Source organism: Sylvia atricapilla, chromosome 2 (genome assembly GCF_009819655.1).
Source record: "Sylvia atricapilla isolate bSylAtr1 chromosome 2, bSylAtr1.pri, whole genome shotgun sequence".
NCBI lineage: Eukaryota > Metazoa > Chordata > Aves > Passeriformes > Sylviidae > Sylvia > Sylvia atricapilla.
In genome coordinates this window covers 83,814,550-83,932,578 of record NC_089141.1, presented here as the reverse complement: position 1 = coordinate 83,932,578, position 118,029 = coordinate 83,814,550, and the positions used below count along the sequence as shown (strand labels likewise).

At 40.3% G+C, this 118,029-nt stretch overlaps 2 protein-coding genes across 7 annotated transcripts; one reads left to right on the top strand and one right to left on the bottom strand.

The window, feature by feature from the left end:
• Positions 1-9,339: 9,339 nt before the first annotated feature.
• CNGA3 (cyclic nucleotide gated channel subunit alpha 3) lies at positions 9,340-31,215 on the top strand. The gene is made up of 8 exons (XM_066313591.1): positions 9,340-9,872; positions 13,554-13,670; positions 15,387-15,566; positions 17,163-17,216; positions 20,896-21,015; positions 22,965-23,072; positions 23,970-24,076; positions 27,325-31,215. The coding sequence occupies exons 1-8, from the start codon at positions 9,772-9,774 to the stop codon at positions 28,728-28,730; spliced, it is 2,193 nt and encodes a 730-aa protein (XP_066169688.1). The 5' UTR covers positions 9,340-9,771; the 3' UTR covers positions 28,731-31,215.
• An 8,964-nt stretch (positions 31,216-40,179) lies between these two features.
• UBE3A (ubiquitin protein ligase E3A) lies at positions 40,180-93,049 on the bottom strand. Of its 6 annotated transcripts, none has more exons than XM_066313585.1 (15): positions 92,619-93,049; positions 88,768-88,857; positions 83,026-83,093; positions 75,317-75,463; positions 74,615-74,733; positions 71,209-71,253; positions 61,100-61,410; positions 56,740-57,995; positions 48,416-48,560; positions 44,698-44,903; positions 42,379-42,543; positions 41,839-41,994; positions 41,669-41,742; positions 41,065-41,208; positions 40,180-40,858 (listed from the first exon to the last, which is right to left on the bottom strand). In XM_066313585.1, exons 5-15 carry the CDS (start codon positions 74,632-74,634, stop codon positions 40,738-40,740), a joined length of 2,643 nt encoding a protein of 880 aa, XP_066169682.1. In that variant the 5' UTR covers positions 74,635-74,733; positions 75,317-75,463; positions 83,026-83,093; positions 88,768-88,857; positions 92,619-93,049; the 3' UTR covers positions 40,180-40,737. The 6 variants fall into 6 exon arrangements, with proteins under 6 accessions (XP_066169682.1, XP_066169686.1, XP_066169684.1 ...); XM_066313589.1 differs by lacking the exon at positions 75,317-75,463 and adding an exon at positions 73,894-73,975; XM_066313587.1 differs by lacking the exon at positions 75,317-75,463.
• Positions 93,050-118,029: the final 24,980 nt, after the last annotated feature.

Genomic DNA, 118,029 nt, shown 5'->3' with positions numbered 1-118,029 from the left:
GATGCGCGGCAGGAGGCGGAGGGCGGCCGGACCTGCCCGGCCCAGGGCTCTGGAGCTCCGGCCCCGGCCCGGGCACGGCTCCGCCCCGCCCGGGGACAGCGGCTGCCGCGGGCTCCGGGGCGTGTGGCCGCCCCACGGCCCCGCCGCTTCTCGCCTCGCCGCCCGGGGCTGCGGATCCCGGCTGCGCCGGCGGCCCCGGGCCGGCCCTGCCCTGCCCGCGCCGGGTTCCCAACTTTCCTCGGCGTGGCACGAAATGTGCCGCGGCGCCGCCGAGCCCCTTTGACGTCTTGATCCTCTCCGAGAACTTAACAGGATCGCAAAGCCCTTCGAGCGGCTTTTCCCGGTGAGCCGGGCTTAGGCGCTCGGGCTGCGGCCGTAATCCGCCCACGCAGCGCGGAGGGGCGGCTGGGCTGGGCTGGGCTCGGCGGGCCCTGCCCTGCCCCGGGCCCTGCCCTGCCCTGCCCTGCCCCGGGCCCTGCCCTGCCCCGCCGCCCCCGCCGGGCCCGGCCGGCTGCGCTGCCGCGGCTCCCGGCGCCGCCGGAGCGCCTCCGCGCCGGCCGAGGGCAGCGCCGCCCGCAGCCCCGGGGCCCGCGTCCAGGCAGGCGGACGGAGCGGCGGACGGAGCGCCAGAGTTCGGATGCTGCGGAGGAGAGCGTGGGCAGGTGAGTCTGAAGCGGGAGGCAGTAAAGCCTCCCTTTCTGCCATACCCGTGAGAGTGGCGTCATCTCCTGCATCAGACTTCAGTTCCGAGCCTTAGCTCAGAAGCTTGAAATGGAAACTTTGTTTATTTATTCAATTTAAAAGAAAAGTGTTAATTTGATGAATTAATGCAGTGATCAGGGCACAAATCTGAACAGTAGTGGGGCTGAGGGAACTTACTCCGCTCCTGTCGATTGATGCTTAATTTTACTAACTTGATCCATGTGCCTCTTAACTTCTCCACTGTCTGGTGCCCGTGGTGTAAGCATGAGGCTGTCAAACCTCATATTAAAAAAATGAAAGCAAATACTACAGGAAGTGTAAGGGAATAATTTTCCAGGAGTTCCTGGTGCTTCAAATAAATTGACCTTGGTTCTAGAAATATGACATCTTTTGCAAAAGTCCTGTAGGGTAATCCAGGCCATAGTCTGCCTAAGAATGTACAAAATAGAGTAATAACTATAATCAGTGTCCTTCTCTAATGCAAGGTTCTCTCATTTGCCAAGAGGAAAAGTCTGAAGAAGATAAGGAAAAATGACATGAACACTGCTTTAGATCTCTGAAGAAATGATGTTAAATGTAAATGTTGGTACCTGTTGATCTACCTGTTTAAATATATTTTGTTTTCTAGATTTGTAGTTCCTGCATTCAGAGGAAATAGTTAAGGGATTGTTGTATTTAAGATCTGTAATTTTCATTTTTACAACTGAGTAAAACTACATCAGTAGCTTTAGATGTTGCAGATTTTGAAATAGCATAACTGTGTGTCTACGGTCAGCATAGTCTTTGGGTTTTTTTCCTCTGATATTTTTTATGTTGTTATCTTTGAGTATTCATGTTAAAACCATCTGATTAGAAAAATATATGTTGCAAATGAAAATGCAGGGGATGAATCAGCAAGGGAAATCATGGTAAACAAGTAGTGAATGACTTGAGAGAGGACCTCAACAGCTTTAAAAAATTATAAATCATCCTTCCATATTAGGATGTCTCAGCTTTGCCTCCTCTGCATCCCAGCCTTTGCCATCCAATTTGCACCCAAGCTCAGTCATTTCGGTTCAGCACGTTGTCCTGAAGCCTTCTCCAATGTTGCCATCTCTTTTCATTAGCATCTCTTAAATCCTCTCCGGTAGGATGCCTCGTTGGGGCTTGTGAAACGTGACACGATTTAGCTCTCGTGTTTCCCTTCCCCAGCCAAATGGGATGGCTCCAGTAGTTTACCTAAAGTGGGCAGGGAGTGAATTTAAATGGGTAACTTTCACATGGATGCACGTGCACACATGCAAACATATATGTTTGTTTTATAGGCACACATTCAGAGTGTAAACCTGCTGTGTTTGTGCTGTATTCATGCCCCTGCCGTGTTCTCTTTTAAGAGTTACCTGGATACTTGAATGCACTGACAGCAAACATTGGCAGATCCGGTGAATTTTAGACAGTGGCTACAGAAGCCTTGCACAGAGCTTATTTTTTATATGGGATCATGGATACCTGCCCCATGTTAACCCATACTGTCAACAGAAACAACATGATGTGACTTGCTTGTCCAGTCAGCTGTAATTTATAATTTACTGTGTTTTAATTTACAGTGTTAAATTCAATATCCACAGCTAGTTTCCCCTGAAAAGTTTCCAATTAAAAAAAAGAATTAATTTACAGAAAATGGTCTGCAGAGAACTTCAGTAAATCTTAGAAAATTTAACTATGTTGCTAGAAGTTCATAGTTACAGAAGGGAAACTCCATCCAAATAATTCAATTTATTTAAATTATTATTTTGGTACTACAAGGTGCCAGAGATTCAGCCATCAAATAGATCAAAGGTAATCATGTGCATTTCATTCTAAAACTATAAATTATACATACATGAATCATGCAGTGCTTTGTGAAGTGCATGCACATCTAAAGTACCTGTGAAAGGCAGAGTATTTGACATCCTTGGCTGATACTGAGGCTACCAGGCTATGCATATAAATTATTTGCATTCTCAGGACATGTCAGTGCTCATAGACTGTGGAAAATGCAATAGGATGTAGCAGAGTAATAAATTTTGAAAAGTTGCTTTTAAAAGAGGTCCTAGAATTTAAGAATTGTTCATTCAAACTGTAATGAATTCATGAGGGTAAATTGGCACTGCTGATGGTTCCTTTAACTCCCTGAGCTTGATCTAATAGCCTTCATACAAAGCTGATTTCCATAAGAGTGTGCCAGAGTCCAGTCTGCAGATGAATTTACAGACCTCCAAATAATTGAAGAAAAGGTTGTGCCTTGTCTTAAAATCACGTTGTTATTTCAAAGTTGCAATGTCCAGTCTTTGATGTCCATTTGTTGCTGTTACTGGTTGCATCATTGGAGCTGCAGCCTGTCACACGGAACACACACAAGATACATAATGCACAGCTGAGCTACAACTATTAGCAAGTGATATAACAAGGATCATGTAGGTGGAGGTCAAATCCCAGAATAAATCCCAAAGACTTATCAGGGTTGAACCTGAGAGGTTGTGTGAGGATTTGGAACATGTCTTAACTAAAATGATGTAAGTGATCCTATGCAGCTTATCACTGCTTCCATAGTAATAAATAAAATGCTGAAAACTTCAAGAACAACAGCATTTTACCGACTACACAAACACATAGGATGCATTATAAAATCATATGTAAAGTCATCTTTTACTTTGTGCTGGTGATACATATTTCACCTTGAAAAGCTCTTTTTTGAATTCTGTCATATTTTCTTTCTGTAGTCCTTTTACTCTAAACAAATAAGTTTTAACAATACTAAGTGATGGTATAAATAACTTGATCTGTCAATATTACTTGATAAAAAACTACATTTACTTTGTATCAGGTGTATAAATTCTTTGTTGGTAAACAATATTGAATTGAGTTGGTTTGGGTTACATATTCTGCCCCAGAAGAGAACTGGAGTAACTGGGGTAACCCAAATATGAACTTCCAGTGCTCTTGAGAGGGAGACTACAGTAATTCAAAGATCCTTCACAGATATTTGATAGGCTTTAGAGCTCATTTTGATGGCTTAGTAGATAGATATCAAATTCCTAAATTTGTTATAATTTGTAACAATAAAGTGCATGCCTGTTTGTTGGTTTTTTGTTGGTTTTTTTTCCTGCAGAGAAGGTGCAAAATTTTCTGAAACCCAGACCACAAAGCTGCTCAGAGGTGTTGACTGTGTCCAGATTGCAGTGGGTGCTGAAAACAGAAACTCCTTCTGCCACAGGTTTTCTCAGAGCACTGAAAACTCATGAGAAACTTATTTGTGTCCCATAAGCTACCACTAGCGGGCTCTGGAAAAAGGAGGAAAACGGCTCTTGTCTTGCTTAATTTGAAGCAGATTGGAAAGGTTTCTCATTTTTGAGGTGCAGCTCCTCAGCACAATGCAGTTTGCTCAAACAGGTGAATGGACTTGAGAAAGTGGGAGGAGTTATGGCTGTGAACTGGGTGCCACTCCTTTTGGCCTGGAGTTAGAAGCCCAGTTATTCTCAGTATCCCAGTTTATTTTCAGTCATTTCACATATGTACCTTCCTTCTAAGGGCCTTATTCATGTTCACGTGTATTTCTGCATTCCTACTTCAGGAAATCCACTGGATGGCAGAGCTCCTAAAATTTAGATACTGCAGCCTTCGTAGCTCTAGTTCTAGGTCTTCAATGATCTAGTTCTGAAGAGATAGGTGGAACCTGATTTTCAAAATTAAGAAATACTTACATGAATCCAAAACTTCCATATGTTAATTGCACTTATATTTGTTGTCAAACAACTAGCTGTCTTGTTGGAAGTAGTTCTTTTATACCAGACGGTGCCTTTAAAATAGTTTGACCCAAAACCTTTGTTGCTATTGAATCCAAAAGGAAGAGGATGAAAGAGCTTGACCATTTGCCTATCAAGTAGGGAGTGTTATCATTAATGTATGTAATTTGTTACATTTTTATTTGGATAATACATCTGTCTCATTTAGCTGTAGTTTCAGTCTCAGTGATTCGGCACTGAAAAGCAATACTCTTGAGTGTGGAATTATCAATCTCATTTAGGTAAGTACATTTGGTAGAAAGGCAGAAAGGACTAGGTGAGAGAGCATTTTAAAATTCTGCCTAAGGCATTGGTAAAGATGCCAATCTTTCAAGAGCTAGGAGGAATTCAAGTTTTATTTTTCTGGGTGACTCGATTGAGGCTCAGAGGACTATGTGTCTGTCTCTCTTGTTAAATCACTTGTGAGCTAAATACCTGTTCTAAGTGCCTAATGTGGATTTACCAGACTTGTCAGCCTTTAGGTGATCAAGTTTTACCCTCAGTATAATTATTAGCTTTAAATATTGAGAGCAGAGATGAAGATACTATTTATAAAAGGCAGGTACCAGTGTGGGGTGGGTGCAGCCCCCAGGGGCTGGCAGGGGCTGTGGGGCCCGATGTGAGCAGCAGCCAGCTCCAGCCAGCTCCAACTCATCCCCTGTGGCCAAGGTGGTGGCACTTCAGGGAGAAAACACTTCAGAAAACGTAGGATGCCACAAAGGCAGTGTGTGGGGACTGAGGGGGGAAAAAAAAGGGGTGAAAACCATCTCTGCAGAAAGCAAGGTCAGAGAAGAAGGAGCAGAGGTGGTGGTGTGGGCACTGGAGCAGGATTCCCCTGCAGCTCTTGGAGGGGACCATGATGGAGCAGACATGTGCTGTGGAGGACCCTTTGGTGGAGCCAGGCATTCCCTGAAGCAGCCTGCAGCCTGTGAAGAGGGGCCTGTGCAGGAACAGGTTCTCTTACAAGAACTGTGGTCCATGGAGGACCCACACCAGAGCAGGCTTATCCTGCAGGACTGCAGCCTGTGGAGTGGACCCACACTGGAGCAGTTTGTGAAGGACTGCAGCCTGCAGTAAGGACCCACATTGGATCAGGGGCACAATGTGAGGAGGAAGGAGTGGCAAGGAGGAAACATGGACTGGCTGCAGCCTCTCATTTCACAGCTCCTGTGCTGCTGGGTAGGATGAGAGGAGGTGAAGGAGCTGGGAATGTGGGGGTAAAGTTGAATCTGGGGAAAAATGAGTGGTAAAGGGTTTTGTCTTTGTTTCTCACCCTCCAACTCTATTTTGATTTGCACTAAATTGAATTTTCCCCAATTTGAGCCCATTTTGCCTGTGATGACAATTGGTCTCCCGGTGTCCTTTTTCTTCCTGTTTTTTCTCTTGACCCATGATGAGCTTTCTCATCTTTCTTTCTCCCACTGGGCTGCTGAGGAGGGGAAGGGCAATAGCAGCTGGGTGGGCATCTGGCAGCCAGCCAAGACCAGCCCACCACTCTACCATAATGATTGTGATTTTAAATGTGAAACTGAGCCCTACTCGCTTCTTAAAAGTGCCTTGTGAGAACCAGTGTTTAGTGGCAGTTTTGGATTGCAGGTCCCAGGTGATTGGTGCTGTCTCTGAGTGGCAGAAGGTGTTTGTGGAGCCTCATGACTATTCAGGACCTTTCTGCTGGCTGACTCTTCTTAAGCTGCTCCTCAGTTGTTTATTTGCCATATTGTGGATCCTGTGTTGAAATGCCTATCTCCTCCTTAGACTATTAAAAACGTTTATCATTAGAGTTCCTAGAGGCCTGGAAGGAACAAATATTTCTTCTTCATTAAATAAATAGCTAGTAGTTTGGCAGCATTTTATGGGCTTTATGCAGTGCCAAACCACGTTGCTTCAGGGGATCTCAGCACCTGCACTGTACCCAAATGACCTCACTGCTTATTTCTATCAGTCCTGTGTTCAGTCTCTCTACCACAGCTGGGCACATGTGACATGCTTTCATCCACTTTTCCTACCTCTTTCCAAAAATACATTAATGTATTTTATTGCTTAATAGTAGAGTTGAATAGAATAGTAGAGTTCTGTGAAAATTTCCCCCGTCTTTCCTCCAGTACAGTGCAGAATAAGAGTTCAGACCACACTGTATATTGAACATGAATTTTAGAGCTGAAATGATTGTAAGGGATCTGAAATGACCTAAAATTTTACCTACATATTTTTATTTTATAACTTTTTAGTCTTCACCTTTCTAGGGCGAGCAGGCTTCATTTCCTTTCTCTTCCTTTTCCATGCCTTTAATCATTCTTGCCATGCTGTTATTCTGCTTTATCTTTCTGTTTAAGAGAAGGTCTTAGAGTGTTCCAGATAAGTCTGCACCGTTGTTCCATGGAGCAGGTTAAGTGGTTTTTGTGTCATTAACACGTTCCATGTGTACATTGTCAGTTGTTGTGTCAGCAAGCTTGCCCTGCAGTGAGGATGCTGTTTCACTGAGCTGTACATATGTCATAAGTTTATGAGTAGGTTTGGGTTGGAAGGGACCATAAGGACCACGTAGTTCTAGTTCCAGCTCCTCTTCCACTAGAGCTCAAAGCCTCATCCAACCTTGAACACTTGCAGGGATGTGGCATCCACAGCTTCTCTGGGCAACCTGCTCCACTGTTTCAACACCATCACAGTGAGGAATTTCTTCCTAATATTTAATCCAAAACTATCCTTTCAGGCTCCTCTTCCGAGAGCATATGGTTCATTTGGAAGCATGTAGGGTAGTAGTTTGAATGCTTTCCCCCTGTATTCCTGTAATGGGTTTCCATTTGGCTGTGCTGCACATCACTTATCATCAGATTGAGAAGTTGCTGAAATTGATGTTGGCCACCCTGAGGTTCCTGCACTCCGTTTGTTTATATTGGCTATACAGTTTTTTGCCATCCTGAAAAAATATTGTATCACCACTCCTTCCTTCCATCAGCATCATGAACAGGTTTTACTACAGAGCCCTGAGGAATGCTGTTATTAAACTTCTGCAGTGGTGAAGGTGGCTATTTAGTCCTGTTCTTGCTTTCTGTTTTTTTTCAATACAAAGTAGTGTTTGGTTTCATATGCTATTACTTGTTTTTTCTTATTTAGTGACATAGCTTTTGAAAGTCTAAATAAGGTTTTCTGTCTACTGACACACTCAAACCTCAAGGTTTGGAATATCTAATTCTAGTATCTATTAAAAGTGTGTAATTCCAGATTAGTAATATCCAATTTCAGCCATTTCCATTTTAAGTTTACAGAAATACTGTACTTAATGTTTTTTAACCAAGCTTTTGGGAAATGTTGCGCAAATGTGTCTGGAAATCTATGTGTCACACCTCCAGCATTTGAAACATGGAGAGACATTGTTCACGAATCTCCAGTTTCAGAAGCAATATGTCTTCTCAGTGAGGGAATCCATAGTGTTGGTAGCAAATTATTTACATCATCCCAAAACTTCAGAAAAGTTTTATTTTCTCATGCTTTTGTTGTTGTAACAGTTTTATTTCTTTAACAGAGTTGCTTACTTTGTTGGATATTATAAACCAGGTGACCCTTGTTTTTAAGAACTACTGTAGGTAGACATCAAACCGATTGTGAATCACCAGGACTGATGAGTGTAACTGTTAAGTGTCAGAACTAGTCAAGAACTTAACTCAGTACTAAATTTGCTCTGAAATTACATATTTAGAAAAAAGGTTAATGCTTTGTTACTTATCTTATGAATAATTCTTCCCACCCTCAAGCTTTTAAAACTCTGAGTTGTTTTTAACATAAATTATCTGCACTTTAGAAGGTAATTCCACTGAGTTAACATTCCAATCTGAGAGTGGGTTGAAATAATCAAATTTTTTTGTATCAATGTGTAATAAAAATGCCAATTTTTCTCCCAGTAAAACTTCAGTTAATCAGCATGAAGAAGGCTCAGTTTAAGGTGAGACACAGACATTCACTGATTTACATTGAGGCATAATTAATAATGGGGAATACTAATAAAAATTATGATTATTAAGTGATACCTAAGGCTGTTTCTAGAGTAATTTCATTGTTTCTGGACAAAAAAAACCAACAACACTTTAAAGTATATGAAATAATTTTAAAAGTTGTATATTATTTTCTTTAATTGTCAGGGCATTGAGTGGAGGGTAAGTCAGGTATGTAATTTTTAAGAAAGTGGATGCATTCTGTTCTAATCATGGATAGGGAGCTTTGTTTCAGGAGTAATTCAGGTCACAGAGTTAGTTTCTGAACGGTTTGTGTTTCATTTGGTGTTGAAAGTGGATCTTGTGTGGTCAGTGAGACAGAGGATTACAGGAGAAAAGTGGACACTACGTAGTGTGAGGGAGTTGACTGATCCTGAGAGAATTTCATTCTAGTCATATTTAAAACAAAACAGGTTCCTGAATGGAGTTTAAAATTCTTTTTTCCTTTTTTGAAAAATTCAAGGTTTTCACTGAAAGTATTTTAGTCCTTCATTTGTAAGACACTTAGTCTTGAGTCTTAAAACTCATTTTGTATGTGGTAGATCTGATATGAATTTGGAAAGGCATTGGAAGCTCAAATCTGGAAAGGAATTCAGATAATTTTTTAAAACTTGTAGGAGATGAGCTGCTAAATATCTTAATAGGGACTGTTTTGAAGCATTATACTAAAATCTGCTAGTGTATGTTTAGTGCAGAGTTTTAATCATACAGAATTATAGCATGGCCTACATTAAACTAAGAGGTAAATGTCATTAATTATCTGCTTGGCTTATATGGATTTTTGGAATAAAAAGCTTAATCATAAAATAGATAAAATTAGCACAGGGGAGTCAATGTAAAGAGGAATGGGTTGTCCTAGCACATGTATTACCTGGCTTTTTTTTTTTCTTGTTGTTGTTGTTGACTTTCTCACTAACCTTCTTTTAATGGGATTTTAAATGCAATTTCACTATGGATAATAGGTATGACAGTGTAGGTAGTCCATAAAGCCCAGAGACTGAAAGAATATGGTGTCATGTAACCCTTTTTCTTTGATCACAATGAATCTTTACTAACACTTTGGGTTTTTTTCCCTGTCTACTGCAAATAAATCAAGAAACACATATCATGTGTCTGTGTAAATATCACTGACTGTTCTTCAAATGGTTGAAATTGTTTTTCGCTTTTCCCACTGTTTTAATAAGGAACTCTTTTTAAGTATTGAGCACATCCCTTTTGCAGACTTCATAATTTTTTCCCATTTCAGCTGTCATTTAGATGTTGATATGTAAAGCAAAATGGCAAAGATCAACACCCAGCACTCCTACCCTGGTATGCACAGTCTGTCTGTCAGAACTGCTGATGAAGATATCGAAAGGATTGAAAATGGCTATATCAGGTAATACTTTCCTTTCACCACAGTCAAGAGGACAGTAAAGAGGACAATTATGATTGCTTCATAATTTGTGGATCTCCTGTAGCTCTGGGAATGGCAGCTAGGGGATGGGAATATTGTGTTGTGATTTTGTTGGCCCAGTGCATTTAAGAGACTTGACAACATCCATCCAAAGTACAGAAGAGACAGATGCAAGGAGGTTGTCATGGCTTGCAGTGTTGGAAGCAGGAGCTGCATTACTTCAGGAAAAAAGCCCATTTTCACATCAGTAGGAATTACAGTAACTCATTAAAGAGAAACCTCTTTTTCAAGTCACCACACGGATAGCAGGGTCTGTGCTTCCAACAGAGTATGTAAGATTTAGTGAAAAAAAGGATCCTTCCAGCACCATGTAGTGAAAAGCCTTGGGAAGGTTTTGTTTTGTTTTGTTTTTTTAAACCAGCCTCTGCAAATTGCCTAGTTCCTGTCATAGGGCAAATTTGTAGTGTATAAAAAAATCAACATTTTTGTACTCGATTTTCAGAGTGTCTCACTGTACAGAGGAAATGTAATAGGTTTTTACATTCAGCTTTCTCTATTTTTGATAGTTTTAAAGTGGCTGTTTGAAATGTGCTGGTGAGGTTGCACTTACCTATTGCACAGTATCAGTCATTCATCCAGACTGGGCAAAGCCTGCTTGGCTTGTGGAAAGATGCCTGATGATCTATAGCATCTGTAAAGGTTGGAAAAAGTTTTCTGCTTTTGGCTTGTTTTGGCCAACCACCTCCCCTCTGTGGACCTTGTCAGGCTGTCTCTTGCTGTTCAAACGCACACCCAGACTGGAGCACCCAGGGTCCTGATGGGCTGATGGGACTCCCAGCATTGTGCTGATTTTTGGATTGCATGTCCCCAGCAGCTGCTATGGAGCCTCTGTTTGAATTGGTCCTTTATTTTTTTTGTTTGTTTGTTGGTTTGGTTTTTTGCTTTGCTTACATAATTCCTTCTGTCACACAGATGTACCTACAGTAGTGAAAATGGATCTGATTTGTTCTGCACAGTAAGGCTTGCTCGTTGTAGTTACACCACCCCATGGTCTCCTTAGGGAGATTTAGAAGAGCCCTGTCCCTTTCTGTCCATTAACAGTGATGTGTTAGAAAAAGTGAAAACACAGATCGAAATGAGCCTATTCCTTTCCTTTTTTGTAGCATCCTATTTGTAGCAGATGTCAGTGATTGGCAGCTCACAGGATGGAATTACTAGCAGGGATGTGAGAGTGGGCTTATAAAGGTTTAAATGTAGAATTAAATCACTGTGGTCATCTGCAATTTCAGCACCAATGACTTTGACAGATAGAGGGACTGAAATATGAATTGCACTTGAGCATCATGGTGATGGTTCTGAAGAGGCATTTTTTAAAGGAAAGTTTGATATTACCAGCATTAATTGCAGGACTTCATGGGGGGGTAAGAAACTACAGTCTTGCTCTGTAAAAGAGATCTCATATTTAAGATTTTGGAGTGTTGAAATGATTGCTGGTAAGTATATACAATATCTTTATAATGCCATTCAAAAATTTCTTTTCTTAAATTAAAATTTGCTTTAGAAAATGTCTGTGCCAAAAGATAGAAACCATCCAGGATTTTAGCTCTTCTCTATCTTGTATCAAAATATGCAACTGTAGATATTGGGGGAAAAAAGCACATTTGCTAGAGTAGCAGCATTTTTTCTTTGCCTTTACCTTCCTCCAGCTCTTGTTGGCTATAGTTCAACAAAGAAGCAATTAAACACATTACTTAGTTCTTATTAAAGTCAGTGGGTGTTAAATTTATGCTTAATGCTAAGGATGTGCTTAAGCACTCTTCTGCTGTGAAATGAAGTGTTAGCAAGAAAAAGCATTCACTGCAACAATTAACAGAAAGCTGCTACTGATCTTTAAAATTCTGTGCTCCTTTATGCTGCATGATTCATGTTCCCATATTCTTACTCTGTAGTGTGTTATAAAGTTGGCTCATTTTGTTAAAACAAAAATAAAAAAACCCCAGAAAATATCAAATGAATCTCCATTTTTAAACCCCAGCCTCTTTACAGAAACAGCTCAAATAGGAGAGGCAGCACATTAGCTTATAGACACAGGCTGGCTGTCTAAAGTTGGAAGTAGGATTCACCTGTGCCCTTTAGACATCTGGATTTCAGTCTTTATGTGAGCAGGTGCCTGTGTTCCTGCTGTTCTGAGTGGAGATATAGTCAGTACTGATGGTCACAGCACCCAGGGAACTGCTCAGCTTTCCCTCAAACTTGGTAACTCTTGAGGCTCCTTTGGTTCTCTTGACTATGGGAAGTATTTAGTTGCCTAAAATAGGCATCTAGTGCTATTTGAGATACCATAGAGTATTTGAAGCATTTTACTGGTGCTTGTGGATGTGAGGAGAGACCTGTGTGCTCTGGAGAGGTCCAGTAAAGTATTTTGAGGTGTTCCAAATTGTACCAGACTCCTATTCTGAAGCAGCTGAATCAAGCCCTGAGATGGCCATTGGATATATGGGAACTTAGATATTTACTAGGCAGTGCCATTAACAATATTAGACTTAATTGCTAAGATCACACAAAATGTACATTTCTTGGTAAACGGGAATAAAAGTACTTAAAACCAGCCATGGTAGTGCAGTCTCAAACGTTAACTAGTCCATATCCTTTCTCCAGCAGGTCGGTAGGGAATTTCTTCAGGAAATACTAAAAAAGTTGAACAAGCTCTACTTTTCTCACAGCACTCAGCTCAAGAGAGCTCTTGGGATGAATGTGGGCTCTGTGTATCTGGTAATCTGTGATGAATGTTGGTTCCATAAGTTCGTTCATTGTCCCTTAGAAGAATGTTAACTTTGGCAACCACAATATTCTCAGCACTGGCAACATAAGCTAGGTTATTCGATACGAAATGGTATTTTGTTATTGCAAAAGAAGTAGAAAACAGTTAACAAGTTGAGAATCCTGGACCATCAGGATCTATTTTACCATTGTTCTTTGTATAGAAATAATAAAGTTTTAATTCTTTGTTTGTTAGTTTCTCAGTTGTGAGTGCACATAAAATCGAGCTGCTAATTATCCTCTTGTGGGCATTCAGAATGCTGCTGCCAGCTCTTGTGAAGATACTGCAAGTATCATTTTAGTCAGTGTTTTCCTGGCAATACAGATTAACAGACCCATGTGAGAGTTCTTGTTTGCATTGCAAAGGGGGGAAAAAGTGATCCTTAATGGACGTAACAAAGTCTTGTAAAAGTGAATACTGAAGACTGAAAAACACAGAGAAAAATAAGGAGTACTATTAAAACATTCTGGAGGGAACCGTCACAGAGTCCAGGTTCCAGTGAAGTCAGTTTCAAAACACCATTACTGGAAGACAAGGCTGAAATTTAATCTATTTTTCACAAATGCTAAGTTTTTAAGTGCTAATAAGTAGTCTTTAGCTTCTGAGCTTGCTGGAATGTATGGCAGAGCCTCCATTGACTTCAGTTCATATTGGATGGCTCCAAAAGAATAGAAGCACAGGATTAGCAATATGATTTTCAAATATATGCTCTGTTACTAGGGAGAGGACAATTTGCTGGACTGTTTACTGATGCAGTGGTGGAGAGACTAGATGAAAGAAAGTCTGGTGAAGGCTGCATGGAATTCCTTAAAAAAAAAAAAAAGAAAAAATTGTTTTTGCAGAACCCATTCGTTGCGTGAGGATGGATCTTCAGAACTGCAGGGAGTCATTTCTGTGGAGGGAGGACATGTACCTGAATCCCAGGCGAGCTCCTTCACAGGCAGGGGAGCAATGGCAAGGTAACATACTAACTAATATAATTTCCAGTATTAAGTTCAATTTGCTGAAAGAGACTGGTCACAATTTGGAGACAAACAAAGAAGACTCATTGCTTTCCAAAGAAAATGGATGGAATCCTATTCCAGCTGGTAGAGGGGTCCGCCGCTTGGGACCCAGAGAGCCACAACCACCCCAAAAGATGTTTTGCTAGAAACAGCTTCTTGGGGGGTCAGGGTGCTCCTCAGCTGGCAGAGGGGCTTCTCAGCAGGAGGGCAGAGCAGTGATTTCAGCTCAGTGATTTCAGCTCCTGCCCTTGTGAGTTTGCCCCTCTTTTAGCCGGCCGTGATGAGAGAGAGAGAGGTCTCGTGTGGAATTTCCGCAGAATCCAGCTGAAGAATGTCTGTAAGAAGTAACAGAAGTTGTATTTGACTTGCATTTGACCTTGATTCATCACTATTTATTGCTAATAAAAGTCTTAAAATCGTTTTTAAGGGAGAGGCTGAATGAGCCCAAACAAATTTGTCAAATATAAAAAAATAAAGTATTTTTACGTAGCTGTGTCTGAAAATACATTGAATGCTGGGGAAATGGATGAAGTGAGGGCAGACTGTAAAATAAATGGGTAAGTGGTTCTGGCTTATAGCTGATGCAGTGTTTGTTTCCTATCAAATAAAACATAAGATTGTTTTCTTTTGGTAGATGGCTCTGGAAAGGGAGGAGACAGGTGATCTTTGTGTTTTGAGTGCAAGAATTCCTCTCAGTTTTTAAAGTCCAGTAGTTTATAATGGATTTGGAGCCCTAGTCAGCAAAGTTGAAGCCAAACATTGTTTTAAGTTGTTTATATTTCTGAGACTTTAAATTGAAACCTGAAGTGGGGCTTTAAAACCTTATTGTGTCTGCTTTGTATCTGAGACTGCAGGGCTCTGCCTTCAAATACCATTGTTACAGACAACACAGACCACAGTCACTTTAAGCACAGTGTATTTCAGAGAGTGAAGAAAAAAATTGTTGTAAAACTAGAGTAAGTTAAAAAATATTGTTCAAACTTCAGCATTTTGGATAGTGGAGAATAAACTTGTATTTTCCTGCTTGGTTTTCAGATAATGACACCACCAGATTTAGGTGACAAAATCTGCAAGAAGTTGAGCTTAGATGTAAAAAGATTATAAATGTGTGTATTGTGTAAACATTACACACATAAATATATAAATTCATACTGAGAACTTCCTTTTTAATATTTTTTTATAGTTTCCTTTATCCTTTTCCAGGATAGTTTGAATTACGTGTGTGTAGCTACAGTTACGTGTTCTCTGAATATACAAGGAAGTTTGTGATGTAAACATGAATGCCTAGCAATTTAAGTATTGCAGTAACATGACCTGACTCTTGAAGGGAATTTCTCAAGCATCTAAGACAACTGCATCTGATGGACTTCATTGGGTATCTCACTTCGAGCTGTAAAGGCCCCCACTCAGCAAGAATATTCTGTTGCTGCTGCAGTGGTGATACATTAGAATAGGAACTGATGTGTGAGGTATTTTCCTGATCCACTGCAGAAGGTGATCTATGAAATTGTGGCAAGTGATTGGGTTCACACAGTTACTCCATCAAGTTTAATTTCATGGCAGGTGGAGATGTGGAGAAAAATCCTCCTGGGCTGGTGTCTGTGGGGATGTTTTTAAGCCACCTCATGTTTCTGTCTGCTTCAATGGATTTTGTATGTGTGTTCCATGCAGGCTGTCACGATTTGTCTTATCCATGAGGTCATGGGCCACCAGACACTCACACCATGAGGACCAAAGGCCTGATTCCTTCTTGGAACGTATCAGAGGGCCGGAGCTTGTAGAGGTGTCCACCAGGCAAAGCAACATCCGCTCCTTCCTGGGCGCCCGTGAGCGGCCCGGGGCAGCAAACAGGTAAGGAGACATGTGTGTGCTTCAAGTGAAGATGACTGAGGTTATCATGGTTTCTTGGTAAGGGGGATGTAAGTTTTATTTTAAGAAGAGGGTAAGGAGCTTAGTGTGGGAGATGAACAGAGTATTTAATGCTGCCCAGGAATCTTCACATAACTAAAGTGTTGCACTTTCAACAGACTTTCTCTTTCCTCCTCAAACACACTGTGACCAAGATCTTGAAGTAAAGGATTTTGATCATGCTGCTTCAGGCAGAATGATCTCTCAGAACTGGATTTTTTTCATACGCAACTTGATGTTGCTAAACTGCTCTCTACTGAGGAGAGTGAATTTCTATTTCAAGAATCTAGGATGTTTCTACTTCTGGCTTTGCAGGATCTTAATGTGCATTATCTGCAAGTGTTAGGAAACTCTAAAGAAGCAGTTGTGCAAAACTTTTCATTGCTTTGTTATTTCTACTCAGAAGTCCATCTGGTAACATTACAAAAAGTTTCTGATGCAGAAATTATAAAATCATTTGGATGCTGACTTCACTTACTAGCACATATGCAGTATTTGGTATGGAAGGCAGGTTCGGTCTTAATTTTTTTCCAATGAAATGAAAGAGAAATTTTTATGTGTTTACAGTTCCTTGACTGATGAATTATTATTACTTTATAAATGCATGATATGGTGTTTTAAATTTAACTCCATCTAAAATGGGAAAATGAAGTCTCAAGACAAAAGCTGACTTTCTGTTTGGCATTAGGCTTTGAAGCAGAGACTCCTTTTTTTTTTTTTTTTTTTTTTTTTTTTTTTTTGCATAATTAAAGATTAGTAGGCAAGTGAGTAATTAGTTTTAAAAACCTCAGCAAGCAATTCGGATTAAAGCAAAAACCTTTGAAGGTCTGTGCATTATGCAGGTTACTTTGATTTGTTGTAGTCCAGCACAGCCTTATTATCTTCACTTGATCTGCTTCTTAGAAATTCATCTCAAGAGCACATTTTATTGAATTAGCCAGACTGTTGCCTGATTTCTCAGGTGTCTGGATCAGTAGCAACTGCAGATGGGAAGTAATTAGGGAGAACAACATTGATCACGGGCCAGCAAACCTCTGTACGAGTTGGAGTGAGTTTGAGAGCACCCATCCTTGCCTGCTCAGTTTTATGCTGTTGCTGGTTGATGATATCTCTCAGTTGTTGTATCATGAAGGCTTAATTCTGCAGCAGTGGTAGGTATGCTCATTACTTATCCACAAGCTTTGACACTGCATCTGTGAAGAGGACTTGAAAGGATTGAAGAAAGCTTAAAATAGTAGCCCAATGAGTACAGGGCTAAAAATAGTGAGGTGCATCTTGCCATGCACTAATACGCCTAAGAACAGGCTTCAGACATCAGATGTGGTCACAAATGTGTATGCCAGGCACATGACAGAAAGGAGCTGGTGCCTTGAAGCAGTTATGCAAAGGGGCTTATCACAACAGTCAAAATTGACCTTGCTAATCTTATCAGTGCATATGTGAGAAGCTCGTGAGTCAGTCTGTCGTGTCTGTAAACACGTGCATGAAATACCAGCAGCCTTTACACTCTTTAATGTGTTTTATTTAACTTGCTTGCAGTCACTGGCCCTTGGCCAGGTTCAATGTCAACTTTAGCAACAACACCAATGAAGAGTAAGTACTGTTAACTTCCAAAGACCTTTCTACTACCAGCACCTTCTCTTTTTCTCTATCCAGCCCAGTAACATTTGTAGTATAACCTCCTTAGTTCTTCCTAAGCCTTTCCTAAGAGTATAGTTTTATTATAGAGAAAGGTCTAGTTTTCTTAGTATGAAAAGCATCCTTTGTGCTCCCTGTGAACTTCTTTTTGTCTAAAGTCACCCCTTCCTCTCAAAGAGAATTGAATTTGACTGAGCATTGAGTCCCTACCTTCTGTAGTTCAGCTGGCTGATTTTACTGCATTACCAATTGATGCATTCATTTTTCAGTTTTTAAATGAGATTCATGTATTAATTTTCTAATAGTGGTTTTCCTCTTTTCACACACTGTTCTCTTTTTGCAAATCAAGTGCCCCAAAAATCCCAGGTTGTCAAATGAGAAGTGGATACTGATGAGGGCACCAAACCCCATTTATATGTCCATCGTTTAAAAGTATGTGTTTCATTTCAGCAGGTACTGTTGTTTGAGAGAGTGACAGGCACCATAAATAGGCTGGTATTGCCACAGAATGTCTGACAAAGGCTGTCTTTTTGAGTCTATTTTATATAATTGACAAGCTCTTTCACAGTGTTGCACCAAAGAGAAATTTATTAAACAATGTGAGGGGCTCCTGTAATTTAACAACATAGTGTTTGTTGCTTGTCTTAAACCACAGCAATCCAAAGACACACCTGCTCTTTAGTATCCAGCAGCAGATCTGTTCCATGCATAATAATAGTAGGTTTTTTTTCATTGCTTTTCAGATGGAAACAAAACAAAACAAAACAAAAAGTAATCAATACATCTTCTGATTGTGTCAGAAATTTATACTTCTAGAAAACTCTTGTTTTTCTTTTTTTTTCTCCAAATAATTCTATCATAGGCAAGTTTAAACTGTACATTTTAAATGATGCTGCAAAACCTTTGAGCACATAGCTGAACAAGAGATCTTCCTGCTCCTAAAGCAACATTTTGGTTTGGCTTGCATGACTTTTATTCAAAAGGAAAATCTGTGTACGGTGACAGAAATATGCAGACTTTTATTTAGATTGATATAAAGAGGTGCTATAAGCTTGGAGCTGAGCCTGCTAGACAGAGCCCAAAGGACTGGGTAGGACTAAAATAATTCTGCCTCACTCTGTTTCTGACAGTGACTCATGTACCTTGGGCAAAACTTTCATCCTTTCAATGTTTCATTGTTTTTAAATGAAGACAAGAACTGTCTGTCTACCAGCCCAACACTCTGAACCCTACTTGATTTGCAAAGTACTTGACAGATGAGAAATGCAAATATTGGAGTAATTCAAAGACTATGAAGTGTTTTTATAAGGTCTGATGAAATAGATTTCTAAGTCTAAAGCCTGCACACAGCTTAGAAACAGCAGGGATGCTGCTGTGTTGGGGTCAAGGAGGACAGATACAAACTGTTTTATTAGTTACTGGATTCTAGTTTACTCAGTGTTACTGATAAAGAAAAAGAAATGTGGACTTCTCATTATGTTAAAGTCCTGAGTGTGCCATCTCTTGGCACATGATGCTTTCAAGTCTTTGATTATGGCCAACCTTTTCCTCTGAGCAACTTTCATTGCCAGACTGCAAGTAGATGGGAGTATGGTAAGTTGGGAGTTACTACAATAGAAAGACGAACAGAGGCAACATAAATGGAAGAAACTCACTTACAAAAGGTACCTGTAGTTGATAGATGAGATTGTAGGAGATCTCAGGCCAGAGAAAAATAAGTATTGGCATTAGATGCTGTGTGAAATGGATTTTTTTCACTTTAAAAAAAATAAAACACAAACATAGGAGGAAGTTGGAATTGTCAAATTATTCCCTCCAAAGTTTACCACCACTGAGACTTTCTGGCTGATTCTCCATCTCAACACTTTTCCCTGCATAACAAGATCCACACATGTACAGTGGCCCTACCCTTTGAAAATTCTGCTTACTCGTAACTCTTCCTTTCTGGTAAGAATGCCAGGCATTTGAAGTATTGAAGAGCTACATTAATGCCAACAACAGCAACTGTGCATTTGCCTTTAGATCAGACACCATGCATGGTAATCTGCAGTGAAAACCTGACATGTTTTTTAAACAGGAAGGAGTTTTGGAGGCAGATTGGAAAATGAAGCAGTGACGTTCTGGACAATCAGTCCAGAGAAATAAGTTCCTGAGAAGCAGTTCCCACTGCTGTGTAGGAATCTGCCTTGGTAAATGAAAACTCATTCTTGGATATGAGATGCAAGTAGAAACAGAAGATCAGTCAAGCCAAAGATTCTTCTCTCCTCCAGTTCTGCTCCCTTGTACTGTGTAATTTTGAAAGTTTCAGTGGAGTTGGTCAACTTGGTAGGTATTTCCCTGGATGTGGCAGAATGTGGGATCTCAGCATTTTTTAGCAAATGAGTCTTGGCTTTTCCAAAGTACATTGTGGTGGTGCATCACAGTGGAAATGTCTAAGTGTAAGAACTAGAACAGGTGCTCGTTGCTGATTGGTGAAAGCTGTTACTGTCTTAAAATGGATGGCTTTCATCTCCTTTATCCCTGTAATAAGCACTTTCCTAAATGGGACTGCCATTCACAGCACAGCCCTTTCTGGCCTGAGCAATATGAGCAAGTGTGCATGGAAAGCACAAGTCCAGTAAGCAGCATTATTACATATTCTGTCCTTGCTGTGGGATGTTGCTGTCATTAAACTCATTTGCCCTTTCTTGACACCAGTGCAAAGGGAGACTCAGACCCAGTCTTGGCAGTTCAGAGGAGAAGACAAAACTCCCGCGGGAGCAGGAATCCATGGCTTTCATTCAAACCAGACATCATGTGTGGGGAGTTTTGTTACCCACGTATGCTGTGTGTGTGGAACACACAGAGTGTGAGGAACACTCTTTGGCTTTTCTGTCTTAGAGGGACACTTTCCGCTTCAAGGACTAGACAAATCTCAAATAAAAAAGGAGATCTCAGATGATGGATTTTCTGCTTGTGTGAATGACCACCGTTCTTTACATCACATTACATGATTCTTGACCAAGGCATGTAGCAAATCTAGCTTAAAGATTAAGTATTGTCAGAATCTCAAGAAAGATGTTAGCTTCCTGTAGGTTTGACAAGTATTTGTGAGCCTGCCTGCATAAGTTAACATATTTCAAGACTCTTCTGTTCAGACAAACCTAAGAATGGGGCAATTCAGATCCAGAGGCAATTAATTAATTAAAATTTTGCTGGTTTTAAAGAACCGTGAGAGGAGATTCATCCTCATTTTTATTACTATGAATGCTTCAGACAGTCACACTGAGGTTTTGGCTGTGCAAAGAATGTTGACAGTTTGTTAAGCTATTTCACATTCTGTCATCATTTAAAAGGTTTCTTTTTAAATGCCTGGGTTCTTAAGAGTCAATCAAACTGAAAGCATTTACTTAAAATTGTCCTGGTACACTGGTGTCTGAAAAGGTCAAGAAGATGTGGGCAACTAAGGCAGAGAATCAGCCAGCTGATGTGATAGTGTGGTGGTGTTGGTGAGAGGTCTCAGCCTGTAAACTCTTATCCAGGTAGATCCCTGTCCTGCTCTGTCCGGAGTCCAGTCTTGTTCCCCAAACCTTCACCCTCTCCCTGAACTGCTCTGTATTGGTAATATTGCTAAGCCTTACGTTATGTTATACAGCAAAAAGGAAGAAAAGAAAGAGGTTAAAGAGGAAAAGAAAGAGGAAAAGAAAGAGGAAAAGAAAGATGACAAAAAAGATGACAAAAAAGATGACAAAAAAGATGATAAAAAAAAGGAAGAGTAAGTATAAAGAATGAATGTGTGATGTAACGTCTCCTACACTACAAAACATGGTACAGCCTTTAATTGTAACACTTACAATTGTTCCTTAGATTGCAGATTCTTAGCCTGTCAAATCTTTAATACATATTCCCCTTTGGGATGGTTTGAATTGCTCAGCAAAACTGTTGTATCTTGAATTTAGATCTTTCAGAACAGCTTCCTATGTCAGTAAAAGAGATTTGAGCTACCTCTGGTCACTTTGAGTTGAACATCACTTTTTAATTATGACAATACATTAGGACAGCAGCCTGCTTTGCAGAGCTGCTCAGACTTTTCATTGTTCCATAATTTCCATAATGATTCAGAGCAGATGAACCAAAAATCTGGTTTATCTTACCATGTAGAAATATCTTACATGTAGAAAATTAAAAGTTTGCTAGTAAGCTTAGTTATTTTACTGACTAGTATATTTAATCATTTGATATGGTGCAGTTCATTGCTAATGACCACTAAAATTTGCTTCAGTTGGTTAGGGGATGGTTTATTTCTGCAACAAAATGAGGTAATTTGAATGCTTTTGGCAGAAATGGATCCTGTTCTTGCTTTGTTCCCATAAAGCTGACCCAAATATAGCACAATTTATTATTATCAGAGATTAAAAGTAATGATGATGGCAGATAAAAAGAGAATGTATTTGGGTGGCCTTCGCAGTTAAGGTGTATGTTAGAGTAATATATTGTAGGTTTATATGTAGGTGTATGGTGGCACCTTCATATAGACATGAAGGCATTCCAAATGGAATCTGATTGATCTCAGGATTGTTATTAATGTTTTAATGTCTATGAGGTAGTATACTCTGACATATAATGACCATATTTCATGGTCACCAATTCTGAGGTGGTGACCAGTTTTCTAGAAGAAATGGTTTAAAACCCATAGTGAAGATGAGTAAGTAAATATTTCCCAGATTAAAGCTGCTTCCTTTATTCACATTGCATGGACATTCAGCTGACAGCGATGGTAATGCCAGAAATACACACAGATTTTAAATAAATTATCTTTACATTTTAATATGTTTGCATTCTTGGAGATTAGGAAACACCCCACATATTCAATACATATTCAAGCATTGCCTGGTTACATATTCTGCACACTATTATACAGTCCACAGATCACACATCTGCTGTTGAATTTTTCAGCTGTGGACCTTAAATCCACTAATATATATTTCCTCTGATTACATGTCTAATTGCTTTCTATTCCATATCAACCTTTCTCATGCTGGAGGTGAGCATTTCTGAACATACCCTGTACCATTAGCCATGCTGTTCTTTAAATCTTTACATTCCAGGCCTTTATGCTCCCTTTGGCATCACTTGTTGTGAAGCCTAAGGAGCCAGGACTGTGAATGTGTGAAATTTGCCGTAACATACTAAGACATGTTTCAGCTCTTATTACACACTGTATGTGCACATGCACACAGAGATTCTTACTTGTACAGACATGTATTTGAATACATACGTGTTTTACTTGTTCAAATGCATGCTTATACAGTCATTTCCATCACAGAATTTGCTAAAGATCAAAAAATTAGCCTGCAAAGGAAGGCTCATTCTCTGGCAATGAAATGTAACTTTCTGATCGGAGTGATAACAAGTAACATTTAATAATTAACTTTTTTTTCCGTGTGGGGCTTAATGCAGAAAGTGTGAAAAGTTTCAGCCTGGGAGACAAGAATGTCTGTGTTTTTCTTTATGTTTTATTTACTTTTCCCAAAGTTGGGTCAAACAAACAAATTGAGCTTGACAGATGGGATACCTGGTATCTCATCTTCACTGCCTGCAATGGATACTTTCTCTTCTCAGGCAGTTGTGCGTTCATGGTGAAAGAGCAGCCTCAAGAAGAGGGAAGTCCAGCAGGTTGCTTGCTTCCATTTCCGGTGTAAATCTGCATGTTTTATTTTCCAGGCAGAAAAAGGAGGTCTTTGTGATAGATCCTTCAAGCAATCTGTACTACAACTGGCTGACCGTCATTGCAGCACCCGTGTTCTATAACTGGTGTATGCTAGTGTGCAGGTATGGATTTGAGCTCATAACAATTTTACATTTCAATCGTTATGCTTCCTATGTAAATCACCCTCTTACCTCCTTGCAGTATCTTTTGGGTGACTGACTTAGAAGGTTTGCACTTCATATGCCCTTAGGGGATGTGTGGTGTGTGTACCACTGGGAATAGATTCCCAGTGTTTCCTTTTTTCCCCCCCGCCTTTTTGTCTAAAAGCAGGTGGATGTAACTTGCAGTGGGTGTCCTCATGAGCGCTGGTGTGGCCTTCGTGTGCCACCTGCCGGCTGGCGGCTGAGCTGTGTCCTGGCCACTGCAGCCCTAAGCACTGCCAGAGATGAGGGCTTCCCACCACCCAGGAGAGAACAGAAAGAAGGGATGTGGGCAGTGGTGGGGCCTCTTAAATCCATATAATGCATCTTTCGGATGCTCGGAGTGCAGGGAGGTTTAACTCAAGTATTCTTTTCCATGGTAGAATGTAGAAATCGGTTTCAGTCTAAGTAAGGGAGGGGTGTGGAAATGGTTTCCTTACACTGTTTAAGAATGGTAGGGAGAAATGAGGATGGCTTGCCACTGAGAAACAAATCTTTTATTTGGGAATTATCTTCTTGGAGGTGTGAAATTTCTGTGAAATCTGATGCACTTTTAATTTTAGGGATATGTGTAATCCTCCTTAAGTGTACTTGGGCGCCATTTATGTGTTCGAGTTTTATTCCTGTCCAGAACACCTTTAATTCTGAAAGATCCTGGTGTCTGTTTGGTCATAGCTCTAGTGTGTATCTCATGTCTGGACATGGAGATATGCTGCCTGTAATATTTTGGTTCCAGAAATGTGCACTAGGGCATGTAATGCAAGTACGCTGCTTATGCATTTGGCCTAATTTATTTTTTTTAAATCCTTGTTTCTTTAGAGCCTGCTTTGATGAGCTACAAATGGACCATATTAAAATGTGGCTGTTCTTGGATTATCTCTCTGATATTATCTATGTTATTGATATGTATGTCAGGTTCAGGACAGGTGAGTCTTTCTGGGATTTTATCGTGTTTTCAAATGCTGCATGTATATAAAGGATGGAAACAAAAATTCTCCTGTGGGGTCCGGCCACTGTGATATCCTGTCAGAATGCAACAGTGGAGGCTTTCAGAAGATGAAGTGTCTGATCACTGTCTGAAGAGTTTGGATTTTTTAAGGCCATACATTCCAACGTTTACACTTCACTTGTCTCTAAATTCAGTTCTGCCAATAATAGGCGTGCCAGGTGCTGAGTGCCTAGCCACTGTAACAGGCTGTGTGGGGAAGGGACAGTAGTGCACTTGGGGCAGGAAACCAACTGCACCCCACAAATGCTATTTTCTTAACCAAGCTGTGCAGCATCCTGGTTGTTGAGTCGGTCAAGTGCAAGACCTGGCACCTGTCTCAGCATTCAGTTTGTGGTCCTAGGCCTGGGACAGAGGCAGTGCAGCCCCTCTGCCACCATCTGTGCCTCCTGCAGCCTCTACGAAACCAGTCCTGGCTGGTTTCCCACTGCCTGGTAATGGGATAGGGTTAACCCAGGAACCTCTGCTCAGGTCCTGCCTTCCTGGAGGAAGTGTGAACCCAGAGGATCTTTGAGGGCTGTGCCATGGTATGCATGAAGTGGTTCTCTTCAGCTTCTTGTCCCTGTTTCTGTAATCCAGGCAGGCCGAGGTTCCAACCTCAAAGTGGTATCTGTTTTAAATTGAACAAACTCATAATATAGGCCTAAGCAGTGATGTACAACGATCCATGTCACCAAGTTACTGAATAGTCCTTGATGAACTTTGGTCCATGCCAGAGAGCACCCAGTGTCTGGGGACAGCTAGGAGGACAGCAGAGGCTGGGTGTTGTTCATGGTGGTGTTTCTGTAGGGGCCTAGAAGAACTTATATGTGAGTAGAATCTGTCATAGTTGCTGGTCTTGGGCCAGAAAACATCCGTCTCATTCTCGTCACTGGTATAGACACAGCTTCAAAATGTCCCTTGAAAGGGTCCAGAACAACACTGATCATTTAAAAAAATGCAAGTAATTTTAAATCTTTCATTTTAACATCTTATCCATTTTTATCTCTTTATTTATTTAAAGTTGTGCTGACAGCTTGATGTTAATTATGGCCTGTGACAAGTTGTAAACATAATTACAAGATGGGCTAAAAATGCTGTCATGTGGGAAGCACACAACCCAGGGCAAGCCAAATTCTTAAACTTAGCAAGTACCTTGTTCAACAGGAAAGTCAGTTTCAGGTACCAGCCTAAATCACAGGAGTGCTGTATTTGGGGCAGGATAGGAGGAGGGGGGTGTTCATCTCCTTTGTGTAGTTAAAATGTCAACTGTGCCAACAAAATTTACCTTCTGCAGTTACATCTGTTAATGAAATGGGAAAGAACAGAGCAGAAATTAGGCATATCCAGGCAAAGCAAGTTATAAATTTCCATGGGCTGCCCTGATAATGATTATATGGCTGTTAGAGCCTGACTGGAATTTGAATTTTCAGGCCTGGCTTGCAACTGCAGAATTGCTGGAGCTGTCTCCCAGATTCTTCAGTGGAGGTGTCTGCTGTAGTTCCAGGCACTCCAAGCAAGACGTCGCTTATTTTAGGTGGCAAAATCTTTGTCAACTCTTTTAACAGTCCCTCCTGGCTCTGCCTTTGCCTGCAGCCTTTTCCTGTGAGTCCACAAGGTCTATCTGTCCTGGGGATAGAGGTCCTGGAAACTTTTGGGGAACAGTGAGACTTTCTGCTGTCTGAGGGCACTGTCTGCCTTTGAACTGAGATCTAGGTAGCCACACAACTTCTCCTGATCATGAGCTTCTCCATGGTGCATTTCTGTGCAGCTGCAGGGCCGGTTGGACTGCATTTCACCTACTGGGTGACTGTGCACTGTGAAACACAGAAGATTCATGTCTCAGCAGCTGGTCGTGTTTAGCATATCCTGTGTTCTAATGCTTTCGAAAGATTTTACTAAGACTTTAGTTCCATAACAGAATAAAAACCTGAGAGATTTTATCTCTTTTCAGGAGGAAGGTGTTTTCAAAGTTATTTTTCATAAGTGTGTATCAGAAATTCTCTGGCTGCTTTTCTGTTCAGTGATATAACTAAAGGGCATATTTGACCAGCTTTTTCAGCAGTTTTCTAGGAGGCAACACGTGCATGGCACAGGAACTACTTCCATTTGTAATCGCTGTCAGTTTGCAGATCCAAAAGCAGGTACACAAATAGATGAGGCATTTACAGATGCACCACACATTCCAGAAATACAGCCATGCTGTGTAGGGCACAAAGAAATGCAGCTTGCTGTTCCTCAGCAGATGCTTCCCTGAGAAAGCTATATATGGCTTGTACATTGCTAAAGGGTTAGTAAAATGTGATCATCCTGAATACACTGGGTATGTTTTGGTTTTTTCTCAGTGGACTTTTTCTCCTGAGTGGCTCAATGGGCTGACAGTTGGCTATCTCCGTTGCAATTGCAGCAAGTATTTTGCAGTGCATAGGCTGTTCCCTGTGGAACAGTTCTAATGCCCTCAAAGGCATAAGTGACCACTGTGGCTGTACTGTCTGCAGTAAAGGTCTCTCACAGCAGTTTATATCTACTTGTAAATTTTTAAAATCTAATACTTTTCAAAGTCTTTGGAATGAAGAAATATTGATGTGGAAAAGTCTGCTTAGTAGCTCTCTCTCTAGAAACACAGAGTGCAGAGTGCAAACCAAGGAAAATCATGTCAGTTTTAACACAGGACACAAGAGGAAAAACATGACTTAGGGAGGGGCGTAACTGCATTTCTTTATCTCAAGGATATCTATATTGTTTGGGAAAAGTTTCCATTATACCTACTTAATCCATTATACCTACTTATTCCTGGTATTTATTTTAAAATATTCCACTCTTATTTTATACACAATTGCTTAACACTTGCTTAACTTTAGTTATGACTCATGCCCATGATTCATGAAAAATTAGACACTTGAATCTCCCTATTTTTTTTCAAAGATACTTAAAAGAAAAAGATACAGCTGTTGCAGAATAGAGTGGAAAACCTCAGGGAGCACTGTGGTGATAATAGAGTCATTGTTCTTAGTCATTATATGTCAGCTTTGAAACTTGATTGAAATATTTAAATATGCAATTAAATGACCTCAGTGTCTGTAGGCATAACAGTACAAATTTTAACATTCTTAGGCCTGAAATGTAAGTCACTCACTACTGTTGATGGTATTTTTATTCTGACAAGTAAAATCTTTTTATTCTCTGAAGGCTTCCTTGAACAAGGATTGCTAGTTAAGGATGAGAAGAAATTACGAGAACATTACACCAAAACTGTGCAGTTCAAACTGGACGTGCTGTCTCTTGTGCCAACGGATCTGGCATATTTTAAGCTTGGTTTGAACTACCCCGAGCTCCGATTTAACCGCTTGCTGAGGATCGCTCGGCTCTTTGAGTTTTTTGACCGTACCGAGACCAGGACAAATTATCCAAACATGTTCCGTATTGGCAATCTTGTGTTGTACATCCTTATCATCATCCACTGGAACGCGTGCATATACTTTGCGATATCAAAGGTGATCGGGTTCGGAACCGACTCCTGGGTGTATCCCAACGTGTCCGTTCCGGAGTACGCGCGCCTGTCCAGGAAGTACATTTACAGTCTGTACTGGTCGACGCTCACGCTGACAACCATCGGAGAAACACCGCCCCCGGTGAAGGACGAGGAGTATCTCTTTGTGGTCATCGACTTCCTGGTGGGCGTGCTCATCTTTGCTACCATTGTCGGTAATGTCGGCTCCATGATTTCCAACATGAATGCTTCCAGGGCAGAGTTCCAGGCCAAAGTGGATTCCATTAAACAGTACATGCAATTCCGAAAAGTGACTAAGGATTTGGAAGCCAGGGTTATTAAGTGGTTTGATTACCTCTGGACCAACAAGAAAACAGTGGATGAGAAGGAAGTTCTCAAAAATCTGCCTGACAAGTTGAAGGCTGAAATCGCCATCAATGTCCATTTGGACACACTGAGGAAAGTGCGTATATTCCAGGATTGTGAAGCTGGACTTCTCATTGAGCTGGTGCTGAAACTGAAACCTACGGTCTTCAGTCCTGGTGACTACATTTGCAAAAAAGGAGATATTGGAAGAGAAATGTACATTATTAAAGAGGGAAAATTGGCTGTGGTGGCGGACGATGGCATAACCCAATTTGTAGTCCTGAGCGATGGCAGCTACTTTGGTGAAATCAGCATCCTAAACATCAAAGGTAGCAAATCTGGCAACAGGAGGACAGCCAACATTAGGAGTATTGGTTATTCTGATTTGTTCTGCTTGTCTAAGGATGATTTAATGGAAGCCCTCACAGAATATCCAGAAGCCAAAAAGGCTCTGGAAGAGAAAGGACGTCAAATTCTGATGAAAGACAATTTAATAGATGAGGAGGCAGCAAAAGCAGGAGCTGACCCAAAAGACTTGGAAGAAAAAATAGGGCGACTTGAAGTAGCTCTGGATACACTGCAGACTAGGTTTGCGAGGCTCTTGGCGGAATATAGCTCATCTCAACAAAAGGTGAAACAGAGACTTGCCAGAGTAGAAACCCGAGTGAAAAAATATGGTAGTGGCAGCTTATCAGTTGCAGAAGCAGAGGCTGAAAAACCTGAGGAGAAAAAGCAGTAATGGAGTACTTGCATTTCCTCATTTGTTGGAGAAAGTTGAAGCACTGAAAGCCATAAATGTATGTAAATATGTGTGTGCATACATAGACATAATTATTTTTATATGAACTCAAGAGAATGGTTTTAAGCATTTTTAACTGAAGCAGTATTTTCTTGTAAATAGAACACTGCCACCTTCTTCTTGGGGGGAGATTTGGTCCAGCACTTGGTACTTTTTTGTACTGAGAGTGGATTTCTTACAAGTCATGCTCAGAATGTCTCTTGTGTTTGGTACCTGTAGGTCTTGTTGAATTGTCTCTTCCTGTGCATTGTGCATTAAGAAGGCATTGAAGGTACCTGAAGTAGAGGGAATTAAGTTTTTTCCTTCTTAAGAGCTTAAAAATATTTATAGGGTACCCTGCTTTAACTTGCTACTTTAGTAGCTGATTAAATGCATGGATGGATGTTTGGGTTTCTCAAAATCTTTGTTCTTTCACATCTGTGCAAACAGTTGGATGACAGCTAAGCAGTGTCAGGTCATTGCAGTGCACCCTGCACATGTCTGAAATAGCCGTGCATTCAGATGCTTTAGTCTGGTTCTCTCTAATGAGCTGGGCTCTGCACAAAGGACCATGCTGACAGAGTAGCAGTGCTCATTCATGTCCCTTCTGGCAGGGTCTGTGACAGCCTTTGCTGCTTTGCAACTGCTTCACCAGGGGAGAGAGCAGGGGATCCTCCCTTTTATTTTTTTAGCCCAGTTCCATCCTCACTGGTAAAACCCTCACTTGGAAAGGAGTCCCCTAAAGCTCCCTGGTGGAAGGGTAATACAGCTTCACCAAACCTGGGAAGAAAAAAGAGGGCCCTGGTATGTGCAGCTCCCATATGCAGGACGCTGAGTGAACTCCCTGGCAAGTGGGCAGTCCCAAGGGAGGTTACTGAGAAATCTCATGGGCTGGCAGGGCAGGTTGTCCCTGCCTGGCAGGCAGCTTGCACCCTCAACAGGGTTTCTGCAAGGCAGGGAAAACAAGCCCCGTGTTGCAAAGTCATTCCAGTCACTTAGGCCTACATTTTCTTCCTTTTTATTTCTTCAAAGGATGTCTACTCCAGCTCCCTTTGCTGTTTACTGCCATCTTTTCTCCAAAGTAGTTGTCATATTACATTGTTTTAATTAGTTAGAGAGAATGCAGAAGATACTAGCATTCAATTTTTGTTGTGTAGTATTTTGCTGTCCTGTAACTTTCTCTATGTTACTTTATCCTCCCGTATCTCACTGGCTTTTGAAAAGTATGGGGTAGCAGAGGCTGTTCAGCATGGGATCCTCCAGTGGCATTAGGTATTACTATTGGCAGTGCTCTGACTTTAGGTGTCCTCAGCCCTGACTTATGACAGCATCTGGGACTGATGGCCTGTTGGAAAATTGGTGAGAAGAGGGTGTTTGAACTGGATGGTAGTGGAATGAAAAGGCAGTTTTGTTAAACTGAGTACAGCTGCTCAGAGTAAGCCCTCAGCTCCAGGCAAGCAGCTGTTCTCTTCTACTGACACTTCTGAGCCTGGTAAGGGAGACAGATCTGTCAGTGATTAAGGAATGGCACTTTGCCAGCAACAATGGCAAAGGGACAGCTGGGTAGTAATGTCCACACATGGTCCTCATCTAAACTCCTGTTCTTGTTAGCATAGAAGCCAACTCACTTATTGATCTTCCCTAGATTTGGCTTAACCTCTTTTATCACTGATTGTAACAAGTGGTTTGGAAAGTAGCCAAGAGCTGGTCATGGCCAGTGGCACTCAGAAGTATTGGTCAATCAGCTGAATTTTGTCCTTATTTCCTTGAAGGGCTTGAGAGAAATGAGGGAGCTCCGAGAAGCTGCTTTTGGCAGGGGTGTAGTGCCCTTGGTACCACTCAGGCAGGGAGGGCTGAGGTGGAGCTGGGCTCACTGCAGGGTACCCCTGTGAGCATAGAAGGTGCCCTCACAGGCTGCTCAACTTGAAACTTTCACCTCCTGACAGAGGTGGGTACCACACCCACCGTGGCTGACATTCACTGCTGTGTGACTCAAACCCATGGTATCTGGTAGGGGTTTTGTGGATATTTGACATGTTCTCCATCAGTCATCATTTTCTGTAAATACCTATCTACCCAACATAGCACAGCTGTTCCAGCCCACTAGGTACCTATGAGTAAAACTGTTTAAAGTACTCTTTATACAAAATTTATACCTGTTTAAAAAAACCTAAAAAACACAGGACTGCTTCTTCATCTGATGTGTCAGAACAGCCTAATCTATCAGTTAAATACGTTTGCTCTTCTCTTCCCGTGCCTCTTGATCTGGTTTTCATATGCCAGAAAAAGAGCATTTTGATGCTATTGGCTTCAGTCACTTTGAAACATATACAGCTCCTGGCATGATGAAATCACATCCTTTAAAGTCTTTCATCTCTGTAAGATGTTTTTTCCTCTTCTTTAATGTGGCTGCAGCATGTACATTAAAATGTTTTGAGTAATGTTCTAGCAACTCTGTGTTTTCTCTTATCCATATCCCTCTAGATTTTAGTGTTTCATGACAGACTTTGATCATGTCAACATTATGTAGTTCAGAAAATGGTTAGCTGGAACAGAGATCTGAAGTGACAGAAAAGCAAGTGGGAATGGTGGTCTTCCCTCACTACATGGCGCTGGAACACAGATTTGGTCCTGGGCCCAGTTTTGACACCATCCCTGCGTTTGCAGATATCACAGAGGCACAAGAGCCTGACCATTATCTTATTGCCCAAGGGGTGCCAGGTCCCATGGGCACAGAGCCTGCCAGGCTCTTCATGCTGCTGCCACCTGTCCTCCCTTCCCAGCTCCAGGCAGGGTGGCAACGCAGGGACAGTGGCTTGTCTAGCAGAAATAAGTGTGTGCAGCTTTCTGCTACTCACAGACAGGTCACCTATAAAAAATTGCCTGGCACAGACTGGGCTGGGCTGGTCCTTCAACCCTGCCACAAGAGAAAGCAAGGCACAGGGCAGTTCTTACAGAGCACTTGAACATAGGCCCTGAATCTAGAAATAGGTTTAATGGCCACAGCACTCACTTCACATGGTCCTAAGCAGGTAGCCATGGGCTGGCTCTGCTACTCAAAACTGCCTGTGCTGAGTGAGGTTGGAGAGGTTTGAACATCTGCTCCACATGCAAAAGGAGAGGAGATGTGGTGGAGTGGCACACTATGCTCCAGCTGCTGCTCGGAGTCAGCTTGTCCAGGGAAAGGGCCCCAAGCTGTGAACCCTGTACCTTGACAGCAAATGATTTCAGCCTTCCTCCTCTCTGAAGTGCTCTCAGTGCTCTCCCCATCCTTTTACCCTCATCCCCTACTATTATTTTACTTTATAGTTTTTACAGCAGAAAACTGCCCTGGCAAATTCAATGAATTGGACTTCAGAAGCAGCAGTGACAGCAAAACAGCTCATGTATTTGCACAGCCAAGTGTGGGGTTTTCTTGACAGTTCATCTCTTTCTTCAGAAACAGCCCAGGGAAGGTACATGCTTTTAAAGCTCTTTTCTCCAAGGCGTCAGCTTTAGAGTTTCATTCCTGCTAAATGTTTATTAATGTACAATATGAGGGCTCCACATTAAAACCCGAAGTGTTCATTGTCCTTTCCCCCACAAAAGCATTAGTGCTTTCTCTGAGGTGGTCCACGTGTTGATGGCTTCGGAAAACACACTTGTGTCTGTATTACTGCTGACACTAGGGATGAGGCATTCACAGGCCAAACCTAGGCCAGGTTGTCCAGTGAGGTGACACAGGCAGACTAAAGGAGAGCTGTACTTCACCCTCAAGATTTGCAAGATGACAGCATTTGCACTTGGCTTCAAGGTCCCCCAGGCTCTTCTGTCAGTGTTTCCAACCTGGAACAAACAGAAAGAATCAAAATCTTGTCTATATAATTCAGCATTTGCAAAAACCCCTCATGTATCCCTGAGAGCAAAGAGAATTATGCACTAAATGGATCTGGCAACTGTACAGGCAGTTAAAGTGCAAGATTACAGTTGTGGCTTCCCTCCTTTCCTGAAGGAAGCCATCAATCTGGGACACCCTTCTCCTCCCCAGCCTCATTCATAGCCCAGAGCATGAGAAGGGTGCCTGAGGGGGGAAAACCACACAAGCTCTGAAGAACAAGCTTTAGGGCTGAAGATGGTGAGGCCTTTTGTTTCTGAAATTAATATTTTGCAATAATTTTCAGCTTACAAGGGCTGAGGCTTACTGCTGCCAACTGCTCTTGCAGCCCCACTGTGGCAAATACAGTTCTGCTGTTTTGTATTTGCAATCCTCCCCCTTCCACGCCCTAGGAGCAAAGAGAGGAGGAAAGGCTTGCACTCTTTTAAGCAGTTATTTAAGGATGATCACAAACATCAGTTTTACTCCAGAAGCAGCAGCAGTTCTCACAGATTTCCTTCATCAGAAGCTGGGAGATCACCTGGGCTCCTGCAAGGAGAGTGCAGGTTTTAGTGCCAATGGCTCAACTTCCATGGGTTCTTCCTAAGAGGCTGAGGACACTATCCGGCTCTAAGAGAGACCTGTCTTATTTGTACAGGTAAATCAGGGGTAGAGTACTAAAACCAGAAGTGCAGAAAGATGGAAGGAATTTACTAATGGATGCTATTCCATTTTTCTTTCCTTAGCATTTGTGATGCCTGGTAACAACCTTTCTGTAAGACTGCAACTGAAGAACATTAACATGGATAACATCACAAAAGTGATGGGCAGCTTGATAAATAGCTATAAATTTCTTAGCTTTTTGTGTAGTTTAATGTCATTTCTTTACCTTTCTGACAAGGAAAAACCCCACACCATCTCTGTTCTTATCAGCAAGTTACATCCCCTCATTGCCCGGGAAGGGGAACTACCCCAAAGCAGTCACACCCAAGCCCCTTCAGCTGAGTAGCATGGCAAGAACCCATGGGCACTTACCTGCCTTTCCAGACGAGACAGAGAAGCACAAAAGCTTTTTTTCTTTTGTGTAGCCTTCCTCCAGGGCTGGTGAATCAAACCAATCGTGCTGTAAAGATCTACTCTTTTTTAGAACCAATTGCCAGTTCCTCCTCAAAGTACAAATATTTTACTTGCAGAACAGTGCAGATAATTAATCCAGCTTCCTGCAGTGGGATTCCCACTGTTTTCAGATTACTTGTTGATTTAGGCTGTTAAAGCAAGTTCTCAGGCTGCTTGTTCATAGGCCCAAAGCTTGGCACAGGAAAGCCTCTCTTACAGCAGCAGCTTTGGGGATTATCCCTGAAAGAAATGATCCAGAGACGGGAATTTTAAATTCTGACTATTGAAAACCCAATGCCTCATCTTGCAGTTAACAGCTGCCTCTGACCACACTTGAATCAAGGTTAGGAAAAAAGCTTATGCCTAGTAGCACAAAGCTGCAGAGCTTTTCTAGCAAAGCACCTCATGTCTTTCCACACACGTGTTTCCTCCACAGCTCATTTATCCTGTCAGCCATAGCCAGGCTTCTCCGAGCATGGTTCAGCCTGAGCACTGACAGCACAGGGAAGGCTCACGGCTCAAGACAGAGGAGCTGCCCCAAGCAGAAGCAGTTTCAATTCAGGCCTTCAAGGCTGACAGTTTCATTGCTATAACCTGACTATACCAGCTGTGAGCAATGGCAGCCCATGAAGGATGAGGTGGTGAGCAAGAAGAGGACCAAGAGCCATGCAGCACCTCCGGGAAGCTGGTGGCAGTTCAAAACCACAGCCAAGAGCAGAGGTGACAGATGTGCTGGGTAAGGGAGACACCCCAAGCTGCTCAGCTTCCTGTCACTGAGGAAGGCAGGCTGGGAGAGATGCTGCAATCTGGAGCCAGAGGGAGAAAGCACACAGGGGAGCCCCTGTAGTTTTCTAAACTGATTTACACTTTGGTGGCCAGAAGGGGCTCAAGGCAGACCAATGGGTGACAGAATGACTCCAGAAGGGCCCGTTCCCCTTCCTCGGCCACTGCCAGTGCTGAGGGCAAACCTGTTGTGCAGCACAGCAGAGCTGCCTACTCCCTATGGGGTTTAATCCTACAGATTCACTCTCACTTGGGCAGGGCAAAGGGAAAATTCCAGAGCAAACTCGGGAGGTACTGAGACCAACTGATGCTGCTATCTAGGAGACCCAGAGGCTGCAATCATCCTCAGGATCCAAGATTCCAAGAGGAAAGGTAAAAAAACAACAGAGTATGGCTGCTGGAGGCTCCCGCCTTGCAGACCCTGGGAAAAACCTGCTGGAAGAGCCTGTTTTTTACCACCCACAGCCCTGCAGCAGTGAGGCTTGGAGGCAGCAGGCAAATCACTGCCACCAGCTGTCCCCAGTGTCACTGTTGGGCTGCAGCAGGACATGGTGTCCAAAAGCACTGGCTCCAGGCCAGTCCCTCTGCAAGAGAAGCCAAGAGCACAAAACAGAAAGAAGGAACTAATCCGTCCTCTGGAGGTGGCAACAGAAGGGCAGAGGTGCTTGCTGAGAGTCCCAAATACAGGAAACCTTTTGTAAGGCTTAAACACTTAGAAATCCGCTCCAAAATCAAAGCTAGCAAGAAAACTGTTTTGTATGACAAAACTGCTTGTCCCAACTGCTGCAGGTCTGGAGCAGGATTGCTTCTGAAAGGCCTGAGGATGTTGTCTGGAACAACTCCTGGCACAAGGAGCAATGCTCTCACTCAGGCTGGCTGCTGGCAACTGCAGCTAGGTCAGAAAGCAGAGGCTGGTGGTGCCAGCCCTACACCAAATGAGCCACACGGGAATTTTGTTAGAAAGAATATTCTCTCGGGGATTTTAGTTTGGGAATGAGACCCTCCCCAAAGAGATTCAAGGTGTAAAAAACAGTGCAAGAGATACCCTTACCAGATACTCAGAGAGAGGTCTGTGTTGTACATTTAAAGGAAAGTACCCATTCTGGTGAAACCAAAATGTCATTTATTTCAGGTGGCTTGCTACAAAATTCATAGTATTCTTCATGCATAGATGACAAAAATTAAAAATCAGTGTGCATGGCACAAGGGAGATTTTTCTTTTGAAAGCCGTTAAAAAACTCTCATCTAAAAAACATTTCTTCTGCTGAGTTTCCCATTTTTATTCAAATCAGTTATATTATGAAACAAAACCCCCTCAATTGTAACATATTGGCTTACCTGATCTTGATCCCTTGCTGCTCAGATTGCTTGCAAAGGGAAATATTAAATCAAAGGTAGCAATACATGATGTGCAGCAACTCAAAACCTGGAACAGGGAAGCTCAACTAGTTGCTATTTCATAGCCAGTTACTGCTGAGCACTGTTACTCCCTCTGTTGTCCTATACAGGTCTGGAAGCAGAAGGATGCAGCATGAAGAGTTTTAAGGGATTTTCTCTGTACATCACCCCAGTGGCATAGCAGATACACCAGAGCCTTTGGTGATATTAAGAAAGGCTTCATGTCAGCTTTGCATGTAGCAGTTGAGCCACAAATCTCTGCAGTTCTTATCTTCACTTGACATTGGTCAGTCCAAGCTGACTAAGGCCACAGGAGCAGCAGGATTCCTGCACATGCAGTTGTTTGTAGTTGAGCTGTGCTGCCTGTCCTTTGAAGGGCAGAAGTCTAACTCCAGCAATTGCTGTCTGACTTTCACAGTTCACTCTGGCCTCAATTTTTAAGTCTCAAAACTATGCACAAACCTACCCAGCAAAGTAATGTAGGAGTTCCTAATGCCATCTTGTTGTCCTAAAAACAGAATGATTCCCACTCTCCACTTGCATCTCCAGTGTCTTTGTCTCTTAGACATTTCCCCACACAGAAATCTCACTGCAGGATCTATATTGAGCAAGAAATTTCTAAACACAAGCACACTAGGCAAACTTCAGCTATTTACCAGAATTGCTCTCAATGCATCAACAAATACTGCAGACCAGAACAAAACTACACTTGTTTATCTGCAGTTAAAACAACCTTCCCACACACTTTTTAATTGGGTTAATGAAGAACAATAAAAATGAACAGCTGAAGACATCTTCAGATGGAGCACTAGAGAAAAATACAAAGACATTTCATGGGTTTTCCAAATGAATTCATCTGGGTAAGAAAGACTAATGCCAGTGTTAACTCTTATTTCTGAAGCAGAATCCCTTCCATGATTCAGTATAAATCTGAATTTTTTAAAATTAATTTTATTAAGTCCCTGATGATCTTATGAATTTTATGACAATTTAATTAAATTTTCAAGTATGAACAAGAACTGTAAGTAACTTATCACAAACCCTTGTGACTCAGACTAAGCATAATAAACTCAGCTCTTGTTTAGGAAAGGCTTGATTTTGAATAGCATAACTTGATAGAAATTCCTGCTCCATCTAGCATGCTGAAATGGTGGAGTTTTTCTGTGTAATAAATAAGGCACAGCTCAAACATTCCACCCAGTTCATACTCATCTTGAGGCAACCAGGAAATTTTTAATCCTCTTGTGAGACTAAAAATTTACCTGGAGGTAACTGGCTACAACAGTGCAATGGAAACACCTTAAAGCTGATGATGTGGGGGTTGTCCTCTTCCAAAACATCAGCAGCATGGAAACCTGTGTCCAATTCCCTGCTTCACAGAGCAGAAGCCCAGGCAGGCACCTGGGCAGCTCACGCTGCAGACCTGGGAGGCCAAGCCCACCAGGTCCATCACACTTGGGTGGTATCAGATGTGACAGGAAGCTCCTGCTTCAGCAGTGAAGCCACTGTTGGATGAGAGGCATTGACTGACAACTGTAACACGGAGTTCCTTGGAGCCCTGGGCCCATTCCAGCATCAGCTTTCCTCAGAATGCAGGGTTGGAGGGGGACCCCTTGGCTGCCACCATCCTGTCTCAGGCTGCTGCCTGCCAAATGGAAGACAAGCCCCGTGAGAACTTCAGAAAACACTTTATTTCTTAGTTAACTGAACTATGCTCACTCCTGACAGCTGTTCCTGAAATCTTTTTAGCAAGAAGCAAAAGCTCTGATCTTTTAAAAGGTGATGCTCTGTTTACACAGCATTATGTGCTAACATATCTCCATAGCTAAACAAAACGTTTTCTTCATTCATAACTAAATCTGAAACAGTGCCACATTAAGATGACTCTTTTCAGGGCATTACTTCTCTTGCACTACTATCATTTTTGAAGCATGAGATTGTACAATACAGAAGCCTGATGGCCCCTTTGCACTGAGGTTGGAAACATCCAAGCAGTCTGTTAGGGTGCAGAAGGATATACTCGAAGAGGTATTTTTCATGTGTCAAATGAGGCAGTGCTGAGACGTCCAAAATATTTTCTTGTCAACATACTGAAGATACCCTGTGGAGAGAGCATCACCAGACTGGCATCAGAATACTGCCTTGGAAGAGGAATCTTCTGTCTCACTCAAGAGAGGTATTTCCATGACACGTAAGTACATTTAAGTCTCCAAGTTTTGTAGACACAATGACAGACATTCCAGGTATGCCTGGAGCCCAGAAAAATCCCCAACCCAAACCCAACTTAATATGACATTTTCTCCTTCAAACAACCTAACAGTGGCTGAAACTTCTGCAGGACAGGAATGCAGCCTGCAGCTATAAGACTTCAAGATTTATTTATTTTAAACCTTATCAACTGGTGCTGCTGAACAACTAGTGCACTTACACCAGCACAAAGGAGGTAAGGTTTCAGTACAGTGGTATTTGGGGGAGGCATCATATATTTAGATGAGAATCAGTCAAAGACTTAAGTACTTATATCTTACCTGAAAATGATTCCTTGAAAAACAACTTATGTTTTTGAAGGCCAATACAGTAATGCACTATTTTAATCTTAATGCTAAAGGAAAACAGAAAGAGCATATTTACAATGTCAACAGCTGAGTTAAGAGAACTTTGTATTGCTATCCAGTTATGCTGTCTGCACAGGCTTTTAGAACTATATAAAACCCCCAATATAAATCACGTACACCTGTCAGCTGGGCGTAACCATAAACCACAGCTAAATCAGTATAAGAAGAGTTACAGGGATAGAGCTTAACAGCACTATACTGTGAACACAGTACATACCACACAGCAGTATCATGATGCTTGTAGTGAAGCACCTCAAGGCACTCAGCAAATGTTTTTACCACCTACAGTAAGAGTTGCTCCAAACCTGAAGGGCTCAGCAGGCACTGTTGTCAACCACTCTACATTGAGAGGTAGGGTATGTGGTGTTTTCCTCCTCTGGGACATACAACAGGGTGGACAAACAAGAGGGAAGGCCCTGAGGGCCACCTCTGAGCTCAAAGGCCAGAAGACAGACAGCACCTCTCCCTCCCCAGTAAGTTTCAGTCCCGTGTGTCCAGGCCATCTGGCATTGGCTTGAATTTGAGAGGAACATCGCTAGACCCCACATCACTACACACTCGTGGAGAGTTTTCCGTACCTGCAACCCTCAAATTATGCAGTACTACAACAATTTCTAATCAAACAATTTAATATCTAATTTATCAAAGTAAGAAAGTAACGTGTTTTTTTTTTCACTGAACCATGGTGAAAAAAGGTCATTGTTTTATTCAGCATCATAGTTACATAACAGTTGTCTGTTTCTATTACTAGAAAGAATTTATTAAAATAGTCCTGAAAGACATCTTTTTCCAATGATTTCAAAACTAAGCCTTTTAATGCCAATTCCACACAGTCACGGGTTTGATCGGTAGTAGCCAGTTATAGCAACTGTCAAGGCACAAGCTCAGCTCTGCACACCCGCTGCAGCTTGTATTGGAAAAGAGATATGCCAATTACATCTGCACTTACAAATGCATAATCCCTTCATTGTATATTGCAACAGGAGAAATTAACATTAAACACAGACTAAGAAAGGTAAAGGATTTATTTCTGATATGATTTGTAGAGTTAAATTAAAAACCTACTGAATACTTTATGTAGTAGATGAACATAACCTTAGTACTTACTTTCTAACAGTTTATTTAATGGCTGGAAGTGTACAACATGAAGTAGGCCTCACGTTTAATATTGTTCAATTTTGCTTATTGTTAGATGAGATTAAAATACAGTAGCCATCCCTTTAGACTATGGTGCAACACTGATCATGTGCCTTGATAGGTAGGAAAAATGATTCATTAAATAAATGATGATGACATAACACGTAGGGAAGACTTTGGATTGTCTATTTTAAATGTCAACATAATAGGCAATTAAGAATAGAACTTCATTTTAAGTGCACTTCCACATGCTTTGTTTATAATATAGCAAAAACTTCCTATTTCTTTTCCAGACACTTCACTCCCTACTCTAAAGCTGTTCAGTTGAAAATGCACTTTCCCCAGTAAACTTTTTTTAGAAAAGAAACTAAAATTTCTATCCTTCCATATGCTAAGAAATGTTTCCTAATTAAAAACACAGTTTATTACAAGACATGTGAAGACAACATATAGTGAAATGAATTTTAATTGTTGTGCTGTGACTAAAGTAAAGTTCTCAAGGCTGCAATTTAACATTCCAAGTTCTCCCTTCCATCTTTATTGATTCTTAAGATTTTGCACAGAAACTCTTTGGGGGCTAGAACAGCAGTAATTGCATCACACTGTTTTTCAAGACTTCAAGTTTCAAAAGCAAACTCTTCAAAAAGTACAGTTCTTGATTTGATTAGATACAGGGACAAAAATATAGCACATACTTGAAGGTTACATGGTCTACAAATGATGGCAATATTTTCCTTGGGAGAGTACAGTTTGTTTTCTTGTAAATACTCAAAAAGGCTCAACTTCAAGCAGTAATAAACACAAGCAAAAGTGATTTAACCCTTAAAATAAATATTCAGGAAAACCTCTCTGTACATACAAGTGAAAGAATATGTAACACTTTCACGCTAAAAGAAAAAATAAAGATTTTGTTCATATAAGCAGCTGAAATCTGCTGTTCCAGCCCAATGTCCCCGGTAAAGAAGGGAGGCACAAACACAGGTGACTACTGTAGCTCACTATCTTATGGCCTTTTTAGACAGGGACATGATCACCATCATTTTTTGAATCCCTTTTGTTATACTTATTACAGCATGCCAAATCCTTTGGCATATGTGATGGCCTTCAATAATCTTTCTTTAAGCTTTTCTTTGCTTGAGTACTCCGGAAGCAAAAGTACATTAAAGCATGTGTGAGATGTAGGTAACCTGTGGGACAGAAAACACAAAAATTCAGATCTTGGAACATGCAAAAGAAATACATCTCTATTTTGCAAGTCCAAAAATAATGAATTTGAAGAAAATAAACTTTCGTTATAGATTCAACTTTCAAATTTACCTAGGTAATTAATTTAAAAGCACAGAATTCACTTCCATTTGTAAAAAGCACAAGGAAAATGCAGAATTTTTTTTACCTCTCTGTATCTGGGCCATTTTTGGCTATGATCATCTTCAACTTTCCAAGTCCTCCCACAGGGGCTCTGTCTGTGCCTGTTGTAAACTGTAAGAATAGTCTTTTCTGTTCATCTGTAAATGAATGGACTATTTCCCAGAATTCCCTGTCAAAGAAGAAAAAAAGAAGTAAATAAACTGTAAACTTTCTTTGTTATAAATAAGAACTTCCAAAGTGATCTTTGAAGGTGCAATAATTCTAATCAGTCTTAACATCAAGTTTACAAGTTGCATTCATAAACCAAAACTCTCACAATGTATTTATCAATAAATGATTCAGAAACAGAAATATTACTAAACACTGCAGTTTAACTGTCCTGAAACATTGATTTGTCTGTGTTCTGCAGATATTTTATATTATTCCCATTTCCTAAGGAATGATACTGATTCAACAATGCTTATACCATCTCCTCTTCTCTACTGACAATACTTGAGAAAAGTAAAATTACACATAAGGCATTTGCACCTCCAGTACTACAAAAATACTAAATCTTGCAATATTAAATTCGTTATGAAGAAACACGTAGATGAAGTGCTTTTTATCTTTACAAAATCAGAAAAAATTACCTAATAATAAGAGAATCTCTTGTATAGCCACCATCATATTCTGTAGTTTCTTCTAGTGCTTGAAAATCTAAATTCTGGAAGAAGATAATATTTTTAAAGATGACCACTAATTATACACTCAGGATCAAAAAAAAAAATTCCACTCCCTTGTGTATATTCAAAATTCTTACCCTACTTCCACAAATAAGTAATTCGATTTCCTCTGGTCTAAATAAATATTTCAAAGGAGACTCATTGGTCACCATGTGGAATCCTCTCCGAAAGGCCTTGAACTGCTTTTCTACTGATTTATTGAGTATGTAGTCAGCATAGAGATTGACAAATTCCTGCAAGGAAATAAATGCAAAAAAAACTTAGTGCTTCGACACACGCCACTTAAAGTATCTCCCAAAAATACAAGACTCCAAAATACATAATTCTGTAATTCTACATAAATTATCTGAGCTCAGCTTTTATTCAGCAACACAAAAGAACAAGTCTCAAATACTGCTCATACAGGTCAAACATCCCACCCAGAAGATATGTATCCACATATTAATGCTTTCTTTAAGAGAAGACTTTTCTGTTCACAACCACACTGCACTACAGCAATTTTAAAAGCCTTTCAAACTTAGAAATTTTAAGTGAGACCGAACCATTGTAGGGTTCTACATAATTCTACATACAGTACACAAAAGAACTACACATTGTGTTCAAAAAGCTGAGTGTACCTTTCTGTTTTCATTCGTAATAGGAATTTTATCACCGTTCTCCTTTAAATCATGCATCATCGGATTGCCAAAGAGATCCGTGTGAGAGATTTGAAACGTTATCATCATATCATCTTCCACACTTCCTTCATACTCTAGTAAGTCTCTCAAACTCTGATACAGAACCTAACGGAATAAGAAATACACGTCTGTCAAAATAAGCTTTGATAGATTCCACTGAGAAATACAAGATGACATGAGACCACCATCCTCCAAAAAGGGATGTTACATTCCATGATACAAGTCACCTAAAAATCTCCCACAGCAGTCCAAACAATTGTTTATTAAGCTCAGTATCTGTAAAGAGAAACACTAGAAGGTATTAAGATAAAAGAGAAAGAAACATGGCAATCAGTGAAAACTCCCTTAAAAGAGTCTTTTAGTACCCACCAATTTTCCAAAATGGAATGGTCAATCTGCAGGTTAACCTCTTCTTATGTTTTTTGAACCTGTCTTTACTTAAGGCATCCAGAATATGTTACAATAGTAAGGGGAACAGTTATCAGCTAAAAATCAAAGAAATTCTTGTCTTTTATATCAGATAAAATTCAGACAGTAGGCTTTTATCTTCTTATTTAAAACTCAAACCTACTAGTAAGCACTTCTGAAGCAACACAGATGGGGCACTCTTTATTGTAAGAAGAAATTTATGTACCAAAAATAAAAATTTACAAGTTAGGTCAGAATTTAACAAGTGGAATCTGAAATTAACTGCAAGAGTTTGCTCTATTCAAAGGAGCAACCAGCCTTCCTCCCTGCTATGCCTTAGGAAAAGCCCAAGACTTTCTTGGAAAGAAAGACTATGCAGCAAAGAAACAATTATTTGGCTGCAATAGAGGTGAAGGGGTTAAAGAATACAAAGCAAAGGTGAAAGTGACAACTGTGTGCAACTGTATTTTTACAGTGAAGTAGAAAAAACTAATCTCCCCCTGATATTTTAATTGAAACATGAAACTTAACATGCAAGCCTCAATCTCTCACTATCTGTGTGTTTTTCACTCTTCCACAGGACCTTTAAAAAGGACCTTGCACTGAAAATCACTGGACTTGAAACCACTGCTGATGGCTGGTGAACATCCTATTTTCCATGCTCTACAACATTAGAAAAATCATTGGGAGGCTTGACTACTGTGAATTTCATTTTGGTTTTGGGAAATGAAAACTCAAAGCTCTGAAGTTTTTAAATCATATGAGAACACAAAGAGTTAAAAAAATATTATTTAAAAAGAAATCAGTGCAGGTGTTAGATGAGAAATATAAGAGCAGGGGAGAAAAAATAGGAAATGCCCTGACTGTCCTGTTCCATAGAAACACATTCACATTTTTTTGGTCACGAAAAGTTTTGAGTAGTAATAAAAGTTAGAGGAAACTCGAGGCACTATTTCTCAACATCATTATACAGAGAAACTGGTCAAATCTGGCATGCTGTTGTATGTAGCCATCCAAAGCAGACCAGATAATGTATTTTTTGATTACACACAGCCCATTTTCAAAACTGGAAGCCACGTTCTTTCTAGAGAGTGTCATTTCACTGATCTTTTTTGAAAATATGAAGATTTTGTGTACCTGCTTATAAAAGGGAAGTATCCCATCGTTTGAAACAAAATGAAGCTTGCTAAAACAACTCCTACCAGCAACATGAGGGGAAGCCACTGGTGATCTCTTCAGGTGGAGCAGGGCCAAGATATCCTGCACACACACTTGTGTGCTCTATCTAGTAAGGCATATGTACAGCTCAGTGCTTGTGTACAGCCACTGGCTGGGAATGTGTGTGGGAAGATGGACACTGATCACTGCTCTGACTGGGATATTCATTAGCTGTAGGGATATTCATAAACTGCCTCATCTGTCTCTTGCTTTAAACAAAAACCAGGAAGAACATCACACCTTTGCATGTTTACTCTTACTTGCACTTTTCTTTGGTAGAAATTTACCTCTACAAATAGCTTTAAACAGCCCAAATTTAGCAGTCTCTTTGGGAAGAGACATGCTTCTTTATGCTTAATAATTCTTAGTAACATTGAGGAGTTTATGTAGTAAAAAAATAAAGCTTTATTGGTACTATGCCCTGTTCATTGACATTACAATTTTGCCTCTGCCAAACCAAATGTAGCAAGAAGTTTTATTGTTTATGAATTTATTTTAACAAATACAGATTCAACACAAGTCACTGGTTATTTCACTTTCACTTCTGACAGCGATCTCCCATTTAACTGAAATACAGATTAAATTATGGCATTGAAAATGCACTATTAAACTCGAAGAACAAAATGAACTTACAGGATGAGAGTCTGCCAGATCACGGAAAGTTCCTTTTTTGCCCATTAGCTTTCTGTAGACAACCATGGGGAAATGTACATCCAGTATACAGTTGTTGTAAATAGCCAGGCCCAGTACTATGCCAATCAGGGTAAACTGACCCTCAGTTTCAAAAGAGGACGGATTAAACCAAAACAGTTTTGTAGACTCATCATATGTGAACATCCCTGTTGAAAAAAAAAAAAAAAAAAAAAAGTTGAACAATTATGGTTACAATTCAATAAAAATGGCACATACAATTATAACCCCTTTTGCACAAGCCTTTAAGACATGCTTAACATTATACTGAATTGAATGGTAAATAGAAACTATTTACCTTAGTGCTCAAAACACTGTTACTCACATCACTACTAAAAGAGTGCATGAGAACTGTGATAGAACATCGTGCAAAACTCACTGAAGGTGCATGTACACAAGTTTTCATCTCCTCCACTACTGAGGAACCAGCAGCACACTGACAACAGCGATTGTGACTTTGATAAATACAGCAGTACAAGAAAAGAACACAGTCAAAAACGTGGATGAAACAATCCTGAAGGATTCAAATTACTAAAAACGTGACAGCCTTTCCTCAAAGGCCAGTTCAAACAAAGGAACAGGACAAGATGAAGCCCGACTACTTAATTAGAAGCTATGATGATGGAGCAGGGATTGACCATCAGACATGATTTAAGAATTAGATACCCAACAGATTTGTTTGCTTGTTTCAAGGACCATTGTTACTGCAGCTATTACACACAGCTTGAGGGGAAAATGGACCATGGTCTCAGAAGAAGGTGCTGCAATTTTAACAGCTTGTCACTGTCTTAAGGGAGTGGTTTAGCTTCACTCATTCAGTTCACTATTTCATGTGATCAATTTCCTGCCCGGCTCATGAGCTGAACAGTGAAGACTTCAACAAACAGCGGAACTGGCACATGCCAGAAGCTGCAGGGAGAAAATGTGAAGACAAGAGACAGGCAGAGTTCCTTACCCTTTTAGCTTTAGCAAGACACAATATAGCTCTTATTTATGAAACTGGAGTGTATGGGCTAAAAATTATTGAAATGAAATCCACAACAGAGTGCATTGCTTACCTGACTAGATCCTGAAGCAAGATAAAGGCAAACCCTATAGACTTAAGGTGAGAGAGAGACCATCCTGGACAGGTACAGTCCCAATCACCTGTTGCTTGTACAGCTGTCATGATTTTCCAGCAGCGCCTAAGAAAAACTGCCCCAGGCTCCTTATTCTCAACACACCGTAAGTCAGATCGATGTGGTGAAGAATATCAACTACATTTTCCACAAGCATTTATCTTAAAAGGTATGCTTGTTTACAACCTATGCAGATGTACAAACTGATTACAAAACCACATGAACACAAGCTTACTCTTAAGACTGAAAATATCATCTTCAGTCAGGAGATAAAGACTCTTTCCTCATTCCATGTAAGGCAATAAACTGTAAGTTCATTCAAAGACTCTTGACTATTCCCCAGAATGGATTATGTATCTCATTAAGTGAGTAGGGCTGGGTCAGCCATTAGGGGAGCACACAAATAACAGACTGACCCACCCATCAGATAAGGCAACTGGAAATCAGAAATGGATGAGCAACTCGGGCATATATAGGACAAACATTATATAGAATCCTGTATGCCATTTCCTGAACTGACTGATGTAACTTCTGGATTGCTGCTATGTAAAGCAATGACTTGAACTTTTTGGAATATGATGTTAAACTGTCAAAACAAACAACTCCAGCAAATGTCTAATAATGAAGAATCAACAGTTTACCCAGATCCAGATCTGGAAACACTTTAACATCAAATACAGTATTTTACTCCCTTACCAGAATTAAAACTAACAGTACATTAAACCATAATGTAACTCCAGAAAAAGAGGAAAACAACTGCCCTTGAAGTTATATGAAGTTATCACTTCTTCTCCTTTACCATGGAATACCTTTACCAGTATTTTTTTTCTGAGTTACTGCCTCCTTTGGGTAAAACTTTAGGGCAGTTTAATATGGAAATACTCAAAATGTCAAAGAAACTATAATAACAATATACATCTCTTCAAATATACCTATTAGAGGACAGACATTTAAATTCCACTTAAAGGATTTCCTTTGTTTTCTCATGTAAAGAAAGCATTTATAAATCAACAGAAGTGACACTTGCTGTATCTGGTGCATACATGAATTGCTATACTGCAATGCATATACATACACACACGCTGAATGCAAGCTACATTTTCTGCTTTTACATATTTATGCCAAAAGCCAATAAAAAGCTTTCTTCCTCCCAGAGTTACTATGAATACAAAATGTGTACATACTTTTTTACATTTTTAATACAGAAGTAAAACTTAAAACATGCATGCACATCTAATCTATTACCTTTCTTTAAATGCAGAGAGTATATACACAGCCCTTGGATCTTAGCTCAGGCACAATTTAGCATTACTAAATAAAGAGTATTTCAATACACCCATGCAACTTCTGTTTAGATAAACTCAAGTTGAGAATGTATTTGTTTAGCCTTGAAAATAAAATTTCATCAATCAAAGCACTAGGAGTTCTTTATTATGCCATACTTCAAAGTAAGCTAATTCAGATTCCAAATCTCTTCAAGTTAATAGCATTTTTCAGAGTGAGTACGACTTGTCTATGGTTCTGTACCACTTGTTATAATAACTGGCTTGCATATGGTGAAGGGCAAGTGGCAAGGTTCAGATTTTTGTTACTGATTCTGGGTACTTGATACAGACACCTCCTCTCTAATCCAGTCAAAATAGATTTCTGTGCATTTTTACCAATTTTCTAAGCTACAAAACCAAGAACAGCTGCTTTCTCTTTTAAAATAGTCCAGTGAAACCAAATTAACAGCTGTGAGATGTTAGGCTTCTTTAATGGAAGCCATTACAGGAAGTACAATGTAACATCATATTTCACATAAAATGTGAAATTAGTATAGGAGCCTGGCAAGTCTCACTTCTATTCTAACAGGAACTATTCTTATAATTTTATAACATTTTCATTTTTCCAGAGTAGCAGACAAGCTACACATTAAAAGAAGCATGTCCTTGCACAAACAATTGGTGCAGGGAGCAAGGGAAAAATACTATGATGGAAGTATGACTGCCAAAACACAATATAACAAATTACTCTTGGTTCTTTAACTACAACCAAATTAGACACTGCTGTCACACTTTGGACCTGTAGAACTGAGACTCTCAGATTTATTAAGCTGGAGGAAGTGGAGGAAATAACTCAAAAACTCACCATAGTCCTACTCTTGCTTTATTGCAGAAGCTCCTTCCTCTTTGGTTTGATCACTAATTTTAGAAGCTAATCACAAAGCAGAGCGAGGAGAAAGGTGAGAGAACAAACAAAGGAACCCTGCAAAGAAACCCTGTACTACTGATTTGTATCCAAACAAGTAATGATGGTTCTCACTAACAATACACAGTTACTGCTTCCATCATTCCTTCTTTAGGAGGATGACTGCTGACAACATAATGAGCCTCAATGTGCACCAAATACTCTCTCGACCATCAATGAATCTGGAGAGCTTCATAGAGAAGCAGCAGTGAATATAGAAAGCATAAACATGGAACAATCCAGTCTGGAAGATCATCCAGGCCAACCTTTTGTGAGAAAAATCTGTTAAAGCAATAAATTACTAGAACACATACCGATATCTGGATTGAAGATTTCTTCCACAACCAGCTGAAAAAATTCTTTGGAAACACCTCCTTCATCTACTCCTTGCTCTCCTTCAAATTCAACATACAATTGCTTCTTCAAGTCTGCAGGATTTTCCATGGCAATCATCTCTAGCTATTAAGTGAAGAGACAGAAATATTTCGTTAGTAAATCTGTTTACTAGAAAAGTTTAGTATCAAATAATGAACCAAAAGTACCCTCCAAAATTAAGAAGAAAGCAAGAACAAATCACAACAGTAAAATAAGAGAAACAGTAATGCTAAACCACTCTAAACTTGTTTCAGAATCTGGGGATTAACAACAAGAAACTTACCACAGAACTGATCTGTCAGACTATTAAAGCTCTCTGGCTGTTAGCATTCTCTCTTTCTATTCTTCTAGGAACTTATTTAAAACAAGTTATCATAGTGTTGCACACAATTCACGGAAAAAGGAAGAAAACAAGATGTATCACTAGGATAATTAAATTCATCTGACAATGAAGATTCTGCAGAATCTACGTGTTTGACAATAAATGGCTTTGTGAAGGGATTACTCAGGTATGTTTTCAGAGTGGGAGACAGAAAACAAGCCTTTCTTTGATGAGAACTTGCATCTCTCAAACAAAGAACTGGGGAAAAAAACTAAAAACAAAAAAGACACTAATATCACAGTCAAATCAACTCCCTCTCCTTGACCCTAATGAGGAAGTCTCAAAACTCTCTTGCTCTTATTACTTCAATGCCTTTCAACAGACCTACTGCACTGACAGTGAAAATTCAGTTAAGGCCAAATACAAAGTCTGACATTTTATAAGAAAGGGTTTCAAGTCTATATAAAGGCCATCAGAGACCACAAAATAGTTTGGGTTGGAAGGGACCTGGAAAGATCCTATAGTTCCAACCCGTTTGCCATGGACTGGGACACATTCCAGTAGACCGGCTTGCTCAAAGCCCCATCTAGCATGGTCCTAAAGAGTTCCAGGGATGGGACATTCCCAACCTCCCTGAGCAACCTGCTGCAGTGCCTCACCACCTTCACAGTAAAGAACTTCTTCTGAACATTTAATCTAAACCTCTCCTCTGTCATTTGAGGCAATCTGCCCTTGTCCCATCACTACAAGCCTTTGTAAAAACTTCCTCTCCAGTTCTTATCAGCCCCCTTTTAGGTGCTGGAAGTTTCTCTAAGGTCTCCCAGGAGCCTTCTCTTCTCCAGCTCAGCAACCCCAACTCTCTGAGCTTATCTTTATAGGAGAGCTGCTCCAGCCCTCTGATCATTTTTTTGCATCCCTTCTCTGGACTCAACCCAACAGGTCCACATACTTCTTGTGCTGAGGACCCAGAGCTGGATGCAGCACTCCAGGGGGCAGTGTGACAAGAGTAGGAGACAGTCACCTCCCTTGACCTGCTGGCAACGCTTCTTTTAATGCAGCCCAGAGTATGTTTAATTTCTGGGCTGTGAGTGCACACTGCCAGGTCCTTCACTTGCTTACATCAAAACTGTATCAGTAAATCAGAAATTAAGCAAGAATATTTTGCAGCCGATAGGAGATATGCTACTTAAAAGCATAAATACACTGGTTACACTTATGCAGCACAATTAGACTAAACACACCTAGGTGGCAAAGAAAATTCAACAGCAGTAAATTAAGGCACAGATGGACCTGTATACTCCTCTACCAAGACCATATTACTTGTGAGATTTGCCCTTGATTTGGGCTACTGCAAATTGTACTTACCAACAGGTGTCCTTAACATGCTAAACCTTACTTTTTATTTCACTACCCTACCTTATCCACACATGCCAACACTCTTTACAGTCCAGAGTTTTACTATGGAAGTGTAAAGTAAAACAGGAACAGAATAGAGAAGGTAAAGGCAGCAGTAATGACACCACTGACTCACAAAATCACACCACGAGCAAGACACGTTTTCTCCTGCTAACTGCCAAGTCAGTCAGACGTGATCCAAGCAGTGTATCAGGGCAGGATGTGTGACAGAGTTAGGGGGTTACCATAATGGGTTTGAAGGCTTTGAAGCACCCCATGCAAAAGGAGTATGTGGAGAAAAAATTGCACTACTTGCTATTGAAAACTAAACTTGGAAAGAGAGTCTAACTTCATAGCATATAAACATCAGTTAAAAAACCATGAAGACAAGCCATGAAGACTCCAATAATGACAGCAAGTGAGACTAGTCTATATTTCAATCAGCAAACTACAACATTTTCTGAAAAACGTGGTTGTGTAAGCCATTTGTGTAAAAAATTATTTTCCTGTGACAACAATAGAGCTTAAGCCATGTTCAAAGTACAACTTGCAACTTCTGTAAAACAGAGAACTAGCATTTATTTTAAAAATGTAAATACAGGTTAAAGATTCAAGCTGGACAGACACAAATTTTCCTATTTGGATCCATTCCACTTACAACTGACAGCAATAAAACTGTGGGTTTTTTCTCTCTTGTCATGATTTTGCTGGCTTTGTAGTCTTTACCACCAGTAAATTACTATATTGCATGATTTATGAATTTTCATGAGTTCTGAGAGAGCATACGTTGTCTCTGCATTTCTTTCAGGACAGCAACCCTATGTAATAGTTGTAATAATGTGAAGACTCTCCTGTGTCATGGAAACACACTAAGGAAAGTGCTCATATTTATACATATAGAGCAGTCACAGAAATTTCAAAATGATTTTTTGGCTGACAAAAACAGCCAAAAAAAAAAAAAAAAAGAGGAAGGAAACAGTCCTAGTTGAGCAATGCTGGTTAGGCAGATGAGAACAGTGCACTGGATGTCTGCAACGGAGTCAGAAAAAGGATTACCCAAAAGCCAGTATTTCAAGCAAAGCCTGATGCTCCTTGAAGTAGATTCTATAAGCAGGAAAATGCTGCTAAGCTGCTCAACTCAAAATTGTGGGTTTAGCTGCTCCTTTGAGTATCTATGTCAACACTGATGCTTCACAATAAAAACTGAATGCAGTGGGCAACAGCAGCAAACACAACAGTAAGGAGGCACTGGATTTTAGCAGAACTGCAGCAGTGTTTCTATAGCAGGAAGTATGAACTCCAGTTATTGCTCTCTGATTCTTGGGCTTTTGGGGGCCTTTCTTTCTTTGTTTTTAATAATCACAGCTACCTCAACCTTGTCAACATAGATGCTGCTAGAAAAACACAATCCAACCGTGTGAATTATCGAGGTTTTAGAAGTTGTTTTCTGTCATGATGATTTGACTGGCCACATAACTGAAATAATCATTACATTTTCCAGGGACTTCCTAAAAAGGAGGTGTGTACCATGTCTTAAGCAGCAGAAAAATGTATGAATTGAAAAGCTGAAAGCTGAGATGACATCATAAAGAATATCTGTATTTTGTTTGCCGAAACACAACAATGCACCACAGCTTAGAAGTGGTGATTGGGTGATTTTACTTTGTTTACAGAATAACACTGCTTTCCTGAAAGACAGGAATGTTCACTGAAGAACAGAAATATAATAACATTTAAAAGTTTAATGTAACACCAGTGTTTGGTGACCTACTTAAAATAGATATCAACTGAACTCATTTCTATTCAGTTAAGAGTTAACACAAACCACCTTAAGTTCTAACATACTATAAAAGTTCTCTTTAAGGCAGAGGCAGGGATACTTTCCAAACTGGACAGCAAAAATGACAGAATACAGCTAATTTAAGCCTGAAAGCACCAGTGACACATCATGACATAAGTCAGTCAACATATTTTCTAAAAACAGGCATGGAAAAGTAGTTACAGTGGCAAAGCAGCCTTTTCTCCAGCTGTACTTTACAGTTCATGCATTTGGAGCTTGCACACATCAACAGGCACATGCTCTGCATCCAACCAAGGCATACCAGTGCTGACATTTTCACCCTAACACACAAAACTTCAAGTTAGTCCGAAAGAACGTCAAATCTCCTGAAGTACTCTGCTGCTAATATAGGAGAGAATCTGCCTGCTGGGTTCAGGGGTCAGAGAAGAATTTTGGTCATCAGTACACTCAGCAGAGTAATTCACAAGCAGGAGAGGATTGCTGCCCACTAGTTGTCTGCATTCCATGTGAAATCTGTCAAAGTGAGTTTCTAATTTGCAAGCAAGTAGAAGCCTGATTCTGCTGAAGGAATGCACCACGTTCTCACTTGCAGAAGTTGTGTGTCATAACTCACGCCCTTTAAATTACTGCTACCTGAGAAGAACGCCACATTTAACCTGGGCCATGGGGGTGGGGGAAGAGTAAACTCAGAAGAAGGGGATGAAAGAAATAGCTCTTGGAGAATGAAAAGGCAGAAGAGAGGATTTAAGGATATATTTCCTTTCATTACTACCACACTCACACAACATGACTCAGCAGTACAGTTAACCTATTAAACCTGCTAGACAGAAAAAAGCACGTTAACTGCTTTCAGGAACTGCAAACTGAGATCCCAATTCCCAAATATAAGTGTTCCTTAAAAATTAAGTGGGGACTAAAGTGTTACAAATTCTAACATTCCACCCTTGTCCCTAGGTGACTTTTCAGACGAACATACACACAAATAAGTATACAATAAATATATAATACAAAGAGAGATTTCATTAAATAATTTCCAATAAAAAAGGAAAAATAAGTTTCTGAGGCAAGATTCATACATGCAAAGGAACTGAATAAGGAATTCATAAATAAATTTTTTCCTTATATGTATGTGTTTTAGGGAACTAAGATTCTCTAAATAAGCAACTTTAAACAAGACAACGCCTTAAAAATATTCAAATGTATCGCTTCAAATTCTTAGTAAAAGGAAAAAAGTCCTATGTTAGTAATAGTAACAAAAAAACCCCACCAGTGTTCATATTTGCTTTAATGAAATCCATGAAGTCCAATAACACATACTGAATCATAAAAACTAAAATACTAAGGAGATAGGAGAAAAATAGCTTGTAATGACCTCATCAGCTCAACTAATTAGCAGAAAGCCAGTATTTAGTATGTTTGCAAGAAATTGCGAAGGCTGATCAATATATTTGTTTGAAAAATACTGAACATTAATAATGAAAATATGAGTAAGACCATCTCAACATAATTTTAGTCAATATTCTTGAAAATGGTTTATTAGGAAGTTATCAATTTTCTGTAGATAATCAAAATTAAGTCTTCAGTGATTTTTTTGTGAAGACACAGGTCTAGTGACATAAATAGTAGTTAAAATTCAAAAAAGTTCATAAATATTCAAATCTCTAAAGTTAAAAATTATGAAATTTGAGGGTAAATATATTGGTAGTCATAATCATAAGCATGTATATTAAGCATGTTCAGAGACTTTGTCATTGAACAGATCTAAGAACATGCCTTCACTACTGCAGATAAAATTTTTCTGGTATTTTTCAGTGAGATCATTCCAAAGTTCAATACTGTACAACCAAAACTGCAGCCATCCCTGATGCAAAGTCTTCCAGTGCAGCTTTCACTTGAGTCTGATGTCAGTGCTGCTACAGAAACTCATGGTGCCCATCTTAGATTCTCATCAGAGACAGAGCAAACTGTTTTAAGACTTAGGACATGAGACTGAAGAGCTGCCTCTGGACCTGTTTCAGACTAGTTAGAAAGTAATTGTGAAAATTACTAAAATAGCTTCACAACCAGTTACAGAGAGTACCAGTAACCACAGCATGCAATGCTTGAACAGATCAGGCACTCTCTGATGAAAGCTGACAGTGTAGAACAGTATCTCCCCTGGAACAGCTTCCCAGCTACCAACACAGCTGCAGCTTAGAGATTTCCTGAGGTTTGTGTGTGGCTCACACCAAAGTGTCTGTAATGTCCATTAGCTTTTGATGGATCTTTCCTTCATGAAGAGTTGCAGGTCCTGGGCAAACACCCACCATCTTAAGGTACATAGTGTGAAAAACGTTATTTCGCTTATGTTAAGCCTGATTCCTGATAATAAAACTAGGGGTTGCCAGTTGAGAAAACCAGTGTTTCTTGTTCAACATCTCCATCCATCTTTTTATGTCTTCTTCATGATCTTTTTTACCCTTATGGGGACTTTACAGTTTCTTTGAAGAGACTCTGAGCTTTCCAAACGTACTTCTACTACATCTTTTCTGATATTAAAATGAGAAGAAACAAATGAAAGACAACAAGGCACACTGTGGTCAGCAGTAACATTAGAACATTCCATTCACTAACACTTCCTGGGGAATAGTTAAAATATATTCCTTGAGCAATGATACTTTGTATCATCAGTTAAGACATATCTATAGTTAAAAGGTGGATTCTGTACCTGCTTCACACAATACAATACAATACAACTTTCCCTAAGTCCAGGTCATTCCACAACAGCTACCTTGTATCATCTGTTTGAAACAGTACATACTCTCTTCCTCTACTTTGGATGGCTTGTAGGGGTTCATCTCCATTTTACTGAGTACAATCCATTTTCCACTTCCGAGAAATGCCTGGGCTGCACTTGGTCTTGTTGACTACCACTACAGTTCAGTTCAGACTACCTGAATTTAGAACAATTTTATCTTTTCCCTTTATTTTCTGTCCCAGAATAAACAGTCAAAATCCTTACTTTCTTCAGGGCTCTGACAGGTCACCATAATTTACTATCTCTGACAGTTTAAATTAACAGCCATAGGAGGAATCATGGCAACTGCCCAAGCATGTAACTCAGGCTGCGAGGCTGAGCAAGGGCTGCTGCAAGTGCATCACCATTTAGATTAGTATGTCTGAGCTTAATCTGATTTAAATTACTTGAACTTCCTACAGGCCAAGAGTGTGCACAGCAGTGACTGCTCTGGCTCCACTGCAAAACTTGATGCTGCACACAAGCTTTTTAACTTACACTAAACATATTTTTTTTGGTCCTCAAAGGTTTCAACTTCCACAACAAGCAGTATGTGAAATAATGCCTTTTCTCATATTTATGGACTTTCCTTCTTCTTATCAGCATAAAGAGGAAGGTTTGCTTTTGCTCTGCTGGAATTGACATTGAAAAAAGCATCCTAAAACTAGCTCTTATGCTCTTTTAGCTCATCCTCTTCCTAAAGAAAGTATTATACTTCCCTTTTTTCCAGTATTTATGTGCTCAAAGCCAAACATTCAAGGAATAAACTCCATTACTATTATACGACAAAACAAAACTGGACATAACTGTAAATCTGATAGGTAGTGACATTACAAAGTCTTCTTAAAAAAACATGGTATGCAGTATTTTTGTATTTATTTGCCTAAGATAAAGTTGAGTTTACAGACAGAAGCCATTTCGGCACTGCAATTTCATTTTTTCTTTTGGTGCTGAAGACAAATGCTTTCCCCAACAAGTCATGATACCAGCAATTCCCACAAAGCAGCTAACCCAGTTGGAAATTCCTAGACATACAGAAAAATCAAGGTAGGAGGTCACTTAGGGTTCTCACAATTGACCTTCACTGGCAGTTAAAGTAATCAAATTTAACTACAAGTAACAGCTGGGCTGAAAGGCAAAATCAGGTAATTTCCCCAAAACCTCTCTAAACACCTCTCTGGGTCTTCAGTGACAAGTTTTAAAGCCATGGGTAAATTAAAAAATTTGCAAACCTTGTGCTTTAATAACAGAACATGGGTAAATGAGTTTTTGAAAACGACCAGCCTTAAAAAAAGACAGATCCTCATTAAAGATTATAAAAAATTAAAGAACATGATAAGGTCATATATGGACCTTTTTACTGTAAAATGATTCATATTCTGTATGATTCCCCTCTTCCAAAAATGCATGAAGAAATGGAATTAAGTTTTAATTTAAGAAGTCAGTATATTCAGAAACAGGCTGCTCTCACATGTCTCTGGTACTAACAGGTTTGTCTTCCTTTCTCAGTCATATCAGTATTGGCACCAAAGTAAAATAATGCTTTATTTCTAGAAATTTTCAAGTCCACAAGAAGAGTACACAACTAAAATGTTTTAATTCAAACTTCCATCTGAAAATCCCTACCATCAGAAGATGATCCGGGACAGTGCAGAGGACAAAGAAACAGAAGTTGGTCACTCTCACCATTAAGACCTGTGCAGAATCTGATAACGGGGGAATAAGAGCTATTTGACACTTTGAAACATCTAAATCTGCAACCACCCTGAGCAGAAACAGTTCGGCTGGGCATAGAAATCTTCAGCATCGTGCTTAGAATTCAAACAATAAAGCTATTTGAGATTCTTCTAGAGGAAATCTAGTACATATGCATGCACTCACACAGAGTCCTTTTCAATTACTCCAAGCCCGTGTAGCTTGCCTGAGTGAGAACCGACAAACCCAAGCTCCGTGTTGCTGCAGGACTTACCCGGACAAGCGCATCATCGATGATGTGATCACGTCTCACTTTCAGTCGCAAATATGGGTTGAGCTGCTGCCCTTGGACTAAGCTGTAGAGCACAGTTATGCGTCTTTCACTGTACATCCGGATCCTATTGTCATAATACAATCCCAGGTTCTTGGTAACAGCATTCAATATGAAGGGACAGGTCATAAATGAGAATTTATTCTCTGTTTCTACTTTGAAGAAAGTGTAGTCTTTGTCCATTTCTAGAACATCATTCAGTGGTTCATTAATAAATTCTTCAAAAGGGATAAGTGGTTTTCTGCAATCTATAGTTTTAACACCAAGTTCAGTTTCCAGTGGGTCCACTCGAGGACCTTTTTTATTTCTTCTTTCCTCACCCAACAGCTCTTGAAGAGTTAGTTCACTCGATTCTGGGATGGGTTCTTCATCTTCCTCTTCATTATGATCTGTATCCACATCCCCTCCTACTACATTTGCATAGTAAACCATTTTCAAGCACTTTGAAGCAGCAACAACAGCATCATCATCATTCACTAGGTTACGACTATTGAACTCGTTGCTTATGACTTTGTAAGTAATAAGCTGCTGAAATGTTTCCATCATTCTCCGAATTTGATCTGCCCTGTACTTAGACCACAATCTGACCAGTTTTGCTTGAGCTGCGAGGGGTAGTTTGCTCATTGCTTTGCAAAACAACGGCAGAGCCATTTCCAGATATTCTGGGCTATGAAGATTGCCATTCTCCATAACGATAATAAACAAATTCAGATAGTTAGGATCCCGAGAGTACACATTATGGTAAGTCAAGTCACATTCCACATTAGGTGACAAGTACACAAGTGCATTTAAAAAGGCAGTTTCTATTTTTTCATTAGAAAGTAACCTATCATAGACCCGTCTGACTGCTTCAATATCTACAGACACTTCATCCGGGCCTAATTTTTGGAGGTTATTATCTCCCTGTGTGTTATCACCTATTCTTGATGACGAAGATGATGATGCACCAGAATCCTCTTCCATAGCAGCAGCCGAACAGGCAGCTTTTTCCTTTTCATCTTCATCTTTGTCTTCATCCTTTCCTTGAAGAGACTTCAGCTCCTCCTTGGTGTGCTGCTTGGTTTTTCGGAAACTCTGTACCAGTGCTTCAGCACTAGAAAACACTCTCCCAATCACCCGGATTAAAGGGGAATAATCCTCCTTTTCTCGACATAGTTCAAGAATTTCATATATCTTGTCTTCTGTTAGAAAAGTCACATCTATAAAAAGATAGATATTAGTTTTATTCAGATAAAAATCAAAAAGATAAAATACTTCACATTTGCCCTACCCAAGAAATCTGTGTGTCAGATCATCATTAAAACTGCAAAAACAGTGGAACTGCTGAATGTCAAGACAGATCATGATTTTATTCACTGACTTTGTAAAATATTTTATTCATGGATGTCAATCACAGAATGTGCACAATGGTGAAACTGTTTTTCAGCCAATTAATTACAATTGGAAGTTAACAGTACTGTATTGTCTAAGCAAGTGCAATCAGTAAGAGGTTTAAACCTTAAAAGACTTAATGAATAAGGCTGTGACAATACAGTCTTCTGGCAAATCTGCACAGTTAATAAGTAAGTCATTAAACTAAACAAACTAAAACTGTATCAAGCTTTTTTCAAACCAGATCCTGAAGAAAAGACTCAATCACTTGTTTTGTTGTATGTTAACGGGAATTTAAGATTTCTTATTTCTCTTTTTAGTGCTTTCTGCAACTGTTTTTAGATGAAATTGAAGGCTGAAAATCCTCCCCAAACCCTCAATATATGCTCTAAAATTTATGCTGCTTTCTAAATTACACATATAGCGTGGTATGTAGATTCTCTTTGTATGTTAGGCCTCACTAAGATAAGCAACTTGGGTATACTCAACAACATGTTATTCAGATGAACAAGATGGTTTACATACATCATCTGCTCCAAATACCTGTCTGCTCTCCCTCTCCCCAAACTCCTGATACAAAATAAGTCGTTTGAAGGGTCCATTTGTTATTGGAAATCTTCCTTTTTCTTTAGAAAAAAGAAAACATTATTTATGGCTTTCTATGTTACTTTTCAAACAGAACCCACAGATGCTTTCACATCAAGTGATGATTTACAGTAGGATTACCACACGATCAGATCCTGAAAAGATATTTTAGTTTAAGCAGATTCTTCTGAACTGACACATAATTTAGAACTAAAACAGAATCTGTTTAATAGCATCTCTAGAGATCTAGAAAACATCTCAGAACTGTATTCACCAACCATGCTAGAACTACCTACCTCTGCAGAAAATGTATCATTTTAATAAAGACATTTAATAAAATGCTTAATAAAGGTGTTGTACACTTAAATATTTTGAAATGCAATTACCTACACTGATACTCATTCCAAGAAGTCCTTAAATTAAAAATACAAACTAGATGATGCAAAGACAGACAACCTGCTGACTTTCACAGAACCCCAAGCCGCTCTTAGAACACAGAAAAGGTTAAAGCTTATGTCTAAGCTTAGACTGACTTCCAATGTGAAGACACTGACAAAGCTCAAAACTAAAATCTATCCTGTTAAAAAAGAAAGTCTACTGCAAACATTATGAAAGGATTCAAGCTTAGTGCAACATCTATTTTTACCTGCCGCAGTGCACGCTCAGGATACAAAACATGTCTGAAAAGAAGCTCTAATTTTTTTGTGTTAAGAGAAATTTATCTGCTGATACAGGTGATGTTCCTTGACATGGCTCCTCAAAATGAGTACCATAGTCTTGATTTCATTGTCTCTGGACTACAGACATTATTCATTGCATAAAAATTATCAGCACAAGTTGACAATTAAACAATATCACCAATTTCAGATTTCCATTCTTAAACAGGAATCCCTCATTGACTCTTTTAAAGGTTTTACTATTTCAGGAACTCCAGAAAAGTAATTTAAGTAATTATTTTGGAATGATATTTCTTTCAATTCATTTAGGACTTTCAATCCTATGTGAACCATAAAAGCAAGCTACACATCCTTTTCCTTGGTTTTGCTAAACTTTGCTGCAGATTTCCCAGTAACTGTTGTAGCAGGTAGTCCTTTAAAAGATTCAGAGTGCTAGCTAGATTCCTTTGACATCACCCAATTCCAAAGGTAACTAAGCCTCAGATGAGATTTTAGAATGCATTAAAGCCCTCTGTCTACAAAGAAAGGTCAATACTTGTGATGCTCCAAGAGAAGAAGTCTAAGTCACTGCTGTAGCCACCAGACTGTCTCTGGAGGTAGGCTGAGAAGGCTCTTACATACCTGCCTTGGGGAGAGGGGATGGTTAGACAGAATAAGGAAAATTCTGTATCTGAAAAGTTCCATGAAAAATAAAAAAGACAGATCACAAAACAGACTTAATGTGCCTCTTGCTCATCTAATGCTACATTGCCTTCCATTTGCCCTTTCTAGTGTTTGCCTCTCTGCTTATTCAGATCATAAATAATTTGGGTACAAATTTATCCTTGCATCAAATAAAGAAGGAACTGATGCTGCTACTGACTGGAACATCTTGGATTGCTTGTAACACAGTACTATGTTTTATTGTGAATGCAGTAGGGCTTTTTAAATCTTTACTAAACAATTTCACCTTCTTTAGCTAAAATAAATTAATCTGGACTTGTGTTTATACTTTTTGCTAGAATACTTGAAGGTGGTCTACTCAAAGGCAGACCACTCAAACGGCTTTAAACATCATTTAGCCTGGTTTCTGGATGTGTTTGCATCATGGGTTTTGGTGACAATTAATATTTTTCTATTAGTATGTATTTACTGTTAGATATAGTTTGAGAAGCTAAACAAAAGTTAGAAAAAACATACAGAACAGTATTTTATTTTACACTAGCTTAAAAACAACTGTGCTTAAACACTTCTTAGCTTAGTGAACATATTGCCTAACATCCACTGCATCATTTTTTTTCACCTGTTAAGTTTCTTAATGGAGAATCTGGAATTAGTTAGAAGCATAACTTCTATAATTTATTAACTGCAGAAAAATTACAAAACTAGCAAAACTAAAACAGTCATACAACAGCATCTTAAGCTTTTCCATGTTTGCAAACATCGCTTTTCTTGTGAGACAATAAATGCATGTTGATTTTAACAGAGATGTGGTCAAGATCCAGATTTGGAATCCATGTTCAGCATTAAACCAGCCATTTTTCTGAATCCACAAAATAAATATTCAGTTGTCCAAGAATGTATTTTACTAAAGTCAGCAGAACACCACCAGAGTACCAGAGTGAATTCTGCTGGCTTGTACTTGTCCACACGAAATGCGTTTTATTTGAGAAAAATTGTAAACATCTTACCTTTAAAGTCATCTCTCGGGCCTTGCATTTCCTTCTTGTTCATTTTTCTGTCAGTGCAGGAATTGTTATGGGCACCTTTGGAATTGTTTTCTAGGTAAGCTGAGCTCGTTCCTTTCTTGGAGGGATGAGGATCACAGAGTTTTGCATTAATCTTATAAAGCTCGAGGGCCTTAATGGCTGCTGCATTGTTATCCATACGGAGAAAAGTTGGACAGGAAGCACAAAATTCATTCGTGCAGGCTTCATTTCCACAGCCCTCGGTTAACTGGTGGTAGTAGCGCTCTATTAGATGCTTTGCAGCTGCTCGCTTCCTGTAGCAAACATTCAAACAGTAAGTACAAGGATTAGTGGAGCTTTCACATACAAAGCTCATTCAATAGCACCAGCAAGGCAGAGATTAGTCAGGCACTGAAACACAAGATTTCTGTCAGAGAGAACACATTAGAAGATTTTTTTTAAATGCAGGATTCTCTTTTTGACAAACGCAAATATATTTAACACACAATTTCATTTGTGGGATCTATGTAAGTAAAAGATAAATCCTCTCTATGAACAGTTTTCAGCTTTACATGGTAGTGCTACAGCGTAGACAATCTTGTACAGTTCTGAACAATCTCAACTGTCACTAAAAAAAAGAGGAATTTAGATGCAAAACAAGGCTGCAACTGAAACAGAACTGCATCTTGTAGAGGTGTTGTATCTAATATATAGTACTGAGGCATGGCTACCACTGACAGACAAAAGAGGCATCGTACACAATTCAGACATTTATTTAGCAATACTATCAATACTACACTATTTTACCCATTTTAACAAGATTCCAGATGACTAAATTATCATATTTAGTTTATTTAAATCAGTACAAAAATATTTCTTGATTAATTAAACGGATGATAAAAACACAATTACAGATGAGCTCAAGGCTGGATTATTTCTCAGCTTAAATAAATCATATAGTTGTCTAGATAAAAGAAAAAAAAAAAAGCCCCCAAAAGTGCTAGCTGCCAAATCCTTCCATTTCTCCTGCCATTATAGGTGGCAAGTATGCATTCTGAAAAATCACAGCTGTATTGCTGTACAAGTCCAGTGCTCAGTACTATATAAGCACAAAATAAAAAGTAACTGCCTTATTAATAAGATCACAGACTTCTATAGAAACATGCAAATAGTAAAGAAATCACTGGAAAGCTGCAGGTAACCAAGACAGAAGCAGCTGCATGCAGCACCAAGAGCACCATATTTCACCACACTTCAGAAAGAAACCCCCAAGCCTCAACTTCATTTAAGATAGTAAGTTAGTAATGAACACTACCAGCTGTGAAAGATTTCAAACATTCTGACTAGATATAACACACAGACTTTTTACAGAACTTTAGTGATACAGTGCTATAAAGATTAGAGCATCAGAAATTATGATATTAACTTAAAACTGCCTTTCCTGATGTCAATGCATGCACAGATTCTGCACAAAACAAGTACTTCAGAACTGAAGTGCTAGACCCACTGGTTCTACTCAGCACTTGCTGCACCTCGCTGTTAATAACGGCTGGTTAAAGAGCAGTTTCAATGCAGCTACTTTAAAAGCAAAAATGTTCTGAGAGTGACTACTGTGCTGTGTATTACTCAGCAATAACACCTCTGCTTCTTTCTTTTCACCCTTCAAGATCTCACGATCCCAGAGAAGAAAATACCTTACAAGGAAAACAATTACTTTGATGTCTATCTGAGCTTTCAAATGCTCCAGTACGTTCCAAGGAAAATAAAGAAAAAAAAAAAAAAAAACAACTGAGGAGAAAGGTTTCCCTGGCACTTTGAGATGGATGTCTAAGGAAAATGCAGCATGAGCAATACCGTTAAAACCATTACTGTGTAACAAGGAATAGCTATGTTCTAATCTAAGGGAAGAGTTCTGGTCTCACATTTTTATATGTAGATTTAGGAAAATCTGCCTCTCTCTCTCTCTCTCTCTTAGATGTGCATCTAAAAATAAGGGCTTTTTTTTAATCTTGTCTTTCATACTTCAGTCATTAGTACAGAGGCTTTAAGAAAAACCACCCAATCCCCCTCAAGCATTTTAATACAACTTAGACCAGTAAATTATTTCAGAGATAACTATTTCTGAACACAAAATTTTGTGCTTTGGTCATTCTTGACTTTCAATCATTCCAGACCACCAGATTTAGTGAATATTGAATGTGAAATACTGTCATTGGTAAGCAAGTTAAATATTTAATATGAAAAACCCAAATTTTTACACTTGAGCTGTGGCCACGAACATGCACACCTTCCTAGCTCACACATCTAGTTTAAATAAAGTTCTACCAGTGTATAAACACTGATACATTAACAACACATTTTATAATTTTAAACAACACTCCACTTTAATCAGGTGATGTCTGAGATGGCCACAGATAAAGCTAAGTCTTGTAAGACAAACAAGCTTAGACTTGTTAACAAGTCTAACAGTAAACTTCTGAAGGACTCAATATTTTTTTTGCTTTTAGTTTTTAGCTACTGATTACTTCTCAAATTTTACCATGCCTACAAATAAGGCTGTTTGTACAAATACTTTTATTTTGACTTGTGTTTGGAGATTCACTGACTCAAGTTCTCTGAAACTCTATTAGAGACAAAGGTCTGACTGAAGATTGTATTTTTAATTTTTTTTTTTAAATCAAGTATAGAAGCGAAGAATATGGTGTACAACAGTACTAGATACAGCAGTATTAGAATATCATAGAATATCCATAGCTGGAAGCGACCCACAAGGATCACCAACGTTCAATTTCTGGCCCTGCACAGAACCATCACCAAGAATTACACTATGTGCCTAACAAACGCTTCTTGAACTCAGGCCTGGTGCTGTGACCACTTCCCTGGGGAGCCTGTTCCCTCTGGGTGAAGAACTTTTTCCTCATATCTGACCTAAACCTTCCCTGACACAGTTTCATGCCATTCCCTCAGGTTCTGTCACCACACAGAAGAGATCAGTGTCAGCCCCTCTGCTTCCCATCAGGAAGCTGCAGACCTTGATGAGGTCTTCCCTCAGTGTCCCTCTCCAGGCTGAACAGACCGAACGACCTCAGCCACTCCTCATACAGCTTCCCCTCAAGGCCCTCCACCATCTCTGTAGCCCTCCTTCAGATGCTCTCTAATAGCTTTGTATCTTTCTCATATTGCAATACCCAAAACTGCACACAATATTCAAGGTGAGGCTGCCCCTGTTCAGAACAGAGCGGGACAATCCCCTCCCTTGCCCAGCTGGCCATGCTGTGCCTGATACACCCCAGGACAGGGTTGGCCCCCCTGGCTGCCAGGGCACTGCTGACTCATGCTCAACTTGTCATCAACCAGGAACCCCAGAGGCCTTTCTGTGATGCAGGTCTCAGGAGCACTTGTATTTTTTGAACTTCATGAGATTGGTGATAGCCCAACCATCTAATTTGATGAGGTCTCTCTGCATGACCTGGCTGCCTTCCAGGGAGTCAACAGCAACTCCCAGTTTAGTAACAGTGGCAAACCTACTCTGTACACCTTCCAGACCTGTGTTCGAGAAGTTTATGAAGATGTTGAGGAGGCACAAGGATGGAGCCCGGTGGAACTCCACTAGTGACAGGTTACCAGTCTGATGTTGCTCCATTTACTGTAGTAACCTTGTGTGCCTGACCTGTGAGCCACTTGCTCACCCCTCCCTCACATGATGTATTTATCCAGCTGTGTGCTGGATATTTTGTCCAGAAGGATACTGTGAGACAGCATTAAAAGCTTTGTAGAAATCCAAAAAGATGACATCAACTGGTTTCCCTTGAACCACTAGATGGGTTACCCTGACATAATAAGAAATTAGGCTTGACATGAACCCATGCTGGCTGTGACTGATGTCTGCGGTATTTTTCAATATGAAAGACATGTTTTTCATTATGTCCTTTAGATGCTTTTCAATAACTCACAGAATAGTCTTGTCCATAACTTCACCAGGCACTGATGTGAGACTGACAGTTCGGTAGCTTTCAGAGTCACTCTTCCTTCCCTTCTTGAATATTGGGCTAACACTGGCCAGTGTCCTATGAGATTGAGGCCTCTCTGGATTCCCAAAATTATTGAAAAATCCTCGAGAGAGGCCTTGCAATGACACTAGACATCTCTTGGAGTATTCTTGTATGAGTTAATAAACTTACAGGGATCCAGCTGGATCATCCCCCCTCACCCTGACAGCTACTCCACAGGCTTTTCACATTACCTCATACAAATGATTTAGGTAAATAAATAAAAGACCTTAGAAGGTAGAAGGGAATTTACCAAGCTTTCCACAAGAGCTACCCTTACTGAGGTTCACCAATAAAAGGACTTACAGAAAATGCAATTCTGAGTAAGTCAGTGCGTGATTTTACAAGACATTCCATACCACATTCCTGCTGCTGTACTCCAGGTATTATCACCGTTCATTGCCAAAAGCCCACATTTCCTATTTCTACATTATTCAGCAAAAGAACTTGTAGCATACTCTCTGCATTGTCCAAAAGTGAAAACTTGATCTCTTTCTACACTCCCCTGTTCATATGGTATGCTGAAAACTAAAGTTCTTGGCCTGAGGCATTAAAACTGGTTCATCAAGCAAAGTAACATAAAACCACTCTCTATTCTTAGCTCACACTACACCCGTGAAGACCGCAGCTCTCTAAGCTCCTATAAAGGGATCTGGTGAAGAGCAACTGGTCCTTTAGAAAACTCAAGGCCTAGTTCACTGTACACACTGTTACTGCTGTAGCTTAGGCTGCAGTGACTGACTTGAATACACATTTCCAAATACTCATTGTTGTTGCACATCCACCTATGAAACCGCACTGGTGTGGCTGCAATTGTAAACATTTCACAAATATTTCACAGGCATATCCTTATGACTAAAGGATAACTTCCCACTCAGTGGGCCTTGTATAACCTCCTCAAGCAATATGCACTGCTTCAATGAGGAGGAGAGGCACCCAAAATAGACACCAAATTACCCTCCATGAAGTCCAACAATTTCACAAGCACACTTTTCTGTTTAAAATGAAATTAGTGTTCACTGAGCTTGTGGTAGTTACAGAAAAAAGAACTGCCTTTAAGCTTTCCATAAGTTCTTTAGCTAATAAAAAGCCAGATAATAAGTACTTTGCATCTGTAATTTAAATGGGGCCAAAACTGTGGAGTATTGTGAGAAACATGTAACACCAATCCAAAGGTGATCTGGGCTGCATTTTCTGTAATTTTTGAATGTCTAAAACCTGTGAAAAAACAAGGATTGAGTGTACCAGTTCAAAAGTTCCTATGAAACAGAATTTTCATTTCTCAAACACCTTAAACTAAATACAGAGAAATACCATGTAAAGGAATCTCTTCCCACAGAGGAAATCAGAAGTTTAAACATTAAAGTAATTTTTGAAAGATTTGAAGCATGTAATAATTTAAAATTCACCTAAGTGAAAGTTTACATTTACATTCAAAACATGCCTGAAGTTTAAAACTGCATCATTTTTGCTCAAAATTTACCTAAATTTTAGAAATACACATGGATGTTTCATACTTGTCTGGAAATACCAGCATGAAATAACACACTTCTGAATGGTTTCTGCTTAGGACACAGTAATTCTTGGATTATTTTTACACATAACTCTCACATTGGACAGGAGCATTGATCTGCTGGAGGGCAGGAAGAGATCTGGACAGGCTGGATTGATTTGGCCAAGGCCAACAGCATGAGGTTTAACAAGGTGAAGTGTCAGGTCCTGCACTTTGGTCCCAACAACCCCATGGTGCTACAGGATGGAGCAGAGAGGCTGAGAAGCTGCCCAGTCAAAGAGGACCTGGGAGTGATGGTCCACAGCAGCTGAACATGAGCCAGTGTGTGCTCAGGTGGACAAGAAGGCCAATGGTGACCTGGCCTGTATCAGCAATAGTGTGGCCAGCAAGATGAGGCCGTGATGTCTCTGTTCTTGGACCCTGAATCCCATGTCCAGTGTTGGGCCACTCTGCAAGGAAGACATTCATGTGCTGGAGTGTGTCCAGAGTAGGGCAACTGAGCTGGTGAAGGGTCTGGAGCACAAGTCTTAAAAAGAGCAGCTGATGGAGCTGGAGGTGCTTAGCCTGGACAAAAGGTGGCTCAAAAGTGACCTTATCACTCTGCAACCACCTGAAAGGAGGCTGTAGCCAGGTGAGGATTGGTCTCTTTTCCCAGGCAACCAGTAACAGGACAAGAAGAAAATGGCATCAAGCTGTGCCAGGGGAAGTTCAGGCTGAACATCAAAAAACATTTCTTCACTGAAAGGGCTGTTAAGCTTGGGAACGGGCAGCCCATAGAGGTGGTGGAGTCACCATTCCTGCCTGGAAGTGCTCAAGAAATGACTGAACTTGACACTTGGTGCAATGGTCTAGTTGATAAGGTGGTGATTGTTGAAGGGTTGGACTCAATGATCTTGGAGTTCTTTTCCAGCCTTGATGATTCTATGATTCCTCCAAGATGGCTGATTTTATTAAATGGAAAACTACAACAGCCTGTTTTGCAACAGGTATTAGGAATTCAGAAGTGCAAAAATGTTCATAAGCAGTTTTCTTAACACACGTACACAAAAAAAACCCCCAAACTCCAAAAAAGAAAATAAAAAACCAACCAAACAAACCAACAAAAAAACCCAAACAACAAAAAACTCCCCTACAACCAAAAAAAGCATTAATGCGCATGGAAACTATGTCCTTTGGGTAATAAAAAACACAAGAAACAGCTTTTTTAGTACTAACAGCATAACAATTTTCAATAGATGTGTTAACATAGGCATGAAGAGACACATCTGTAGCTTTGGAAACAAGATGACCAGCATATCGAAAACTGTTTAAGGAGGTGTTGCAGATAGTCATCTTCATAAAGTTAAATATTGCTTCGTGCATGTTTCAGCTTCAAACCTTGCATGCTGGTTTTCCTGCTTCTGTTTAGTTAAGCAAGAACAGCAGTGCTAGAAAAGACAAGCTTCCAGTAATAGCACTGCCCACACAGAGCCTTTTGAAGAGCCCTGGACACGAAACTGCCAAATACTCCACCCACAGCTGGAGTCCAGCCCTTCGTACCAGCAATGCTGTAACACCTTTTGCCTGCCTCAGCCTCTGGCACCACAGCAAATGTGCATCTGGCAAATGTGCACGTGCATGGAGCTCACAGTTTCCCTAACTCCACTCTTTCCAGTGTGGTGGATGCCAATAGCAGGGGTGGATTGTGAGCCCCCCTCAGACCATACTGGCTTAACCCAAACGACTTCCCTTCCCACCGTGTAATTTAGATGCACTGCATCACTGGGAAAATCATGCGCTGACAAAGGCATGGCACTTCCTCAGGAAGGACAACTCTGAGAACAGAAGGTTATATGGAGCAATGCAGGAAGACAGAGAGAGGGAGTGAAAAACAGTCAGCATCTTGTAATATTGTCTCAGAAAAATTGCCTTGCTACAGTCCTATTAAAAAAAACAGAGAAGAGTTTCAAAATTGCAAAGAATCCAATCCTCAAAATCAGAGAGAAGGATAGATGAATGCACAGAAAGCCGTATGAAGACAGCCATACCTTTGCCCTGATATGTGACACCATAAAATAGAGTGAAAATACATGAGCAGATAAGAAGTTACTGTTAAATATCAAGTTATGTAATTTAGTGCTAAAGAGGTTTTAAGTTATACAGGAACAGACAGAAGATGCTGACTTTAACAATTCTAAGACCTGAATGAATGCTAAGATGAAAAGACTCCTAACTTTGAGATAGCACCAAGATGTTCATCACATGGAGATACAGAATTTGAAAAGTCTGGGATAAGGAAGATTTACACATGGAAGGTTTAGCTGTGTAAGAATCTGAATATTATCTTTAAATTTCTTTTCATACACAAATGTGAAACATATAGGACTATGCTCTTGGTATAAAGCTTTTTAATTCAAAACATGGAAATAAATAAAGTAATTATATCAGCCAACCAGAGCAAAACCATTCATTGTGTAAACGAAAACCTACTTGCTTTAGCCTTTGCATTTACTAATGAATTTTAGGCATGTAAATAACACAGTAACTATTTTAGCAACACAGAAGGCTTGCAGGTCACAACTCTACCACTCAACCTGCCATTCCACCTTACGTGGCAAGAGTAGCTATGCAGCAGGATTGCAAAAATTCTCTCTAACAGGTGTAGTACAGATCACACTGTGATACAGTTTAAAAACCATTCAGTTTTGCAAATATACTGTATAACTACTAGTCAAATATATGAATTCCTACAGCTTGACTGGCTCACACTTATTTTAGAAAAATAGTTAAAATTCATGAAGTCAGGGCCACTCTGATCACTGGTCTACATAAAAAAGTACTCAGCCACAGAAAAGCTTATTACTGTAAATTTTTTTTATGTTCAGTTTTAAGGAAGATAAATCACACACACACACAAGAACTGTCAAACTTCCAGAAGGAAAAAAGTTTTACTGTGTTTTCCTTCTGATTTATCCTAGGTCCTTAAAGTCTTTATTTCACACCAGTCTAGGTGAGTGCTGCTGATGCATCTTTGCTTAAAATGCATAAAACCCAGTAATCCAACATCCAGAGTGGACTACAGCCAGGCTGCAGCCTTATTTCCCATTTGGCTAGGCCAGGGAAACAAAAGATCCCAACTCAACTTGCTGCAGGAACAATAAACCACAATGCAGCATGGGCCGCTACTGGAGCAGGAATAAGAGACCATGGCAGGGCTTTTGCCCTGCAACCTCTATGCAGCAACACACAGAGTCCATGTAGCCACAGGCAGAGTCACCTCTCAGGCCAGGATCCCTGCAACCTTCACTCCTAAGAAAGCATCTGGACAGCACTTCTGTAGCAGATGGTATGAGTGAGGGGAAAAGGAATCTGTCATACCAGGAGAACTGCTTCTCCTAGTCCAAGAAAAGGCTTCACTGCAGTGAATTGCTAATAACATCAGAAAAGCCCTCACTGTTTCCTCCTCCTCATTTTTTAGGTATCCAATCCAAAGTGTGTGTGGGGGGGCTCACTGCAGTTTTGCTCCTCCTTAAGTCGGGCAGCTACAGCAGAGAAGTCCTCGAGGAATTCCCACTATGTCCCTAGCCTGCAAAACATCCTGAAAATGGCATCCAGTCCATGGCATGTAAAATGCTAGACCGTTTGGGGGGAAGGCGTGAAGGAGACAGTTTAAGGTCAGAGAAGAAGTTTGTGGCAGAAAAGAAATAAATCCAGACCCTTTGAAGCCTCAGACAGCACACTAACTACTGGGCTACATTCCCTCTATTATTTTGGAACTTGTGCTGTAAGCCAGAAGAGCAGTTGTGGTTTTCCTATTTGAGTTCTATGACAGGACAGTTTGAATAGCTAGAAAAGAATCCTTGTTTGCTAACTCATAGAAGAATAAAGTCTCAAATAACGTTTTGGTTTTTTTTTTTTTTAATGGTCCTCTAATTCCTGCAACCCTTTTGAATTTTAAATTGAAATAAATTTTTCAGCCCACCACAATCTTTAGTTCATCCTGGCTTCTAACCTAATGAAGACAGACAAAAAAAGGTTCAGACCTGTCAGCAAGAAGCTCTGTGAATACTGTTTAGTGAAAGAGAGCTAGTTTTCTGTTTCTAGAAGTAACTGGCATATAAATTCACTGAATTAAGTCACAATTTCTTCTTCTTAGCTCCACAATCCATCTGCCACAACAGAAACCAGCAGGTATTGTGCATTAGTACTGAAGTGTCTTCAAACCCATGCAAGATGTTAGTGAACAGCAGGCAGAAATTACATCCCTACTGTCAAGTCTGAATTATAGGCCGTAAGATTTCTGACGCTGTATTATGTCACCATCTACTGGCTCAGTTAAATTAAACCTCTGAATGCTCCCTACAACTCATTCACCCTCCAAAAAAATCAGTTGCTACAGAGGCTTAAAATAGAAAAAATTGAAAAATATTAGTTTGATATTTTCTAAGGTAATTTCCCAGTTCTACTCAGATTTTGTCTTCTTTTTATTAAGCAGATGCAAGAGTGACTATTGTATATGTTCAGAACATTTTTAATCAAGATAATCCAAACTCAGCTACTCATTTACTTACATTCGGCTAGTTTCAATGTTCTCAGAGTGTGGTTCTCCTGGTGATCTGCAAAACCAGATAGAAAACCTTAAGCATTGCTTGTTCTTTTAAGTCATTACAATATGAAATTATGAAAGATGGAATGCAATGAGTGTATTATTGCCACTAAAAACATCAACTTTTTGGTAACTGCAGATTTAGTTTATCATACTCTAGAATACAGATTATTACATAAAACATGATAGTATAATTAAGCCAAATTTCCCTAAGAAGGAGAGCAGTTTTTCCCCACCGCTTATGCAACAGGAGCCATTAGGGAAGAGATCTGCTGGCAGTACTTCCGCATTCAGGCTGCATAGTGCTCCTGTTCTGGGCTAATTCTTCATAACCACTTCTGTAACCAAAAAAGTGTAATCAAAGATTATCAGTGATCATCTGCAACCAACAAATTCTCAACAGAGCTGGACTCTTAAGAAGCAGCAGCTCAGAAGTAGGATTCAAAAGTATTTCAAAGCAAATCTCACATCTCTCTCCACCTGAGTTCATGGAGCTAATCTCACAGACAGCTTTCTGTTTTCTTCAATCCAGGCAAGAGATCAACCAGTAGTATTCAGAATTAAGTGTTACTTCCTGGCACAAGCAGCACCTGTGTTTAGCTTGGCAACCCCACTGACGTAATTTACAGAGTAATTCAAGGGGTATAGGTCAGTACTAACTTAAAGGAGATTAAATTATAGTTATTTAGCTCCTCCTTATTCCCATCTTCCTTAAGACAGCACTGATGCAACTGTTAACTTCTTTTTTAGACAGTATTTTTTTTCTCTCTTTGAGGGAGAACTTCCCCCTAGCCAGTGAGTTTGCAGCCAGACAAGCCAGAAGACAAGGCAGTACAAATGCAGCAGTTTTGATTCCCGTCATCTTAGGATGTCTTAAAATCAGCCCTTAGGGAACTTTTGCGTGGGTACAAACTTTGGTACAGTTGACCAGAACTGCCGTGCTAGAAATACTGTGCAAGGAGTGGAAACAGAGCACAGCCATTACAGTAAAACTCTACAGCTTAGATGAACAAAAATGTCTTTCATGACAGCTCTAAAAACAGAAGTGAGCTAAAATCTGCAAACAGAACTAACTTTGTAGGTTTCACCAGAATCCGCTGTGAGATTTCAGTCAGGACAGCTAAGCAGACTTTCCCATAGCTTTATAGGAAAAAAAAAATTATTCATAGGAAGGCAATTTCTAAACTTCTCTATTTATTATATAACTATCTGTAATATTCTAAATGCTATTGTAAATCTCCACATGTAGCCTGAGACATTCCTTTTTTCCTATTGCATCTTGCTATTTTACTGGATGGTCTCTCCCATTAAAGCTTGGGCTGCTCTCCAAATTCTCTACTAAAATTTTAGTTCTTTTTCTGAAATACCAGATCTTAACAACTCTTTGGATTCTACTAAACAGACCCAGTGCCTAGAAGGCATTTCTGGCAGACAGCTTTTAATTCCTAGGCGAGCTGGATACTGTGTGGTGACAGACGAGGCAGAACACAGGAAATTATTTGTTTTTATTTCATTAACTTATAAAATTTTAAAGACACTAGGGACAGAATTCTGAACTTCCTATCCAACTAACTTTATATTCACGCTTAAAATGTAAATACTCTTTAACTGGAAAATAGCTTAAAAACTGCCCAATCTCAAAATTTGGCTTCTATTTATTACCTCCAAATTATGTTTCCCTTACTCATTAAATCCAAGATGGACAAGGCAGTTGCTGACAAAAATAATGCTCAGCAGCAAAACAAATAAAAATTTCCCTTTAGCTCTGGTGACCAAAGCAAGCCTCTAAATGATCAGTGAAAAGAATCTCAATTTTTTTCCCCCACTTATTCACCTGAGCACATAAGCATTAGAAGCTGGAAAAGTAGAAAGACACATTTATATTCACACTGGTTAGCTCCTCTATTTACTTCCAAGACTACAGAAAATGGTAGCGAAATGTCTGAACATTTAAGGCTTTGCTCTCTTAATTCTAATATTGAGACATACAACACACCAAAGCTTTGGAGAAAAGTAGTGCTCTTAGTTGCTATAAAAATGCAAAGGAAATAGTGGTGTTAAAAGAAAAACATCAAGAATACTGCTCACTTTCAGCCTTTAAAATAGCAGTATTAAGAATTATAGAAAAAGAGCAGATAGGCATCTAAACTCTGCATGTAAAAAAAGTAGCTTGGTGATCCGCAGTACAGATAAGTAAACAGCTAGCAGTATATCCAAAATCTTTTCCTATCCTCATTATTTGTGAGAATATTATCAGGGCTGTAAAAAGACAATACAGTTCAATGTATGCCACTTAAAAAAAAAAAGGTTGCATCTATAAGATAAACAATATAAGAAAAAATACCATCTAGCTGGGTCAAAAAAGGTTTTGTCCTCTAAGGTAAGTGGTTCTGCAAAACACAGTGAAAATTCCTTCAGCTTATTGTTTTCTAAAATGTCAGCAGACCTACTGTAACTATGATGTGCAGAACTATAAATGGACATATTAACTCGATTTTAAAAGGTTTCAAATGACAATGTAAGCACCTCATAAAATGAGCTTGGAATACTCAGTAAAATGAAGTTGAAGATCAATCTAATTACAGGAATTGTACTTGTTTGCTGAGAAGCTATTTATTTTGCAATACCCAATTGTTTACAAACAAGATACCTTGTTATTTCCTGTGAGCAGGCAACAGTACTGAAAAACAACTATATAGTACGGCAAGACGTCCTTTCATCATGCTTAAAATCTGAAACAAGAGTTCTGTTCAGAGAAAATCTCAGAGCAAATGCTCTTAAAAATTTCAGCTTTGAATTTGATTGTAGATACTGATCACAAGACACCAACTAATCTGAATACTGCAGTATGAGCTCGCAAGTTCAAACGGTGGTTCATTTCCAATAACACAGGGAACAACTTCTGCATTCTAGAAGCCACTCCTTTTACCTCCAGTGTACCCCTCTAGATGAGAAAACTAATGGTATTCAAGCTTACAGACACTTTAACATCATCAAGCCTCCCAGATAAATACTTGAAAACAAAAACTGAACACATGCTTGAATAAATATGCTAAACAATTTATACAGAAATTCAGTACGACAGTAAGAACTGCCAGAGACTTTTAAGTGATAGTATTGTTCTTAAGAGGGATATCACAAAGCACCACAGTGCTTGTATTTTAAAAAGCAGGCAAGGATCAACAAAGCGAGCTTTGAAATCACTGTTAGCAGGAGTGTATGTCAACTCTGCCAGCTGACTTATCTTAAACAAACAATGTCACTTAATATTATTAATAAAACTGATCTCAAGCCATACAAATTAAATACCTTAAAATAAACATTATGGCAGAAAAACTCCTGAGAAACAACCTGATATGCTTTATGCTTACCTTTTACAAGCTGTGGCCATTCGGTGACATCAGGGTGATCACAATTTTGAGTCACTGATCAAAACCAAGTTGTCGCACCAGTCCTGTATCACGCTGGGCTAAGCATAAGCTTAACAATTCTAAATAAGTAAAAAATAATTTAGTTAAAAGTCCTCAAAAATTATTATCAATTTTCAAATGAAAGAAAAATAAAAGGAAAAAATATTGATGCTAAGCATTGTTTTATCAGTGAGATTAAGGGCTTACTTACATTCATTTTTTGCATGGCATTCTGACCTCTAGAGTAATTCACTACAGTACAATCAACTGATAAACTTGAAAATTCAGCAACTTATTTTTAGTCTTTCTAAAAACCCAAAAGCTATACCGATCTCTTGGACCAGTGAAAAACACGCAATATCAAGACAATAAGCATTCAAAGAGCTGGAAGTGTGTGCATGAATATGAACTGTAATTTCTAACTACAATAAAATTCTGGTAGATTTATTGCTGCTACAACTCGGTTAACATTGTTTCCTAGCAAGACTCTGTTCCCAGGGTAGCAGCAAGTAACCTGAACTTTGTTGTGTCAAAAAAAAGTAAGCTATAGCTATGTAAAAGTTTCAGAGGAGCAACCTTTGCTATCTATGACAAATCTTTTAAGTTCTTTGCTCCATTTATATCATGTCTCCTCTCCCTTAAATTTTTAAAAGTATATTTTACCTGTCAATTGTTTCCCGTGATCTGGCTCCACTGGTATAAATTGGAGGGTTGGTCCTTTACTTTGTCACGCAGGTGGCAGCCAATGATCACTCAGCAATACTCGTGCCCAGAGCGCCCTGGGACCACCCCAGCTGATTACTTCCATGGCTGAAAAGGAACCAGTTAGTCTCTTACCTACTGCTATTATCTACTCTAAACCAAAGTTAATGGATAAAATATTTCCAAACATAATCCTCAACACTCAATTCATCCCATTCTTTCTCCCACCCCATGCTCCTAAGTGCACTGGAGAAAGCCAGAAAAGACAAAAGGCCTCTGAAGGAGAATCAGATGATGAACAGCATTTGCTTTCTGCTAATATAAAGTTTTCATTAAAATTGCAATGTTCATACTGTATTTAGTAAATAAAAAGTCATCTTACTTTCTCTTAAGAGCAGTAGCTATGAAGACAGACCTCTGTACAGTATCCTGAGAATTTTATTCCTGTGGTAACCCAGACGAAACCCCACATTTGCAGGTTGCCATGCAGCAAAAGCCTCACACAGAATGAAGGTGCACAAAGCTATTGAGGGCACAACCACAGCTCTCTGCAACACCTGCAGACATAACAATCTGGTGCAAATACTAAGAGAGCACATCAGACAGCTTTAAATGTTTAGTAAAAAAATTATTTCTTTACTGCACCTTCTTTTGTGCTTCAGTCCAACCTATTACAACAGTATTGCAGTAAGATCTTAGCATGGCTCGTGATTTTCTAAAATCTGTCAGAAAAGCTGCCAAATTTTGCCAATCCACTACAATTTGCCATTCTGGCAGTAACTTGGCACAGAATAAAATTTGTCTCAGTTTCAGAATGATGCTTATTAGTTTTATCACTCATTGAGCTAGGTCAAGTTTCATCTGTTGACTTTAATGTCAGTAATATATGAGTGTTCTCATCATAACACAAGTGTAGTTGACACAAGAAAAGTAAAAAAGAAGTAGGCTACCAAAAACCTCCAAAACAAAACAGATTCTCCAGTGCTTATGTTTCATAGGTGTAAATTGTAAAAGTTTAACTGAGTCAATGCCAGGAACACAGGACAACGATTAAAAGTCAATTGGAAAGGTTCCTCATCTGTCAACATTACGGAACAGGGTTAAGATTTTCCACTTAATGTTTGTTGGCATCTGCTGTACAGAAAGGCAACACCCAAGATGCTGATGCAAAATTAAGAAGGTGTAAAACACTGCTCTGCTTATGACATTCTAAATAACACCTGAAAATGTCCACTTTCAGGCAAGTCTTAGTTTTGAGGAAACATGCCTATTCCAACACTGCTTCTAGCACTTTGCCCAAGTAACTTTTAATACACTGGTCAGAGGACAAGTGATATCATCTATAAAGCCTCATTGGTAGGGAAATCTGCATTCTGTCTGACTACTAGAAGTACCAGCTCACGTTCTGGAGTGTGCCTGACCAATGATTCCCCACTAGACTTGGTCCTGTATCACCCAGACTATTGACGAAAGCTTATTACAGTAGTCTTCCACTCAAATGGAAGCATGCTGGAATACCAGGCCGCCATCACCTTAGTACAATAGTTTTCCTGAGGCTGTTTCATATGGGAGAAGCCATTAACACGACTAACAACAGTGAAGGAGCACATGAAGTGCTGGCGCTGGATTCAAACGCCACCAGATTTTGGAACGTTAAAAAATATACATTACATTGGCAGCTCCACAGTCATAGTCAGGACAAGTTTGTGCCAACGCCTGATACAGATCCAACTCTTAGTCTGAATTACCACACCATCAAACTTAGTATCTATAGCAGTTCTGTGATGAGAGGCAGTGTCTGAACTGTCACACATCTCACAGAGCTGAAGTTAACTCATCTAAGTTTTGTTGTGAAATTTCTACCTACCGACTGAATTTGTCATGGGTCAGAGCTTTGGGTCAGGTAGTTTCATCATTTCTGATTTGTTGCACAATACTGTAAAACTAGACTAACTATACTGTGGTCTAAGATTCTCATGCTTCTTCTCAGCAGTCTAGATGCAAAACCCCTTAATGAATCATTTTTCTCTTTTATCTCCTTCTCATCCTACCTTCGCCACTTATCCTTGTTACCACTCCTGGGGGACAGAATATGATTGGCAAGGATTCCCCAGCACAGATGAAAAAATTAATTTTTCTGAAACCTTACTCATTCATGCATCAGCAGAGTAGTGTGTGCTGGCAAAAAGACCAGCACGTTGAAACACAAGGTGGGTGGTGAAGGAGATTGCTATCAAAGATTTATTCTGAATATATTTCAAAGGACATTTTGACTGCTTTATACAAACAATGCACAAACCCCCCTAGCCTGGTTAAGACAGTCAAAAGATGTTTCTTGATTAGGAAAGGAAAACCACACTAATGAATACACTAAGATCTTGGAAAATGGTATTATGAATTGGTCTAAACCAACTGCTTTTCTGTCACAGGAATTTCTCTACAAAAACCCTCCTCCATTTGTAACTTTGCTTATAGATGGTGGAAATAGTAGCCAGGGAGCAGATATTTATTCATATTACTCAAACAAATTTCCCTGGTTCTCACTGTTATGATCAGCATCGCTTACAGTTCAGGCTTTTACAGACACACTGAACAGCTGAAGGTATGAAAGGAAGTTTGTGCCTGTGGAGTATGTCCAAGAAACCCAAGATGGCTGCCAGACTCTTTGGGACTGGGGCAGGCTCCAGTATAGACACACCTGTGTCTGCCTAGTGACTATTTACTATGGGTAGAATAAATGAGGGCTGCAACAACCCCTACTACAGTTAGCATGACAATAAACAAGGACCCACGCCTTCAAACCATGCATCTGAAGAACTTCATTACTTGAACTAACCCTCATCAAAAAAGAACAGGATAAATAATTATGCAGTGACTTGGAACAACATCTATTTCTCCAAGATGGTACAGGTGAATATTTTCTTAAAAGAAAAAACGATGTTGCTCTCAACTCAAGGAGTTAAACAAGGAGTGAAAGAACAAGACATCAGAAAGCAAGTTCAGATATATCAAAAGAGGCTAAAAGCAACTTTGTTGCATAGTTTGATGAAATGTCTCAGCACATTTCCTTAAACCTTGAATGTATAAAAGCATGAGGCAAGAAGAGGTCCACAACTTCAACATACAGAACCCAAAGCCACATCCTAGAGATTTAAAGCTTTTTCAGCACAAAAAAAAAAGGCAAATAACTTCCAGGCACCAATCACTTATTTGTTACTTACATGCATTCCCTGAACCTGCTACTATCCCTGGGTTATTTGATGGTCACCTTCTGTGAGAGCAATACAATCTGGCAGCTGACATATAGTATCTGAGGTTTGGAAGAAACCCTAAAGGATGAGCACTTTCCTTATTTAAACTATAATTTCAGATTGATTTATTAGAACAGTGGAACTTGTGGGAAGTGGCACTAATAAGAATTTAGGTTTCATTTACAAAGGAATGTTAAGTATCTATTCAAGTAATCTTTGATCCAAATTTAAGGTTCTCTTTTTGATCTATGATGAAAATACAGGTGATCACTGTACAAGGAAGTACCATGATCTACCTCATCTTTCAGTACCAGAATTTGAGTTGCTCAGTAAAATGTAACCATCTCTCTCAAGAACGTACCACTAAAGACTGCTTTTGAAGGTCTTCTAATAGCCCCTCTATATGCCCCAAGAATGAATTTTATATATATCCAGAATGACTTTGAGTACCACAATGAAAGAATCATCTACACAGTAAGAAGCTGACTCCTAATAGGAGAGCCAGCCTAATACAACTTGAGATTGAATCAGATGTCCTGAAGAATATTCAACAAACCCCTAAATTCAACCTTTATTGTCGTATGCAGAAGAAAAAAAAAAAAGGAATGTAATAGGCATGTTCGAGCCGATATTTCTTCCTAAAGTTGGAAGTACAAACTACTTTTCTTGCCTGTATGCTATTTCTAATGCACAAAACATAAAAGGTAAGTTTTCTTCATCTAATTAGCAGGCAAAATTATTACTGATTCTACAGTAAAACAAAACAGCCACTAATACAACCTAATCATCTAAATCCTAATGCAGCCAAAAAAAGCCCTAACCAAACAGTAATAAGGCCTCTATATGATTTTTTTCCCCCACTGCCTAGTAAACCAAGCAATTCAACTAGTAACAACAATGCAAAATCACATTAGTTAGAAAACCAAAAGAACTGGGTTCTATCCTGGAAAATGCCAACCTAAAGTGACTAAAGCAGTCACAACTGATGTACAAATGTACACACGCTCCCATGTATTACAAAAAGAATGACAGATATGATTCATGAAGGGTCTCTGGAAGAGTGTCTGTTCATCTGCATAAAGTACTTCACACATCTTCCGAACTTAAACCCAGTTCTCCAATTATTCAGTATTCTTCAAAAGCATTCCAGAAGCACTAGAAAAGAGCCACAAAGACAGCTTGAACATAGAAGAAAATGCCTTGTGATTAGGCAATGAAAAGAGTTCAAAGTTAATCAAGCCTATCAGTACAGATACTGGAAGAAACTAAGTCTTCTCATAGCACAAGAAGAATACATAAAGACTTTCCAAATGAAAAAATGCACATAAAATCCCCACGAATAGAAACTGAAGGCTGACAAATACGAATTAGAGCAGGAACACAAGCATGCAGGATAATGAGAACAATTAGCACTCAAATAAATTATTTGAAATGGGAATCTGAATTTGCTACTATCTTCAAATAAAACTTAGTGTTACTTTGGAATTTACGTTACAGTAAAAACGAAAGTTACTGAGTATCATAAAGGTAGAATTTTGTACATCTCAATACAAAGAGATCAAACATAGAGTTACATAAAAACTCCATCCTATAATATCTGAACACATACTTTGCCTTGATGTCAGTACTCTCCACTGTATTGGTTTTTGCTGGAATAGAGTTAATTTTCTTCACAGTAGCTAGTGTAGGGCCATGTTTTGGACTTGTGTTAACACAGGAATGTTTTTGTGATTGCTGAGCAGTGCTTTCACAGATTCAAGGCCTTTTTTGCTCTTCACCCCACCAGGGAGGAGGTTGGAGGGTTCACAGCTGGGACAGCTGACTGCAGATGACCATAGAGACATCCTGTATTATATGGCATCATGCTCAGCATATAAAGCTGAGGGAAGAAGGAAAATGGGGGAATGTTCAGAGTTAGGGCATTTGTCTTCCCAAGTCACTGTTACCTATGATGGAGCCCTGCTTTTCTGGAGATGACAGATTATATCCCTGTCCATGGGAAGTGGTGAATGAATTCCTTGTTTTGCTTTGCTTGTGTTTGTAGCTTTTGCTTTACCTATTAAATTATCTTTATCTCAACACATGAATTTTCTCACTTTTACTCCTCCAATTCTCTCCCACATCCCACTGTGTGGGTAGGTGAGAGAGTGGCTGTTGGGTGTTTAGTTGCCAGCTGGGGTTAAACTGTGATATCCAAAAATCACAGAGTAACAGAAAAACATCTAAAGTTTGCTCCCATTCCCTCCCCTCAGGCCAAAGCTAGAGGCTTTTTTATTTGTGTGTTATTCCCATTTTCTACAATTGCCCCTGCAACTTCAGACTCTAGGTTTTGCCTTTGACATCTGGTTTTGGCTTAATATTTCAGTGAGATGATATATGTATTTTTTCAGCTTTGTAAAAGCAGGAAAGATCCAAAATTATCTTTAGTTTCTGTGTTTTACACTTAGACCACAGCTGATTTTTTTTCTTCCACTACACACACTCCCCTCTGATTTTTTATTTTTTTTTTTGCAGCAGAACCATTTTTCTATTTCAGTTATATTACACCTGTTACTTCAGGCTTGGCCCAAAATGATACACAGTCATGAACAAAAAGCCCCTTCTACCCCAGTAGGTGAAATCCAATTACCTATTTAAATGTCTTTTAGTAACTCTCCTTTTATTGGCTACTCAACACATTAAGTTATTTTGCAGTCAGGTAAGTTTTACAGCTTCGCTTCAGCTTTACTACTTGAACTTTTACTCTGTCTGTGTTTTTGCTTATGCTCTATTTTGATTTCTTTTGCCACTCATCCCTCATGCTGCCTTCCATTTAAAGCATCTTTCTGTTCACCAAGTTGTTCAGCATGTTTGTTTAAATATAACTGATATTAAAACCAAGCAACCATGCAGTTCTGTAGCATGACATTCAGCTTTTCTGATGTTCCATTAGTATTTATTACTCAAAATTTGTGCAGGATTAGAGGGGAATTCTTCATCAATTTATGAAGCACATACCATTACAAACACTCTATGCATACATACAGTGGCAAGCAGTTAAAGAGCCAGAAAAAAAGCAGCCAGCAAGAATAATGGCAATAAAGAAATAATGGCTTAGGTTTCAAGAAGAGCCATCATACACAGAACTGGTACTGACACTGGAGAGCAAGAAGCAGGTGGGTGGTCCCAGTGGTGCTGTGGGTGCAAAAATGAATATACACTACCTGCCAGATGCCTGCTACAGTAAAGGACCAATCTATACAATTCTCTCAGGAACATCTGGATTGTGATAATGTAACATTGTAGCTTTTTGAGAGACTTACATATTTTAATTAGTACACGCTACAGCTAAAGTTTCAGCTTAGAATTAACAGTTTTATTAGAGCCTGTCCATAGCTTTCTAGGAAACAGAACTTAAAAAGACATTAAAGAAACTCTCCTGCAAATTTGAGATTTCTAAAAATTAAGTATATTTCTAAGTTAATTATCTTGAAAACAAAATCCAGACATAAACCAATGGCACAGAAAACTCGTATTAGCTGTTACCTAGCTCTTCCCCACCATTTAAGTGCTTAAAAGATAAAGTACACACATGGCTTAGAAATTGTTATTGAAATAACTACATACAAATCTTGTATATGCATTAACAGACCTACTTAATACGGCAGAAAAATTAATTTAGTTGTTGTTTTTCTGAATGCAGTGATGCTAGAAGTGTCAAAAATTTTCTATGTACCAAGTTGCAGAATTACAGAACTTAGAGACACTAAAGTGGTGCAGTAATACCAGGTATTACCAGAGAACTACACCAGAATTAAGCTAGGAAATGGCAATTAAAATAACTACAAGTTCAAGTTCCAACCCTGTCATAATACACGTACATTTTTTTAAGCTGGCTGGACATTTAAAAGCCTACACAAAAAAGAGATACCATGTGCCATGGGCTTATGTTAACACTGCTAATAAAGATTACATTTCTGTATTTCCCACCATTCCTATTTGTAAACTTGACTTACACTGATGATTGCATAAATTTTCTGCAAGATCTAAACTTGTTTTTCAAGTTATACCCTCACTATAAATGTGTTCAGTAGCAAATTAAAAAAACCCATACAGCTTTCAGAAACACACCAGTTCTTATCCAATCCATGGAGAAATAAATGGATGGTAGCAGCATGATGACGAGCTTGTTAAATCACAAGGGAATTCATCAATGTTATATCATCAGTATTTATCTTCCCTGAGAAAAATCAAGTAAGTTAGTTTTCTAGAGAATTATGACTAATAGATATCATAATTTAAAAACGGGGGAAAAAATAATGTGTGCTTCCTCCTGAGTTAATTTTCAACCCTTTTTTAAAATCTCAGCAAAGAAAAGTATAATTATTTGCTATTACAATTGTTTACATACAAACAACGTAAGTGGAAACATGAACATACCATATCTTTCCAGAGCTGCAGAATCTTGTTCTTTCAAATTCTAAAATGGACTTCTACAGTTCTTGTACCTATAATGTAAAACATTACAGTTCAGTCCTTGCACTATGCTCCATACCAATCCAAAGCTCAATACAACTGCAAGACAACACATCAAAAGTGCCCATTTGATTAGTCATGAGTCTGCAACTAAAGGAAACACAGAATCAAAGAATATGTCAAGTCAGAAGGGTCATCATACAAGGATCATCATACCCAACCCTGCACTCCTCACAGGACTACCTAAAACTAAACCATATAAAATTAAATCACACTTCTCATTAAAAAGCACAACAGAAAATAATTATTATGTCAGACAAACTACAAAAGCATGAGGTTCATACAGTGTTCCCTATTCTTTCCCCTCTAGTGATGCAATAGTCTTACAATTCCATGCATCCAGTTCATTACAAATACCAATTTCCTTTCTCCTTCCCACCACTTAATGTGTCCTTTTTTTTCTTTTCTTTAAGAACTGCCATTTATAATTAAAAAAAAAAAAAAAAAAAAACAACTCTCAGAAGAAGTCACAGATACAACCAAATCTTTGCTCTGTGTGCATAAAACTGTTGGCGTTCAGTACGCTTTTCTATAAATTAATTTTTAGAGAACTCATAATTAACAAGAAACTAAAACATAATTGAAATATTTTCAACAAACACCTAAAGCACAACCAGCTTCGAGGGAAAAGGTGATAGAAACAGACACATATGCATGTAACTAAATAAAGACATAAGCTGTGGATTCCCCATCACTGGAGGTTTTCCAAACCAAGCTGGAAGAAGCTTTCAGTAACCTGGTCTAGTGGAAGGCGTCCCTGCCCATGGAGAGGATTTTTAACTAGATTTTTGTTTAAGGTTCCCCTACCAACCCAAACCATTCCCTGAATCTATGAAATCTACTGATTACTTTCAAAAAAAGTCAGTAATTTGGCACAGAATATTACATTTTCAGTACTGTGAAGATCGAATACATAATTTTTTGGCTTAAAACTCTATTAAGAACAAACAAATCCAACGCAGCTGATTTAGGCTGATCTCCAATATAGATCAGGGTTCCCACATAGGAAACCCCAATCTCGTTACCTTAACAGTACATTCAGTTTTATTTTTAAAAATGTCAAACCAGCAAGAAATCATTTAGTGTCAGGGGCCAAATTCTTTATCAGGGAACTGAAATGAGGTGATCCTGGACCAGTTTTACCACTGAAGCTCCAAGCACTAACAATGTGAGCACACTTTTTTGTGTTTAAAAAAAAAAAGTTATACAGGGTACTGTACAAGTTTCGTGAAAAAAAAATGCTATCTCAACAAACAATTCTACCAAGTATGTAGTTTTCTGTACAGTTAGGATTACTGTGTTAAAGATACACAACTGTGTCAATAAAACTTTACCACCATTATGGAAAAAAAAGAAGAAAAATTTATCTGAACAATATGAGACAGTAATTGATGATTTTCCTGTTTGTATGTAGTGCTTCTACTCCATAACCACAGCAGAAATCCCAAATACCTTATATTCTGCTAAAGAATAATTCTTCATTCAAAGTGGTGCCATTAGACAAACTCAATTAAAAGTACTCTGACAAATGCAACCACACCTTGTGTTGCAGGACTTCCAGATTCAATGTATACATTTGCTCCCGTACAGACATAAAGTAGTGTCATCTGCATAAAATTCTCTCATTCTCCTCTAAGATACAAAAGCACAAATTATGAGTGTGCACAGAGTAGGAGGACAGCATCAAGTACAGCATGAAAAAGTATTGCAAATATATCTACCAGGAATTTTACGATTATTGCCCGGCAATAGAAACAACAACAACAACAAAATTGGTTCCAAACAGAACTGAAGCTATGGAGTAGCACAGACCATACAACTGATAGAGGAAACAAGACCACAACAGAGGAGATGTGCACAGGTTATTTGCATAATAACACACAGCAAAAGAAGAGCAAATCCAACAACATGAAACTGAAGTTCCTGGACTTCCAGTTCTTCTCCTTCAGTCTGTCCCCACTAGCTACCACTAAGGCAGAACAGAGTTCAGCAGTCTACTAAGTCTAAAGTCTACATTCCCTCAAAGGCTACATGACGATGCAAAAGGAAGCAAGTCTTTGTAACGTTCATCTAAAAGGAACGAAAATGATTTCATGAAGTCATATGTACTCCAACATTCGCCTTCAGTACACTTAATTAGCACTAAGCCACATCTGGCTAAAAGAAATGCAAATAACAATGTGACTAAAAGCTTGGCCAACATTATTGCTTCCACTCTACATTAAAAAAATCTTGATCAGTCACATGACTAGAGCCAAAAAAGCTGCTTGTTTACAACTATGTCATACATTTTCAGTAAGAAAAAGAGACTTCAAGGTACACTGAATTATATTACCACAGAGTAAAGCACTGAATTAACCACACCGTAGCATACGGAATTACAAAATATTTAAGAAATTAATTATAAATTACAAAAAATATTTCGCAACTCTCGTGTGTGGCTTTATAAGAGATATCACAAAATCCTCTCAATCAGGTGCTTAGATTATGTTTTCCATTTGCGGTTTTGAGTTGTTGTGTTTGTCTGGTTTTATCCAGTAACTGTAATACAACAGGAATAGAAGGAAACACTCTGAGAGCATTATCCTAAAGAAATAATACCTAGTATTATAAATTTTCTGACACAATTTCAAATATCGAAGTTCAATTAAGAATAATTTTCTTCCACAACTAACATTCTTAACAGCAAACAAAAAGCACATTAGCCAAATAAAAAACAAGTATTCACAAACATCCTTCTTTCAATCAGATATTCAGGTAATAGGAATTATGCAAATGGAGTATTTTTCACAACCTTACTATGGAAAGGGCTCAATCTTTGCAAGCAAGAAATACCAGGATTTCATAGAAGTGATCCACTCTCTTGGGAGCCCCCTTGTCCTTGAAATCTGATGGCATTTGCAGGTTTGTGAACTCTTAAGTATGCATTTCTATGGGCTACAATAAGGAAGTTTTGCTTCACCAGCTGAAACACAAGGTGTTGCTACTCAGCCAGTGCATACTAGTATACCTTGGACTTTCTAAAAATAAACCTGGGTGTACACTCATAGTAAAACACGATATTCACCAGCAAGACTTTGGACAAGAGATTTCACTATGAAAAAGCAAGCAATCTTTATCTGAATATAGCTATAGAAATAAGAAAAATGAAAAATGGTATTGGAATCGGAAACTCTGAGGTAGTGACAGATCTCTTCAGTTATTATCTAGCTTTGCAGAAGTTTTTTATTTGAGAAAATGGCAAATATCACATCGTAAAGTAAAAATATTTAAAGCATTAGTTAGCTCAAACATACAACCAACCATAATGCAAAAGCAAAACTTGTCTACAGCTATGATAGCCTTTCTTGAAGTACTTTGACCTACGTCCTATTTGAGAAGTTCAGTTCCTTTAAGAGCCACTCCACCACCCGATAACAGCCCAAGCCTGCTGAACTGCAGCTGCTCCAACCTGGGTCTCAGGGAGCATACCAGAGCAGGAGTACACAAGCAGTGCCAGAGCCTGGCTGCCTGGACAAGCCTGGCATCTCAGTGCCTTGCAAGCTTGGCAACACAAGATAGATCACTCTTGTGCCTCCCCTGCACACAGCTCCTAAAGGTAAGGGAGAGGGTGTCTATCATACTGGTCTCATTTCATCCATTTCTTTGGTGTAATGATTATTGAGGAAGTATTAAAAAGTCCTAAAAGTGGTTTGCCAAAGGAAGAAGAGTATGGTCTTCTTTATGGAGAGATGAACTAGCTTCGTACCTGGAACTCTAGCTCATTCAGAAGTCCTGTCACAGTCCTCACACAACACCAGAATGAAATGCAAACTACATGGACTAATCATTGCCAGACCATTATGCAACAACCACCAAACCCAAACAGACATTCTGTAATTTTCTGCTTGTGATCCTACCAATCCACAGGCCACCAAGATCAAATTTCCTTAGGGTTTCAAACTACTCTTTAGTTTTTGATACTCAAGTTTTGTCTTTAGTTGTTAGGTCACAGCTCTGACATTCTGTCACGTGAGGAAGATTTGAGACAGTCAGCATGGTTTCACCAAGAGCAAGTCCTGCTGGACCAACCTAGTGGCCTCCTATGACAGAGTGACTGCATCACTGCACAAGTGAAAAGCTACTGATATCATCTATTTGGACTTCTGTAAACCCTTCTGTCCCCCACAACACCCTTCACCTTAAACTGGAGATACAATGGATGGACTTTTTGGTGGATGAGGAATTGGTTGGATGGTTACACAGACAGAGTAGTGGTCAATGGCATAATGTTCAGATGGACATCAATGACAAGAGGTGTCCCTCAGGGGTCCATACTGAGACTGTACTGTTTAGTAGCTTCATTAATGACAGACCGTGGGACTAAATGTACCCTCAGGAAACCTGCAAACAATACCAAGCTGTGTGGTGTGGCTGATATGCCCGAGGAATGGAACGCCATCCAGAGGGATCTGGACAAGACTGAGAAGTAGGCACATGGGAACCTTATCAAATGAGGCCAAGTGCAAGATCCTGAACCTGGGTTGGGACAGCCCTTGGTTTCAATACAGGCTGGGGGATGAGGGAATTGGCAGCAGAAGTGACTACAGAAGAACCTGGAGTTCCTGGCTGTTTGAAGGCCAGCCTTGTCCCAGCAACGTGTGCTTGCAGTCCAGAACGCATCCTCTGCTGCATCAAGAGCAGCGGGCCAGCAGGCCAAGGGAGACCAACCAGTCTTCTATTCCTCTGAGAGCCCACCTGGAGTGCTGCATCCAGCTCTGGAGTCCTCAGCACTCGACAGACACAGACCCATTGGAGCAACTCCAGAGGAGGGCCACAGCAATGATTGGCGGGCTGCAGCAGCCCTGCTGTGAAGGGAAGGCTGAAAGGGTTGGCATTGCTCAGCCTGGAGAACAGAAGGATCTGGAGAGATCTGTTTGCTTTTGTTTAATACTGAAGAGGAGCTTACAAGACAGAGGAGGACAGACTTTTTACAAGGGCCTGCTATGACAGGAGGTAATGGCTTTTAATTAAAAGATGGTAGATTAAGACTAGATGTAAGAAAGTAATTTTTTACAATGAGGGCGGTAAAACACTGTAACAGACTGCCCAGGGGTAGGAGATGCCCCATCCCTGGAAACATACACAGTCAAGCTGGACAGGGCTCTGAGCAACCTGATCTATGTGAAAATGTCCCTGCTTATTGCAGAGGAATTTGGACTAGACGACATTTAAAGGTCCCTTCCAATCTAAACTACCCAAAGTCTGTGGGGGAAAAAAAACAACCAAGTAATGCACTCCATATCAAGCAGTCAAGTGGTACATCAGTTCAAATTGTCCTATATCCACCACCACTGTACTCCACCTCTGAGTGACAGTTCACTTTCTGTTATACTACATAAGATAAACATGATTCTCAGAAGTAAATTATGTCAGTACACAGAGTATGTTTTTAAAGTTATTTGAATGTATGCTAACAGCAACGCTTTTCAGTGAAAAGTACTTGGACCGCAACATACTGTGAATGCCCTTTTCAAGCCAGCAGATTAAAAAACCAAAAATTCAAACCTCTGCTTTGCTAACTAGAAGTTTCTCTAAAATATATATATACACTTCTGTTCTAAGGAAATGCAAGTAGCTTCAAAAGAAGCCAATCACCCCTCTTACCTAAGAAAGTGAAGTGAGGGTCCAGAAGGAAGCCACCCATTTAGTTCCACTCAGCTGAATAACTGCAGCTTCTCCTAATTCGTCTCCACTCTGTAAAACATGGGTAAAGAACCATGCAGGACAGCAATGGAAAGAGTATTGGTAAAGACTGACTTCCACCCCCTTCCTCCATTCAGCAGTTTGCATAATACAGGGAAGCAGGCTCAACCTATTAAAGTAAGTAAGAGTAGTTAATGCTTCCTTTAAGAGATTCATTCATAAGAGTATTTGTTAGACAGAACTATGATAATATTTAATTCACAATGTAATTTTGCACCCAGCAAGTTATTTTTTCAATAAGCTCTATCCCTCCTAACCACAGGAAGGTGTTGCTATTCAAAAATAGCAATTTAAAGTGCTATTTAGTCAGATGTTACACTGCCAAACCTGAATCCTGTATCTCAACATTATTTGATTTTCATATTCCTCCTATGAAGTTATTTTCCTAAAGAAATGTGTCACCAGCTGGTATAGTTACTGAAGTGGTGCTCTGTTGCAAAATGTTACCTTTAGACTGTATTTGCTGACTTTCTGCTAACCAACCAGACACCTCACATACATTACTAGTCCTGTGAACCAGCTTTTTTTTCAAACTTTCATTCGTGGGTAACACAGCCTTATGAGGCTATCAGGCAATGTCTGTTAATACAAGAAGTTAAAGCAGTAAATGTTAAGGTCAAAGTATTTAAGGTGATAAAATTCAAACATGAGATTTGCTCACTGCTGTCTCTGGGAACCACCTATTTAGCACAGCTTACAGAACTTCTGTAAGGGAGTTAATTAATTTTTTTTAGAAAGTAAACAATGTACTCTGGATTTTTTTATTGCAGAGTCTGATAGCAAATGTATTACTCTCCTCCTTCCAGGTACAAATCAGAATTTGATCAGTGATAGAAAACCTTTTAGCATTGCTTCTCTAAAAAATTCATAGCCACCTTAAATACACTGGATACTTCAGAAAAATTGTAAACCACACCTTCTTTGTTTAAAAATCAATATCAATTCATTAATTAGAGTAAAGACTTGGCCCACACTACCAGAAAGGAAGACTGATGCTGGAAATGAGATTTATGCCTACATACTTTATAAATTCTGTTCCCTTTTCCCTCAATTGCATGTTCTATTTTTAAGAATGAGTGGCTTTCATCTTCAGGTATATAAGTAAACTGGTGTGGGGAGGGAAAAAGACATTTCCTGCATTTAAAAGAAGATGAATTCTCTCTGGACATTCATTAAGTAAACTAAAACTAAAACTAACAGAGGGAGAAAAAAAATCTTTCCTGCACAGCAAAAATTAGGATGATGCATATTTTCAAAAACATAAAAACTGAATTAATTCCATGATAAGTGTCATATGAGGTACTATGTTATTTACTGTTTATAGAAAATGTTATGTGTTAAAACATGTTCAAAACTTAAAACTTAAAGGTATTTCCACCCCCATTATTTATCTGGTTAAGCAGTACCTGTGAATTCCAAGAACTAGTGAAGAATATGTCAACAAAGGACATAATCATAATGAAACAAGCATGATTTTGTACTGTATGTGCTGGGTCATGGTGGTACACATGACATTTTAGACTTTCAAAAGAGAAGTTAAACGATATGAAAAAGAACTTGGTTTATTTTCTCAAGTTGATTAAAACCATCCGGGACAATTTCCAAGTGCTTTAACAGGGACTCCAACAGGATGCATTCAACATATACACACAATTTTCAATTCCATTCACAAAAGAATCATCATTCCCATGTTTTTAAACAGCAGCAGCAATTTAAAAAAAGGAAAAGACCAGAAGTCTTATTTGTTATTAAAAAAAAAAAAAAAAAAAAAAAAAAAAAGAAAAAAAAAGAAGATCGAACTCACACAACTTTAGAGTTCTGAAGAAGACTTGGACTGAGAAATCTAGGCTTTAAAACACACTGCTGTTCAAGCCTAACTTTTTTTACAGAGTCACAGAACCATATCCTGAAATAAACCCTAACAAATATTTAATAAACATTTATTTTGGTATCTAGCTTGGTGCTTTTATTTCTATATTCTTGAGAGATGCTCAGGACACTCCAATGAGAAGAAATAGCAAATACCTCTAATATAGAAAATTAACTTAATTCCAGCATGAAAATGCTACATTAATAGCAAACACTTCCTTCCACTGTGGAATGGAAGGTATTTGTAGAAGAGAAATGAAGCCTATCTAATATCATACAGAAATATTTTCAATTAAAAGTATCAGCTGTGTAAGCAGTGGGCTAGGTTTTCTTTTCTTATTTTTCTGTACTGAGTTGACAGAATGACACTGCACTACAAACTGTATCTGTTTTAAAAGACAAACATGTTAAAGTTTTCTCTGCATATCTATAACAATTTAGCAATACGTATTTCATACTTTCAACTCAATGTACTCAATTGAACTGAGTTTTGCAATATTTTCAAATTTCTAAAAGGTACCTTCAACTGTTTCCACAATGAAAGGGCACAGCTATTCAGAGCCAACACCTAAACCAAGCAGTTTGTGAGAACTGTAAGCCCACTTTCCAACAGTTTTCATTCTTATCAAATAGTACACCTCTCACTGTCTTCATCATTTCCCTCTTCCCCCATCCCAAGTGTCTAACAACACACTACAACTCAGAGCGTGGCTTTTTCCTTCCTAGGGAATCTCTCTAACTGGATGCTATTTGCATGAATTAGGAACTTAATCTTATCTTTTAGACCTCTCCCTTTCAAACCAGTCAGCTAGTCAAAAAAAAAAAAAAAAAAAAAAGAGAGAGAAAGAAGAGAAGATAAATTGACAATACAATCACGCAGGTCTTACTTTGTTAAGAAATCAAAGCTAAATACGGGTACAATTTTCCACTGAGAAACTTTCTGCTAGACATGCAAGAAGCATGGTAAAACCACTCTGAGAAGCTGATTTCTCACAGGGCTTCAGGTTTGCTGACTCCTACTGAAGCAGGTAGGTTTCCATACAGACAGAGGGACCATCCCTTCAGTGATGTGCAATACACACACTTAGTTCCAGAATTAGACCAACACATTACACAGAACGAAACATAAACAAGTATTTCCATTAACTGGAGAAAAAACCAAAAGGAATAACTACAAGCCTATAAATTACAGGTTCTTGTTACTTAAAGGAGAACTGCGAAACATATTTTGTTTCCTAAGTAGTAGTAACCTCTGAATGACCACAACACACTATCTTAGACATCTGATTTACAAATCAACAATGAACTCTAACATCCCTTAACAGAAATACTGTAGGTATGCTTAAAAGCTGAACCCCAGAAAGTCCTGCAGTCAGGAGCGACAGATCACATGCATCGGCAAGGCAGCCTGCTCACAGGTTCAGATCCAACTCCTCAGACTGGACAGAAGGTAACACAAGCAAGTGATCAGACCCACTTGGTCAATCAGGCCTTGGCCACCAGTTAAGAGACCCCCGCGGTACTTCCCACTCCGGCAGCCGGCCGCGCCAACGGCACCGAGCCGTCCCATGCCCGCGGCAGCCCCGAAGAGTAGCCACCAAACCGGGAAACTGAGGCAGGGGCAGGCTGGGTTCACCCAAGGTCGCCCAGCGAGGCCAGTCTCCGCGGGGGGACGGGAGAAGCCGGGCGCCACCCGCCTGCCCGGCCTTCCCGGGGCGGCCCCGCACCCATGTGTCTCAGGCCGCGGAAGGAGAGGACCCCCGGGGCTGCCGCCTTCCCCTCCCCGGCGCGGGGGAGCTGGCAGGGCCGCCTCCCTCCCCTTCAGGGCCAGCGTGAGCCGGGCGCCATCCCCGCTCCCGGCCCTGCGCAGCGCCCACACCGACCTGGGCACTTCGGCTGCTGCTCCCGGGCGCTCCCGCCGCCACTGCCGCCCGGGCTCATGCGGGGGCCGCGCCGCACTCGGGGCCGGGCCGCGGGCGAGGAGGAGGCGCCGCCGCCGCCGCTGCTGCTGCCGGTGCCGCCGGAGCCGCGGCCTGGCGGGGCGGGGAAGAAGAGGCGGGCGGACGGGCCGGACCGGGCGGGCGCGTCTCCTCCTCCTGCTCCTGTGTCGGCCGGGCCGCGCTCAGCGCGAGTCCCGCACCTCCATCTTGGGACAACGCGGATGTCGGCGCGGCGCAGGCTCGGGGCGCGCGGGGGGGCGCGCGGGAAGGAAGGAGGGAGAGAAGGAGGGAGGACCGGCCGTGTCCCGGCGTGCAGCGCGGGCGGGGGCGAGGCGAGGCGGCGGCAGCGGCGCGCTACCCACCGCGGGCAACCATAGAGAGCTGCCGGGCCGCGCCTTCCGGCCGTGTGCGCTCGCGGCGGCGCCCGGCGGAAGAGCGAAGCCGAGGTGGCGCCTGCGCATCCGCGCGCGCGAGGCGGGGGCCGCCATGTTGGAAGAGGGCAACGCGGGGCCGAGGGGCGGGGGCGCCGGTCGGGCAGGCGCGCGGAGCGGGGCGGGGCTCGGGGCTGCGCGTGCGCTCGCGCAGGCTGCGGGGGGCGAATCGCGGCAGGGGCGGTGTGAGGGGACAGGGGAGCGGGTGCCCGGTACACAGATACATACACAGATATGCACACGTAGGTACCCACACACGTATATGTATACACAAACATATACAAATAGAAACACACGCACATGGGTGCACTCGCGTGCAGACGGGTGCACGTGGGTGCCCAGCTGCACACACAGCCCTGGAGGCCGGCGGGTAGCTCAGGGACTGGTGGCACAGCAATGGGCCATGGCTGATGTGGGCAAGGAGAGTGACCGCCACCAGCTCTGAGTCCCTGGGCAGGTCCCCACCAGAGTCCAGCCTGTCCAGCAGGCTCCATGGCAGCCCGCCCAGGGTTTATCGGGTTTAATCTGGGCAGGGAGCCATGGACGGCTGGCAGGAGGGAGCAGTGGAAGGGGAGCGGCCGATGACCTCTGGAGAGGAGCCCATGCTGGAGCCATGTGTCAGCCGGGGCATGAGAAGACAGGCAGTGCCAGTCCTGGCCAGCCCTGCTGTGTCCCGCCCTGCCTAGGCAAGGGAGGAGAGGACGGGGAGCCGAGAGCTGAGTGACCCGTAGGTGGCAAAGCATGGAGACAGTGCTGCTGTCCCGGTCTGCAGCACTGGGCAGAGAGCCACCACGGTGTAAATTTAGGTCATCAAATGCTTGGTGTTACCCAAACCTAGCACCCTGGGCGGCACAGAGGGCAGAGCTGGCGGCTGGGGCTGGAAGGGTCGCAGACTGGCACCCGGAGATGCAGCCTGAAGGGTGGGCAACAAACCCTCTGGTCCTGTGTAGCCCTCCGTGACACCTGGCTCTCTCCTCTGCACCATGCCTAATTTTCCCGTTGCCTCTCCGGTCATTCCTTTCCTTCCCCTACCTACACCCAAGCCTAGGGGTTGCAAGTACACTTTTTCTGTGATGCCAAAAGCACGAGTAGAAGTTTTGTTTTGGCAGGTGGATGTTAAAAACAGTTTGATCAAATAATTTTAGAACTGGGCAATGCATGCAAAATTTTACTTTTTTAGTGATGCTAACATTTTTGAGCTTTAAATATGTGGAGCTACAAGCATAGAAGAGGGGAAGGAGTAAGTAGGGAAAAAAAAAGGAAGATAGATCTGACTCTTTGACATTATCCCTTAATGAAGGCAAATAAATAGAGGTGTTTCTATGCTGGTAGAGAGTATGCTTTTTTGTTTTGTTTTGTTTTGTTTCAAAAAGTATGGACTAGAAATATGAGTAGTTCTCAAATGCTGGAATAAGCTGTTAAAATCATAAACACAAATTCTCTAAAGTATGATACTAAAACCAGGTTCTAGGCTAAGGCATAGATGTTTAAGAAGACGTCTTCTTGGGCGTCCTCTTAAAATTTTACAAGACCTATTGTGTTTGTTGCAGGATAATAGCTGGTAAGACCAGTGGACTCAAAGGCATTATTACAAACCAGTGCAAAGGGTTCTGGTACTTGCAGAGGATATGATGGGCAGATGTATCACTGAAATATTAAGACTGAATGAAGTATTCTTGTATTTCAGTGTGGTCTGAAAGCAGAGTACTTTGCTGTGTTCAGATGGACACTGGTAATCATCTAAAAATAATCACTGGCATGAACACAGCCTTCTGCATCTGGAGGCTCTCTCCCACATAGTAGCAAAACCTGCCAACTTTCATGTATTAAAATTTTAGATTTGGGCCAAAGTTTATTATGCCATGATCCTTCCTGTTACCTCAGAAGGAGTATTACTGAAAAAATTTCATCTGGAAAATGCACTGGCTTGCTACTTTTCCCTTGATCTGTTGCACAGCGCACATGTCCAGTCCTTACCTCCTGCTTGACTGTAAAGATGCTATGGGGAAGCATGTCACAAGCTGAGTCCAAGTAAACATCTTCTCTCTTCTTACCTATAGAGCCTTTTCTACTCAGCTTAGGCTGGCCAGGCATTATTTGCTTTTGGTATATCCATGCTGGCTGTTCCAAATCTGGAAGTTCTTGCTCTTAATATGTCTGGAAATAATCTCCCAGACTTTCAAGTGAAGCTACTCAGCTGTATCCTCCTTGATGTCCGCAGCTTAGATCCCTGCAGCCCTTGGGGACCTCTCACAAACATTGTGTTTATTGAGAGATAGTAGAAGGTGGCCTCACAGTGACATTGGCCAGCTCTGTTTTTGTCATCACTTGCCATCTGATCCCATGAGCTTACCTGTGCCCGGTTTACCTAAGTAGTCTCTGACTTAATGCTCCTCATCTGAGAACAGCATCTTTCTCCCTCAAGCTTTGCTACTCTCCATAAGGATCTGGGAGTTCCAAGACTATTCCATGCCAGCAGTGATGGCACTGATGTACTCTTTTCTGTATCCCATGCTGCTGGTGCTCTGTCCCATTAAGGAGCAGTGCCATAATTTCCTTAGTCTTCTTTTTGCTGCTGATGTACTTATTGATGCTGTTATTTGTCCTTCTCATCCCTCAGCTGTCTCAACTCCAGATTAACTCCAGCCTTCACAATTTTATCCCTTTATGCATACTCAGGTGATGATGCCAAAGACCTACCTGGAATTTACAGCAGTCAATCACTGCATGGAAGCTGTCTCCATAACTTTTGTCAGGACATTGGGTCACCTTATTATTTCCTTATAGCAGAAAAGACCAGTGACCAAGATAGGAGCACAATTGATTTATACGATGATGGTGTTTTGGATAGCCTCTGTGTTTCCAAATAGTAGCTGACACTTTTTTGGTCTTTTGGCCGTTGGAGACCATCAATTGCATTTTTTTTTCCTGGAGTGCAATCCTGAGATCTTGTCCCATGTTAGTATAGAGCAGTTCATAACCCATCTCTACTCTGAGGTAATATACTTTAGATGTGTCACACGTTTTCTTCTGAAGAAGCTAATGCAATTATGAGGAAGGAGCAGATGATAATGGCCAGAGGAAATGTGAAGGATGGATCAAGCTGATGTGTATGCTGGTGGTTATTTATTGCACCAGCTAGATACAGAGGTAGGGGAAGGAGACTTTTCTGAAAAGGACACAGGTGTGAAAAGACTCACCTTTCCTTCTGTTTTGAGATGTGAGACAAATCACAGTGGCAGTGGACAGGTGAATAATGATACATTAAGGAATATACCCCAAACTAATTGCAGTATAGCAGTGCTGCACAATGACCAAGCTGCATGATGGATTTCATTTTGATTCTGCCAGGGACAAGTTGCCATTTTTGGAAATACTAGATCACTTTTAGGTTTTTTAGCATGTGCTTGGGGCTTCTTTTTTTACTTAGAGGTAGTGTTACTAGCAGTAGACTAACTGTGGTCATTGATGTGCCTAAGTTGCTTGTGTTACAGTGGGGATGATTGTACTTTCCTGCCTCATTTAAGTATGTTACATATTCTGAAGTGATGAGATACTAGGGTACAGAAATGCTTTTGCTGCCATGAGTGCTTTCAGCTACTTTACATTGATATAGCCAGCTGCTGGAAAGCAACTGGATCTGCCCAGCTGAGCAGGCTCCAAATTTGGAGAAATGTGACTGGAACACCCAGTGGAAAAGCCAGCAGTCCCCTCCCTGCTTCCTTGCTAATCCCTGCAACTCTAGGGCCTGGGTATGGACTGCAGCTGAGGAGAACAAATGGTTTGACTGCCTTTTGCAGTGATCTCTTCACAGAGCATGCTCTGGTGAGTTGCTTCATTACATTATTGAAGTAATGCTTGGTAAAAAAGTAAAAATCAGCTATAATGGCTAATAACTTGGCCGTGAAGTAGAAGTCCTGCAGAAAATCTAGTTTTAACATCTGAATATTTGGAAATGAACAGTATTTTTTAACAACTGAAGGGAACAAATGCAACTTGTCTCATAGACAAGTTGTATGGAATAGGCAGTGGTTCCAAGCAGGAGGAAAAAGACTTTAAGAATAGAATCCCAAGCCTCATTCACAATTTAGTTATGATGCTGGAGAAATGCCATCGTGAACCAAGTCTGCTGCATATTAATTTCAGTAATGTTGCTATCTCATTTCAGAACTTTGTAGCAAATAATTTCCTGTCTTTATAAACATACACAGAATGCTGTGTGTGTTCTATTCTCATTTAATTTGAAAACCCCAATACAAATGGTTTGGTAATACTTTTTTTGCATTAATTTCAAATAGTTATGTGAGTGAAAATTAGATTGTGAAGCTCTGTAAGTGTAACCCCTTAGGTGATAGGGGTGCACTGAAGTGTACTGAGACTTTGTGAGTCAAGTCAAGTGCTTCAGCATCCCTTTGCAGATAAAAAGATAAGGGACAGGAAAAGATCATCAGTGATGGAATGAAACACTGTAGTTTTGAGTTAGAACTTGGTCTGGGCAACTGGGAGATATAAGAAATCCCCTTTATGCGGGCATTTCTGAAGGGCTATGCATATTTCTGAGTCCTGAAAAGCATATTTGTTCTCCCTTTTCTCCACACAAACAGATGGACTGCTCCCTTGGTTAAGCTGTGATGTGGATGTTCATGTCATCTTGAAGTGGCTCCCGTTTCTGAAGACTTATCTCAATTGAGAGAGGTTGTTTCAGTTTCATCCCTGTGAGCTGAGCAAGGTTTCATGACTCATTTGCTGAAATAAGTTTGTCAGGGAGAGTTTTGTTTCCCTGAAAGCTTTACCCAGCCCAGTGGCCTCTGGGAGGAAATATGGTGAAAGGAGTCACAGCTCACATGCACTTCGTTGTCTCCAAGTCCAATGTGCCATCTTTCTGCAAGCCTTGCACTTAGGTCCTCCAGTCTTCTAGAAGATGGAGCATGGAATATTGGCATTTCAGTTCTTTCTCAGGGGGTGAGAAGTTTGTGGTTTGCTGCAGGTCTTCATCTATGCACATGAACTGGAAATGCTCTTTTGTTGGCCATTCTGCGGTTTGTTTTTTTTTGTTGTTGTTGTTTGTTTGGGGTTTTTTTGTTGTTTTTTTTTTTTCCTTTTTTGCTTGCTGCTGTGTTGTATTACATATTTCTACATTCACAGTCTAGCCCTGGTTCCTGATGTGTCAGAAAGAAGTCTTGAGCAGTTGTAGCTGTGAAAGATGCTTAGAAGAAATGATTTTATTTACTCAGAGATTTTGTGGGGACATCTTGGCATGTTTTGCAGCACTCAACACAGCTGAAGCTGCCTTATATTACATAGCTATGCAGGTTTGGACTAGCCATTGTTTTGGTTGTAGAAGAGAAGCCTGACTGACAGCTGTTTTTGTGACCACATGCTTACATTTTTTTCCCAAGATATATATAGAAGTCTGATTTGCTGAGCAGAGCAAAATGGCTTTGTGCAATTAATGTGACATGCTTCATAATGCTTGGAAGGATGCAGGCAACTGCATTTGTAAACCTGCCATGGCTAATATATATGTATATATATATATATATGTGTATATATATGTGTATATATATATATCTCTATATATATCTGAAAATCGATCCCAGTGCAAACATGTGTTTTTCTAAAAAAAGGGACCATATAGTAGTGCCTAGTTGTAATGTTGCTTTTGAGATAAAGCACTCTATTTTTCCAAGAGAACTTGTGTCATGCCAGAAACTCATTTTATCCTTGGGTTATCCTACACAGTGACAAATTAATTTATGACTTTTTTTTCTTCTTTGGAATTTTAATGTCATAATTAATTTCCTATTTAAACAGCTCATTCTTTGAATACAGAGTATGGTTTGGTTATTAGCATTGCAGTGGCACCTTGGTGAAATCAGGTTCGACCAGCTCTCCATATTTCTTCCAGTCAATAAATGATTTTTAAAAGGTCATCATGACAATTGAAAAGCTGAAGGCTCAGGTAATTAGCATCAATATGCAGTTTTCTCCACACAGTATTTTATAAGCTGCTTTACTATTACTGTTGTCTGGGGAGGTTTTAATTTGAAAAGGGCACTTGCGAGGAGTGTCCGCATGAAGATGAAACCTTATTTAGCTTGAGAAGAAATAGCATCAGCCACAGCTCCAACATCTCTTGTCTTAGGTGCAAGAGGATGTTAGAAGAGAAGTCCATCCCGCTTCCTTTCCTCAGCATCAGTACTCATTTTACTGTGGATGTTGCCACTGCAGTTCACACTAGCTATGGCTACACACCAAAGTCAACCTCCTGTACCTATAAGGACCTACCCTACAGTATGACCTTACTCTAAAGGTAGAATGTAGAACTCACAACATTTCTTCATCAGTGTATAAACATCAGATGCTTGGCTGGCTACCCCTTTCAGGAAAACAAGAGGGATAGGGAAGAAGACGGGGAGCTGAAGCTGTTTCATGTGCCTTGTCACAGTGAATCGCCTGGGTTTAGTATCAGGTGGAAGTTTAATTCCTGTACTTTGTGTCTAACTCCCTGTCTTACTTCCAAGGAACACCAGAGGAGGAGGAAGGACGAGGACCTAGGAGGAAATGATCATTGAAAAGTCTAGCTGGGGAGAAGAGGATGAAAATATTAATTCGTTACCAAGAGTGGGTATAAATTGTGTTTGAACCCAGAGGTTAAAAGCAGTATAGTTTGTTTGTGTCCTGGGACAACTGCTATCCCCAGAGCTGAGCTCCCCACAGAAGCATGGGATTCAGAGATACCATACAGATAAAGTTTTATGCTTGGGTTCCTGCTAGAGTGTGTTGGAGGCTGAATCTGACCCATGTGACCTTGGCAGGTGACCCTGTCACACCTCTGAACCCCAGAACTGGAACTTACTCTAGACTGGTAATACCTGTGATAAATGTAGTGTATAAATTCGTGTATAAAATATTGTATCAAAAGTTTGGACTATTAAAAGCTACTCGAGGGCATCTCTGAGATTCCAAAGCCTATTGTGCAAGCTGTGAAACCACAAAATTTGCAACAGAAATGACAGGGCTGGATTGGAGATGGCCCATCTATCAAGGATGAGCCTCCACGGCTGCTCGACATCTGATATCAGTCTTGGTGGTGGATCCGGAGGATGATCAAATCAACACCCCAAAGAAGAAATCTGGGAAGACTCCTGAATCATCTTTTCATACTTATGGGAACACCTTTCAAAACCTTTCTTGGGAATAAAGAACTACATGAATATTTGGACTCTCAATGGACTTTGCCTCGGGATAAATAAGCTGTATAAAAACCGTACGCTGAGACCCAGCATTCGTGGTCAGAGGTTGGATGGTACCTTTGTTGCTGTCACTCTGTCCACCCAGCATTTGATCGATGTTGTCCGATTTTATTGTGGCCTTTCAATTTGATTTTGGAAAAATTGCTAAATAAATTCTTTTATTTTGAATTGGCTTCTAATCATTTATAACAGATTGGTGCCGTGACTTGGACACAATATTGGCACTGCGGACCCCTTTGCTCAGGAGGCACCCCGCTGATTTTCGACGGCCTGGCAAAGCAGGAAACCCCGTAGCACCTATTGTAACACGAACAAATATAGGTTAAGCGCCACAATAAAAGAGAGGTTCTGGATCCAAGAAACAGTAAGGAACTTGGGAAAGATCTAGGAGGGTCCTTCGGAGCCACAGCTAGAATTTTCACTCGTAAAATTTCTCCTTGAACGAAAATTCCACACAAGAAAATAGCTGTAAGTATTGCTGGCTGAGTGAGGGTGACTGGGTGAGTGAATGAGACATTACCCAGTCATGACCCGACTGTGGTCCTGAAAGCCGCAGTTCCAAACTCCTGTGAGGGATTTGGTCGGCCGATAGGGAAGCGAGTTGGAGAAAACTCATTTCACTCATCAAACCTAGACTTGGGGGAGTCTGGGGAACCGATCACAGGGAAGCTAAAAGGGAAAGATACGTTCCTCTGAGTTCAGGAAAACTGGTAAACCTTTTAGCTACGGGCTTGGTGGGAGTCCAGGGCGCGAAATGGAGATCCATTGCTGGCCGAAAACCCCACAGCTCAGCTTGCTGGACGGGTAAGTAATCCAGCAAAAAGCGGAACCCGGTTTGTGACAAAACACTTTGGGAAAAGGTTCCCAGCTCTTAGCGGAATTTAGCGCAAGACCCACCAAAAAGGGTAAGCAAGTTTTTAAAAGTTAAAATATAATGGGGCAGGGGAAGAGCAAACACCAAAAAGAGCCTTGTGTGTAAGGTAAACCGCCTTGGGACAGTTCCCCACAGGGATAGTAGCCTTACAGGTCCAGAGGGAAAAAAAAAAAAAAAAGAACAACACAGTACTGGTAAGATTTGGGAGTGTAACTTAGAAAAACAGGCCTGATAACAGCTAAGGAAAATGAGACAGAAAAAGAGAAAAATCCAGGAAAACGCAGAAAAATCTGCGAGAAAAACAGGGGGCAGATACTAGGTTCTTCCTGGTAAAAAGCCCCCGCCGCAACCCAGAGTGATACGGAGGAGCCCTTACGATAGATCTCCCACCACCATATCTAGCTTTTACCCCAAACCCTTACAAACCCAGGCTACCCCCCCCGCCCCAACGCGTTCCAAACCTTGCAGGCAACACCCTCCCCCTTCCCTCCTGGCTGGCTGACGGCTCCAGTGTCTCTGCCCGGCTGGAGCACCCACCAGCAGGAGCGCAGTCTGCCCATGCTCCTCCCCAGCCCCGGGGAGTCCTGTCCCCACCCAGCCCCTGTAACCTAACCCTCTCTGGCGGGCTCACTGCCACCGCAGACAGCGCCCCCAGAGCGCCCGCCGCTGGAATCCGGCACGGTGTCCCTTCCCGGTCCCGGACCCCGTGTCCATCAAGAACAGTCCTGAGTGGTTTCCATCCCACTTGCTCGGAGGACGCGCAGGCAAATTAAAAAAATAAGTGAAGAGAATGAGGAGGAAAGTGAGAGGCACGGTTTATTCCCTTTACGGGAAGTGCCGTCCGCCCTGGGCGTTACAGGATTTTGTAAATGTTCCAATTAATACTGGGGATGTGAGAGTTTTCAAAAAAGGAAATGGGTCAATTATTGGATGATCTATTTGGGGTGGCAGAAAAGCTAAATTACTTTCTGGGAAGTAGCATATACACTTTTGAGGACCTTACATCCGTCTTAAGGTCACTATTTAACACTGAAGAAGGATTGTAGAAAGAGAATAAGGAATGACAAGACTTTTCAGGAGGACTAGGGGTGTCGAGGGCTTTTTATTTTGAGGACTCGAACATCAAATAAGCCCTTGGTAAAACTAAAGGTAGGTCCTCAAAAGAAAATAGTAACATTTTTGGTGAACAGAGCACAGTGCAAAAACTGCCTCCAGGTTGTTTTAAAAGCCAGGAGAAGATTAAAAATGTGGAAATAGAATCTGATAATAAAATTTGTTCAGGGAATTTTGCTTCTGGTGAAAGAAGAGGATTACAATTTGTTGGGAAGAGACATGATTATAGCTCTAGGAATAAATCTGATTGTAAAAGACTCACAACTGGTAGAAAGCTTATACAAACTAAGGATATAGTGAAAAGGTGAAGTTTCTTTATGAGAGACTGAACACAGATAAGGTGGAATGGGCTGAAAAGGATGAGTTAGAATTTAAGAAATTAAAGGAGGCATTGATAACTGCTCCTGTGTTAAGTTTGCCAGATGTGAAAAGCCAGTTTCAGTTGTTTGTGGATGTTAGCAATTGCACTTCTTATGGTGTTTTTAACTCAGGACTGGGCAGGGACCAAGAAGCCTGTAGAATATGTTTCTAGACTTTTGGATCCAGTAAGCAGGGGATGGCCCACTTACTCTCAGGCCATTGTAGCAGTAGCTCTGCTGGTAGAAGAAGCTAAAAAGGTAACATATGGGGCTCCCCTGGTAGTATATTCACCACACCATGTGAGGAGCATTCTGCAACAAAATGTAGATAAATGGCTCACAAATGTCAGGTTCCTGAAGTATGAGGCTATCTTGGTGCATTCACGTGGTTTGGAACTTAGGAAAACAGCTGCCCAGAACCCAGCCCAGTTTCTGTTTGGGGAGGTACTGGGGGAAACCACTCATGACTGCACTGAAATGGTGGAACTGCAAACCAAGGTAAGACCAGACCTGGGAGAGGAAGAATTAGAAGAAGGAGAAAAATGGTTTGTGGATGGATCAGCAAGGGTAATAGAGGAAAAAAGGGAATCAGGATATGCCATAGTAGATGGCAAGTCCGAGGAAGTGGTGGAGTCAGGACCTCTGAATGCAAATTGGTCTGCCCAAGCCTGTGAATTATATGCAGTGCTGAGGGCACTCAAAAGATTAAAAAGGAAGAAAAGGCACTGTCTTCACCAATTCGAAATATGCTTACGGGATTGCACACACTTTTGGTAAAATATGGGAAGAGAGAGGTTTAATTAACACTCGAGGACGAGGGTTAATTCATGGGGAAATAATAAGGCAAATTCTGGAGGCAATCAGGGAACCCAAGGAAATCTCCATTGTCCGTGTCAAAGGACATCAGGTGGGTTTGCAATTCCAGACCAGAGGTAATAAATTGGCAGACGAGGAGGCAAAAAGATCGGCATTGCTCACAGTAAGTATCTCCCTGAGGTTAGGGAAGGGGGGACTCTGGAATATCCACCTTTTCAGAAGGAAATTAAGGAATTTGAAAAAATAGGGAGTAAGCTAGAGGAAGGAAGATGGAAATTACCTGATGGAAGAGAACTGGTATCAAAAGAATATACCAGGAAAATTCTGAAAAGATTGCATCAGCAAACATATTGGGGAGCACAGGCTCTAGCAAAACATTTTTTTAAAATTTTCAGATGTAAAGGAATCTATGAACTGGCTAAACAAGTGCATGGGTGTGTGATTTGCCAGAGGATTAATCGAGCTAGATCCAGACAAACAGCTTTAGGAGGACGCCCAGTCGCCTGTCGCCAGTTTGAAAGGATCCAGGTGGATTTCACTGATTTACCTAAGGTAGGGAGGTACAAATTTTTATTGGCAATAGTGGACAAATTAACCCACTGAGTGGAAGCCTTCCCTAGGGCAAGAGCTACGGCCCAAACAGTATCAAAAGTGCTACTGGAAGAAATTATCCCTCGCTATGGGATAGTGGATCATATTGATTCTGATCAAAGAACACATTTCACCTTCAAAATTATCAAACAAACTGCAGAAGCCTTAGGAATCCAATGGCAATATCAAAGTTCAGATGCCATACCCCATGGCATCCTCAAAGTTCAGGGCAGGTGGAAAGAATGAATCAAACACTAAAAGCCCAACTATCCAAATTAATGATAGAGACAAAATGTCTTGGGTAAAATGCCTTCCTCTAGCTCTTTTGAACATAAAAACTATGCCTCATTCAGAAACAGGATTGTCACCATTTGAAATGCTTTATGGAATGCCTTACAAACATGGAATGCTGGTTGGGCATCCTCAAATAGAGGATACCCAGATTCAACCATATCTAATTACCATAAACAGAAATTTACAGGGCCTACAAAGAAAGGGGCTCATTCCTCAAACCCCTTTGGGGTTTGCTATCCACAAAATAATTCCCAGTGATGAGGTCTTGGTGAAAACCTGGAGAGAAGTCCCGCTGGCACCTCGTTGGGAAGGTCCTTTCACTGTCCTCACCACAGGTACAGCAATCAGGACTGCAGAAAAAGGGTGGACACACGCTTCAAGAGTGAAGAAGGTTGAGCCTCAGAGCACTGCCCCGAAGTGGAGAGTGTCCTCATCTCCTGGAGACTTGAAAATCAGATTACAGCGTCACGACAAATTAACAGAGGGGATCAGATAACTTTTATAAAGCCAAATTGTGAATGTTTCCCCTTTATTTACTTTAAGTGTGTATACTGTAAACAGATTTGGGTGGCTCATTGTAAAGGGGGGTGTTGGGAAAGATGGGACAGGAAGGGCTTATGGATATGATTGTCTGGTAAGAAATACTGGAGATATAAAATCTGTGAGTGAAATAGAAATGAAATCCAGCTTTGAGATGTAGGCATGGCAGGCAGGAAGATGGTGATTAACTGGAGATAGGTTGAAGGACGGAAAAAAAAAGGACCCAAGAATGCAGTCCGAGTCTGTCTCCACCCTGCCAAGGCATCAAGGAAAAAGTAGACAAGTATTCTTTAGAGTTTATAATATAGGATGATATGGTAATTTCATAGTTCTCATAGGTTGCATGCAAAGTTTGTAGGTTTTGTATCTTGTGCCAGTTGGTCACTGTAGGATAGAATATTCAACACAAAAGGAGATATAATGTGTTGTAACAGGGTCCTCGCTCTCTTTTCCCTGCTCTTCTCTCTTACTCCTTTTATCTCTTAGCTCTTACCTCTTGCTCTCTTGCCTCTTCGCCCCTTATGTTGCCCGCTCTCTCCTTCTGCTTCTGCTAACTCCGTCTCTCCTACCGCCCTGACCCCGGCACTCTTCTTACCTCCCTTACCTCAATACCCACCCCGCCACCCTCCCTCTCCCTCTCTCTTTAAGGGCTTCCCTTTCAGCTGAGGCTGGTGGCTGAAAGCAGGCCCTCTTTACCCACGACCCTTGCAATAAAACCATGTGTTTCTAGAATATCTCAGGTCTGCAGAGTTCCTTTGTCCCTGCCATCCACGGATGTCCTTACAGGAGGGCATAGACCAAGTGGGCTGTGTACTAGTTGTTTGGAGAAAGAACAGAAAAAAGACTAACTGTTTCTTAGTAATTGCCACTCACTTGGGTCTACTGGAGTTAGATTCTCCAGAGTGGTATTCAATATAAAAAATAAAGAGAGAATAAAAGGACAATTGGATGCAGAAGCTGAAGATGTTGAGTGCGGAAGGGCAATCAAAGTACCTTGCTACTCAGATACAGTCAGGTTGTCCCAGTGGGGTGTCTTTAAAAGGAGGTTTGCGGCTCAGACCAACAGGACCCCAGAAACATTCGCCTGCTGCCAAGAAGATGGGTTACCCCACCGTGGACTGCTACCCTGTGGGCAAAGGGAAAGGCAGAGGAGTGTTGTGGTGGAAAGTCCTCATAGTCCTGAGCCTAGTCCTGAGCTAAGCAGGGGGATTCAATCCCGAGAACCCACAGAGGCTGACCCCCATGAAGGAGTGTGAACCATGCCTAGAGGTTACACAGAAGGGACAAGCAGGGAACCTGAAGCATCAAACACATTATGATTGTCCAGGGGACAGGAGAAAAGGATATTGTTTCTTTAATGGCACTCAATATAAAATTTGTGAATCAGAACGGGGTGGTGTGCCATGACCCGAGGGCAATTACTAAAAACGGGCAGTCCAGGGCACATGGAATTTACGAGCTGGAGACAGGAAAGATGCCAACTATCCCCATTTGTGACCGATGTAACTGGACTGTGTGGATAGGTGGGAGAAAGAAATCTACTTTTCTGGGGTACTACCAAATCAATAGACTGTGCTATGATAAAAATAGATTAGAAATGTGTACGATGGGTGAAAAGATGTATTGGGTAGGAAAGGACCTAAAACATGAGGGTAGAACACTTTCAGGAAATGAACCTGTAGTATTGGATCTCCTTAAACAGGATGATGATAGAACATGCTTACAGTTTGATGAGACCTTCTGTTTTTTTTTCAAGAAATGAGGAAGGGATAAACCCTGAAAGTAAGATGAAAACGTTAAAGAAAATATATCCTTCCAGAAATACTGTGAAATAAGACAGGAAGAATGGGATGAGTACAATAGATTCAAGGATGATTGTTAAATGAAAAATTAAGGCTTATGAAACACTAATTTAATGGGTAAATAAAAAGGTGGGGGACTGTGATAAATGTAGTGTATAAATTCGTGTATAAAATATTGTATCAAAAGTTTGGACTATTAAAAGCTACTCGAGGGCATCTCTGAGATTCCAAAGCCTATTGTGCAAGCTGTGAAACCACAGAATTTGCAACAGAAATGACAGGGCTGGATTGGAGATGGCCCATCTATCAAGGATGGGCCTCTACGGCTGCTCGACATCTGATATCAGTCTTGGTGGTGGATCCGGAGGATGATCAAATCAACACCCCAAAGAAGAAATCTGGGAAGACTCCTGAATTGTCTTTTCATACTTACGGGAACACCTTTCAAAACCTTTCTTGGGAATAAAGAACTACATGAATATTTGGACTCTCAATGGACTTTGCCTCGGGATAAATAAGCTGTATAAAAACCGTACGCAGACACCCAGCATTCGTGGTCAGAGGTTGGATGGTACCTTTGTTGCTGTCACTCTGTCCACCCAGCATTTGATCGATGTTGTCCGATTTTATTGTGGCCTTTCAATTTGATTTTGGAAAAATTGCTAAATAAATTCTTTTATTTTGAATTGGCTTCTAATCATTTATAACAACACCCAGACTGCAGAAAAGATCACCCAGGCTATTTTCTACCCAGCAAAAGCATTTGATAAGTGTTTGATCTGGCAGAGCATTGAACATCTATCCCATTCATATTGATCCAATAACTGCCCAAGCGTACGTCTATGGCAAGGGGTCTTGTTTGCATTTGTTCTTTTGCTTTCAGTTTTTCTTTCTTAATTTTGCATTTTGTAAGATCAGAAAATAAAACTTTCTGTCTGGCATGTTAAAGAAATAGAGCCATTTTTACTGAGAAAGTGAAATCCTACATGACAGAGGAAAATCCGCTTGAAATATGCACAAGTTTTTCCCTGAATAAGCACTGAGATGTTTGGCCCTTGGGATGGAAATAGACCTTGGAGTTTTACCAAGGTGCTTCAGAGAACCCTGCTCCCACTACTTTTCTCTTTCAAATATGATGACTGGAGCTGTCTGGATACAGGGCTCATTTGATCTAAAAATAAATATTTTTTAAACCAGGATCCTCATTCTCTGGTCTCTCAGAAAGTCTGCTAAGGTATGATACAGTTTTTAGTGCTGATTTTCTAGGCTGGTTTTTAATCTGTGTAAACTGTGAAATGCTGATTTTACTTTATTTACATGGAAAAGGCCAAGCTTGTGAGTAAATTATTGTGTTGCTAAAGATCTGATAAGCTTTTTAGTACTATTTCTTCCCTAACCTTCAGTACTCATTTATTGCAAGTGCTTAAAAATAAAAGCAGCTACTTCACTTTGTTTGGAGACATTGAAGAAAGAAATATAGAGCTCTTTATGTACATGAGAGTCAGATTCAAACAGATACAATGAATGTTAATTCTGACTTGTCATGTTTTCCTTTGTAAGCCTAAAAGTTCTTTGACAGCCTTGCAATTGTGAAAAGAAATATTTTTTAAAAGCCACAGAGCAGATGTGATTCTGTGCCCTGAAAGGCTGAACTGACAGCACTTTTGCAGAAGGAAGCAGTGGGTGAGTGCTTCTATGATTTTTCAAAAGTGACATCTGATTTAAGAAGTATCCTCACCATTCCAGAGAGGATATTGAAAATTAATATAATCTCATGCTTCTAAAATGATTAAAATTGATGTCATTGCAGACTTAAAGGCATTGTAAAGCTGGATGAGCACTCACAAGGCCAGGTAGTGTAAGACCCTGAAACGATGTAGGTTCTGTAACAGTGGACATCACAGAATGGTTTTCTGGGTTGCAGTTTCTTTCATTTGCTCTATGAACAGGACTGGATGCTTGTCTGTTATTTAGAACTTCTTACCTGTACTGACCATAAAGGAGGTGAAAATAAAAAGTTAAATTTCAGCTGATGTGCTGTTGGACCCAAAGTACTAAGGATTACATCTTTGAAACTCAGTCACATACTCCTGTTTTGGAATGGAAATTTTTCCTTCAAAGCACAAATTACCCACTCCAGCTCGGACTGAACAGCTGAAAATTGCTGAAGAATCTGTCCCTCGGAATGAATGGATATGTGGCAAGATGCATTGTGTAGGATGGGAAGGTTGTCTTTTATTAAAATACTTACACTGAACTGATGTTACTAAGACTTGCATGTTACACTCCAGAAGGAATATCCTTCAGTTTCCAATTTTGGTTAATTTCATGCTTACAAATACTCTTAAGCTCTTCACTCAAACTAAATTAATGAGTCCCTAAATGTAGTAAGGAGCACCTCACTACTTTTTTTTTTCTTTATCCATAAAAATACTCCTACTGAATTCAAAACCAAGATTTGCACAAGAAAATCTTTTCCCTGAGAGTGAATACTGTGGCTTGATTTCCCTGTCAAAGCTGCAGGTTTTTCAAAAGCTTGTTTATAGGCGTGTAGGATCCTCAGCTAAGAGTTATAGAGCACAATAAGTGCTTGTAATAATTTATGAACTGGAATTAAAGTAGTAGAGTTATTTCTAATACTATAATGCTTGTAATCCTGGAAATAGTATTTTCATACAGCATGTCGTAGACTTTATTACTAATTAAGATATAACTCTAGCTGTCATGTCTAAGTAATCTTTCTTTTTTTTTTTTCCTTTTTTATTGTCTTTCAGAAAAATTATGCCAAATCTGTGAGCTGAAAATAGATGAAAATAATATCAAAATCAGTGTCAAAACACTCTGAGTTAGATATGAGCTCTGAAGTTTAACACTTAGTGAAGTTCTGATCCTCAATTTTGCTATATGCAAGTATGGGTTACATAAGGAACAATGGGTTTCTTCTTCATGTTGAACTTTCCTTATGTACTGGTTTTGTCTGGGGTAGAGTTAATTTTCTTCACAGTAGCTGATACAGGGCTATGTTTTCGATTTGTGCACAGAGCTGATGATATAAAGAAGTTTTTGTCATTGACAAGCAGGGCTTACACAGAGCCAAGGTCTTTTCTGCTTTTCCTACTGCCAGGCTGGTGTGAAGACTGGGAGAACGTGGGAAATTTAGGAAAGACATAGTTGTGTCAGGTGACCCAAGTGGACCAAAGGCATATTCCACACCATACAACATCCTTCCCTGCATGTAAAGTGGAGGGAAGAAGGAGGAATGGAAGGACATTTGGATTGATGGCATATGTCTTCCTAAGTTATCATTATGCATGATGGACCCCTGCTGTCCTAGAGATGGCTGAACACCTGCCTGCCTGTGGGAAGCAGTGAACTAATTTCTCCTTTTGTTTTGCTTCTGTGCGTGGCTTTTGCTTTTCCTATTAAACTGCCTTTATCTCAACCCGTGAGATTTCTCGCTTTTACTCTTCTGAGTCTCTCCTCAGTCCTGCTGGTGGGGGAGTGAGCAAGTGGCCGTGTAGGGTTTGGCTGCTGGCTGGGCTTAAATCACAACACCTTAGAAGAAGACAAGACGTCTCATGCTGTCCCACAGAGGACATCATGAGATGTGATCAGAGACACAGAGGGCATGTGTGCCTTATCTTCCTTGCATAGGCACATGTTTATGGTGAGTGAGAACTGGAGAGGCCACCTCACAAAATGATGCCCATTAACAATTCCTTTTTGCTCACATTTCACTTTCCACTCCATGAAATTATAAATAAGTAAATATAAATCTAGCACAAGAGAAGACGGCTTTTCATGGTGTTTATGCTATAGACTACATGTAAGTCATGTGACTGATGAAATATTTGAACTGAAATGTCTTTTATATTACATTTACATTAAACAAAGTCGTTCCTGACCTTCTTGAGCAAATAATTCTCTTGTGTACAGAGATCATGACTTGTCTCATTTTCAAGTGTCTTTTGCTAGCCGTGGTTGGTCTAGAAAGTATTTTGTTTTCCCTAGCTTTTCTGTTTGTATTTATGTGGGGGGACATTGATGTGGGAAAAAAAGAAGGAAAATGTATGATAAAGGCTAACATTTGAAAAGGTTGCTTTGGAGTATTAGAACATACCTGTATTGGGATATCATGCATCTATGAGAAAGACAATTTTTTTTATCCTGCTGAGGAAATGATAAGGAAAACAACAGCGGCTTATTTTCATTTTTTTTTATTAACAAAGGTTTTGAACAAATCCATATACTATTAAAGTAAAATGGGGATAACTGGAATAAATTGCTAATTGTTTATACAGAGATATTGTCAATCTAAATGAGTATTCATAAGGAAAGACCTGATTGATAAGACCCTTACATCATGTAGATTCTACATTAGTGGTTATCACTGTCTAGTCTGATGTTTTACAGTATCTTGGGGTTTTTTACCATTTGGGGATGACTTCATGTTTGAAAAGATGTGTGATATTGTTAACTTTGTGGCTGTGAAAATGTTTTCAGTCAAGGCAGCATAGATAAAAGGGCTGCAGGGAAAGCATCAGGGAGGGATGTCTTTGCTCCGTGGGTGCTGACAGAAGCTGATTATTGAAAGAGAGTTGTTCCCTGGACATTTGTGCCAGGTTCTGGTAGCTGAAAATAGTGGTGACTGCTGTAGGGCTGTCTGTGAAGAACTACATTTTATCTGTAGATAAAGCAATTATAAAGGTACTGTATGTGCTGCTATCACAATACTATTTTTTACCCTGTTGGATAAATAATGTGAGAGGCTATAGACAGCCTCTGTTGATCTGTAAGCATCAGGGTCCTCAAGCTGATGAATTATTGGACTTAAAATGCCTTGTACTGGATTTGGACCAGAGAACTGGATTTGGAAGGCAGTGGAGTTTATGCAGCATTGGAGTCGTGTGGCCCCAGGGGACAAACCTGGGTGTGCAGCTGTCTGAGATCTGAGTTAAGCAAAGAGTAACAGCACTTGAGCAATTGTAACAAAGTCCACACCTCCAAGGTGGGCTTCTAATACCTTAGCCAACTGGACTGGGAGAAACATCCCTGACTACTGCTGCTAGCAATTGTATGGCAACGTGTGGGATCCAAGCAGGAGATTTTACATTTGGGGGTCAGGTTCCTGAGGGATTGCAAAATGGCCCCCTCACATTTTCTGCACTGGGTAAGAGATGAGTCATCCTGTTTGCAGAGTTATGCACACTGACTTGGGATGGAATTTTTCAGTACTGACCTAGTAACTTTCTTATTGGTGTTATGCAGAACAGAAGTGGGCCAAAGCTAATCTTTTAGTGCAGCTATTTAAGTAAATGGTGCAAGTAATGCCTCATGTGTGAAACTTGCAGGAAGTCCCAGGGTACCTAGATGGATGTCTGAGACACACTGAGAGGGTGTCGCAGAAAAGGAGTTTCCTTCTCAGCTCTCCTGGCTTTTGTTCTCAAAGATTTATAGCAAGTTTTGCTGAGATAAACCAAGTGGCTTTTCCAGACTGCATCCTGTAGGTCTGTGATGCCCAAACTGAATGGCCTTTAACATTAGTCTTTAAATCTTTTAATGTAGTGATTAAACATGACAGGGATTAAGTCCCTGCCCAATAGCAGCTCACCTGGGTGCGTTGTTGGTTAGATGCAAAGCACAAAGCCAAATGCTCTTAAGCACCCAAGCCTACGGAGGTTTGAAAACATAGCAAGACCCATCACGTCTGGTGATTAGGAAGCATTTCTTCTTTGTTGAAGATAGAGTGGAACAAAAGGGTGCACAAAGAAAGCCTTTCAGAGCAAAAGAAATATATTGTGAATAAAGGTTGGAACAGAAATTGGAAAGTTTTATCCTAAGTGTTTTAAAATATGTATATATAGCATGGCTTAGATGTATTTACGAGGTACCTAGTCTAATGGGAAAAGAACTTAAAATTTCTTAATTTTGTCAAGAATCCAGGCAAGAGACTAAATTACTCATATAAAGCAAATCAAATAGAGTTTGACACACAAATGATTAACTAATAAAAACATTCTTCTGGTTGCCAAGTCACTTAAAAATCTTTCAGGAAATGTCAGAAAGGAGGTATATGTGTCAGCCATAGAGCCTTTAATTATGCCAACACATGTTATATTTATTCTTGCAGGCTCAGTATGTTTTCTTTTCTCTTCATCATTTTATGTGGATTTTATGGTTAACACACACTTCATGCATGATTTAAACCTTATTCTGGAGACAAAGTTCTTTGTTCCCTTAGTGGCCTTTTCCTATGGTGCTAATTATTATAGCAACTGAGTGCTTCCTATAGCTTTATTTTCATGACATCTCAAAATGTTTAGGGGTAGCATTACTGTACTTTACAGATTACAAACAACAGAAAGTTTGAGGTAAAAATATTAAATGAGTTTATTCATTTATAGAAGGAAAGAGCCATGTCAAGAAAATTCAGTTGTCCATTGGTGAGTTTTGTTTTCAGCTGGAAACCACTCTGGGAAGTGTGATCGTGTATATCTGGAAGTGTGATGACTTTTTTTACTCCAGAAGAATAAAATCAAAATATATTTCCTTCCATGTGCTTGAATTTAACAAGAACACATTTGTGTTTCACTGGCTTCAAATATTTTATTTGAAATCTCTTCTCCTAAAATGAAGTGAACTCAGAGAGTGGAGCAGAGTCCTTGGCAGATTATATCTCCTAATACATAATCTCTGTATAGGGGTTACATGATGGTGTGTGCTGCAGCAGATGGAAATATGAGTGTGAGCCTGGGTTTCTAAAAAGCAAATAACACATGTGGATTTATCATATGATTGATCTGTGTGGACGTGTTAACAGCCAAGACAAAAATGTCAATTTTCCTGCAGGACAGTTTCCCTGTGGTAGGTATGCAACGAAAAAAGTGGTAGGCAGCAGCTGCCAGCTGCCCTTTGTGCGTTGCCCAGGGGCTTGTGGGAGATCTGGGATGCTTTGTCAGAAACTTCCATAGGCATTTCTGGACAGAAAATTAAAAAAAAAAAAAAAAAAAAAGGAGACCCTCAATGCCTGTCAGCTCCCAAAGCTTTTTATTTAAACTTTCTACCTTTTCTTTCCATGCTGCTTTGTACCTTTTGCTCTCTCCTGATGCCACATGCTCTCATTCTGCTGCGTCCCTGGTTCTCCCCAGCCTTCTGTGCTTCTTGTTGCATGTTTTATTCATGCATCACTCTTCCTACTGCCGTGCTGAACACCAGCCCTTGCGTCGCTCTTTCATGCTCTCATTACCCAGCCAGTCCCAGTTTTCCAGTTCTACTCCCCTGAATGTTGTTTTCCTCATTGTCTTGACAGCATCCCAAACCCGTGTTCCCCATTTTGTCCTCCTGATCATCTTTGCCTTTTCCTGGTCCAGTTGCTGGTCCTCATCTGCCCCCTGCCTCCCCCAAACCCTGCAGACTGATGGTCCCCATCCACTCCAGGTGTGAATTCGGGTGTCTTTCATGTGGTGCTTGGATGGCACGTTGCTATTCAGTTTCAGCCACTGATCAGTCTGAAGTGTCCCAGAGTCATGGAAGTGCAGCTCCAGACACAGGAGAGCAGATTGAGCATGTGACAGTATCATCAGTCATTTTGGGGAGACCTTTCAGAGGCCAGAGGGGCTGTGGACATCGGAAAGGCTGCTCATGGACAAGCAAGGTGTGTCAAACAGGATCCTTTGGCAGGTCTGGGGAGGATGTGGGAGGCGGAGGGTAGTGGGGAGGGGCCCGAGGTGAAGACTGCCCCATTTCTCCAAGGTGGCCTTTTGGACAGCCTTGTTATTGCCAGCTCCTCTCTGGGCTTTGCTTCTCCCATGGCCCCCGAGGCAGCAGGAGCTGACAGAAAGGGAGGCAGCTGGGCATGGCCGGAGCCCTTGGCAGGCTGCCTGATCCTGCACCTGCCTCCTTCCCTCTGTCCGACCAGCGCCCTCACACACAGGGCTGCCCCCTCTCTCAGGCAGAAGGGCATTGTGAGGCAGGCACTCTTTTGACCCTGCTCTTTTTCTCTCTCTTTTTTTTTTATTTATTTATTTTATTTTATTTTATTTTTTTTTTTATGCACAGTGGTGTGATCCAGCTCTGATTTTATGAGGAAGAGCAAAGGATACTCTGATCCTTCCCAAAATCCTGTTGCATGAGCTGCTGCTAGAGAAAAGCTGCCCCCACACTGGGGAAGATTTTTCAATAGAGGAGATTATTTGCAGCAAGGTGTGCCAGGGTCGTCAGAGCAGTCTTCCAGTTTAGCTACTGCCTAACTCGAATTTTGAGATTGTTCAAGGAAGGGTGGAGAAATGGAGAAATGGTGCGTTAACTGAGGACAAAGAATATTGAAACTGCAAAATTATACAAGGCAAGACATCATCCACATGGCAAAGAATCCAGAGATTCCACAGAATCCACAGCGGTCTGTACTTACTGCTGGACTTTTCTGTACCTTACTTCTGAAAACTGTTCTTCTGTGTGGGTAGCACAGCTGAGTTAAGTTTAAAAAAAACTTTGCCCAAAGGTATTCTCTATCCCAACAAATGAATTGAAAATATAAAAACATATGGGGCAATCTGATCTTTAACAATGCTTAAAAAAAAAAAAAAAGGGGGGGGGGAAACACTTTCACTGTGTATTTTAGAGTTCCAAGGACAGCAAAAAATCACTGGCATGATTTAGCTGTATCTGGAGAGCTGATGCAATCCTTATCAGTAGAGAGTTATTTAACAAATCTGGGCAGAGTTCCTGCTGGTGGCATCTGCTGGACATCTTTGCAGTGTAATAGGCAATATGTGGATGTTTTAGGGTCCCTGCTGTAGATTGCTCTGTTAGAGCCTGTCAGTTCTGCTGCTGACAGACTTTGGAGCTGGGCTGTCCCATCAAACAAACACACACATTTGATCCAATGTGCTTTAGATGCCCAGAAAGTACAGGTAGAAATGGTAGAGGCTTTTCTGTTAGCTTAAATTGGGGTATTTTGCTATCATTTGTATTTCTTTTGAGCTGAGAGGCTCACAAAAGAGGATTTAGGTACCCTTGCATTGAGTTTCACAGGCAAAATAATCATGAGCGTTGACAATAAAAGTGCCTGTGTTATACCCTTTGTGGAGAGAAGCAGGAGGTGAAGACAGCAGGTGCTTTGAAAATTCCCAGGATGATGGTCACTGTGGTAAGCAGGGATCCCAGGAAGCTTATTTCAGCTAAAATAAACCAGTGCAGCTTCCCTCTCACAGTGGACCAGAGATTTATGCATTTTACACTGAGTTTAGGGTCCTCCCAAAGCTCTTGCAGCCTCTTCTGAACTCCTGCATACACACAATCCCCATCTTTTGCTAAGAGTCCAGGCAGCCTGAAAATAATTTATATCTTTATGCTTTTAAATATCATTGTTGCTAAGGGGAAATCCCTGCTGTTTCCTCCTCATCTGTCTCTTTGCTTCTCTCCCCCTTGCCAGCGAGGATTAGGCTTGACTGCAGCTGACTTTGCTGTCTCATTTCCTGCAATGGGGTGCCAAGCGTTCCACAGTGATGCAGCAGTTTTTCCTCTGTTCCCTCCATTTCCCCTGGCTGCCCCACTCATTCAAAGCCGTAAGGCTGATGATTTTGCCTGGTTCAAGGATGTAATAAAGCTCTAAACTTTTGCTGGGGGCTGGCTTGCTACAGTGGGTCTGAAAAGGGCAGCGAGGTGAAGGAGCAAGTGAAGGACCACAGGATTTTCATAGACTTTACCAGGAATTAACCAATTCAGAGTTTACTAATATTCTGTATTGGTGAAAGAACACAACCTCTTTTTTCATTTTAATTTTTTTGTGGGAGGAAGGAAACAATTATGAAGTAGTTGTAAGATGTATATCCATGTATGCATGTGTGCACACATGCTTGTTTGGATTCAAAAGTGGAATTGATAGCAACTAACGCTGAAAAAATGCAAGCACTTTTTAAAAATTTCTGTCAGACTTTTTTGAGACCCTAAAGCATTGTCACAGGATTTGACTGGTTTCTGATTTTCAAAAATTCAATGAATTTATGATCTCACTGGAATTTCTTTGAGTTTTAATAAAGTACAAGTTATTAAGGCAGTGAATAAAACCTAAAAGACCTAGTTTTTGCCTTGATTTTGAAATATGGTGATTTATTATTGTTGTTGTCATTCTTGATGCCAGTCTGAAGTGTAGAGGCTAAATTTCAGTATTTTTGAAGACATTCCTGGAAAACAAATGAGAAGGAATTCTGCATTAGCATGGATGGCTCACATTTTGCTCTGCTTCGTAGATTATAATTTTTCCTCTTCTTATTTTCTTCTGATTGTCAAAAGTAGTTTTTAATTTCTCCAAATCACTCTGTAAATTTACATGCTGGCTTAGCTCGTCTATTTTTCTATTTTGGAAAAGTCAGATTGAGCTGGCTTGGCAAAGTAAATTACTTTCCTTCAAATGAGAGAGGTTTCACTCAAGCGTTGGTTCACAAGATGCACAGTTCCCTAATTGCTAAGCTGCATTAATTGACACAGATGCAAAGTTGTCCGGCTGAAGTTGTTGCTACTTGTAAAGGCTTGAGTAGGAAGGAAAGTTGTTCCCTTTCCCCCTGCCCCGTGTTACCTGTATGTCCAAAGCCAGGTCCAAGCTTTTGGGTGTGGTGCCTGCAGGGCAAACCTAAGGATGAGCAGTAGCAGAAGGGTTCTTTCCTCTGTTTTTCATTCTGGGTTCCATACATATCCTCATTCTGTGTCACAATCACTTTGGTCTTCACTGGATTAAGTTTTTAGCTCAAGCTGCCCATCTCAACTGGACTTCAGTAAACCTAGGAAAGCACATTAACAGTTTACAGGGAGGGAATGCAGAACCAGGCAATATGAGAGCACTTGATGCCAGTGAAGAGGCTGAAGATATCAGACTTACTAGGTTTTTTGGTTTTCTATTTATACTTTATCACACTGTTGTCTTCAGAGGAGTTTGAATTGTAGATGATTGTGTAGACAGAGTTGTCTTTTCTGTTTCATAGATGTTCATCATCTGTTCAAAAAGTTTTATACATTCTAACCTGCCTAAAGTCTCTTGGCTTTACTTTTTTTCTTTCCCCCACTGAAATCCTTGTACCTATCTCTGACTTGAGAAGTCTTATGCAGACTGAAAACCTGATTGTGAAAGGTCTGAGAATAAGTATTTCTACTGGTTAATATTCTGGCCTGATGCTGGTGAGCAGATTATCTCTGTCTCTATTAAAATGCTAACCATTCTAAGCACTTGTTCAAGCTTATACTGATTATGGCAAAACCACATCATCTTTCTGATCATTATCTG

Excerpts from the sequence above, each read along its gene's own strand:
- UBE3A (XM_066313585.1), bottom strand. The coding sequence starts at position 74,634 with ATGGCCACAGCTTGTAAAAG. Across the intron at positions 61,411-71,208 it reads AACATTGAAACTAGCCGAAT|GAAGCGAGCAGCTGCAAAGC; the intron begins GTAAGTAAATGA and ends TGTTTGCTACAG. Across the intron at positions 41,743-41,838 it reads TACTTATTTGTGGAAGTAGG|AATTTAGATTTTCAAGCACT; the intron begins GTAAGAATTTTG and ends ATCTTCTTCCAG.
- CNGA3 (XM_066313591.1), top strand. The coding sequence starts at position 9,772 with ATGGCAAAGATCAACACCCAGCACTCCTACCCTGGTATGCACAGTCTG. Across the intron at positions 17,217-20,895 it reads AGCAACAACACCAATGAAGA|CAAAAAGGAAGAAAAGAAAG; the intron begins GTAAGTACTGTT and ends TATGTTATACAG. Across the intron at positions 23,073-23,969 it reads TGGTGTATGCTAGTGTGCAG|AGCCTGCTTTGATGAGCTAC; the intron begins GTATGGATTTGA and ends TTGTTTCTTTAG.